Genomic DNA, 144,179 nt, shown 5'->3' with positions numbered 1-144,179 from the left:
CGCGACTGACAAGAGTTATTGGAATCCTCAATAATTTTTGAGAGTAGAAATGGGTTCTTAGCTCACAAAGTTTGAGAACCACTGCTATAGAAAGCAGCACTGTTCATCCTTCTATCCAGAGTACCTGAGACTCGTGAGGTGCTTCATATGGGTTTATTTAACAGATGGATGAGTGATGAGTAAGTGAATATTGCCTATAATGCCAGAAGAATCTGATACATTAGAAAATATCTTGATATGCAATATGTGATGAACAATTAAATTGCAATTTAATATTTCCCCCTAGCTTTGTTTCTTGCCTCATAATGCCTATCTCCAAAACAGATAAGGAGACAGGCCACAGGTGATTAGTTGTTCAGCCATGATTAATCAACTAATTAAATCAAGTTGAAGTGGTGAGGGGGTTGGGGAACCAGTTATTTCTCTGTAAGTCCCTTCTCTGATAGCCAAACAATTGACTTTACTTCTTTCATTATCAATGTATACATTTTACAAGAATTTGTTTGGAATAGGATAGTTTTTAGCATGTTTTGAAAATTTTTTTAAAGCTTGGTTGACCATTTTTTAACATTGTTTTATAATGATATTTTAAGGCATATTTAACCCCCCTCAAAATTTCAAATGCCTCTTAATGTTATGCAGAAGACAGACTGATGGTCAGAAAAACTGGGAACTGAGGAGACAGTGAGTAGGGAAATCGTGTGTCAGCTAGATCAACCCATAGCCTAAGGACTCACAGAAACAAGAATAAAGTTTAAATTTAAAAAAAAAAAAAAAACTCCAAACACTAAGGTTTTTTGTTTTGTTTTGTTTTTTGTATTTACTTTTTATACTATTCTGCTTCCTTCAAGCCAAAGTCATCTCTCTTAAAAGATAAAATATCTTCTTGATAACTCTGTACATGGGAAACAGCAGAATCAATTTGGAATCCATAGTACATTTTTTTAGTCTCACTGAATAGAGGAGATAGTCTCTTGCAGGAAAGGAGCACCATTGAGTTGGCTGATATAGTTAACATAGTATACCCAAGAGCTAAAGCTCTCTAAATTATTCCATAAAGCCTATTTTATCCATTGTAAAATGGATCTTGTCTCCCATTAGGTTGGTGCAAATGTAATTGCTGCTTTTGCAGTACTTTTAATGGCAAATACCACAATTACTTTTGTATTACCCTAATGACTTTTCTGAAGTGAGGATAACTTGTTCAATCAATAGTATATCATAGTTTCATTGGCAGAGTTTTAGTTTTTCTTTTTAGAATATAAAATAAGGGTACATCTTACCATTGATAGCATCTTAGATTCAATGAAATATAGTAACCCAGAAAGAAAATGTTTGATTCTATAGTTATGGTGAGACCATATTCAGAAGAGTGGTCTCTAATACCTTGTCTGTTTTCCTTTCCTGTCCCCTTGGAAAATAATGAACCCATCTAATGAGCAAGTAAGTTAATGTGTTTTAAGGCAAGGTAAGCAAGTTCGAATGGCACTATTTGATCCCTAAGAACTTTAGAGTTTGGTAGAAAGCTTATATAAGCCCAAAGCAAAAAATAAAGAAAGAAAACTGAGAAAACTGTTTAGCTGAAGTATATAAATAAAATGTGATCACATAACAGAGATTTCTATAGAAGGAGTCCATCCTAATGTTTATGCTTCAAAATATTAAACATTTCCTCAGCTTACAATTTAGAATATATATGTATAGATATACGTAAATTTTAATGCAAAAAATAGTATATGTAATTACCCTTTGCATTACCCTTCTCTTCTGAAGTGCCAAGGAAAATAAATGTGTGCAAAAACATTTATGCCTACATCATTATCTGTGCATTGGCTAAACAATCAAAAGTACTTCTGCAGATGCATGTATGAAAATTAAGAGCATTCCCACTTCCTCATTCAGTCAAGACAGTCATGCTGTTCTGGCAACAGATACGCATAATGGAAACAATATTGCTTTAAATAATCAAAATACACAAAGGCACATTTTTCTGAGTGATTGGAAATAACCCTGACAAATGCTTGCATTTGGTAAATTATGAGCTAGCCAAGTTATGTTTGCATAAATATAATGAAAAGCATTTTTTAAAAATTTAGTAAGCATATAAAGCAAGGCATTCTCTTGGTAATGATTTCTTTGATGGATAAACCAGCAACCATGCAGGGCAAGTTTATGAAGGTGCCTCCTTGAGTGCTTCAGAGTGTGTGTGTATATGTGTGTGTGTTTGTGTTTATGTACACAAACATATACACAAAAATTAAAAGTTTGCAAAAATTACGTAAGCGGCAGAGATATTCTTACAACTAAAAAGAAATAGAGAACAAGCGTAGGCATTTAAAATAGCTACTTATATTTGAAAAGAAGAACACAAGCTAAGTGCAACTGAATGCTTTGTTCATGTGGCACATGGATAATTCATATTCCCCATACATAACTCTCGGATAACACAGAGATTACCTATTAGGTAAGAACATAATTATATTCTCTTCCAGTAAGCTAGATACCACACCTCAGCTGCACACTTAAACAGGTATCTGTATGTAGTTGAAGAAGGTTTGTGGGTGGCTAATAAAAAAGTATTTGAATAGGGCAAAAATAGTATTCTACTCACAGGTAATGTGGTGCTATTTGTTATCAGATTGCTTGGGGTAGTCCTGAGCACTGAGCATCCAACATGGGGATGCAACAACAACAACGACATACATTCAAGCAAAAGCCAAGGAAAGATGCACATTCATTTAGGATTGTCCAGATTATCATAGTTTTTAAACTAAGCATAATAAGGTAGGGAGACTGACCACTGAATTAGGTACATAGATAGCAAAGCTATTGTGAGAATTCTATGGCCTTTAAAAATCACCAGGAGCCAAAGAACATACTTTCACGTGAAAGGATTATCATCAAGGTCTTTTCCTATGGGCAGGCCATACTAAACAAGAAATTTATACATTCTCCTATGAGGATAGACTGTATTCAAAAAGATAAAATAGACCATGAACAGTGGGTGGAGTGGAGATGACATTCTTAGGGGAAAATTCCTTTAATTCCTAAGCATGAATTGTAGGAAGAGCCTAATTGTGATTTATGGCCTTAGTCATCCTTTTTTTTCCTCCAGATAATTGTACACTGTATTTTTTTTTCTAATAATTAACCTTAGTCATCAAGTCTTTCCCCATTAACCACCACCCACCTTCACTTGAGGATGGGAAGTAACAACTTGAGAGAAACCAGGATTACAACAGGCCTCTGGCTGGGTAAAATGGTACAGCAGACCAAGTTAAATTGGTACTACTTCCCTTACCCTTTGAGGTAGTCCCTACTTCTTATCTTCTGTTCCTCCAATTTAGGGCTAAACCCCTGGAAAGCTTAATGCTTTGCTTTTGTTTCAATATTAAAATACATTAGAGCCATTTGGTACGTCCTTATCACCCAGCTTATGACTTCTCTTCCTATGAAGAGAAATCTCTTCATGAAATTTCTCTCCTGAAAGTCATCCATGACTAAGTCATTATGACATCTAATATTCTCATATTCCATCTTCCTTGTCTGTGTCTCCTCCTTGTTAACCTGATCAGGCCTTGCTTCCAGAAACTCTCCACCCTTTCTTCCTTTCTTGGGACATTCTCAGTTTTCTTTTTAACTGTGTGACTGCAACTTCTGTCTCTTTCCTCTTTGCATTCTATGTGTATGTGATCTAAAAGTTTGTTCCTTAGCCCTTTTCTCGCCTGTTCTCTCTTTTCGTTGACAATCTCACCTATCCTTTGGGTCTTGTCTGCAGAGGATGCCCACAGCTCTGCTGTTAGCCCTGCGTCTCCTCAGTGCTAAATACAGGTTTCCACCTGTACTCTGCTCTTCTCTGGAAAGACAAGCTCTGGCACCTCAAACACTCATTATGTCCAAATTGGATTCGTTATCTTCCCTCTCACACTTGCATCTCCTCCTGTGTTTCCTATTTTTCAAAAATGTCATCACCAAGTTTTGAAACCTTAAAGTCAAATATGACAGCTTTCCTGTTTCTCTCTGCAATAATATGCAAAACCCTGTCAATTTCTCCTCTAAGGTATCTCCACCATTTATATCCTCTTTTCCATCCCTTTTAAAAAACATTTTTAAAAATTTTTAATTTTTATTTATTTTTATTTTTATTTTTATTTTGAGACGGAGTCCTGTACTGTCACTAGGCTGGAGTGCAGTGACGTTATCTCCGCTCACTGCATCTCCACCTCCCTGGTTCAAGTGATTCTCCTGCCTCAGCCTCCCAAGTAGCTGGGACTACAGGCGTGCACCACTACACCCAGCTAATTTTTGTATTTTTAGTAGCGACTATGTTGGCCAGGATGATCTCGATCTCTTGACCTTGTGATCTGCCCACCTCAGCCTCCCAAAGTGCTGGGATAACAGGCGTGAGCCACCATGCCCAGCCCTAAAATTTTTATTTTTAAAGACAGGGTCTTGCTCTGTCTCTTAGGCTGGAGTGCATATAGCTCACATGATCACAGCTCACTGAAATTGCAAACTCCTGGGCTCAAGTGATCCTCCTGCTTCAGCCTCCTGAATATCTGAGACTACGACCATGCTTATATAACCTTTTAAATTTTTTATAGAGATGGAATCTTGCTGTTGCCTAGTCCAATCTCAAACTCCTGGCCTCAAATGATCCTCCCACCTCAGCCTCCCAAAGTGCTGGGGTTATAGGTGTGAGCCACGAAGCTCAGCCCATCACCTCTTTTCTATAGGCTGGCTTCCTGCTGTTCCTTCACAGGCTGACCTGGCTACAGGAATTTAGCCATTTAAGAGCTGCTCCTAGCCTGACAAGGTGGCTCATGCCTGTAATCCCAGCACTTTGGGAAGCAGAGGCGGGCAGATCACCTGAGGTCAGGGGTTTGAGACCAGCCTGGCCAATGTGGTGAAGCCCTGTCTCCACTAAGAACACAAAAATTAGCCTGGCATGGTGATGCACACCTGTAGGCTTTTCTGCATCCAAATAGCATTATACATTGCAGTGAGAAAAATAATACACAGGGCTGGGCATGGTGGCTCATGCCTGTAATCCCAGCACCTTGGGAGGCTGAGGAGGGTGGATCACAAGGTCAGGAGTTCAAGACCAGCCTGGCCAATACTAAAAATACAAAAATTAGCTGGGTGTGGTGGCGGGTGCCTGTAATCCCAGCTACTCAGGAGGCTGAGGCAGAGAATTGCTTGAACCTGAGAGGCGGAGGTTGCAGTGAGCTGAGATCGTGCCACTGCACTCCAGCCTAGGCGACAGAGCGGGACTCCATCTCAAAAAATAAATAAATAAATAAAACTAAAAAAAAAAAAAAACACGGTTTTGTTCATATTTATGTGCATTCCCATATATACATACATTTGCTTCAGACATTTGTTTTGACAGTATTTTTCTTTTTCTGCAGAAGTGTCTTTTTCTGTCATCATCCTCTTTTCCTCTCTTCAGTGCCTCTATGTCATCCAGCATTTGAGTTTAACAGTTTTGTCTTTCCATTAAATGATGAATTCCTTAAGTAAAAGGCCTGACACGTTTATCTGCAAATCCCCCACATACACTCCAGTGCCTGACATAAAGTAGCTCCTCAAGAAATCCTTGGTTTTGAATTAAGGTGAGTTTCATTCCTTTGTTTAAAAATCTTCAACATTCTCTATTTCCTATATGTTACAAACTCTTTTACCTGGTCAACAGGACCCTTAGACTTGGGATCTGGGAAAGGTGGGGAAGAGGAAAGCAGAGAAAGAGGACCAAAGAAGTAGGAAATTGGAAGCAGTAGCAAATGGCAGGCTGGACGTATTCTGAAACCATTTTTGTCTTATTCCTTTTCCTACTGATTACTATCTGGTCCTTGAGGGCCCAGACATCCACATACCACTACCACCAATCTCTCCAGGAATCTCAATGCTCAGCGCCCCTGTTAGACCATACCCAGGCCCGCCACTCCCAGGGGATGCCCTGTGTCCACTGGCAGCCACTTAGTGACTGATATGCTATGCTCTGTCTTGAGGCAGGAAAACCGGACTAGCCAGCTAAGCCTAAGAATGCACCTATCCTAAATGTTAATGGTAATTCCAGACGCATTAAGCAGACAATCAGACCTTTAGGGCCTTCTCTTTTTGCCAAGCAATGCATAGGTATTAGATTTAACTGCTTTTTAGGAGATAGCTGCCCTGAATTTGGTGTTTCACCTAGATGGTATGAGCCAACAGGAATCTGGGTTGTGTAAGAGGGGAAGTATGATGATGAAGGGAGGCCTAAGCATCCCCATACAGGCTTGTTTCATGTAGTTAAATAAATACATTTACTGTTACCAGCAAGGCCAAAGATAAGCAGGGGGAAGGGGTAGCTCCAGAGAGATGATGGGTTTTTCCTTAAAGACTAAGCTCTTTTGTGGCTCACTGGCCTCCTTTACTTCATATGCAGATATCTGCCCCACACTTCCTTCCTTAGTGTAGAATACAAGAGCACTAAACTAAAAATAAAACAAACAAACAAAAAACCCATGACTTTTGGTGTGCTGATATTGGAAAATGTAAACTTAGAGACTGTTAGGTAATCCCAAATCCAGACTCATTACTCATTTAACCTTGGCACAAGTTAATGTTTAAGTGAAACTTTACAATAACCAGTTTCCATTTCTTCATTCTCCTTACATTTTCTTTTACCCATCTTCATTGTAAACTGTTTTAAATTATTCTGCTCTCCCTTTTCTTCAGTACGAGAATGAAGTTTTTTTTTTATCTCTGTCATTTCCACCCTTTCCTATACTTAATTTCCCAGGAGGTGATCTCACCAATGTCCACACCAGACCAAAGGCATCTAGCACATACTCTCATAACTTTCCTTGCCTCCACCTCAGATTTCCTGACACCATCCTCTTTTCCTGTCCTCCTCTCTTGGAATAAGATAACAACAACAACAACAGAAAACAAAACTCTCTAGCTAGCATAACTACCTGGATTCTCCCCAACTCCTGTTCCATTAATTACACATTTCCCCTAACAACTCCAATTGCCCCTGCTCTACTAATTTCTTCCCTTCTACAAACATGGCCAAATCTCCACTTGCCTAAAACTTTCCTTGCTTACTTCTTCCGCTTCACTTTCTGGGTACAGATTCCTCACATTTGCTATCTTCAATTATTCTCCCCTTCATTCTTCTCATGTCCTTGAAATATGTCTTCTGTGGAATACATATTGCAGCCCACAAATCTCAGGAAACAGTTCTTGTTGACCTAATCATTGCTGACTCACTGGCTGCTTTCATTCTTTCTATGGTTCTCACGCTGTATTAATCAGGGCGATTGACCATCCTGAACTACCCCAGTGTGTTGTGCTTCTACACTGGATTACATGCTTTCTTCATCTCTGTAGCTAGAGTTTTCTCAGGTTTCCTGAAAATTTTCTAGCTCCAGAATAAATTCTCTTCTTTCTTCTTTACAAATATATTATCTTTCTTTCCTATCCCTTAATAGCTTTATTAAATTACTTGCATCATCTGTGAATATGGTTCCTTTCATATATTACCATAACCCCATTAGAATTCATTTATTATAGGCAAAAACCCCTATGATGTTTTTTAACTATCCTTGGTAAAGATACCAATAATCCACATAGCAAATATTTTTTAGTATTTTGGTTCCAGCAAGATGTTGTTTTCTTAATTCATACATATTTTGGAAATTTCTTTTTCTTTTTCTTTTGTTTCCTAATCATGTGTGTCTGACCATGACAGAGCTATATGGAAAAGTTGTTTGAGCTCAGGGTACTTGCAATTCATAATTATTCTCTGAAAACCACTGTTCCGAAATTACTGTGTTGTACATCCGGAAGATACCCTTGAGTTCTTTCACCATCCTGGATTTTCTTCTTCCTTCTTGCATATTTGTGATATGTAGCATGAGAAGGTTATGACTACTCTGAAAGTGAAGTGGAAGCTTAGGTGGTATGTATGAGTGTTTTTGTTGTCACCTTCCATCTTTGTACATGTACATTGGCAGATTTTTTAGAAAGAAGGGACGATGCTGTCTAGCTGGTGTTCCTCAGCTGGTCATAGTGAAAATGCGTAGGTAGATGCCTGCCTACTTTTGGTCAGACCCAATGGTGTAAAGTGCCCCATATCCACCTACATGTGTGTTCACCTTTTCTTCCTTGAGAAATGACTATTCTTACAGATATAGGCTTTCAGGGAAAGCTATGACAGCCTTCCTCTTCAATCTATTCTTATAAAACTTTTGGGCTTGCCTGACAGACTCTTTCACATATCCTTTAAATTTCCATTCAACCCTCAAGGCAGAGGTAGCTTCCTTCATCTTACACAAGAATAGGGTTGAAAGAATATCAGAGAGCAAGTCAGGTTCCCAGAAGGACCATGAAAACTGTATTTATGGAAGGCCATAGATTTCAAGTTTCTGTAATGTGACTTTTCCCCAAGGTAATGACTGCTAAAAGCATTTATTTCCCAGGGAACTGAGTTAGGATCCTTCCTGAGACAATTCCTGGGAGAAAAGAGATAGCCAATGCAGAGACTGTATCTCTCTGGCTTACTATGGTGTATCCTCTGCTTTCCAGTGTCTAACAGAAATGGGTGCTGTATAAATATTTGTAGAACTGCAACGCATTGAAATGTTGGCAAGAAAACAGACAGCATTGATAGTAGTACCAGATTTGGAGAACTTGGGCAAATCCCTTTATTTTTTATACAGTTTCCCTAATAAATTATCAGATGTTCCTGGCATAGTGATTTAGGCAGACTTTTTCCCCTAGGATGTTGTCAAGGTAGTTGGGCATTGGTTGAAGCTGATCTCTGAAAAGATTCAGTGGTCAGAATGGAAAATCTCACCACAGGACATTTTAGGATTAGGTACTTTCACAAAGAAATCAGTCCTACTGAAGCTTCTGGACCTAGCCAATGCTGGCTACAAGATACTGGATTTGACAGACAAGTAGGCAATACAGCTGTGTCTCTCCCTTTGTTCATCCATGGGATTTAATCATAAACTTTTATTGTTTGAATATAGTTTCACTAATTATGAAATATGATCAGTTTGGACAATTACATGAAATGTCAAATAGAAATATCCCAGACCTGGCATCAGTATGACTGATATCAAATGGTTATAAATCAGTGTTCTAGTAATGTTTAATGTACCCTCAACACTTTTGCAAAAACCCAAAACATTTTATTTTAATCAAAAAGAAAACAAGGTATGTCACCGATGAAAATGACATACATATTTTTGTGCTTATTATTTAAAGAAATGAGAAACATCTGAAATCTGTTTGCTAACTACAGTATAATACAAATTAGCCTGCAGGCACCGTGTGTGCCGTACCCTGTCTGCTTGCCAGCCCTGCTTAGTCCCAACGTATTAATGAGCAAGTGCAAGTATTTGAACAATCAGCATTTCTGCATTTGCATGCAAACTCTCATGCTGTGTAATTATACACAGAGCTGGCACTCAAATTAATTAAAGCTGATTTTTCTGTGACTGCAAACTGGTCATATCCTCAGCTTTGCCTTCCTATGAAGTCATCATTCTACATTCAACGTGACACTCTGTCCCCGGCATTCTTAGTAATGCTAATGTTCGACAATTGTGAATCCAGCAATATTTTAGAGAGCAGCTGACAACGGCTGGGTGTTCTTATGCTTTTCCTCTCCTGTCTTTCCCCCTTCTGGTATAAAGGACAGCTTTTGAACACTTGCTTTATAATTATCTCAAATACTAATGCAAACAAATTACATATATTGTTTCAGTGGGTTCCCTCCCCTCTTTTATGACTCCACCCACTTGATTAGAGCTTACAAACAATTTATCAAACTTTAAAAATTTGTTTATTTGATGCCAAGAAACAATTAGTTGTGATGGTTTTAGTCTTAATTTTGAAAAGGCTTTAACAAATGTTTTATTTTAAGAAATAAAGATCTCATAATTCAAAATCAGGGAGATTAGGAAAGAAAGAAGCAGCAATGACTGCTAGATTCGATTAAGACTTTTTGAATCCTCATCAAACACAATAGACTTGAAACGGAGACTATTATTTGCCAGAGAGATCCATAAATGTTAACTTCTAGGACAGAAGGCTTTCCTCAACTCTTTCACAAAAAGCCATCTCCTTTGGTTTCTCTGTTCTTCTGAAGGAACTGTTCCTGTGACAATTCTTTTGAAAAGACATCTTCAGAGCAATTAAGATGTCATTATGATTCTCTTTTCATAAATTTAAATCTCTGAATAAAAGTGGCTACTAAAACATCATCATGTAGGGCCTTGGGAGATGAGCTGCTTTGACATTTTCCTCTGAAATCACCTGTTACCACACAAGCACAGCTCACTGTCTTCCTCATTTCTCTGCATTTCATTAGCCAGAAACTGTACCGACAGTTATTGCAGGGGCTGGCTATCTCTTTTTAGAGCAGGCACTAGACAATTCTATCCCTCAAGTTCAAGATCCTGAAATACACTGGCAACATTGCCCTAGTAATCTACATTTGAAAGGGAAGATGGAGTAGTAGGAGATTTCTTTATACTCTGACTTTAATGATCAAACAAAGAGATATAATTGCCCTTACCTTATCAGTTGTAATGCTGGATCCACATAGAACACAGTTATCAAGCTCCCTTCAAATTCCAACTGGCAAACAAGTGAGAAAAGAGTATTGAGCCTTTTCCAGAGAGGCTCCTAAGGAAATCACAGTCACCACACTATTAAGATCCCAAGCCTGCCCTTCTGTGTTTCATCAGGAATTTCCTAAGCAGACAGGTGTCATATTGGCATGAATTTTGTTGCCAGGTACATTTTAAAAGTTGGGCGTGGCTGTGATCAGGTAGCCAGTTCCACCTGTCTCTAAACCCTCATAACCTCCATTGCTTTCAATAAATTTGCTCAAGTACCCAGTGACTTCATGATTTACCCACGCACTGGGCCCGACTGACTGAGGTGTGGGAACAGTATCGAGTTAAGCAGCACCGTCATTGTAGTACACAATGCTCATTGCTACTGGCAAATACCTATTTGCTGAATCAGGATTGGGCTGCAGTGAGCAGGACTGGGCTGTTCTACAGCTTTCTGTTTGTTTCCTTTTTAGAATCACCCTCTTCTAATTAAATCTAACCATTTAACAAAAATAGGCTCTTCTTTGTTCCTGTCTTAAAAATATACCTTTATTTAAACATAGAGAATTACTGTATTTTCACCTTTTCTAAAGCAACTGTTTGCAAAACAAAAGGCAGAGGGAGAAAATAAAATCAGAGTTCTCAAACAATCAAAATGAACATCGCTGTGTATGTTGTATGTTGCACATTTTGCTTTTAAATTTTCTGATAGCAAATCAGATACATCTGTTAGTTATGATCCTTTTACTTCTTCTGAAGAGAAAAGGATAACAGGAGAAGCATTAAGTAAACTTCTTAAGGAAAGGGAATCATTTTTGCTCCCTAAGGAGCGGTAGACAATTAATTTATTTTATTGTTGTTTGTGGTATTAAAAAAAAGTCGGTTGGCTACATATCTCTTTATAGTTATGTATGTAAATGGAATTCTGGTATTGAAGAAGCAAGACAAGATTTTAGAAGCATGCTAAAATTATATGTATTATTTGTCATGCAAGTATAACATGATCAAAACAAAGTATAAAAAAATAGGGCTAAATAGATGGAAAGCACATGCATTTGACTTGTAATTTCAACCCATTTTGTCAATGTACTGTACTCTAGAGGTGGGATTTTAATTATCTCAGACCCTTGATTCCTTAATGACATTTAAATCAAGTAAACTATGCTATTTTTAGATTGATTTGTTCTCAAATATCAAAGTTTCGTCTAATATCTCACCCAAGCAACAATTTCTTACAAAATATTGCCTTTGCTTCAGCTTGCCCATCATCTAGCACAAGATTGACATGTAATGAGTTCAATAAATATTTGCTCAGTAAATGTTTACAGGTTCATTTATAACTACATATATGGAAATTATAAATTATATAAATCAACTAACCTGCAAACTCTTGAAGGCTTCTTTCATCTATAGGATGTATACATGGGATGCACATATATGTGAGCAGTAATCACTGGCCAAGTAAATTAAAATTAAATAACTTTGAAGATAGTACATTACTACCTCTAAGACAATCTAGTTTCATTTTAAATAGAGATCTTCCTTATTTTTGACCAATACCTTCCTGAATTTTCTATTCTTTGATATGAACTTTTCCTAAAGCTTCTGAGGATAAATTTGATCCCTATTCCACATGAAAGTTATTCAACTATTTGAAAAATGGCTATCATTTTTCTCTACATCTCCTATTTCTTCAGACTGAACATTCCTTTAATCATTATAACATGATATGGCTTTTAAGGCCTATCACTATGTTGGAGAGATTCCAGTTTGTCCATGCCTTTCCTAAATGTGGCAGTCAGAACTGAATGCATTATTTGAAATGTGGTCTAATTATGCAAAATATATGGGTACTGATGCCTGCCTTATTCTGGACTCTCTTTCTAATAATTTAGAATTTTGTGGAGGCAAGAAATGCACTCTGAGGAGGGGTTGGCATCATATTATTCTTAGTGCTCGAATTTTTACAAAACTAAAACATCTAAAAACATCTAAATCTTTTTCATACCAAATTCTGTTTAACCAAGCCTCTTACAACGTGTTCCATCCATTGTAGAGTTTATCTCTGGTACTGGCTCATTGTTCTAATTATTTGAGGTATTTGGATTCCTGATTTTGCTATCCAATGTCTTGGTTACCACATTTCTTTGTGTGTCATTCTTTAAAAGACATCTGAGTGGCTACTATGGGTCAGGCAATGATCATACCAAGGGCAAGAAGACAGGTCCCTTTCCTGAAAAAGCACATAGCCTGGCAAGGAGCCTGACAATATCATTATTTCAATATTTTTGTTATTTCATTATTTCAATATTTCATTATTTCAGTATTATTTCAATGCTTTCCTTCAAATCATTGGCAAAAAAAGTGCCAGTGCATGTCTCAGAGACCTTTCTTCAGATTGGCAACAATCAATCAACCCTAGATAATGAGAATAAAACACAACCCCTATCATTTTTATTGAGCACTTATGTAATAAGGAGTAAAAAGCACTTTATGTTAATTATGTCACAAGAAACACAGTGTCCTTATGACATAGATAATTTTTAATCCTTACTATAGTTGAGGGAATTATGGTTCAGGAAGCTTATGCAATTTTTACAAATTTACATGGTTGATAAGGTGCAGGGCTTCAATTTGAACCCCTAAGGCTGTCTGACTCCAAAGTTCATTCTTAATCACTTTTAAAGAGATAATTCCGCCATTTTGGAAACTTCCTAACCATATTCTAAAGTATCTCTAACTTATCTTCTAGGAACTTATGAGTATTTTGATTAAAATACTTGCAAAAATCCAGTTACATTCTCTTTTGAAGAGGAAACGTAAACTAGTTTACTTGTGGCTGCTTTGTTCTTAGCGACCCCATGCTGATTCTTAATAGTCAGTGCCATTTTTCTTTTCTTTTTTTTTTTTTTGAGACGGAGTCTTGCTCTGCCACCCAGGCTGGAGTGCAGTGGCCGGATCTCAGCTCACTGCAAGCTCCGCCTCCCGGGTTTACGCCATTCTCCTGCCTCAGCCTCCCGAGTAGCTGGGACTACAGGCGCCCGCCTCGTCGCCCGGCTAGTTTTTTGTATTTTTAAGTAGAGACAGGGTTTCACCGTATTAGCCAGGATGGTCTCGATCTCCTGACCTCGTGATCCGCCCGTCTCGGCCTCCCAAAGTGCTGGGATTACAGGCTTGAGCCACCGCGCCCGGCCAGTGCCATTTTTCAAGAGGCTTACTTTTATTTTAATAATTGTCTAAAGTTTGTTAGAGACTGATGTCAAACTCATTGGTTTGTTCTGAAGTTCTGGAGTTCTCAGAATCTTTAATTTCTGGTAAAATCGAGTTAACATCAACTCCTCTCTATTCTTGCCTCTGCCCCACTCTCCATGATATCTCAAACATAATTGTCAGAGTTTCCACAAGCACATCCGAAGTTCTTTCTTTCCTGAAGACACTAGAACTTATTTATGTAGCTATCTGCTTCACCTTCTTGGGGTTCACTTCCTGAGATGGGAGTTTCTAGAAGTAAATAATGACTTCTTCTATATAAAGCTTTACATGGACAACACACTCTAAACATATTTGTTGAAAAAATATCTACATAGCCAAGAGGGGAAAAAAAATTCTGCTATGCTGTTTTATAAAAATGAAAAAAGATGACTTTTTGCCTTCTTGGGAGGAGCAACACATATATCACTTATTAATAGTTCTTTTGTTGAGGAAAATAACTAGATAAATCTAGAGGAGACACTCAAGTTGAGAAAGTCTAGGTCCTTCTGGGTGTGGTCTGGTAAGCATCACTGGACAGCGAGAGAGCTACCTTTCTCTATAATAAATTACAAACAATTTGTCAGTCTGCAAAAGAAGACTTGGAAATGGGAAGAATGGAAGTGAGGTACTGCCCAAGAACATGGCAGAAAGCCCAGAATACAACAGAGGAATACAGCCAGGGAGGAATTTCAAGCAGCTCACACTCAATTCTTTTTTTTTTTTTTTGAAACAGAGTCTCACTCTGTTGCCCAGGCTGGAGTGTAGTGGCATAATCTCTCCGCTTGCTACAACCTCCACCTCCCAGGTTCAAGCAATTCTCCTGCCTCAGCCTCCCGAATAGCTGGGATTACTGGCACGCACCATCACATCCAGCTAATTTTTGCATTTTTAGTAGAGATGGGGTTTCACCATGTTGGCCAGGCTGGTCTCTAACTCCTGACCTCAAGTGATCCACCTACCTTGGCCTCCCAAAGTGCTGGGATTATAGGCATGAGCCACCATACCCAGCCTCACACTCAATTCTCAAAACATAGCTGCCTCAGCCCTGTGCTAATCCAAGGGGTGACACAGAAATAGTAATATAAGGCAAGATCCTTTCCTTCCAGATGGAAATATAGTCAATGATCCCAATTTAGTAAAATAAAAAAAAATCTTTAGAAAAGAAAATAGTGTCTATTTGGTAATTTTTACTATTCCAGTTTGAGTGGGTATTAGAAAATAATAAAGTATTATTATTTATTAAAATAAATATATTTACTAAAATTTTTTAATATATATTAGTATATTTTATTACATAGAAAAACCTAAGATGACTTTTGGTAGGTAAGCACAGAATGAAAGGACGGTATGTTATCAAGAGACTGTCTAGTCCCCACTCGCGAGAGATTTTCAGAAAGTTTATTTTACCCTATCTAGAAGAGATTGAATAATCAGTTTCATCTGAATTATATAGGAATAACCAAAGAATTAACAGGAAATAAAAGATTTTTGAGACTTTTAAAGAAGAATATTGATATTATTTTCAGTATTCCTAAAATGTTCTTAGTCAAATAAATATATGTATCAATAAAAATAATTCAAATGGAGAGTATAACACATTCAATTCAAATGGAGAGTATAACACATATTATTAAAAGGGATGTATATATGTACATATGTATGTGTGTGCTTATTTAAGATTCACAATGTAAGAAAATGTAGGATTCACGATTTTCATCAAGGTTTGAAAGTTAATTTATTGCTGAGAATGGTTCTCACTGGTAATATGCAGTACTGGAAGCCACAGCACAATAGCATTACACTAATTCATTACAATGGGAAGATGAACCTCACTGAAAAATTCAAGAAACTGAATGCTGAACAGTTAGTTACAGAAGGGCAATTATGGGACCTGGTCTCGTTTTATTATCTAAGATGAGTGAGAATAAAATGCAAAACTGACACATAAATGATGCAAGGCATATTAGGTTTGAGATTTCTTCTTTTGTTTTAATTATCTAAGATTTTATTAATAAGTGCTTTGAATTATGTGATCCTATTTTGATGCTGGCTATTTCAAAGAAAAATAGTGCACAGGCTTATACTACATTATATTATAGTAATGCTGATCACTAACTTTTTTATTACTATGTACCAAATAGTGTGCTAAGCATTTTACATGTATTATCTCATCTATAACTAACCATATCTCTGTGAAGTAGATAGTTTTATCATCTATTTTAACAAAGAAGAAAACTGAGGCACAAGGAAGTTAAGTAACTTTTCCAGGATCACACTGCTAGCAAATAATTGAACCAAGATTGAATTCAGGTAGAATCTGGAGACTCTCTATTTCTATTCATTTATTTTGCATCTTCTGGGTGTTTTTTTTAAATGACATACTATATTCTCAAGTGTTTTTCATATGATCTATACCCTTAGGAAGGAGAGATCCATTTTCCAAATTTATTTTGTAATGCTAAGGTTTTTAATGTCATCTTCAAAGTGAGTACAAAATATACTTGGGTACCTTAGGACTCAGCTAACCGGTTAACTTACTTAGGTATCTTTTGTTGATTTCATTGGGCAGAATTAGTTGTTGTCTCCTCTGTATCCCTCATATAATGTACAGATGCCCATAATATCCATTGCACCTATGTATTTATATATCTGCCTACCTCCAGGGCCTAGCTCACTGTCTGGAACACAGTAAATGTCAAAAAATGTTTGTGGGCTGAGTCAACAACTCGGGCCAGTCCTTATCTTCTTTGCATCATTTTTCTGCGTGTAATTTCCCCTGCCAGCCACTGATTTGTCTCTTGCTGGGGTAAAACAGAGTATTGTCTTCTCTGGACTTTGAATTAATGTTTTCCCTGTTTACCAAACTAAAGTGGTAAAGAAACTCATGTTCCAAGCAAGGAACATTTTTGATAAATAAATGAGTTTAAAATGCTGAATCTAGTGTCATGTTGAACTACCTCAAAAAATAAGTTGCCCAAACTTTGTCCACATTCCCTGGGATAAATGTGGCTCAATGCCATTCTCTCCAAAATCTTTATTATGAAGTAATTTGACTGATAGTTTAAACAGACAGGGAAATCATAATGTGTCACCCAACATAGACCTCGGGGAAAAAGTAAATCCAGTGCAGATGAATGCATTACCCTAAAACTATTGTATCCTTCTTCATTCTCTTATTTGACATTTATTGAACAAATGATGAGTCTGAATAAATGATGGTTGAGGGAGAGGAGAGAGGTTACAGACAGGTTCTGAGACAGCTGTAGAGAGCAGGAGACTTTAAGTGAAGCACTAGGACTAAGATTTAGTCAGGAGATGGGAGCGTGGCAGGTAGACAGGATGAAAAGTATGAGGAACAACATCAAGCGTATGGGGACATGGGAACGCAGGAGCTCTTGGGCAATTGTGAGAAGTTCAGGGGAGCAGAAGGCTTTTGGAGGAGAGGAAAGAAGGATATGTTAGTCATATATCAGTCCAATGTAAACATTTTATGGTAAAAGAATACAAGTCACAGACCTGCACTCTAGGCCTACCTCTGTCATGAATTCAGGGCATTGGCAGTATGACAATCCTTTTACACCAGGGGTTCAAAATCAAATGCCTAAAATGACCAAGCTAGTAAAGATTAATGAGCGAGGAGTGTGGGTGTAAGACAATAGGAAGTGCTACTGTGTTGCCAGGGAAATGTTGGCCCAGTGTCATCCAGTGGTACCAGAACTTTCAACTTTCTAGATAAGTCAGATATCTGAGCTTTTATGTGAAATCTCCAAATTCTAAACTATTGACATCTAATTCAATGTTTTATTAAGTATTATACTGGTAAAAATACCTATTACAAAAAATTTTATTACAAAAAATTATAACACCTGATTTAACTTTCTATTCTATAAAATGACTTGATAATAAGTGTTCAATCTTCCTCAAAAGATTATTAAAAAGATCAAATCATCTTTAGATAAACACTTCGAAAATTATGATGTGCTATATAGCAATTTGTGTATCGTTTTTATTTTTATTAATATCACCAACTCTCATTTTTCCCACAAGCCTACTTGTGTCTTGCTTGCTCTTCCTGGTCTTTATTTTTACTTTATTCTAACAGTAATTCAAAAAAAGAGCTTAGCATACAATGGCCAAATATCAAAGGAATTGGCCTAACACTGTGGGGTCAAGATGGGTTGGCATCTCTGTTATCCCACATAATTCAATCAATTTGAGTAACTGGATCTTCTCTTGGCAGTAAGATGGGTATAAACACTTTGAAAACACATTATTTAATTTGATTTTTTTTTTTTTTTTTTGAGACAGAGTCTCTCACTCTGTCACCCAGGCTGGAGTGCAGCTAATTTTTGTATTTTTAGTAGAGATGGGGTTTCGCCACGTTGGCCAGGCTGGTCTCGAACCCCTGACCTCAGGTGATCCGCCCACCTGGGCCTCCCAAAGTGCTAGGATTACAGGTGTGAGCCACCACACCCAGCCTAATTTGATTTTATACACATATATATTGAGGAAAAATGGCTTTCTGTATACTATATGAAAATGGCTTATTTGTGCATGTGTGTGAATATATATGTCATATATAATGTATATGAAAGTGTATGTGTATAGATATCATATATACTATATATGAAAATGGCTTTGTGTGTCTGTATATACATATGTGTGTGTATATATATATGTGCCATTTTACCTCAACCTACACAAGTCTTGATAATCAAAAGTCCTAAAAAGAGGGCCGGACATGGTGGCTCATGCCTGTAATTCCAGCACTTTGTGAGGCCAAGGAGGGTGGATCACCTGAGGTTGGGAGCTCAAGACCAGCCTGACCAACATGGAGAAACCCTGTTTCTATTAAAAATACAAAATTAGCCGAGTGTAGTGGCACATGCCTGTAATTCCAAATACTCAAGAGGCTGAGGCAGGAGAATCGCCTGAACTCGGAAAGGAGAGGTTGCAGTGAGCCAAGATTGTGCCATTGCTTTCCAGCCTCGGCAACAAGAGCAAAACTCTGTCTCAAAAAAAAAAAAAAAGTCCTAAAAAGAAAACTAACAGTAGACATTACCCAAGCATATTGGTATATGCAATCAAAATACTCTGTATTCTTAAATTATTATTATTTCTTTTCTACAAAGTAGAGATTCTCATGTACTTACAGAGGTTTTGGTTAATGCTTTATCTTTAACCAATTTATAGGCTCAAAAAAACAAGCAGAACTGATACCAATGACTACTAAAGATGGGTCCCAGAACTAAAGAGAACAATTAGATATTATCACGGCTCCCCAGATGAAGTTGCAGAATCTCTTTCTTTCACTTTGAAATCATCTCAGATGATTTTAGTGTGGTCCTGCCAAACAGTGACCTCTCAAGTTTTCTGCACATGTGCTTGTGCTGGTTGATAGGACTATATGATTTTCGTGGAATGTATTCAGATTCTCTGTGGCATGTGTACTCTTTTAAGAAATCAAAATCTCATATAAATCTTGTAAATTTTCTCCTGCTGCTGATTGGAACTTCTTCAGAAGCAGTACCAGAACAACCAGGTCTTCTTTAAGTGTTTCTGTAAAGACTTTATTTCCACAACTGTAGCTGAGGCTTCCACTGCAGGCAGCCCAATAAGGTTTAGATTACAAATGGGAAATAAACCTCTTGAAGTCATATTCTGAATGCACCTACCAGCAAGAGTGAAATGAATCACATGCTTCCTGTTGGTGACATTTTACTCTATAACTTAAGGAATCTCAGCAGGAAAAGTGTAGGTTTGCCTAGAAAAGAGAGTAGGAAAAATTTACAAAGAAATGAATAACCTAGAAAAAAAGTAAAGCAGGTGGCCAATCCTGTGATTTTTTTACTGGAATATTAAAACACTGAGCCCTTTGTTTAGATAGCCAAAACAACTCTTTTATATTTTAGAAATAGGGCTTCAACTTCATTTCATCCTCTCCAAGATAGACCTGGATGACATGATGAATAGAAGTTGGTACTAAATTTTACATTCTTCTTATTTTGAGACAGAGTCTTACTCTGTCAGCCAGGCTAGAGCACAGCAATGTGATCTCGGCTCACTGCAACCTCCACCTCCCGGGTTCAAGTGATCCTCCAGCAGCCTCAGCCTCCCTAATAGCTGAGACTACAGGCATGCACCACCACGCCCGGCTAATTTTTGTATTTTTAGTAGAGACAGGGTTTCGCCATGTTGGCCAGGCTGGTCTCAAACTCCTGACCTCAAGTGATCTGCCCACCTCAGCCTCCTGAAGTGCTGAGCTTACAGGTATGAGCCACTATGCCTGGCCCTAAATTTTACATTCTGAATGAGGCTAAAAACAAATATTACTGGGAAGATCAAATCGATGGCATCTGCTGTTGATAGTATGGGTTACAGTGAAAAAGAATTGGAAGTAGTCAATCTCTGCTTCCCATCAAATTATTTCCCTCTTTGTCCTCCTACTCCTGTGAGTAAGTAAGTTGGGGTCAAAGGAAAATTTGGGATTGAGTGAGAAGCACCTCGGATGTTGGGAAATGGAAGAAATAGTAACAGAGTCTGAGTTCCAGATTGGGAGAGAGAGATCTCATCCAAAGACTGGGTCTTGTCAGTGAAAATGAGAGGGCCTTGTGAAAACTAGGACTGTCATCAAGAGAGTTGTAAAATCACAATCTGATGAGGCTTTGGGGAATCTGTAAGAGCAAATCAGTCAAAAATGCTTACTTAGCCTCAGTCTCAAACACACTGGCTCCTTCCTGCCTTTTGATGAACCTTTCCCTGATTCCACTCATGGGAGCCAATTCTAAAGTTCCATCGCTGCATTCTGTCACCCACACAGCCCCCTGCAGCCACATCTGCCGGTGGGTGGACGAAGACAGCAGAACAAACAGGTTTGGGTGTGGTGTGGTTCTTGTCATCTTGCCAAAGGGTCACAGTCATTTTAAACAATCTTTTCATTTACATCTTAGAATGAAAGCGTGAAATATGATGTGAAAAATCTGAGGCCTCACAAAATGTTTTTTCGTTTTTACAAATAGACCATTTGGTTGAGTTTCTTTTCGTAGCTCAATGTCTCTGCCACAGGCTTGGGTACTTCTTAAGGAGAGAGGCTGAGTCATATATTTCTGAAATCCAAAAGTACCTCAAATATAACAGGTGCTTAACAGATCTCTGTCGAATAAAGGAACAAATCTTTAGAAAATATAATATTCTTTTAGGTGTTCTTTTAGCATGGCTGTAGGTCAGAGATAGAGAAAGACTTATGATATCCTAGGGAAAGAATCTCAGTCAACTTGTGTAAACTTTCCTAAGTCAGGCAGACTCACTATAAGAGGAAAGCTGACAAATGCTACATTTTACTTATAATCATTAGCCAAATAAACTACGGTGTCTTTGTTCCATTAAAATAGTATTTGAGATATCACCCTCCACCACATTCACCAGAACAGCCGCTGGTGGACACCTGTTCTGCACAGCTGAGAGACCCATGGATGGTTCACATCACAGGACTCTGTGCAGACAACCCCCAGTACCAGCCCAGAGTCAGGTAGACTTGCTGGATGGCTAGACCCAGAAGAGAGACAACAGTCACTGCAGTTTGGCTCACAGCAAGCCACATCCGTAGGAAAAGAGGGAGAGTACTACATTGAGGGAACACTCTGTGGGGAAAAGAATCTGAACAACAGCCTTCAGCCTTAGACCTTCCCTCTGACAGAGCCTACCCAAATGAGAAAGAACCAGAAAACTAATCCTGGTAATATGACAAAACAAGGCTCTTCAACACCCCCCCAAAATTACACTAGTTCACCAGCAATGGATCCAAACCAAGAAGAAATCCCTGATTTACTTGAAAAATAATTCAGGAGGTTAGTAATTAAGCTAATCAGGGAGGGGCCAGAGAAAGGCAAAGCCCAATGCAAGGAAATCCAAACAATGACCCAATAAGTGAAGGGAGAAATGTTCAAGGAAATAGATAACTTAAAAAACAATAAAAAATTCAGGAAACTTTGGACACTTTTAGAAATATGAAATGCTCTGGAAAGTACAAGTAATAGAATTAAACAAGTAGAAGAAAGAAATTCAGAGCTCAAAGACAAGGTCTTTGAATTAACCCAACCCAACAAAGACAAAGAAAAAAGAATAAGAAAATATGAACAAAGCCTCCAAGAAGTCTGGGATTATGTTAAACGACCAAACTTAAGAATAATTGGTTTTCCTGAGGAAGAAGAGAATTCAAAAAGCTTGGAAAACATATTTGGGGGAATAATCGAGGAAAACTTCCCCAGCCTAGCTAGAGACCTAGACATCCAAATACAAGAAGCATAAAGAACACCTGGGAAATTCATCACAAAAAGATCTTCACCTAGGCACATTGTCATCAGGTTATCCAAAGTTAAGACAAAGGAAAGAATCTTAAGAGCTGTGAGGCAGCAGCATCAGGTAACCTATAAAGGAAAATCTGTCAGATTAACAGCAGATTTCTCAGCAGAAACCCTACAAGCTAGAAGGGATTGGGGCCCTATCTTCAGCCTCCTCAAACAAAACAAATGTCAGCCCAAAATTTTGTATCCAGCAAAACTAAGCATAATATATGAAGGAAATATAGTTGTTTTCAGATAAACAAATACTGAGAGAATTCGCCATTACCAAGCCACCACTACAAGAACTGCTAAAAGCAGCTCTAAACCTTGAAAGGAATCCTGGAAACACATGAAAACAGAACCTCTTTAAAGCATAAGTCACACAGGAACTGTAAAACAAGAATATAAGCTAAAAAGCAAAAGCAAAAAACAAACAACAAAAAACAAAGTACACAGGCAACGAAGAGCACGATGAATGTAACAATACCTCACATTTCAATACTAACGTTGAATGTAAATGGCCTAAATGCTCCACTTGAAAGATCCAGAATCGCAAAATGGATAAGAACTCACCAACCAACTATCTGCTGCCTTCGGGAGACTCACCTAACACAGAAAGACTCACATAAACTTAAAGTAAAGGAGTAGAAAAAGGCATTTCACACAAATGGACACCAAAAGTGAGCAGGGGTAGCTATTCTTATATCAGACAAAACAAACTTTAAAGCAACAGCAGTTAAAAGAGACAAAGAGGGACATTATATAATGATAAAAGGCCTTGTCCGACAGGAAAATATCACAATCTTAAAAATACATGCACCTAATACTAGTGCTCCCAAATTTATAAAACAATTACTAATAGATGTAAGAAATGAGATAAACAGCAACACAATAATAGTGGGGGACTTCAGTACTCCACTAACAGCACTAGACAGGTCATCAAGACGGCAGTTCCTCAAGACAGAAAGTCAACAAAGAAACAATGGATTTAAACTACACCTTGGAACAAATGGACTTGACAGATATATACAGAACATTTCATCCAACAACCACAGAATACACATTCTGTTCAACAGCCCATGGAACCTTCTCCAAGATAGACCATATGATAGGCCATAAAATTAGCCTCAATAAATTTAAGAAAACTGAAATTATATCAAGCACTCTTTTAGACAACAGAGGAATGAAACTGGAAATCAACTCCATAAGGGACCTTCAAAACCATGCAAATACATGTAAATTAAATAACCTGCTCCTGAATGACATTGGGTCAAAAATGATCAAAATGGAAATTAAAAAATTATTCAAGCTGAATGACAATAATAATACAACTTATTAAAACCTCTGGGATACAGCTAAGGCAATGGTAAGAGGAAAGTTCACAGCTCTAAAAGCCTATATCAAGAAGTCTGAAAGAGCACAAACAGACAATCTAAGGTCACACCTCAAGGGACTAGAGAAACAAGAACAAACCAAACCCAAAGCCAGCAGAGGAAAGGAAATAACCAAGATCAGAGCAGAACCAAATGAAACTGAAACAAACAAACAAAAAACACAAAAGTTAAATGAAACAAAAAGCTGATTCTTTGAAAAGATAAATAAAATTGATAGACCATTAGCAAGATTAACTAAGGAAATAGAAAATCCAAATAACTTCACTGAGAAATGAAACAGGAGATATTACAACTGACACCACCAAAATACAAAAGATCATTCAAGGCTACTATGAACACCTTTATACACATAAAGTAGAAAACCTAGAAGAGATGGATAAATTCCCAGAAAAATACAACCCTCCTAGCTTAAATCAGGAAGAATTAGATACCCCAAACAGACCAATAACAAGCAACGAGATTGAAATGGTAATGAAAAAATTACTAACACAAAAACTCCAGGATCAGAAAGATTCACAGCAGAATTATACCAGACATTCAAAGAATAATTGGTATTAATCCTTTTGACACTATTCCACAAGGCAGAGAAAGAAGGAACCCTCCCTAACTCATTCTGTGAAGCCAGCATAACCCTAATACCAAAACAGGAAAGGACACAACCAAAAAAGAAAACTACAGACCAATATCCTTGATGAACATAGTTGCTCAAATCCTTAACAAAATACTAGCTAACCAAATCCGACAACATATCAAAAAGATAATCCACCATGATAGAGTGGGTTTCATACCAGGGATGCAGGCATGGTTTAACCTATACAAGTCAATAAATGTGATATACCACATAAACATAATTAAAAACAAAAAATCACATGATCATCACAATAGATGCAGAAAAAGCATTCGACAAAATCCAGTATCCCTTTATGATTAAAACTCTCAGCAAAATCATCATACAAGGAACATACCTTAATGTAATTAAAGCAATTTAAGACAAACCCACAGCCAACATAATACAAAATGGGGACAGTTGAAAGCATTCCCTCTGAGAATGGGAACAACACTCCTCTTCAACACAGGACTGGAAGTCCTAGCCAGAGCAATCAGACAAGAGAAAGAAATAAAGGGCATCCAAATCCGTAAAGAGGAAGTCAAACTGTCACTGTTTGCTGACAATATGATCGTTTACCTTGAAAACCCCAGAGACTCCTCCAGAAAGCTCCTAGAACTGATTAAAGAATTCAGCAAAGTCTCCAGGTACAAGATTAATGCACACAAGTCAGTAACTCTTCTATACACCAACAGCAACCAAGTGGAGAATCAAATCAAGAACTCAACCTCATTTCAAATAGTTGTAAAAAATAAACAAATAAAATACTTGAGAAATATACCTAACCAAAGAGTCGAAAGACCTCTACAAGCAAAACTATAAAACACTGCTGAAAGAAATCACAGATGACACAAACAAATGGAAACACATCCCATGCTTATAGGTGGGTAGAATCAATATTGTGAAAATGACCATACTGCCAAAAGCAATCTACAAATTCAGTACAATCCCCATCAGAATACCACCATCATTCTTCACAGAATTAGAAAAAAAATTCTAAATTCATATGGAACCAAAAAAAAGCTGCATAGCCAAAGCAAGACTAAGCAAAAAGAACAAATCTGGAGGCATCACACAACCTGATTTCAAACTATCCTATAAGGCCATAGTTACCTAAACAGCTTGGTATTGATATAAAAATAGGCATATAGACCAATGGAACAGACTAGAAACCCAGAAATAAACCCCAATACAGCCAACTGATCTTCAACAAAGCAAACAAAAACATAAAATGAGAGAAAGGAGACCCTTTTCAACAAATGGTGCTGGGATAATTAGCTAGCCACATGTAGGAGAATGAAACTGGATCCTCATCTCTCACCTTAAGCAAATATCAACTCAAGATGGATTGAAGACTTAAACCTAAGACCTGAAACTATAAAAATTCTAGAAGATAAGATTGGAAAAACCCTTCTAGACATTAGCTTAGGCAAGGATTTAATGACCAAGAAGTCAAAAGCAAATGCAATAAAAACAAAGCTAAATAGCTGGGACCTAATTCAAAGAGCTTTTGCATGACAAAAGGAACAGTCAGCAGAGTAAACGGACAACTCACAGAGTGGGAGAAAATCTTCACGATCTATATGTCTGATAAATGACTGATATCCAGAATCTACAGTGAACTCAAACATATCAGTAAGAAAAAAACAAACCATCCCATCAAAAAGTGGGCTAAGGACATGAATAGACAATTCTCAGAAGAAGATATACAAACAGTGAACAAACAAAAAAAATGCTCAACATCGCTAATGATCAGGGAAATGCAAATCAAAACCACAATGTGATACCACCTTACTCCTGCAAGAATGGCCATAATAAAAAAATTTAAAAACAGTAGATGTTAGTGTGGATGCAGTGATCAGGGAACACTTCTACACTGCTGGTGGGAATGCAAACTAGAACAGCCACTATGGAAAACAGTGTGGAGGTTCCTTAAATAACTAAAAGTAGAACTACCATTTGATCCAGCAATCCCACTACTTGGTATCTACCCGGAGGAAAAGAAGTCATTACTCAGCTGGGGCGCGGTGGCTCATGCCTGCAATCCCAGCACTTCGCGAGGCGGAGGCAGGCAAATCACGAGGTCAGGAGTTCGAGACCAGCCTGACCAACATGGTGAAACCTCGTCTCTACTAAAAATTTAAAAAATTAGCCGGGCATGGTGGCACACACCTGTAATCCCAGCTACTCAGGAGGCTAAGGCAGGAGAATCGCTTCAACCTGGGAGGCGGAGGTTGCAGTGAGCCGAGATCACACCACTACACTCCAGCCTGGGCGACAGCGAGACTCCATCGCAAAAGAAAAGAAAAAAGAAGTCATTATTTGAAAAAGATACTTGCGCAAGCATGTTTATAGCAGCACAATTCACAATTGCAAAATCGTGGAACCAACCCAAATGCCCATCAATCAATGAATGGATAAAGAAACTATGATATATGTCACTATACACACACACCACACACACACACACACACACACACACACACACACACACACACGTGCGATGGAATACTATGCAGCCATAAAAGAAATGAACTAACAGTATTTACAGTGACCTGGATGAGACTGAAGACTATTATTCTAAGTAACTCAGGAATGGAAAATCAAACATCGTTATGTTCTCACTGATGTGTGGGAGCTAAACTATGAGGACACAAAGGCATAACGATGATGGACTTTGGAGATTTCGGGGGAAGAGTGGGAGGGAGGCAAGGGATAAAAGACTACAAATATGGTGCAGTGTATACTGCTCGGTTGATGGATGCACCAAAATCTCGCAAATCACCACTAAAGAACTTATTCATGTAACCAAATACCACCTGTAATCCAATAACTTATGGGAAAAAAAATAGTACTTGAAAACATTCTGTATGAGACAATAGTGCTTAATATTTGGGGGTTTAAAAATACTTCTAGAAATCCAAAGAAAGCTATGGACTCTTTCCTGAGAAATATGCACATTCACGTCTATTCAGAAAACAAAACACAACAACCGTTTTTCTTTTCTTTATTTATTTTTTATTTTGAGACGGAGTCTCAGTCTGTCACCCAGGCTGGAATGCAGTGGCACTATCTCGGCTCACTGCAACCTCTGCCTTCCCAGTTCAAGCGATTCTCCTACCTCAGCCTCCTGAGTAGCTGGGATGACAGGTGCCTGCCACTACGCCCGGCTAATCTATGTATTTTTAGTAGAGACGGGGTTTCACCATTTTGGCCAGGCTGGTCTTGAACTTCTGACTTCAGGTGATCCACCCACCTCGGCCTCCCAATGTGCTGGGATTACAGGCGTGAGCCACTGCGCCCGGCCCAAAACAACCCTTTTTCACAAACACTATAAAGCACTTTCATGGACAAACCTGTATACCAGGTTAAGAACTTTCATAAAGACAAAGCCCTTGAATGGTGACCTTCAAGGTCCAGAAGAGGACTTTTAAGAAAAGGTTTATTTTAAGGTTCAGAACAATAGACTCCTATATAGCATAATCACACATTCCATCCATTCCAAGAGACTGAATTGAAAGAAACAAATATGCACGTGGAGCTGTCCCCTCTCTGTGGAGGTAATGGAATTTTCATGCACACCCCACAGGGCAGAAGAATTCAAAGGCACTTGTTTAAGCCAGATGACATGCAGCCGCGTTATGGCCAGACCACACTAGCCTCACATCCAAAGAGACACACACAGTAGGTTCACTGCAGTGAAGCACATAAAACATAGTAGAGGTATGGAGTTTGTGCCCTTGAAGCTTAACGTCAATCTTAAGATAGGTCCTAAACAAATGAAAAAAGATATTCCGTCATTAATCACTCTCTGATTCTTAACAATATTTTTTTCCTTAGTCCTAAAATTTAAGCCGATTACCAGCCATTCCCTGAGATTCAAAGGCCAGGGAAGAACTTGCATGAGAAAACAATGTGCATGCATCTCAGTTGTCTTTTCTGACCCCTCATCTCCTCTCTTTACAGCAACAGCTTCCTTCCTGTAATACTTTCCTTCTTGCAATGGCAAAGAAAAAAATGTGTATGTGTGTGTGTGTGTATATATATATATATGTTTCATATATATATGGAACTTTCTAACTGAGCCAACTTCAAATTTCCAAACCAAAATCTTGAAGGTTGCTTTTTAAAATGCTTTTGTAGCCAAACAGATGTATTTCTAAATTTTACTTCCCTTCATTCACTGGCTTCTCCTCCACTATATTTAGGATTCATTGCTCATTTTCTTATCATTTTCCATTGCATTGCTTTTGTTTCACATTCGAGTAACTGTAGGTCAAATGTACTCCAGACTATTCTGTTAAAGACATGTTAAAATCAAATAGAAACTGTATGATTAATGATATGAATCATCGTTTTTTTAAAAAAAACAAGAAAGTAAACAAGTGCTTGGCAAAGCCCCACCTGCTTTGCTGCTGTTGTGGTGCTGCACATATGGTGAGAAAAACAATTCCCCCTTCTCAAGGCTGAACTAAAATTAGGCTCCACCTGCAAGATGTTAATGAAAACTTACACAGCTGCATTCCAGAAACAAGTTACCCAGATTGCTTTTGGAAAGCTCTGTGTAAAAGCAAACTTGTTAGCTCTTTGCCTAATTCCCAAACTGTAGTATTAATTTTAATGGCAATTATTAGCACAATAACCAACTGATAAGTAACCTCAAAATAGATCTGATATATCAGATAGGAAATATACTGGGACTTTATCCACACGTATTGCTGAGTTTAACCCTTTATTCACACATGCATTCTTTCTGTCTCTTTTTTGGCACTGGCTTTCAAACAGAAGACAGGAGAACACGTGAAGTCACTAGAATGGGTCCCAAACAGTTCCAGTTCACATGGGGGCTCCCGCTATCCATATGCTGCTCATGGGTTAGAAGAATAAGAAGCACTTGCTTCCTTTGCCCTCCATCCCTTCTGCAGATTCTCAAGCTTTCTTTGATAAAGACTCAAGTCGGAACCAAATTACATCAGACTCACATCCACCTTTCTCGTACAGATTTAAGATATAGAGGCAGCTCGTGAATTCTCACCACAGCAAGCAGTCTCTCCGCTTCATTTCCAGGTCAAGTCTTCACAGCTCTGTTCTACAGGCCAAAGGGCTCGTTCCTGATCCTCATTACTTTCCTAGGCCTTACTAGAGTGCTTATCCTTGGAGGGAAGATGTATTATAGTTTAATTATTTAGTAAACGATGTGTGTCAAAAAATTCAAGAAGCTGCCATTGGGGGATGGAGAATCTCTGCCTTTTAAAAATCCGAGCCTTGAAAAATATTCCTCTTCATCATTTCCTTTACTTGTAATTTCTTTAGTTTTATCAAGGAGCAGGAAATGCATACGGTTGTTCTGATTTGATCTATGTTCCCAATGTTGCAGATGTCATTGTATAGATTCTTAATATTTTCACACTTGTCCCTTCTTTAAGGCTCGGATACAATTAAAAACAATTTTTTTCTAAAAGTCAAAGAGGCTGAATTCAATCTCAAGCATCAAATTCAATTTCTGTTACAGATTAAATAATGGAGAAAATAGCAATGCTAACAAGAAGGCTGCCTTTCATTACCCCATCTGATTTCATTAGCCTAATTCACTCTTATTAATTATTGGTCTGATGAGATCATCAATGTAAGTATGCCAGCCTCATGATGGTTGCATTTGGGGAATATTCAGTCTTTTTCAAGATTTCTACATAGCCTTGAGATGATATTCCAGTTTCATTTCCATTTTAGGCTGCTGCCCTACTCAATAAATGTATCTGAACCGCCTATGAAACGAACATTGCTGGAATAAACATTTTGTTTACTACCCAGACCTACTTTGCAACTGTCAACAAAGAAATATAAAAAGAGATTTAAGTTTGAATTCCTAGATAGTGAACTCCTGTGTGTTTCTACAATGCAGGTCATTACAGACTCGGCTGCCTCCTGAGAGTGAGCAATTCTCGTGCACATTGTAACAAAGGGCTGGGGATCTGGCAGTGTGGGAGTGGACTGGGACACTTAGATAAGTTTCATTCACTGTAGGAGCCCAAGGGAACAGTGCATCAAGGCAGCTGTGCTGCCTGGGTTCATGGTGTAACTTTACACTATTTTCCCTTTAAGTCGCTACTAATCCCTTGGGTTTACATTTTTTGGGGGCTGCATCAGAGAAAAGCAGTGTGAAATTGCCTGAAAGCCTCCTTATAAATAAGACTTACAATATAGACCAGCTCAGTTGATGAAAAGACTGAAAGAAATGCTCTTGAGGGTCCCAAGAACCATTTTACAAGGTTTCCACTGTGATTTTCTTGGTCTCTGTCTAGTGACTGCTACAAAATATATATATATATATTACTAACTAAATTAAAATCTTGCAGGCCCCAAATTCAATAGTAAACAGATCTTTAGCATGAGGTACTTCCAGTCTACATATTTATTAACAAATATTTCTTGTTTAAACCCTATCTTCTCTTTCTAGAAAATATTACTACTTTGATAAACAGAAAAAGGAGAAAGCAAGAAAAGCAAGAAACCCAGTATAGCAAAGGTTGGGACACTAGGCTAAGGTTCCAGGGCCTCCTGGATTTACTTCCTAAAACTATGTGCAAGGCACTGGTGTGGACCATGTATAGGCTTCATGGCTTTTAATTCTCAGGTCAACACTTTGAGGTATTATTGCTCCATTTTAAAGACGGGGAAACCGAGGCTAGTAAATGGAAGAACTGTTCATTTAGTATGGAATTGTCTTAGTTTGAAAGAATCTTGTTTTTTTTTTTCTTACTACCACCCAGAGAAGCTGGAGAACCTGTCCTCATTAGCTAAGAAGACATAGAGAGGCAAAAGATAAACACTCTTCCCTCTTTATTCCCTTGGGTTCTTCATTACCACCAGTGGATCTCTCATGTTGACTCTTAAGATTCTGGAAATTGTCCTGACCTCCTACCCTATTCCCCTTATGAAAACACTGACTCTTCTTACACCTCCCATTTTCTTACACTCCATCCTGTCCACCCAGCCTGCCTCCCTGTTAGTTTTCCTACTCTCTGAATCCTCCTACAAACAGCCATTTGGAAACAATTTCGAGGTCCACCTACTTTCCTGTGCGTCTGTCTGTTGTAATTTAGAGGAGGGACTGTGTGTTTTCTCCTTGTCATGTTTATGCCTCATATTCTGTGGCTACCTAATAAATGCTGAATAATAGCAGCTTTATGACAGTGCAGAACCAGAAACACCGGTTCTGATATTTAGTATTTCATCACCAACAAGGAACATTTATTCACTGTCAGCACTATGCTAGGCACTAACTGCAGTTAATTACCAAGACCTGGCTCTAACCTTCGCACACCAGGATGTTTGCCTTTTTTCTCTTATTTTCCTGACAAAAAGAAAAAAATGGGACCACCTCGGAACCTTCTCATTAAATTGACAACATCCTGAAGAGAGAGGCCTATACTATTTAATAGAAGGGGAGACAAGATACAGAGTGTGCTCAATGCGAACTCTGAGAGGTAGTGGCAAAGTCATACATAAAGGTCACTTTGCTGTTATACACATTCCTGGCTTTCCTTTGTGCTAGCATGGAAAGGGAAGAATGGACAATCTGAAATGTGTATTTTCCAGGAATAACAAAAATACCTCTGTGTTCATGCTGTGTCTAAACAAGCAGAGTAAATTAAGACTATTAAACTTCAAAATTTAGGCCAAAGATACAGTTGCTTGTAATATCAACATAATTGATTCAGAAAGGTTGTTTTGTTTTGTAGACATCCCCAAATAATTATCCAATTTCTGTTTCTTTTGCTTGCCTGTGTAGACAGAGGCTACAACTACACTATAAAAATAAAAGGCCACTTTCAAATTTGGGACTTATTAATTTATGAGCTAACCCATTATAACACCATCGATTTTTTTGTTCTCAATTGTTAATTCAGTAAGTATTTATCAAATACTGCCACATGTTTGACTCTGTGCTATACACTGAAACTCAGAGTTCAGAGTAGAGACAGACAGGTAAACAAGTTATTAAAGAAATATGGTGTGGTATAATGGATATAATTATAAGTCCTACAGGAATGATAAATTCTTCCTATGTGCTCTGAGAAGGCTACATATGGGAGGTGACATTTCAGCTGTGTCTTAAAGATGAATGGTTGTTCACAGTCAGAGGGTGGGAAATACATCATAGGCAAAGAGAACAGCAAGCGCAAAGATAGAAGTTCAGAGAAAATAATAGTATATAGTGTATTTGTTACATAGGGTATATGATGAGAAATGGTAGAAGATGATGTTAAACTCCTTAGTGATGAAGTCCCTTGTGTATCACTTTAGAGAGATTACATTCTGTTTTATGGTCAACAGGAAGTCACTGAAAGTTTTAAACAGAAGGATAATGTGATTGCATTTATTCTCTAGAAAGAGAATTCAACATAAAGAAAGGGTTGGCAGTAGTTGAGTCTTCAGGTAACAGTGAATTACATGGTCATTATTTTAGTCAAGGCCTGAGGTAACAAGGGGCTTAATTTAGACAGTACAAAGGAAGATGAAAAGAAGAAAATATAATTGAGAGATATTTAGGAGATAGAAATGACAGGCCTTGATAACTAATACGACACGTGAGAGAGAGAGGTCAACTTGAACAGTTTTCTAGATGGTGATGCTTCTAAGGGAAAATGTTACTATCATTTTGTTGCACCCCATCCCAAATATTTCGGGAGCTATACTGAGTTATTCCTTTATGCTAGTTTATTCAAATCTCACCATAGCAATGTGACATAAACAATAGGTAGTTTTATTCTGGCTATATGAAGCTCAGGAAAGTTAAGACAGTTGCCCAATCTCACAACTAGATCACAAGGAGCCAGGATTTGAACATGAGTTTTCTGTTTAAAAATCCAGTGAGTTGGGCCAGGCGTGGTGGCTCATGCCTATAATCCCAGCACTTTGGGAGGCTGAGGCGGGCAGATCACCTGAGGTCAAGGGTTTGAAACCAGCCTGGACAATGTGGCGAAACCTCCTCTCTACTAAAAATACCCAAAATTAGCCAGGCATGGTGGCGGGTGCTGGTAATCCCAGCTACTCAGGAGGCTGAGACAGGAGAATCTTTTGAACCCGGGAAGCAGAGGTTGCAGTGAGCCGAGATTGCGCCATTGCACTCTAGCCTGGGCAAGAAGAAGGAAACTCTGTCTCAAAACAAAAACAAAAAACAAAACAAAAAACCTTGTTATGGGTTTTTGAATCAAAGTAAACCATAAATTTGATCAGTAAGTGTTAGGACCAATTTAAAACCTTCATTTTGAGTGAAATCATTTTCTTAAAACTGTTTATTTGCCGGGCACAGTGGCTCACGCCTGTAATCCCAGCACTTTGGGAGGCCGAGTCAGGTGGATCACGAGGTCAGGAAATCAAGCCCATCCTGGCCAACATGGTGAAACCCCATCTCTACTAAAAATACAAAAATTATCCAGGCACAGTGGTGCACGCCTGTAATCCCAGCCACTCAGGAGGCTGAGGCAGGAGAATCACTTGAACCCAGGAGGTGGAGGTTGCAATGAGCCAAGATCACACCACTGCACTCCAGCCTGGGAGACAAGAGTGAGACTCCATCTCAAAAAAAAAAAAAAAAAAAAAAAAAACCTTATTTTTCTAATGGCTGGACAAATTTCTTTGCTGCTAAAAACAATAACAAAAACCCAGAAAATAAGCTTAAATCTGTTAACTTATTTATAATTTAAAAAACAGTGACACCTCTTTGTTAAGAAAAAAATCTGCCGGGCGCGGTGGCTCAAGCCTGTAATCTCAGCACTTTGGGAGGCCGAGACGGGCGGATCACGAGGTCAGGAGATCGAGACCATCCTGGCTAACACGGTGAAACCCCGTCTCTACTAAAAAAAACTACAAAAACTAGCCGGGCGAGGTGGCGGCGCCTGTAGTCCCAGCTACCCGGGAGGCTGAGGCAGGAGAATGGCGTGAACCCGGGAGGCGGAGCTTGCAGTGAGCTGAGATCCGGCCACAGCACTCCAGCCTGGGTGACAGAGCGAGACTCCGTCTCAAAAAAAAAAAAAGAAAAAAGAAAAAAATCTTTGCCATAAAGGAGTTCGTTAGAATTAAAGCCTCATACATGAGTAGAATAACATAAGTTTTCAAATAGTAAATCACCTAGGTTTCAGCTCATTGGAGATTTGACTTTCAATTTTTCAGTATTACTGATTCAAAATAGGAAGATATATTGTCAAATTAAAATATTTCTAAAGTTAACTGAGCAGAAGTCTCTTCTTTCCTAACAGCATGGTAGGCTTTTATTACGTTACAGGTTATTAGATGGAAACAAAAAATGTTATGCTCTTTTGTGTTGAGACCACCTAATTTTCCTCAATTATCTTTACTTCTCAGTTATGTTATTTTGTTTCCGTGTGGTGGATGCTTTATTTCCCAGGATCTTCTTTTTGCCTTTGTACTGATTTGGGAAGATATTCGTTTGCATGAGATATTTTCACCTGGCCTGAAATCTGTGAAAGGGAAAAGGATGAAAAAGAGAAAATGACCTGGCCTCCAGCACTTTCTTCTTTCTTTCTTTTTTTATTTCTTTTTTTTCTTTTATTTTTCATATGAAACAGTTTCCTGCAAGGATCTTCTATATACAGTGGAAGATGCTTTTGATATGTAGATCAAGCAAAATGGTAAATACATAGCCCTCTCTTCTCAAATATTCTCTTATTCTACAATGTGCCTGTAGTGCCAATCTCTTTGATTTCCATGAGGCCTACCCTTGGGTTTGTATTGTAACTTGGTATCTTTCCATTGTCTCTTACCACAAAAATTCCTTTTAAGAAACTACATTCAGAATTCAATCCATCAGACTTTAGCTGCTCGTTCTCCTCCTCCTTATGGAAGATTTAGTGACTAAGTCTTTGCTTTGATTTTCTCTCAAACTTTGAGGGTTCTTGCTTTCTCTCCTAATTGCAACAATTTGGTGTCCCCTTTTGCCTGGGTGTAAATAAAAACAGAAACAATTGGTTAAAAGACATGGGGGCGCACCAGTGCACGTGCCTGACTAGCTGATGGATTGCAAGTTTGGGCTGTCAGGAAAGAGATCTTCCCACAGCATCACGCACTGGCAATTTCAAGATGGGCTGTATGCCCGGCACAGTGGTAAGTGCTCTACATGCATTAGAGTCCTCCTAGGAGGACCTATGAGGTAGGCCATGGTATTTTTTCCAGAGTTTCAGATTACAGAATTGGATCTAAAAGATTTTAAGAATCTTTCTCAAGGTCATTCAACTACTAAATCCTAGATCTGGTCTGTGCACCCAAGTTTTATTTATGTTTCAAGGCAAAAAAGGTAAACTTTACAAGAAACTTTACAAGTAGGAAAAACACTATTAAAATTCTTAAAATTTTTATATTAAAGAGAGATTCATTACACATAACACATATTTTAAAATGTGATTTTATTTTATCCAAATTGCATTCAAGTGTTAAATTTTGAAATGTTGCCAGGACTCAAATAATTTATAAAGATTATTTACATGGGTCATTTCTTAAAAGGTCCATATGATGATTTGGTGATCTTAATAAAAAAGTGGATCATCCCACAGAGCATTCATTCATAGTTACTGACATTATAACAATTTGGTTCAATCATTATAACCTCCATTATTAGAACGTACTGTTTAGGCTGTTATGGGAAAATTAAAAAAAAAAAAAATAGGAGAAATTTCTATTTTTTTTTCTGTTCCTCAGGGCTCACCTTCTAGTAGCATATATATGATAACACTACAAATATTATATGCAAAGCGTATTAGCAGATATGCACAAATTCTATTGTTAGACCATAGAAAAGTGAGACAATAATTCTGACTAGAGGAATACAGAATCCCTGAAAAGAAGGAATTTTGTTGGGCCTTGAAAAAAGGGTAGGATTTTAAAAGGTAGGTTTGAATGAAGATATATTGGTTACTTTCAGATCAAATAGAATTACTCTACTTAAGTATGTCTTTTGTCTCATTAAAAAACAAAACAGATACATTTCATGAAAAAGGTAGGTATGTGTGGCTTGAAATTAATTTTTAAATGATGGATATTCTTTCTTTAAATGCCAGAAATAAGATATTTTTCTTTCTCATTGTGTGAAATAAATAAGACTAAAAGCTGAAAAATTATAAAAGTCACTTGATTAAACGAGGCCAGCAATGCTTCCTAAAGGTTTCAACCCAGTGTGCACTTTCCCTGAGGCTAGCTGGAACTAGTACACAGTCACAATTGCTCCATCGTATGGGTGGCCAGTCAATGCGGTGCCAGCAATAAAATGTGTAATCAACTTTCACATGTTTTCAAACATTTCCAAATCACTTTGATCATGACTAATAAGAAAACCGCCATTTCAGTTATAATCCATAAATTATCAAGGGAAAGTTCAGTTCAATACTCTGTGTACTATTTCACATTTTTTGTTTTTAACATAGCATAAGGCAATCTAGAAATATATGGATCCTTAAAACACTAGTCAGTTTACCATTATGATATCATGGTTCAATGTCAATATTTTTTAATTGTCATTTCCCTTGCTTTTGAAAACACACTTACTTTGGACGACATTTCATCTAGGTTAAATGAAAAGCGATAACCTTTATGACAGCTTTCAAAACTGCTTTTAGCAGTTCAGCCTGTGGTAACATTGCCCTTCCTCAAGTAGCTGAATTTTTCTCAATATGAGAAAAAATAGTTATTATGGCAAAGAAGATACCAGGGTAAAATTTCTCTATGCCAAGTGCTTTTTTAGTTTGTAAAGCTGTTCCTAAATATGTATCAGTTCCATACCACAGGACACTGTTAACATGAGTAGTTAGAAAGTTACCAGGAAGCAGCATCCATCCAAGAAATCAGCATATAAGAGCTTGTTGAAAGCTGAAAATGATTTCGGGAGGGAAATTTCAGAAATGACAGCTTTTTAAATCTGATCAAAAACTCTTTTCTACACCAGGAGACGTTTAGTCTTCCATTGGCTCTAATAGGTATCTTAGAAATCTGCAGAGCTTTAGAAGGCTACAGAAGGCTGCTAAAGCAACATTTGAAAGCCCAATTCTAAGACAAGACATTGTGACACCACTGATAATGGATTAATATGAAGGAGGAATCAGTATGAAAGGCTATTGTCTGGGACATCATCTGAGACAAAAATCTTACATAACGATAGGTCGAAAAGCTATATCTTTTTAACTCATGCTGACATGATTTTTCCTTTTACACGCACTATTAAAATTCCCATTCCAAAGTAACAGTCTGTACACACACAAACATACCCATACACAATTGAAACCAGTAATATTGACATAGGCTTTGCTATTCAAAGTGTGATCTACAGACCGGCATCACCTGAGAGCTCATTAGAATTTCAGAATCTCAGGGCTGGGCATGGTGGCTCATGCCTGTAATCCCAGCACTTTGTGAGGCCAAGGTGGATGGATCACTTGAGGTCGGGAGTTTGAGACTAGCCTGGCCAACATAGTGAAACCCAGTTTCTACTAAAAATACAAAAATTAGTCGGGCGTGGTAGCGGACACCTGTAATCCCAGCTACTCAGGAGGCTGAGGCAGGAGAATCACTCAAAACCAGCAGGCGGAGGTTGCTGTGAGCTGAGATTGCACCACTGCACTCCAGTCTGGGCAACAGAGTGAAACTCCGTCTCAAAAAAAAAAAAAAAAAAGGAATTTCAGAATCTCAGAATCTCAAGGCCCATTCCAGACCTGCAGACTGAGTCTGCATTTTAACAAGATCCCTGGATGATTTCTGTGCACATTAAGTTTGAGAAGCACTGATTTAAAAACAAGCTTTAGAAGATGCATAGCTCTCTCATCCTTAAAACCTATGGATCTTAATTTAAAATCTGTATGAATCTCCTCATTATCTAAGGCAGTACAGTTTAGTGAGTGGTTAAGAGCAAGTACTTGCAAACATTTCCTGTCCAAATGGCCTGGAGCGCACTTCAAGGGCCAGTGTGGGCCTCTTCTCTGGTTCAGTTCTCCTAACCAGTGTGACTGTCTGGGGTGAGGAACAGGGGAGAGATGAAGGTTAGGCACATACTTGGGAGGCCCCTTCCCCTACGCAATGTTGCAGAGAGAGGAGAGATTAGGGCTGGTCCTAAGCTGGGGCCTCCATTTGCACTCTTGCCCAGGCCTTGCAAATGTTAACAGGTATGGCTTATTAAAAATCAATCTGTGAGGCCAGGTGTGATGGCTCAAGCCTGTAATCCCAGCACTTTGGAAAGCTGAGGCGGGTGGATCACTTTAGCTTATTAGTTTGAGACTAGCCTGGGCAATGTGGCAAAACCGGTCTCTACAAAAAGTACAAAAATTAGCCAGACATGGTGGCGTGCATCTGTAGTCCTAACTACAGTTTGAGGTGAGACAATCTCTTGAACCTGGGAGGTTAAGGCTGCAGTGACCTAAGATCATGCCATTGCACCCAGCCTGGGCAACAGAGCGAGACCCTGTCTCAAAATAAAGAAATATGTGGCTATACTGATGATTTTATGAAAGAGTCTTTTCAAATTTTTTGAAAAAAAATTTTTTTGTAATTCCTTCTCCCTCTCCTTACTGCCTCTGATTGGTGGGTTAGAGGGTGCTGGTCCAGATGCCATGTCCTTCCTTTTCACCTGTTTTCTCTTCCTCCATTCACACTACTGCCAGCATGGCACTGCTGGGAGCTCCGTTTCCTTAGAGACTCACATCTATACTCAAGCTTCTAGGCTTCGTGCCAGAGGAGTCTGACAATGACACAGAGGGCAGTGTACTTTCCTAGATATACAAGCACAGCTCCTACTGCCATCAGTGGGAGTTCTACAATCAGATTGAGAGCAGAGTACAGTCTAGAATTGGAAATTTGTCCTCCAGGTAAGTCAGCATAAGTGGCCTGGTTACAGAAGAGTCACACTCCACAATGAAACAGCAAATGCATTGAGAATTTAGAGAAGAGTCTCTCCAAGCTCTGGAAGGAGAAGCAGGTGAAAATAAGTTGAACTACAATCAGTCATCAAAGAATTTTGGAAATTATTTGAAAGAAAGTATATAGTAAGTGACCCATTTATTAAGAGATTTTCAAAATTAGCCATCTCACCTACTTGAAAGATTCTGGAAATAAACAAAAAGTCTCTGAACACCACACACTTTTCTTATACACTGTTTCTTTTTTCTGACCTGCTTAATTCTGTCCTTCCCCCAGGTCTCAGTTTAAATGAGAAGCCTTCCTAGATTAGTTTAGGTGTCTTCTTTTTTTTTGAGACAGAGTCTCGCTCTGTCGCCCAGGCTGGAGTGCAGTGGTTGGATCTCAGCTCACTGCAAGCTCCGCCTCCCAGGTTCACGCCATTCTCCTGCCTCAGCCTCCTGAGGAGCTGGGACTACAGGCGCCCGCCACCATGTCCGGCTATTTTTTTTGTATTTTTAGTAGAGACGGGGTTTCACCGTGTTAGCCAGAATGGTCTTGATCTCCTGACCTCGTGATTGGCCCACCTCAGCCTCCCAAAGTGCTGGGATTACAGGCGTGAGCCACCGCGCCCAGCCAGGTGTCCTCTTTTAAATGCTCTTAGAGCATCCTGCATTTTTTCTTCATAGCACCCATCTAATCTCATTAAATAGTTGAGTAATCATGTCTTTTATAATATGTTTGTCTCTTCAGGTAGATTATAAGCTTCATGAGGACAAGTACCATGTCTGTCTAATTATGTGACTGAAACACAGTAAGTACTTAATAAATACTTGTTCAATGAATGCACATTTAGTAGTCTAAATATATACTCCCATAGTCTTTGTTTTTAGAGATGAAGTCTTGCTACATTGCCCAGGCTGGAGTGCAGTGTGCTGTGCAGTCATAGCACACTACAGCATGGAGCTCCTAGGCTCTAAATGATCTTCCCGCCTCAGTCTCTCCAGTAGCTGGGACTACAGGTGTGTGCCTCTGTGCTGGCTAAAAGTCTTATACTAAAAGCACATCCACCTCAATTTACAGGAACTTAGTAGATCCTCACCCAGACCTATTTACATTACAGATGTAATTTAGGTGTATTTGTTTATCTATTTTCCCAAATTTCAACTTGTGTCTGTTGGAATTTGGGAAAATAGATAAACAAATCCACCTGAAACTAGAAAGAGAAGGCAGGGAGGAGAATAAGGTAGAGATAAAAAAGGCCAGCTTGACAGGCAGTTTCACAGAGCAAGAAGACAGAACACCACAGATAAAAACTAGAAGGACATAACAATGTGGTGCTAGTATTAGGAGCAAGATATTGAGGAGGGTATCTTTGTAACAAACTTGGGATTCTTACAGTTAGTGTTGATCGTTATCAATCTTAGTTGAAATAAGCAGGTGGGCCAGGCGCAGTAGCTCACGCCTGTAATCCCAGCACTTTGGGAGGCTGAGGTGGGCGGGTCACTGGAGGTCAGGAGTTCGAGACCACCCTGGCCAACATGGGGAAACCCAGTCTTTACTAAAAATACAAAAAAAAAAAAAAATTAGCCAGGCCTGGTGGCACACGCCTGTAATCCCAGCTACTCAGGAGGCTGAGGCAGGAAAATCTCTTGAACTCAGAGGCAGAGGTTGCAGTGAGCCGAGATCACACCACTGCACTCCAGCCTGAGTGACAGAGTGAGACTCTGTCTCAAAAAAATAAAAACAATACAAAAAAAAATCCCACCAAAAACAAAAAATCAAGCAAGTGAAATTATAATTATATTCCTATTCCATCTAAAACACTTTTGTATACTTTATCACATTTGATTTTCATAACATACACAAGGGGGCAAGCTGTAATAACCAGGAAAACTTGCTTTTTTTTTTTTTTTTGGAGACAGTTTTGCTCTGTCGCCAGTCTGGAGTGCAATGGAGCGAGCTCGGCTCACTGCTGCAACTTCCACCTCCCAGGTTCAAGCAATTCTCCTGCGTCAGCCTCCTGAGTAGCTGGGATTACAGGCGTGCGCCACCAGGCCCGACTAATTTTTGTATTTTTAGTACAGACAAGGTTTCACCATGTTGATCAGGTTGGTCTCGAACTCCTGACCTCGTGTGTGATCCACCCCCTCTTGACCTCCCAAAGTACTGGGATTACAGGCATGAACCACTGTTCCTGGTCAGAAAACTTGCTTATGTGAAATACCTCATTCCACAGTGAAGCTAATAAATTAGGTGCTACTACAGTTTCTCACTAAATATTATTAGGAGCATTTAGCTTTGATTTTTAAAGATAATTTTTAGAAAAGAGATTTGATAATGATTTCAAAAAGTTTAAAAATTCAACACTTTTTTTCAATATGATTCACTGAGAGAGTTAGACATTATATTTAAATCAAGTTATCTGAATCTTACAACAGAGGTGCATAAATCATATAGATCTTATAAATATTCAGTAGATGGAAATTTTATTATTTATAATGTTTTAAAAGTAGATGTGTCTTGGACATTAACTTATAATTTTACATTAATTATACCTCTGTATTTTGACAATGCTCTTTAGAGAATGCTGAATTAAAAAAAAATACATACACTCTCAAAATCATGCTTACTTTATTTCTTTTAATTTTTATGCTTACTTTATACTAGAAATGCAAAAAATATATTTTAATTTTTCAAATGGTGTTAGTATCCAGAATTATATCTTTTTTTCACGGAAATAAGGAATAATGACAACAAGGTAAAAAGTACAAAGTATGTCAGAGGTGATAAAGAGAAATTGTTGACAGACGAAAGACATTCCCAGTTAAGTTCTTTAGCCAATAGCTGTTATGTAGCACTATAAAACTGTCTTTATATAAGATGTTCATTTTATGGCTCCTTCTATAGAAGATCAAAAATTAAATATATTCAGGAACATAATTAGAGGATTAATGGACAAAGCCAATGTACAAAGGGAGAGATTTTCAGGAAGAAAAGTGTTAAAAGCAGTTTTTTAATGACTGTGGTTTTGAAAACAAACGTGAATTATAACAATTGTTCTCTTGTTGTGTGGGAAGGGTCACATTAAATAACTCCTGTCTGATTTTATCCCCAACAACATCCACCTAACCAGGGACAGATTTTGCTTCTTTGATTTGCCAATGTAGGGATTATTTAGCACACCCTTTCTTTTGTTAGAGTTATAAATTCGTGTTGGTCTCAACAGGTAATCAGAGGCAAAAATATCCAATTGCTTTTTTGTAATATTATAAAGAACCAAGTAGGTAATTTTGCATTTTGAATTCAGTGTGTGCACTATTAAATATAATAGATGTGGTCACTTTCTAACTCTTCCACTTTCCAGATCTCACCTACTGAACATTTTCTTTTGTTTTCAAGGACACAATGTATACCTTCTAAAAGCAGAGATGTACTTTCTGCCATAATTAGAGGAGAATTGTTCAAATCCTATCCCTAGCATTAGCTTCTGTTTAATAAGTTATTATAACGTGGTTGACCATAAGGCCAACGGTTAGTCACAGCTCTTGTGGGTTAGTCTGAGCCAGGAATGAGATTCCAGACTTCTGAGATTAACCATGCTGAGGCTTTCCAGGAGCTTCCAAACATTCTATGGTAACAAACAGTGAACTGATTCAACTCTAACCTGGTTGTCATATGTTTTATTCATGGGCCATCATAGGAGCCGCCAAACAGATTATCATGTTTACATCAGGCCTCCTTAGAGAGAGAAATTCTTTAATAGTTGAACTAGCAGGGTCAGTCAGTACAGAGATGCCTGTGGGCAACCCAATAATAAATAAATTAATTAATAAGAGAAGAAGAAATGAAATCAAACATTGAGAGTTTAATGATGTCCTTCAGCAGTTACCAATCAATATGTTTTTATCTCTGACTGAAAAGGTTGTATTAAGGTTTCATCATTTTAGCAGCATCCTCCTTGTATTTATTTATTTTCAGCAGGAGTGAGGAAATACAGAGGGGCATGGAAAAGTGCAGAGTCCACAGAAACCACTTCACTGAAGTTGACAAACCTTTACAAATGTCTGTTTATGGTACTGCATCTTTTGAACAATTTGGTCTCTTTCAGTAATCTGTGGACCACATGGAGTTGCTCTATTGTTTCTGTTGGAAATAAATGCACTTAAACAGATGTTGTGACATGAAGTAGCATTTCCTTTCCTTGAGAGTCTATTTAAAAATTGATGTAAAGGGACACATGACATTTTGGCAGGGTAGGAGCTTTACTAGATTGTGCTTGCTTATTTATTTATTTGATTGTTTAGGAAGGATTTTCCACAATTTTGCCTTAGTCTAGCTATTCAACTTTAGAGAAGGAACTTTATTTTCTGATTGGAAGAAGACACATGATCTAACAGTTGAGATCATTCACGAGAACACTTTTCTTTCAGATCAGTAGTTATGATGCAGCATGTGGAGAATTACATGGAACCACCCATAGTATCAGAGAGAATCCTAGAGGTTATTGACATAAACATCATTCTCTGAAGGTTCATAAAGGAATTTGTTACAGTCATAGTATCCTAGAAATGGAAGGTACGTTGAACATCTCCATGTAGAGGGTGACCTACATTGCTGTTAATATTGGAGGCTTCTAGATATAGTCTCTCTCTCAGAGATTTATGAATTATAACATCTAGAGGTTCTCATATAGAGATAATATAACATTTGCCTAACGTGCTTCTCAAAAGGAATATTAACTTCCATTTCCCAGATGTAGAGCCACAGAGGTATGAGACCCAATGTCAACTCTGACTATTCATTCCAGTGACAACATGTAATTGTATGATAAGTGACATTTAAAATTGGAGTTGGGATTAGTAATACCTTCATGAGAATTTATTGCCTATATTGCTTAATAAAGAAATGAAATGTGCCTGTAATCCCAGCACTTTGGGAGGCCGAGAAGGGCGGATCACGAGGTCAGGAGATCGAGACCATCCTGGCTAACACGGTGAAACCCCGTCTCTACTGAAAAATACAAAAAACTAGCCGGGCGAGGTGGCGGGCGCCTGTATTCCCAGCTACTCCGGAGGCTGAGGCAGGAGAATGGCGTAAACCCGGGAGGCAGAGCTTGCAGTGAGCTGAGATCCGGCCACTGCACTCCAGCCCGGCGAGAGCGAGACTCCGTCTCAAAAAAAAAAAAAAAAAAAAAAAAAAAAGAAATGAAATGTATCTCAGTTTAGATATTAGTTTATTTAAAGAGAATGGCCAAAAAGGAACAGATGTTTATATACATAGAAACCACATAAGATATCAATTTTTAAAGGAAAATGCAACTGATATCAGGACACTTCCTCTGTGATTTCCAAGTACTTATGCTCTTTGTATCATGTATATTTGCATGTTCTCTACCTGGAATGGTCTTCATAAACATGTTTACTTGGCAAACTCTACTAATTCTAAAGAATCAGTTTATCCATCTGTCTTTGAAGATTTTTTTGAAAATGCCATGCAGAGTTCATTATGAGTCACTTTCTTCTCTCTGCCATCACTGTGCCTTGATCAGCACTTGCTTATTGTCTGACCAACCTAGTATTTATTTTAATTATTTCTTTACATGTCTCCCTCTTCTGACTATGAGATCCACTTGGGGAGGGACAATGTCAGATTCATTGTTTATTGTATTCTTAGCCTCAAGTTCAGTACCTGGGCACAGCATAGTAGCTCAATAAATACATATAAAATAAATGAATATAACCAAAACACACACATATTAAGTCAGTTTCAGTCTAAAATTCTACCCAGATATATATAATATCCAAATAAGATTATTTTAAGCAAAGACACAGTATTTTCGGATATTCTAGGACTATAGAGGGACAGAAAGAAGAAAATAATATTGCAATGCTATATCATTTGTAGACTAAAATAAAAATAGTTTCTTAAATTGTCTCAATTATCTTTGCCCTCAGATAGCTTTTCAGATTTTGGAAACTTCAGTGTGTGTTCTTTGTGAATCACTCTCTGGTAAGCAAGGCAATCAAAGAAATTTCTTGAATCTGTGCCTGGGTAGGGAAACTCTTGAGAATTGAAAGAATTTGATTCACAAAAAGGTTTAGTACCATTCGTGGAATGCATATTCCAATCACTGCATGCTGTTTTTTTTTTTTTAAGGAAATGCCACTGATTGTTTCAGAAGGAAGCACATCAACACTATTATAGTGAAACTAAAGTAAAATTATGGGTTTCTCTACTTGAGCTTTTTAAAATTGCTTTTCTGAGGGGGTGTACACATGCACACAGATCTTAATATGCCCTTGAATTATGAGAATGTAGAAAAATATTCTTATTATAAATCTAGGATGTTGTTTACCTTACTATATTCTAGATATCTGAGATGTATGTAAAGATACAGAAAATACTCGTCTTTTCATCTTTTTGTTTGATCAATATTTCTTTTTTTTTTTTTTTTTTTTTTTTTTTTTTTTTTTTTTTTTTTGAGACGGAGTCTCGCTCTGTCGCCCAGGCTGGAGTACAGTGGCCGGATCTCAGCTCACTGCAAGCTCCGTCTCCCGGGTTCACGCCATTCTCCCGCCTCAGCCTCCGAGTAGCTGGGACTACAGGCCCCCGCCACCTCGCCCAGCTAGTTTTTTGTATTTTTTAGTAGAGACGGGGTTTCACAGTGTTAGCCAGGATGAGTCTCGATCTCCTGACCTCGTGATCCGCCCGCCTCGGCCTCCCAAAGTGCTGGGATTACAGGCTTGAGCCACCGCGCCCGGCCTTGATCAATATTTCTTTGAGAATTAGTTATAAGGCTTTGTGTTGGGCATGGAGGATACAAAGATTTTCCGGATCTGGATAATTTAGAAATAAAAGTTTATAAAGAAATAATATGTAGAAAGTATAAAAACAAAAAAGCAACTGACAGCTGAGATATTTTATAACCTGTAGCATACCAGAGGGCAGCAGGATATACAGTTTACCAACGATCTTTCTAGCTTTGTAAACACATGATAAACCTAAAGCAAAAATGGACATCCTTCCCCCTCAAAAGTATAAACCATACTAAACAGCCTTTATCCACCATATCTATTTACCATACTTGAAAAAAGTCTACAAATCATATGCAAGAAGTACTGTGAGAACAAGGAGCCAATTCTTAAAGGGCATATTCTCTTCCATTATCATGCTACTAAACATGACTTTAACGATTAGCATGGCCAGCAAATGCCTGCACCCTGCAAATGGGAGATTTAATAGCAAGACCAAATGGCCACAGTGGTCACCACCTGCTCATTCCCTCTTGTAATCAATCAGGCCTAACCTAACAAAATGACCAAATTACAATGATTGGTTAAGAAGAACTGGACCAGCACACTCTTACCAAATGACATGGAAGTAATTTTGCCACTGCAGGGGGCAAAGAAAACTTCCTCTTTGCACTCTGAAGGTTCGCTGAAAATCAGCTAACCTCAGGAAGATTAACAGGAGAAAAGGCATCCAAAATTTATTAAAACTAGCACAAACATTCCCAAGAGTCATACAAAATATGAACTCAAAGAAGGGCCAGCTGATAGAAACTTAACTACTCTATTCCTAGGGGAGAGATGTATGGATCTGGGAGGTGGAGGTGAGGGATGGAGCTGCGTAAGAACAAAGGTTGTCTTATGCAGACAAAGTCTGGTGCTACCCTCAGAAAAAGAGAAGAAAAGTCTATTTGGGTGTGGTGAAGACTCCTAGTCTCCTCTCTGCTTGTTAGTTGATCTTTACTGGTTATTTGATAAGAGGGTTTAAGACAATTGCATTTCTCTTGGAAAGAAGCTTTCTTGGTCAGATAAGGAAATTCCAGAGTCCCTCCCTGTGCTCCTTACAGTGGTAGGGAGAGTGGCAGGGGGAATGGTGGGGGTGGGAGGGAGGGGTCGGGGAACAAGATAAGGTTTAGATACCTTGATTCTAAGGCAGTTTGTAAGGCCTCTCAGCATGTCAAAGTGGCAGTCTCTGGGGCATGGCTTTCTGAACCTCAACACCACCATTACTTGAAAAACGTTTAAGCTGTGCGGAAGATAGGCACACACAAAAAAAATAGTTAAAGAGAATGAATGAGGCTGGGCGTGGTAGCTCACGCCTGTAATCCCTGCACTTTGGGAGGCCGAGGTGGGTGGATAAGGAGGTCAGGAGTTCAAGACCAGCCTGGCCAAATGGTGAAACCCCGTCTCTACTAAAAATACAAAAAAATTAGCCGAGTGCTGTGGTAGGTGCCTGTAATCCCAGCTACTCGGGAGGCTGAGGCAGGAGAATCACTTGAACCTGGGAGGCAGAGATTGCAGTGAGCCAAAATGGGACCACTGCACTCTAGCCTGGGTGACAGAGTGAGACTCTGTCTAAAAAAAAAAAAAAAAAGAACGTGGCTGGATATCATGGCTCACGCCTGTAATCCCAGCACTTTGGGAGGCCAAGGCAGGTGGATCACTGGAGGTCAGGAGTTTGAGACCAGCCTGCCCAACATGGTGCCCATTAACCATCCCCACCTTTATTTTCCTATAAGCATTGATAATCTAAAATTGTTACACTAATACAATGTCCTGAGCAACCAGAAACGTGTAATGATTAAAAAGTAAGATGCATAAGGTTTGAATCAAGGAATCTGGAATATTGCTTTGGCTGTAATGTTACTAACAAATTGGACTTAACTTCTTTCTGCCTTCATTTTCTCATTGCTACAAAGGTGATAGTATCACTTGTTAATTTCCTTAGGGGCATAATAAAGATTAATAAAAATGCTTATGGAAATACTTTAAAACACCTAAGATGTTTAAATTTGAACATTTTCTTTCCTAAATCTTTATAGCAATAAAGAAGGTAAAAGAGGAGATGTAAAAAGTCTTAGCATAGAATTAAACATAGTATTAATAGTTAAAATAATGAAAAGAAAAATTTGTTAATAAAAGGAAAGGAAAGTCCTTCTGACTGGGCAACTTTCAACCCTTGATGATTTGCTAAGAATTTCAGAAACCCTTCCCAAAGTCCACTTCACCCTGAACTCTCCTCTAACAGTTAAATATTTTCTATGTTTCTTAGTAGATTGTATGCCTTGCAAGACCAAACTATGCTTTATCTGTCATATAATTGCACACTGTTTGACCTAAAGTAGGTACTTAAAACATATTTTTGATCAAATTCATTAATGTTTATCACAATTTAGAGAAATAGAATATGATATCTCTATCTGAATATTAACAATCTCTAATTTGGTCTTCGCCAGGTTCTGTTTTCTTTTAAATTTTTTTGTTTGATCTTTTTCAAAGGTCCCCTTTGAAAAAGGAAAACCACTAAAACCTAGAAAAGGAAGCTTTTAAGAACTACTAAAAGTTCTATAAATTTTCACCATAGGATGCCTTTCTACTGTGTCACAGGAAGACTGGTTTGGAGATTGAATGTGGATGTGGCTCTGTGCAAATCATCTATTTACTTTTGGAGGTGTTAGGTCAGTTGGTGAGAGGACAGCACTAATAAGGGTAAGGTTGCCGGTTTTATTAGCTTTATACAGAGAAAATCTGCCTCAGAGTCACAGATTGTGCCTCCAGACTCCGTGAGTTGTCTTGGGTCACAAAGAGAGTGCAGATTACTCAGTACAACCTATTAACAGTTTGGAAAACAAGCAACTGATGGCAGATCTAATATACAAAAGACAGCACATTATTACTTTTTAGAGTGCTAAAACAAATTGAACCCATCAAACCACTGTAAACTTAAGGAGTGTACTTTCGTCATCTGTCCCCTTAGACCTTTGGGTCTATTTTCCACAGCTTTAAATGGGCATATTTAGAAAAGGAAAGTTTAAAGCCTAATTTTTAGAATACACCCAGTTTATTACTGGAACCTCTGCTTGAAGGGAAGAAAACATGGCCATGTGGTATTGGTGATAGATTGTCAAAAGGGCAAAAATCAATATGAAAATCATTAGTAGTGATCATATTTGGCATTTCGGGGGGGGGAGTGGTGATAGATTCCGAAAATATTTGTATATTGAAATAATGGTTTTCTTTGCAAAATGTGCTTTTGCACACACAAACATTTCATTATCTATGAAACTCTGTTTTTTCAATAAACATTGAATCACAGCTCGCTACTTAATGCCAAAAAATAGAATAATTTAGAAATATTTTTGATAATACATTAGACTATGTTAAATTCAGTTACAGGGCATTTGATGAGAATGTGGTATACCAGTTGGATGCAATGAAAGAAAATGTGATAAAGAAGATAATGGTGACATGTTAACAGCCATCTATGAGCCATTAAGCAATCACGAAATGATACTTATTAAGTGTCTTTGCACAATATGACAATGTTCTAGTGTCATCAATGTTACGCATCCTATAGTCAATCCATTTTTTAAATGAGTATGTTCTCTAGGAAGGCTGTTAGAAGCAACTGATTATTTTGACTAGGTTTTCAGATAAGAACTGGAGGGAAAACTCAGACAGGAAAGAAGTCTTATACTAAACTTTCTTTCAGAATAATTCCCCTCTGGGTTTATCCTTTCATTCCCATTGGCATGCCCTTTGGGGGACAGGCGCAACAAATATCCATTACTGCTTCCTCAAAAATATAACTAGGGCCAGGCATGGTGGCTCACACCTGTAATCCCCAGTGCTCTGGAAAGCCAAGGCAGGTGGATCACTTGAGGTGAGGATTTTGAGACCAGTTTGGCCAACATGGTGAAACCCTGTCTCTACTAAAAATACAAAAAATCAGCCACCATGATGGTGCATGCCTGTAATCCCACTTACTTGAGAAGCTGAGACAGAAGAATCACTTGAACCCAGGAGGCGGAGGTTGCAGTGAGCCGAGATTGTGCCATTGCACTCCAGCCTGGATGACAGGGCATGACTGTGTCTCAAAAAAACAAAAACAAAAAAAAAGGCCTGGCACGGTGGCTCACCCCTGTAAACCCAGCACTTTGGGAGGCCGAGGCGGGCGGATCACCTGAGGTCAGGATTTCGAGACCAGCTTTGTCAACATAATGAAACCACATCTCTACTAAAAATACAAAATTTAGCCGGGCATGTTGTCGGGCACCTGTAATCCCAGCTACTTGGGAGACTGAGGCAGGAGAATCACTTGAACCCAGGAGGCAGAGGTTGCTGAACTGAGATTGTGCCATCACACTCCAGCCTAGGGGACAAGAGTGAGACTTCATCTCAAAAAAGAAATAGTAACTAGCAGGCATTCAATAGAGCTACTTTCATATTAACAGTGGGAATTAAAAATAGACAATATAACTCAGAAATAGAAAGTCAAATACTGCATATTCTCACTTGTAAGAGGGAGTTAAATAATATGTACACATGGACACAGAGAATGGAATAATGGACAGTGGAGACTCAGAAGTGGGGAAGGTGGGAGGGGAATGAGGGATAAGAAATTACCTATTGGGTACAATGTATACTATTTGGGTGATGGGCATACCTAAAGCCCAGATTTCATCACTGTGTAATATATCTGTGTAACAAAAGTACACTTATTCCCCTAAGTCTACAAAAATAAAACCATTTTTTAAATAGAAGACAATGTGGCCCTGTGTGGTGGCTCACACCTGTAATCCCAACACTTTGGGAGGCCGAGGCAGGTGGATCACCTGAGGTCAGGAGTTCAAGACCAGCCCGGGCAACATGGTGAAACCCAGTCTCTACTAAAAATACAAAATTAGCTGAGCACAGTGGTGCGTGCCTGTAATCCCAGCTACATGGGAGGCTGAGGCAGGAGAATCACTTGAGCCCGGGAGGCAGAGGTTGCAGTGAGCCAAGATTGTGCCACTGCACTCCAGCTTGAGCAACAGAGCAAGACTACATCCCCCACCCAACCAAAAAAAAAAGAAAGCTAATGTTTATGTATACAAATAAACAATAAGACATGACTAGATACCAATGAATGGACTACATAATATATAGTAAAACTATATGGCAGTGAACCAACCAACAATATTCCTCCAGGGGCCCATAAGCCTTTTGACTTGCCATCCTTTTTATCTTTATGCTTTATAAGTAATTTACATGTCCTTATAACAGTAAAATAAGAACAAAAAAGTTCTATGATTGAAAATAATATGTGGTAATAGGATTATAAACGATGTAATAGTTATAGGCTTTATGTCATTTTTAAAAATAAATTTCATTTTTTGATGTATCCTGTAGTTTCTGGTTATACTCACAAAACAGCTTTGCCCACTTACCAAAGAAAGGTACGCAAATAGGCCGGGCGCGGTGGCCCAAGCCTGTAATCCCAGCACTTTGGGAGGCCGAGACGGGCGGATCACGAGGTCAGGAGATGGAGACCATCCTGGCTAACACGGTGAAACCCCGTCTCTACTAAAAAAATACAAAAAAAAAACTAGCTGGGCGAGGTGGCGGGCGCCTGTAGTCCCAGCTACTCGGGAGGCTGAGGCGGGAGAATGGCGTGAACCCGGGAGGCGGAGCTTGCAGTGAGCTGAGATCTGGCCACTGCACTCCAGCCTGGGCGACAGCGTGAGACTCCGTCTCAAAAAAAAAAAAAAAGAAAAGAAAAGAAAGGTACACAAATAGAAAAATGACATCAGGGTTTCTTAAGACTGCATGCAGAATGTTAACGGGGTATTTTCCATAGTAATACTTCTAAAAACTACATATACACGCACACACACATCCCTCTTGTAATTGACTCTGTTTCTCCTGGCAGGAGAAGTGAGAGCTGTGGGCCAAGGGGCTCAGTGGGAAGGGAGCAGAAGTGCTACTTCTCTTAGGATATTTTAACCATGAGAGAATGCCTTCATGAATACATGCAATGTGTCTTAGTTTGTTTGGGCTGCTATAACAAAATATCTTAGACTGGATAATTTATAAACAACAGAAATTCCTTTCTCACAGTTCTGGAGGCTGCAAAGTCCAAGATCAAATTGCTATCAGATTTGGTGTGGGTGAGGGCTCACTTTCTGCTTCATGATGGCACTATTTATTTGTCCACACAAGGCCAAAGGGATGAGCAAACAAACGCCCTCAGACCTCTTTTATAAGGGCACTAATCCCATTCATGAGGTCTCCCCTTTTATAACTTAATTGACTCCTCAAAGCCCCACCTCTTAATTGATCACATTAAGGATGAGGTTTTAGTGTATGAGTTTTGGAAGTACACAAACATTTAGACCATCGCACCAAGCTATGAAATCAAACTTGTTCTATTACTGGCTCATATTGGAGCCCTGAATTGTCATCTTTCCCTGATATAAATTGCATGGCTTTCTGATTTTTTTTTTTTTTTTTTTTGAGACAGGGTCTCACTCCATCACCCAGGCTGACATGGAGTGGCACAATCATGGCTCACAATAGCCTCGACCTCCCAGGCTCAGGTGATCCTCCCACCTCAGCCTTCTGAGTAGCTGGAACCACAGGCATGTGCCACCACACTCAACTAATTTTTGTATTTTTTGTAGAGACAGGGTTTTGCCATGTTGCCCAGGCTGTTCTCAAACTCCTGGGCTCAAGCAATCCACCCGTCTCAGTCTCCCAAAGTGCTTGTATTATTGGCATAAGCCATCATGCCTGACCCTGAATATTTTAAAAATCATATAGGCTAAGTGACAGAATATCTCAGGATGCTGCTTTTTAGTACCTGTTGCTGAAGAAAATTCACAGGTTAAGATACCTAGAGTTTTCTTGGGAAAATGTGGTAGATAGGAGAGTGAAAATGACATTAGCCAACTTTGACTGAAAGTCACACATCTGGCACATAGTGTCTAATCCTAACGACAATGTTTAGAAGTGTGATTGTGACCCTTATAAAGGCAAGATTCAGGAAGATTAAATAACTTCCCAGACCACAGAGCTAGTTAGTGGTGGGCAAAAATTTGAATCTTGGTCTATCCATAATTCAGAATCTGAGCCAATCACATCTAGGTTTGAATTCTACTTCTATCACTCACGACCTATATGAACTTGGGCAGACTTCTTAACTTCAGTGAGGTAGGTCTTCATTCGGCATCTTTGACATGGAGAGGTTGCCTACTACCCAGGACTGTTGAGAGGTGAGAGGTTAGATATTTAAGACAGGGTATGTTAAAGTGCTGAGCACAAGAACCTGCCTGGGATAAACAGCTACTCAGTGAAGTCCATAAGGTAGTTATTGCAGGAGACATCCTCTCCATAAGACTCTCTCCTCGCACAAAGTATTAGAGATCTAGTGGGAGACAGAAGACAATAACGTATCATGGGAATGTGTTTAGACATTTACTCCAATATACAAAAGAGGTAAAAAGGGTATACTCTGTCTGAAGGAGTGTGGGTACATATGAGAAGGACACAGATTCACCCATTCAGCCTTTCCCAAATGCCTCTTGCAGTCCTGAACCTTTGAACCCTGGGGCTCTGAAAACAGTCATTAGGCAAGATGATCTCTGGGGGACTTTCAAATATAATGTCCTCCTGGTTTCTACTGTAGATGGCACAAATATCTGCAGTAAAAGCACACACACACATAATAGCCATACAGTATATGTCCATTTGGGCAGCGAGAGATCACAGCTGATGGTTTCATGGAAGAGGGAAAAAGATGATCAAGGATGGTTTCACAAAGAAGATAGCTTCTCATAGGAATGGGTAGAATTTCAAGAGGCTGAGATCACCCTTGAGGAGATAGGAGAGAAATGAAATTCATGTTAAGTGGAAATGTTTCAGGAAGAAAGGTAAAACATGTAAAAGCAAAAAAGAAAGAAAAGAAATGAGTCTGAAGTACCTTGGAGAACTGTCAGTAACTTGACTTAACTGGAACTTTGAGGATGTGTGTAGAAAGTAGGAGAGATGGAACAGGAAACTGGAGCCTGTAAAAGACTGTTTTTAGAATGTATGTTTTGGAGTCTGACATATGTGGGTTTGAATTCCTATTCCCACACTCACTAGTTGTGTGAACAGGGGCAATTGACTTAACCTTTATGAGCTTTAGTGTGTTTTCTGGAAAATGGAGGTGTTAGTAGTAATATAAAAAATACAGAATGAGGCCGGGCACAGTGGCTCACACCTGTAATCCCAGCACTCTGAGAGGCCAACGCGAGCGGATCACGAGGTCAGGAGATCAAGATCATCCTGGCTAACTCGGTGAAAATCTGTCTCTACTAAAAATACAAAAAAAAAAAAAAAAAAATTAGCTGAGCATGGTGGTGGGAGCCTGTAGTCCTGGCCACTTGGGAGGTTGAGGCAGGAGAATGGCTTGAACCCGGGAGGTGGAGGTTGCAGTGAGCTGAGATCACGCCACTGCACTCCAGCCTGGGTGACAGAGTGAGACTCCCATCTCAAACAAAACAAAGCAAAACCAGAATGAGCAGAGTAACATTTATTGAGCAATTTTGCAGGTGAGGAGACTGAGGCAAGAGACATTAACAGACAGACCTGTCCAACAAATCACTTGTCATAGCATTGGCAAGACAGGGACTGAAATCTAGGCATTCTGGTTTCAGAAATCCATTATAATGAAATTCAGCCATCTACTTCATAGACTTAGACTACAGTGAGAGTTAAAAACTGAGCTAACACCTGCAATATGCCTAACCTAGTGTTAGGTACAGAGGAAGGACTCAATTGAATAAATATTAACATAAAAAAGGCAGAGGATGATAAGGCAAAGGAAGAGTTTGAAGCCAAAGCAGGAAGGCTCTTGAATACTTAGGAGTAGTTTTGACATTTTTCAGTTGACAGCTCACAATTATATGCAGGATTGCAACAAATTTGTAGTGTGATAAGAGGCTTAATTTAGAAAGATTCATCTTTTAGGAGGCATGGGCTTAAAAAGAGAGAGAATGAGTGGAGACCAATTAGACCTTCAGTGTAACAGTCATTAAATGGGCTTGAATAAGGGAGGTGGCAATGGAAAGGCTGAAGCATAGATGTAAAAGCTGTTGTAAAGACTGACATGGAAGGTGGAACAAACAAAAGATGACTCAAGGTTTCGAGGCTGGGTGACTGAGAGAACACTGCTGATGTCATTAATGGAAACAAAGGCATCAAGAAAGAAGCTGAGGCTGGGCGCAGTGGCTCACGCCTGTCATCCCAACATATTGGGAGGCTGAGGTGGGTGGATTACCTGAGGTCAGAAGTTCGAGACCAGCCTGGCCAATATGATGAAATCCCATCTCTACTAAAAATACAAAAATTAGCTGGGCGTGGTGGCATGCACCTGTAGTCCCAGCTACTTGGGAGGCTGAGGCAGGAGAATTGCTTGAACCTGGGAGGTGGAGGTTGCAGTGAGCCCAGATCACACCACTTTCCACTGTACCCCAGCCTGGGTGACAGAATGAGACTCTGTCTGAATAAAAAAGAAAGAAAGAAAGAAGCTGAACCTTGTGGGGGGGTGGGGGTGGGAATTGCAGATTGCATTGTTTTACAGGTAGAGTTTGAGATGATGACAAGTCATTTAGGTGGAGATATTCAGCAGGGAATCATCTTTTCAGGATCTGAGCTCTACATAACAAATATGTATATAGCAACAGTATCTAAATTTTTTTTCTCAGAACATCCCTATTGATTAAATATTTCAAGCATACACACATGTATTTACAAATTCTTTTCACGTGCTTCTGTACATTAAAAAAGATGCACATAGAAAATAATGAATAGAAATAGAAATTCTATGTTTTTTTCCATATGCACCAATGGATGTTTTTGATTACCCTCTGGTAGATATGTACCCCATTGTGGATATTGCTGCTATGTCTTAGGTCCCTTTCCAGTGTTGGGGAACAGCCTAAACACATTTCACTGAAGAAAATGATCTATTGTTTCTTCCATGAATGAAATTCTCACCTTTTCAGGATCTCTTGATGGTATACACAGGAGAAAAAGGACTGAAGATGTAATTGTCCTGCAAAACTCTCGCTTGTATGCACTAAGGTCTCTGTGTAAGAATGTTCAATGTAACATTGTTGATAAAGGTGAAAAAAAACCCTAAAGGTTTATCAGAAAGGGAAAGATACAGAAATTATGGTACATCATTCTGTGGAATACAGAATTAAGATAAACCTATGTGTACTGAGTAATCGAGGAGGAATCTCCGAAATACATTAGGTAAAAAAAATAAGTTGCAAGAGACAACATCTTGATGAAAAATACCCTACTGCTTATAAAGTATTTTGAATATATATGTATATACATATACTTGACATTGTATCTGAATAAGCCTCTAGATTAACTACCAATTTACAGGAGTTACAGAGACCAGAGGAATATGCTAGATAACACCAAGGGAATGCAATTAATAAAATCTAGACTGTGGGATCTATTCAGGACAAATGATCAAATGATTCACTTTAATTAACAAATTACAATGATAAAAAAATGAGAAACAGCTGGAAGCGGAATATGATTTAAAGAGACTTAAAACATTCAAAACTGGCAAAACTAAACCATATTATTCAAGGATGTCCATTAATTAATAAATCACCCCCTCACTCTGGGGAGAGGGAGAGGGCTTTGATTGGAAGAGGGCATCTGGAAGCTTGTAGGGTGCCCTGTGATGTCAATAGTATACATGGTAAATTCATTAAGTTGCATATTTGTGTCATATAGTTTCTGAATTTGTGCTGCATTAACAATAAAAAGTTGACATTTTTAAAAAGAAAAGAAAGTTGTTACTATGACCTTATTTGAGAAACCAAATAACACTAACATTACATGGTTTGTATATTTTTAAACTAAAAAATAAAAGGTCTGGAAGCATCAACAAATATCTAATGACATTAGTTATATATGAAATGTAGGCACAAATGGGTTTTTATTTCTATTTGGGATTCTTCTGTATTGTTTATTCTCTTTACATTAATTGTTCATGTGTTATTTATATAATTAAATATATCATTAAAAGTGAAAAAATAGAAACAATACATAGGGTGATTTGGTGGAATGAAAGTTCTAGGTCTATGTTAAAGTAAAAATCCCACTTACTGACAAAGCTGAAAATTAACTTACATTTATAAGGATGTTGTATTCAGAGATATAGAATTAAACATTTTCATTTGGGAAACCATAGAAATGTAGTTTATTTGGAGAACAATTGAAACAAATTAGCTTTTAAGTTAATTTTCTCTGAAATTGCTAAATAGTCTTGCTGGTTTTTTATTGGATTCTCAAATAGCAAAGATCATTTGTAATATTTGATATGGATTATTGGGTCTAGATTCTAAGGTAGTATAACAAAATGGGCATTAGCTATGTAGAGAAAAGTTATTAACTACTGAGATGAAAATCTCAGCTGGGCCGGGGTGTAGTGCCTCACACTTGTAATCCCAACACTTTGGGAAGGCCGAGGTGTGAGGCTCACTTGAGGCCAGGATAACATGGTGAGACCCCTGTCTCTACAAAATAATAATAATAATAATAATAATAATAATAATAATAATAAATAGCTGCGTGCAGTGGCATGTGTCTCTATTCCTAGCTATGCAGAAGGATTGCTTGAACCCAGGAGTTGGAGGTTACAATGAACTATGATTGTACCACTTGCACATAGGCCTAAGTGATAGAGCAAGACCCTATCTCTAAAAACAAACAAACGAACAAAATCTCCTGGTTGACAGGAGGATTGTTATTCTAACTTATACCAAAATATAATGAACTGATGCCATATACGTATAATGAACCTCCTCTAGGTCTAAAGGATGATTGAGTTCAAGAATGGTGAAATCTTACAATTACTGAGAAAAATAGTATTGTTTTGGCATTCTTTATTCTCCACATTTGTTACAGGTCCTTTTTTCAAGAATAACATTTTAATTTGGTTGCTTTGTGTACGTTCACAGAAAATTTTGCTTACTGAAAGACCATTATAAGCAAGTGCCATTGTTTTATTACACTTCTCAACCAGTGAAGTATTTGATCTGTGAGTAAGAATTTCTTGGTTTGTTAGCAAGACTCTGTCCCAATCTACTTTTAGAAACTCTTTTCAACATATTCTTGGTTTGATACTTAAATGCTATTAGAGATGATAGGAATCATACATTTTGATTTTTTTTCTAATTCTTGTAACTAGTAGAAAATGTAAACTGAAATGAAGAAAGAAAAAACCCAGTGTGCATCTTTCCTTTTCTACGACCAACAATTTCCAAGCTATTTTGCAAATATAGGACAGCTGCTTTATTGAGCTAAAAAAACACTACAAAATGTAATGATAGCACTTTGGACTCTATTCTGATCTCCCTTAAACTCCACACAGCTTGGATTTTTCTGTAATTTTAATGAAAATGTGGCATGGCACATCTCTCTCATTTAAATGATGCACTGTCAGTGTTTTCCTTCTTTGCAACTGAAGCACTTCTTGGGAACCATGCCAGGTACAGGAGCGGAGGGCGAAAACTGCAAATGGAGGTGGGGGCAGGGAAAGAAACGGGACTAAACAAATATACTCTCCACAAGGCCAATTTTAAAAAGACCTGCAAATATCTGGGAGATGGGGTACAAAAGTTCAAGTAGGATTAAGGTAGCACTAGCAAGCCTAAATGTTACTGAATAGGTCTTTAAGTAAAAAATCTTAAAAATTTGGTTGACCTATTTAAATCTAATACAAGATTTCATTCATTTTAGCATGATGTCTGAATACATCTTGCTACTATTTAGCTCCATAGGGCTTGATCATCACATGTAAAACTCATACCAGTGACAATTTTTCTCTTCTTTTCTTTTCTTTTTCGTGGTGGTGTCTCGCTCTGTTGCCAGGCTAGAGTGCAGTGGCATGATCTCGGCTCACTGCAACCTCCACTTCCTGGGTTCATGCAATTTTCCTGCCTCAGCCTCCCGAGTAGCTAGGATTACGGGTGCATGCCACCACGCCCAGCTAATTGTTGTATTTTTTTTAATTAGAGATGGGGTTTTTTACCATGTTGGCCAGGATGGTCTCAATCTCTTGACCTCGTGATCTGCCTGTCTCGGCCTCCCAAAGTGCTGGGATTACAGGTGTGAGCCACTGGGCCCAGCCGACAATTTTTCAATTAACAAAGCCTTCTTCCTTCACCTGCCATGTTCCTTCTCTGTTTTCCAAGCAGAAGTCAATCATTCATTTATTTAACAGAATTTGTTGACAGCATGAGTGAAGAACAAAACAGAAAGGGTCCCAGTTGACTATCATCTATTACAAGTCCATCTTTTGTAGAATTCACATATACATTGAAATAAAATTCCCTTCAGGGGAGGTGATTTTTTTCTTTTTTTAATAGGCACCATACTTTTATCACCCAGAAATAACCCCACAAACTTGGTATAATTGTATAAATTGATTTTGCCTTTAATTCTCACCTTAGCCCAGCATGATACTACTGTTATCTCCCTATTTCACAGTTAAGGACGGAGTTTTAGAAAGATTAAGACTGTTAGTGATCATCTTTCCTTAGTGGCGAAGCTACAATTCAGATGTGAGCCTTCTGAGTCTTCCATCAGATGCAGTAGCTGAAAATGCATTTGACTCACAACTGTGCTCCTCATCATGACCTTGGGCAAATTACTTAACCCCTTCAAGCCTATTTTCTCTAAAATGGGAATCATGATAAAGCTCCCTCAGGGGGTTGTGGGAAAGAAAGAGTAAAGAATACTTGTGTTTAGCACAAGTCCAGACCCAGAAAGGGTTCACTGTCAGCTTTCTTGTAGACCTCTTTTAAGAATGAGAAGACAATCCAGTTGAGGTGGAGTAAAAGAAACAAGATATTCCAGGAGAATAGAAATGGAGATGGAAATCAACCATTCAGTGTACCCTAGTCAGGACTAGTGTTGGGAGTAGGTAGTGCTCAAGAAGCCTAGGGCCTCAGCTCAAAAATAACTTTTTCACATATTAAAAGATTTCCCTTAGGATAAGGTAACAGGCCTTTTAAAGTCCTTGGGGATAGGAAAAACAAGTTGATAGAGGTTCTCAATGATTTCACCCTGTTTTAAATTCTTTGAATCGGATCATCTCACTTGAGATCTCCTGCAGTGACAGCAGCAAGAAAATGTTTTTGGTACACTTTGGGATACGGTAAGTCTAGAAGAGGTAGGATTAGGTGAAAGGCGGAATACCTTTGAATGGCATGGTAGAGGCCTTAGGGGTCTAGATACTTGGGTGAGGAGAGGTAGGGTATTCCAGAAGAGGGAAGAAGTCTGGAAAATGTGGGAGAGTTCCAAAACGAACTTTCTTTCTTTGGTGATTTAGTTTGAGATTGTTAACTGCATGGTGTCAATAAAAATGATCTCCTGGTTTGCCTTCGCCACCCCTGGCATGGTTTTAATGCCTGAGCTGGAATACTTGGTCGGGGCAAACCCTGTGATACTACACAGCACTTTCCGGTTCCAAGTGTCCAGAAAATTCTGCAGGTAGACACTTGTCCTGTACAGTAAGCCGAGTTTAAAGTCCCTGGGAGTGCAGAGCTGATATGCTCCCTGAAACCTGCTTTCATTCATATTTAAATTACACCTTTTAAATGTCTTTTCTCAATTATTTCAGGCTAGGCAGTCTCTTCCCCACTATTACCAAATGGATTGGTTAGAATGAAATCTGAGGCTTTGTAGAAATGTCACTATGTAACATATATGCTAAGAGCTGTGCGAAGCTAACCCATCCTTAAAGCAGGATCAGAAATTTTATTCTCTTTGGAACCCATGAACTCTTCAATCCCCTCTCCCGTCTAGTGCAATCCGTTCTCGTGGCATTACATTTTAACTGTAATTAACCATGGCATCTGGGCATGATCTTGTGCCCGATGTTCTGGGAGAAGAAAGATATGTCTTTTCCTTGTTTTGCTGCAGTAAACAGAGAGGATTAGAAAGCATTAGGCTCCAACATGTCAATGCACTCAGTGGTGAAGAGCTGCAGCTGAAAAGGAGATGGGTAGCAGAAGGCAGCACACTGGAGCAGAGACCTCTGAGCCTAGAGTTATGAGTTTGAATCCCAGCTGTGTCCCCTGTTGGGACTTCAATTTCCAATCTATAAAATGAGGGAGTCAGATTCATTGCTCTGTGGTTCAAATCCTGTGAGTTGACATGATACAGTCATTGCTGATAGAAAGGTGGTTCTTAGTTCAGCTCTAAGTTAACAGCCATAGCCTCTTGGTTCTGATCTCATTGCTGGCTCTCGGATATAAACCAGCATTTATTATAAAATCCCTCTCTTTCAGACTCTATTTAAAAGGAGAAATCCCAAAATAATTGTTTATCAGCTGCTCCTATCATCTCCCACATTTGGTTTTCTTTGCATTTTGCCACCTAGTGACCCACATCTAAATAGGTGGAGGTTGCCTGAAAAGAAAAAAGGCAGAAAGTTAAGTCAGAGCTGACTTATAGATCAGTGGCTGCAATTTTACCCCAAAGCAGGGCCATGCTTCTGGAAGGGCTAAGATTTATTGGTTTCAACACATAAAGATGTAAAATGTGCTGTTATCGCATCTCCTCAGAATGTATACTGGCGCCAGCCTGGGGAAACTGCATGGAATAGCAACTTCCTGTTTAGTCAGTTCTACCATCCATTTTTTTTAAGTCAAAATTCTGGTACATTACCCACCAATAGATGTTGTCTTGTTGACAGTGCACCTTAAATTTTTATGCATTATGACTAATAGAGTGAATATCCTTTATCTGAAATGCTTGGGAACAGAAATGTTTTAGATTTTTGGGATACCTTGAGGATGGGACCAAAGTCTAAACATGAAATTCATTTATATTTCTTATACACTTTATACACATAGCCTGTAGGCATGTAAAATTACCTGAAGGTAATTTTATTTTTCCCTTGGGGACACTGAATAAACTGTTGTGCCCCTATGTTTTGACCGTGACCTGGCACATGAGGTCAGGTGTGGAATTATCCACTTGTGGGATACATTGGGGCTCAAAAAGTTGCAGATTTTGGAGCATTTCAGATTTCAAATTTTCAGATTAGAGATGCTCAAGTTGTGTTGATAATTATGGCTTAGATAACCTGCATATTTAAATAAGGTGAATCTCATCACATTCAAAATTCTGCATTCAAACACAATGTAAACATTCATTTTTGCATTCATTTGAGACACAGTGATTAAGTACCTACTATGTGTGATATGCTGTCAAAAAATGAAGGCAGATTATTGCTGAAAAGAACCTAGATTTTAGACTCAGAAAGATTTTGTCTGACTTTTTTTTGCTAGTGCCAAATTTACATTGAGCATGAAACTCAATTTCTTTGAGCTGATACTTTCTCTTGGGAACAATAATATTTATTCTCACAAGATCTTTGTGACTATAAATATGAGTATCAGGCACATAGGTGCTCAAAATGTTGTTTTATTTGTTGACTTACTTAGTAATTACAGCCTCTACTTAAGAGTTGATAAAAGTACATTCACATAAGACATAACATTTTAATTTCATATCATCCTGTAAGGCTGGTGAAGGCATTTTAACTTCATTTAAGTTATAAGAAAATCAAGACCAAGAGAGGCTGGCATGGCAGGGCCTATGTCAGACATTTCTTCAAAATGAATCCTGGTCTCAAAGACCTTCCTCAGAGGCAACGTATTTGCTGATGAAAAAATAGGAAGACATCTATTATTCTAAGAAAGGACCTACTGACTGGTTGAGATGTCTAATTCTACACATAAACTTGGAGGAAGATATTTCTGACCCATAAATATACAACCCCCATGCCTCAATGTGGTTCCTGTTAATTAATATGAATGAATTTTGTTGCAGAACTCCAGTATCTCATCTTCCCTCCCCAGCCATACCACATCACCTTTCAGAACAGAGCTTAGCACATTCGCTACTTGAAGAATCCTCTGATACTGAGATTATTTGAGAAGCAATCAGCATAAACAAATGTTTTCTCACCCATGAAGTCATTGCTAGTGGATCGTGACCAGGGCCTTTATTCAATAGTGTGATATCTGGAGCTGAGAAAACCTCCTAGTCCAAGAAATAATTTTTCTCTTATATGATTCTTTAAGTTGCTGATACACTCTCTTATTCTGCAATTGGAGATGACATTTGAAATGTAAATTTCTGTAGGAATGGTAACCACTTGACTTAAATTAGCATTAAGAGAAGTGATACCAGATTCTTTTCTGAGCAAACACTTAGCTGTAGGGAAGAGCACTGAAAACAACCCCACAAAGGTCACCAGGCTATATGGGAATTGGGAAGGACATCGTGATGAGTGAGAAGATCTAGCACATACAAGAATCAGTACAAATATGAATGAGAATAACATTTTTACCCCTTAGAATGACTTAAGTTTTTTGATAACATCAAGTATTGCCTAGAGTGTGGAAATCTCCCACGCTTTGCTGATGGTAAGCATGAATTGGTACCAAAACTTTGGAGGATGAATTGCCAGTATATTAAAATTAAATTTCATCTCATTATCTCATGAAAGGAACATCATACATACGACCAAAGAGACACATGCTAAGATGTGCAATGCATCAGTATTTATTAGAGGGGGGGATATATGGAAAAGAAACCACCTAAGTGTTCAGCAAGTGAAGAACGACTCACAAGATAAGGTACATTCATATCATGACACACTAGGTAACAATTGTAGAGAATAAGGACAATCAATATACATTGTCATGGAAAGATAGCTAATAACTATTGTGAAGTTAAAAAAAGACGCTTCTCTCCTTTAACCTCAAGGATGTACTTATATATGTTCATATATGGATGGACATGCATGGAAAAATTCTGGAAGGCACACTCAAACTGGATAATGATGATGGCCTCTACCTCTGGGATTGAAGGTAGTAACTGAGGAATAATTTAGAAAACAATGTTGCAATTTTTTATTGTAATGTACTCGTGCATTTAATTTTATTTATTTATTTATTTATTTATTTATTTTTTGACACAGGGTCTCACTCTGACACTTAGGCTGGAATAACTCACTGTAACCTTAACTCCTGGCCTCTACTGATCCTCCTGCCTCCATTTCCCAAGTAGCTAGGACTACAGGCACGCACCACCACAGCTGGATAACTTTTATTTTATTTTTTGTATAGACATATCTTGCTATGTTGCCCAGGCTGGTCTTGAACTTCTGGCCTCAAGCAATGCTCCTTCCTTGGCCTCTCAAAGTGCTGGGATTGTAGGCGTGAACCACCATGCCCAGCCTGTACTCATGTATTTAAAAAGAGAGAAAGGCCGGGCGGGGTGGCTCAGGCCTATAATCCTAGCACTTTGAGAGGCTGAGGCAGGCAGATCACGAGGTCAGGAGATCGAGACCATCCTGGCTAACATGGTGAAACCCCGTCTCTACTAAAAATACAAAAAAATTAGCCGGTGTGGTGGTGGGTACCTATAGTAGTCCCAGTTACTCGGGAGGTTGAAGCAGGAGAATGGCGCGAACCCGAGAGGCAGAACTTGCAGTGAGCGGAGATGCACCACTGCACTCCAGCCTGGGCGACAGAGTGAGACTCCGTCTCAAAAAAAAAAAAAAAAAAGACACAGAGAGAGAGAAAATGCACAGTACAACTATTAATACTTAATTGCTAAGACTTCTGAAAATTAAATGTCTTCTGAAAAAAATAAATAAGACACAACTAAATACCAATGAATGGACTACATCATATATGCTAAAACTATATGGCAGTGAACCTATCAATAATATATGAATGTGAGAGCTACAAGAGGTCTAAGTGGTTTTTGTTTTTAGATAAATTTTATTTTTTTAGAGCAGGTTTAGGTTCACAGCAGAATTGAATACAAGGCACAGAGATTTTCCATACACCCTCCTATACTCCCACATGCTTAACTTTCCCCCTTCTTAGCATCTTGCACCAGTGTGGTACATTTGTTATAATTGATGAACCTGCCTTGATACATCGTCACCCAGAGTCCATAGTTTACATTAGGGGTCACTCTTGGTCTTGTACCTTCTATGTGCTTGGATGAGTGTATAATAATGACATATGACATGGAACATCTTTCATATGATTATTTGCCATCTGTATATCTTCTTTGGGGAGGTGCCTGTTAAGGTCTTTGGCCCATTTTTAAATCAGGTTTGTGTTCTTATTGTTGAATTTTAGGGGTTCTTTGTATATTTTAGGTAACAGTTCTTTATCTGATACATCTTTTACAAATATTCTCTCCCAGTCTGTGACTTATCTTTTCATTCTCTAGTCAGTGTCTTTTGCAAAACAGAAATTTTAAATCTTAATGAAGTCCACTTTATCAATTTTTTCTTTCATAGATTATGCCTTTTTTTTTCCTTCTAAAAAGTTATTTCCAAACCCAGTACCATCAAATTGCCTCCTATTTTATCTTCTAGAAGTTTTATAGTTTTGTGGTTTACATTTAGATTGATGATCCATTTTGAGTTAATTTTTGTAAAGGGTGTGTGCTCTGGGTCTACATTCATTTTTTACATGTAGATGTCAGTTGTTTCAGCACCATTTGTTGAGAAGACTTTCTTCTAATATATTGCCTTTGTTCCTCTGGGAAACATCAGTTGACTATATTTCTGTGGGTCTATTTTGGGCTGTATTCTGTTTCTTTGATCTATTTTTCTATTCTTTCACAAATACCACAGTGTCTTGATTAATGTAAATTTGTGGTGTGTCTTGAGGTTGGGTAGGGTCAGTCCTTCAACTTTGTTCTTTTCCTTCAATATTATGTTGGCTACTTTAGAATCAGTTTGTTGATATCCACAAAATAATTTGCCAGAATTATTCTGACAAATTGAGACTGCATTAAATCTATGCATTTAGTTGGGAAGAACTGACATGTTGGCAATATTGAGTCTTCTCATCCATGAATGTGGATTCTCTCTCCATTTATTTAGTCTTTGATTTCATTCATCAGGGTTTTGTAGTTTTCCTCATATAGATATTGTACATATTCTGTTAGATTTACATCTATGTATTTAATTTTGGGGGGTGTTAACACACATGCTGTTGAGTTCTTCATTTCAAATTCCACTTGTAGCTGGGGATGGTGGCTCATGCTTATAATCTCGCAGCTTTGGGAAGCCAAGGGAGGAACATTGCTTGAGTCTGGGGGCTTAAGATCAGCCTGGGCAACATAGTGAGACCCCATCTCTAAAAATTAAAAATTAACTAGGCATGGTGGCACATATTTGTGGTACTCAGGAGACAGAGGCAGAAGAATTGCTTGAGCCCAGTTCAAGGCTATAGTGAGTCATGATTGCACTCCAGCCTGAGCAATAGAGCAAGACCCTGTCTCAAAAAACAAACAAAGAAAAACAAATTCCACTTGTTCATTGCTGGTATATTGAGAAGTGATTGACTTTTTTGTGTTAACCTTGTATCCTACAACCCTGCTATAATCATTTATTAGTCCCGGGAAGTCTTTTCATGTGCGTCAGTTCTTTTGGATTTTCTACATAGACTACCAGGTCATCAATGAACAAGACAGCTTTACTTCTTCCTTCCTGATCTGTATACTTTTTATTTCCTTTTCTTGTCCTAGTGCATTTGCTATGACTTTCAGTATGATATTGAAAAGCAGTGATGACAGGGGATACCCTTGCCTTATTCCTGATCTTGGTGAGAAAGGTTTGAGTTTCTCACCACTAAGTATGATGTTAGCTGTAGGATTTCTTTTTTGTAGATATTCTTGATCAAAGAATATCCTATCCAAAGAACTTCCTATCTATACCTGGTTTTCTGAGAATTTTTATAATGAATTGGTGGTGAATTTTATCAGAATTTTTAATGCCATCTATTGACATGATCATGGGATTTTTCTTCTTAACCTGTTCATGTGAATATTATATTAATTGATTTTTTAATGTTGACTCAGTTTTGCATACCTGAAATAAATCCCACTTGGTTTGGTATGAATTCTCTTTGTACATTTTGGATTTGCTGTGCCAATATTTTGTTGAACATTTTTGCATCTTGGTTCATGCGAGAGATTTGTCTGTAGTTTCTTTTTCTTCTAATATCTTTCCTTAAATGTTTGGTAAAACTCACCAGTGAATTCATCTGAGCCTGGTGCTTTCTGTTTTGGAAGGTTATTAATTATTGATTCAATTTCTTTAATAGATATAGGACTACTCAAATTTCTATTCTTTTTGTATGAGTTTTGGCGGATTGTATCTTTGAAGGAATTGGTCTGTTATTATTACCTTTTTTTCTTTTCTTTTTTGAGACAGAGTCTTGCTGTGTTACTCAGACTGGAGTGCAGTGGCATGATCTCAGCTCACTGCAACCTCTGCCTCCTGGGTTCAAGCAATTTTCGTGCCTCATTCTCCCAAGCAGCTAGGACTACAGGCATGCGCCACCATGCCTGGCTAATTTTGTGTATGTGTGTGTGTATATATATATATATATATATATTTTTTTTTTTTTTTTTTTTTTTTACTTTTTATTTTATTTTATTTTTTTTTCTTTTTTGAGACGGAGTCTCGCTCTGTCACCCAGGCTGGAGTGCAGTGGTGTGATCTCAGCTCACTTCAAGCTACGCCTCCCGGGTTATCTCCATTCTCCTGCCTCAGCCTCTCAAGTAGCTGGGACTACAGGTGCCCACCACCACGCCTGGCTAATTTGTGTGTGTGTGTGTGTGTGTGTGTGTGTGTGTGTTTATTAGAGACGGGGTTTTGCCATGTTGGCCAAGCTGCATAGTATTCTTTTATCATCCTTTTAATGTCCATGGGATTTGTAGTGATGTGCTTTCTTTTATTTCTGATATTTGTGTCTTCTCTCTTTATTTCTCTAGTTTGTCCAATTAGAGGCTTATCAATTTCACTGGTATTTTTAGAAAACCAGATTTTGATTTATTGATTTTCATACTGATTTCCTATTTTTAATTTATTATTTTATTTCTGCTCGAATGTTTATTATTTCATTTCTTCTGCTTGCTTTGGATTTCATTTGCTCTTCATTTTCTGGTTTCCTAAAGTAGAAGCTTAGGTGATTGATTTTAGATATTTCCTTTTTCCTAATCTATGCACTCAATGCCATAAATTTCCCTCTGAGCACTACTTTCTCTGCATCCCATGAATTTTGAAAACTTTGTCTTCATTTTCATTTAGTTCCAAGTATTTTAAAATTTCTCTTGACATGTTTTCTTTGACTCATGTACTATGTAGAAACTTGCTTGTTCAGTCTCTAAGTTTTTGGGGGAATTTTCCAGCTATTTTTCTATTATCAATTTTCAGTTTAATTCCCTTTTGGTCTAAGATCAGACATATACTATATGATTTTTATTCTCATAAATTTGTTAAGGTCTGTTTTATGACCCAGAATGTGGTCTCAGTTGGTGAATATTCCAATGTGAGTTTGGGAAGAATGTGTATAGTGGTATTGATGGATAAAGTAGCTTATGGATGTCAATTATATGTAGTTGATTGATGGCACTGTACAGTATCATCCTGAAAACCCCTACTGATTTTCTGCCTACTGGATGTGTCCATTTCAGATACAGGGGTGTTGAAGTCTTCAACTATAATAGTGGATTGTCTATTTCTCTTTGCAGTTCTGTCGATTTTTGCTTCATGTATATTTTTTTAAAAATCTCAATTGACTTTGTGATTCTAGAATCAGGCAACACTTCATTCCATAAATAGAATTAATGTTCCAATGGGCTGAGAAGAAAAGCTTGGCTTTATAGATAGAGAAGGGCTAAAGAAGCAGAAGCAAAGAACAGACTATATTAATCCTTTCCAAGTTGTTTCTTGTAGGGCAGGAACAGGAAGAGAGAACAACAGAAAAATAACTAATTAGTTTACATCAGGTTACTTCCCTTTAGGCTACTGTTTTTTTTTTTTTTTTTTTTTAAGGACTAAAGCAGAGGAAACTTTATTTTCATGTCAATTGGATATTTAAACTGGCCTATCTGGGAAATTGGCTGTTCTCTCTCTCTCCTGATTTTTGGAAGGTTGGATAGCAGTTTAGGTCCGGTAATGTGGAACTTTAGCATGAGTGACTTCATTTTGATTTTTAGCCTGGTCTGTTGGGGCCTAGTGTAGGAGCTTAGTCCAAAACAATGGACTTCTATAATTTTTTAATTAGTTAATTAATTAATTAATTATTTTTGAGACGGAATCTTGCTTTGTCACCAGGCTGGAGTGCAGTGGCGCCAGCTCTGCTCACTGCAGCCTCCCACCTCCCGGGTTCAAGCGATTCCCCTGCCTCAGCCTTCCAGGTAGCTAGGACTACAGGTGCATACCACCATGCCTGGCTAAATCTTTGTATTTTAGTAGGTGGTGGGGGGTTTCAGCATGTTGGCCAGGATGGTCTTGACCTTCTGACCTCATGATCCACCTGCTTCGGCTTCTCAAAGTGCTGTAATTACAGGTGTGAGCCAGCGCACCTGGCCCCATAACTTTTTATTTGACAATTTCCCCCTTTTGGTCATCCTCATCTAGATTTCTCTCCTCCCCATTGAGAGCATGACCAAAATTTAGGGCATCAGGACTACTCTCAGTTACCATCATTTTGGGTTTCTGGTCTCAGCATGCCATTTATAGGTAATGGTGGCCTCCTCATTATCACGTGTTTTCTTTGAGTTTCTGTTTTTCCAGCTGGAGAGAGACCATTTGACATTAGGCAGATGGCTGTACGGAAACATTTAAAACTTTGAGAGGATACAGCGCACCAGAGAGACTACTACTATGACTATCAGGGGTATAATACCAAGAATTTGAAATATGTTCCTTAGCCAGAGTCCCCATGAACTGAATCAACTAAAATCAAATGACCAGACAAGGAGTCTATTCATTTTAACCATGTGGTCTGCTCTATAATACTCAATGTATTTTATTTATGTGCAAGAAGAAGTGCCATCAATTGCACAGATTCCTCCCTGTTTAATTAGTAGGTAATCTAGCATCCTGGATTAAATTAAGACAGTGAGTATAAATAATCTGCAGAAACTACTGATTGTGAAATAGTTACCACAGCATTATGCTGTGAAGTGAAAGAGGTTGTCTCATGTTGTTCTGTTGTTAGGTGCATATATGTTAAGGTGCATTCTGTTGTTAGGTGCATATATGTTAAGGATTGTTATGTCTTCTTGGAAAAGATAGACCCCTTTATCATTATTTAATGTCTTCTATTTCTAATAACTTTCTTTGGTCTGAAGTCTGCTCTGTCTGAGATTAATATAGTTACTACTGCTTTCTTTTGATTAATGTTAGTCTTGTATACCTTCATCTATTATTATTATTATTATTTTGTAGAGATGGAGTCTCACTACATTGGCCATGCTGATCTCGAAACCCTGGCCTCAGCACTTCTCCCACCTTAACCTCCCAAAGGTTAGGAGGTTAAGGTGGGATTAGGATTATGGGCATGAGCCACTGTATCTGGCCTACCTCCATTTACTTTTAATCTATATGTGTCTTTATATTTAAGGGAACTTTCTGGTGGGGCCCGGTGGTTCATGCCTGTAACCCCAGCACTTTGGGAGGCTGAAGTGAGCGGAACACCTGGGTCAGGAATTTGAGACCAGCCTGGTCAACATGGTAAAATGCTGTCTCTACTAAAAGTACAAAAGTTAGCCAGGCATGGTGGTGGGTGCCCGTAATCCCAGTTACTTGAGAGGCTGAGACAGGAGAATCGCTTGAACCTGGGAGGTGGAGGTTGCACTGAGCTGAGATGGCACCACTGTACTCCAGCCTGGGCAATACATGAGACTCCGTCTCAACAACAACAACAACAGCAACAACAACAATAACAATAAAAGAAGTAACTTTCTTGCAGAGAACATAGAATTGGGTCTTGGATCTTGCTTCTTTTCTTTTCTTTTCACTGTTACCCAAGCTGAAGTGCAGTGGGCGATCACGGTTCACTGCTCCCTTGAACTCCTGGGCTCAAGCGATCCTCTCACTTCAGCTCCTCAAGTAGCTGGGACTATAGGCACATACCATCATGCCAGGCTAATTTTTGTATTTTTTGTAGAGGTGGAGTTTCACCATGTGCCCAGGTTAGTTTTCTACTTGCTGCTCTTGTTCTGTGTCCCTGTTTTTGTCTTCCATTCTTTTTCTGCCTTTTGTGGTTTTAATTGAACAATTTTTATGATTCCATTTTCTCTCCTTTATGAGCATATCAGTCATACTTCTTTTTAAAGTTTTTTTTTTTTAGTGACTGCCCTAGAGTTTGCAGTGTACATATTTACAACTAATCCAAGTCCACTTTCAAATAACATTATGTCATTTCTAGGGTAGTATGAGTTCCTTATAATACTAAAATAATTCTAATTTCTCCTTCTCATTGATTTTATTATAGCTGTTATTTATTGCACTTTATACAAGTATAAATAGCCATATATATGCATATGCACAATCAAATATGTTGTTGCTATTATTGTTTTGAACAAACTGTTATCTGTTAGATCAATTAAGAATAAGAAAAATAAAAGTTTTTATTTTACTTGCACTTATTGCTTCCCTAATGCTTTTCCTTTCTTTATGTAGATCTGAGTTTCTGACCTTTCTCATTTTCCTTTTCTCTAAAGAATATTCCTTACAAGGCAGGTCTAATGGTAACAATTTCCTTCTATTATTGTTTGCTAAAGAAAGTCTTTATTTCTGTTTCACTTTTGAAGGATAATTTTGCAGGGTACAGAATTCAAAGTTGGTGAGGTTTTTTTTCTCTCACCACTTTACAGATTTTATTCCACTCTCCTCTTGCTTGCGTGGTTTCTGAGAGGAAGTTGGATGTAATTCCAGCCCCATTATCATCTAATGGGACCAACATGGTATATGCAGTCTGTCATTGATCAAAACACAGTTATATGGTGAATGACTCTATATTTAAGTCCCAATTCACATTGAACAAAGAGTTTACCTAGTCAATGTCTACTTGTTAGACAGACAAATGTAATACCTTTTATAGTATGCTTCCTTCGGCCCACAAACTGGACATCCACTAGGTTTATGGTATGCTGAATTTTAAGTTAATATGTTCATAATTGCTTCAGAAATGTGTATGATTACTTTCTTAAATCTTGCCATAGAAAAAAATTTCAATTTTCCGTGTACTGAATCATCTGTGGACTGATTATATAGAGTGCATTCAAACAGAAATATTGTTTTCTTCAAAATTCCCCACAATTGTCTAAAAATAATTACTTCTAAGAATATAAAACAATATTTTACAAACAATAAGCCCAGAAGATCAGTTGAAATGAACAATCATTTAAAATATTAAATATTTATTCCCCACCCCCTTTGCTACATTCGTTATTTTTTTTTTTTTTTTTTTTGAGGCGGAGTCTCGTTCTGTCGCCCGGACTGGAGTGCAGTGGCCAGATCTCAGCTCACTGCAAGCTCCGCCTCCCGGGTTTACGCCATTCTCCTGCCTCAGCCTCCCGAGTAGCTGGGACTACAGGCGCCCGCCACCTCGCCCGGCTAGTTTTTGTATTTTTAGTAGAGACGGGGTTTCACCGTGTTAGCCAGGATGGTCTCGATCTCCTGACCTCGTGATCCGCCCGTCTCGGCCTCCCAAAGTGCTGGGATTACAGGCTTGAGCCACCGCGCCCGGCCTACATTCGTTATTTTTGAGAAGAACATCTAGAAATCTAGAAATCTTTTTCTTTAGTAGCTTTAACAGAAGCTACTTCTGAACATTTCAGTTGTTTTCCAGCTGTGCTAAGTGGAAGAAAGGGCCCTTGGAACCAGATCAACATGGTTTTGAATCCTCTTTCTACTACCTACTAGCTGTGGAAGCTGGGTCAAATTATTTCACCTCTCAATATTCTCTTCAGAAATTGAAGATTAATTCCTACCTGGAAGGCTTTTTTGAAGATTAAAAGAATGGTTATTCCTTTACCTCACAGGTATACAAGCTCCTGTGAAAAGCACTTTGCAGGATATCTGACCTGGAAATGTGCTCAGGGTTGGAATACCATCCTATTCCTTTTGGGTCAGTGCAGTGTTTCCCAACTTAAAAAACAACAAGCCTGGTGCAGTGGTTCACGCCTGTAATCCCAGCACTTTGGGAGACTGAGATGGGTGGATCACTTGAGGTCAGGAGTTCGAGACCAACCGACCAAACTGGTCAACGTGGTGAAACCCCAAATCTACTAAAAATACAAAAATTAGCCAGATGTGGTGGCACGTGCCTGTAATCCTAGCTACTCGGGAGGCTGAGGCAGGAGAATTGCTTGAACCAGGGAAGCACAGCTTGCAGTGAGCCAACATCATACCACTGCACTCCCATCTGGGTGATGGAGCGAGACTCTGTTTGAACAACACCAACAACAAACTCTGAAAAGGGTCAAATAAATGTTGAGGAAGAGTATATTACACACTCTTTCTTCGGTATATGAAAATGCACATTAGCATTTATTAAGGGCTCTAAGGAGGTTTAATCTGCTGTTTCCAGTCTTATTTGAGTACAGATTTTCATTAATCTCTAGAGAACATAAAGTAATGGTTCTGGGGAGCTCAGTTTGGGGAAAACTAGGCCAGAAAATGGGGATGTATGGGTAATGGTTTTAAAGCTCCTGAGAACAGGATAAAAACTTAGAAAAAAAAAATAGGGACAGTTTGTGTAGCCATCCATTCCCATTAGAGTTTCCTCCATTTTCCAATTAGAGTATGGGTCCCTCTGAGGAAGGCTTTTAGAATTTCCCATCAAAGTACCCCTAAAGCAAGGGACAGTGAACACTTATTTTACCATAAAAGCCCATGAGTATCTCCCATGTTACTCCATAAGATATGTTTGTTTAAATATAAAAATAAAAGTTTAATTATTTAAAAGTAAATGATTTAACTATTTCCTACATACATACACACATACACATTCCTACACCCATACACAAATGTACACATATACAAACACTTTGTTTCTGATCAAGTTCATGTTTCTAGAAGATGTGTTATATTTTATGCTTCTTGGATATGTAAATGCAGACTCTCTGATGTAACACCAAGCAGCCAGGGCAGGAGTACATATACCCCATTATGAGAAGCAAGGCCTTAGGTCAGCCAGTCTACAGATGTTGACTGGGTCTTCTAGTCTGGATACTTTTAGGGGCTGAGCAAGGAAGCTGAGAGACAGTCTGTGCCTTTAAGGAATTCTTACAATGTTGTGTCTCATAACTGTGTCTGGGAAGTGTGCTGAGTGTGAGGACAGAAGAAGTGAGGCAGCTGATAAACTCATGGAATTTAAATCAGATAACATTTAGCACTGACTGATGCTATAAAGAAGTTGCAACAGGGATAGAGTGACTGATGGAAGTTACTTGAACCAAAGGGACAGGGAGCTCTTTAAAGATGAAACATTCAGGTTGAAGCCCACTGCTGTGGTGTGAATGTGCCCCCCACAAATTCACACATTGAAATCTTATGCCCCAATGTGATATATTAGGAGGTGGGGCCTTTTGGGAGGTAATTAGGTCACAAGAGCCCTCATTAATGGGATTAGAGCCCTTATAAAAGGAACTCAAGAGAGATCTCTCACCCCTTCTGTTATATGAGCACATAGCTAGAAGATGCCATCTGGGAACCAGGAAATAGCTCTTCACCAGACACCAAGTCTGTCAGCATGTTGATCCTGGACTTCCCAGCCTCAGAACTGTGAGAAACAAATTTCTCTTGTTTATAAGCTTACTAGTTTCTGGCATTTTTGTTCTAGAAGCCCAAAGGGACTAAGATATCCACTGATGAGAAGAAGACATGCAAAGGTTTGAGAGAAGTGCTTTCTAAGTCGAAGGTAGAGCACCTGCAAAAGCTAGAGGCTGAGAAGAGTCTGGGCGTGCGTCTTCCTTTGAATTTCTTATAACAGATCCTGAGATAAGGACTGAGTGCAGGTAGTTTATTCAAGTCACCCCAGGAAGCACCAGAGAGGAAATGGAGAAGGTGAACAGGGAGAGAGAAAAACCAATAAAGGGTATGTTATAAGTAAGTTACTGCTGTGAATGATGGAGGCTCATTTCCCCTGGGGCCCTGGGGCTCCTTTGATAAACCACTTGGAGCTTAACTCAGGATCATCCTACCGAAGACCCAAGAGTCTGGGCTGTGTATCTGCCTTCTCCCCTATCTCATTGGTTGAGTACAATTCTTGTGTATTAAGCCCCAGCACTTCTAGGTTGTGCCTGTGGAGGTCAAGCAAACCCCTGAAGAGAACCCTCAGGCAAACGCAAAAAGAGACACTGTGCTAAAGATGAGAAACTGTCAGAATGCTGAAAACTCTTCAACTCCAGGCAGGATAAGGATAGGTCATCAATAGTGTGTGTCTTCTACAGAATCTAACTGAAAGCTAACATAGGCCAGGCGCAGTGGCTCATGCTTGTAATCCCAGCACTTTGGGAAGCCGAGGTGGGTGGATCACCTGAGGTCAGAAGTTGGAGGCCAGCCTGCCAACATGGTGAAACCTCGTCTCCACTAAAAATACAAAATTAGCCGAACGTGATGGCTTGTGCCTGTAATCCCAGCTACTTCAGAGGCTGGGGCTGGAATCCAGGAGGCGGAGGTGACAGTGAGTCAAGATGGCACCACTGCAGTCCAGCCTGGGTGACAGAGCGAGGCTCCATCTCAAAAAAAAAAGAAAGAAAGAAAGCTAACTTAAAGCTAACATGATTGGAGCATAGCAGGGGGAACATGGAGGGAGATAAATTCAGAGAGGCAGGCAGAAGCCAGATGATGTGTAACTTTGCCTTTTTAAAGTCCACGTGGAATGAGCAGCCATTGGAGGGTTTGAGTGGAGAAGTGGTCTGATATGATTAAGCTTCGGAAAGATCACTGTGGATTTTTTGTGGAAGACAGCCCATAAAGAGGCCTAATGAGAGTCAGCAAGATAGATTAGGAAGCTTTTGTAGTAGTCTGGGCAAGAGATCAATTGGGTTCGGTGGTTAATATTAGTTCTCATCTTAATCTATAAGAAGTATTTGGCACAATTGATCACTTCTTCCTTTTGAAACACTCTCTTGCCTTGGCTTCCAGAATGCCACTTTCTTTTGATTCTTCTACTATCTCTCTGGGACTCTTACCCAGTCTTCTTTCTTGGAGTACTCCAGGGCTTCAGTCTGGAACATTTTCTCTATTTTTATATACTCCCTAGGTTATCTCATGCGTCTTATGGCTTTAAATACTACTGGCACCCACAAGTCTTTCAAATGATATCTCCAGCCCAGAATGCTCCTTTGAAGTCAAGAGTCATTTATGTTACTACCACCTTCATCATGATTTGGGTGTCTGGTTGACCTTATCCTTAGCCTTTCAAATGGCAGTAGAGATGAAGGTTCTAGCAGTAGAGGGAGTGAAAGTGGTAGATTGATGAAACATTTTGGAGGTGGAACCAATACTTAATGATGGATTAGATGAGGATGAGAGAGGAATCTAAGATGGCAACTCAGTTTTGACCTGAACAACTGGTTAGATGGTGGTGCTATTTACTGAAATCAAAAGAAGTAGATTTAATAGAGAAAAATCGGTGGTTCTCTTTTTTTTTTTTTTTTGAGACGGAGTCTCCCTCTGTTACCCAGGCTGGAGTGCAGTGGCGTGGTCTTGGCTCACTTCAACCTCCCCTTCCCCAGTTCAAGTGATTCTCCTGCCTCAGCCTCCTGCTGATTAGCTGGGATTACAGGCATGTGCCACCATGCCTGGCTGATGCTTTTATTTTTAGCGGAGACAGGGTTTCACCATGCTGGCCCAGCTGATGTTGAACTCCTGACCTCAAGTGATCTGCCAGCCTCAGCCTCCCAAAGTGCTGGGATTACAGGCATGAGCCACCACGCCCAGCATGTTCTCTTTTGACTATATTATGTTTGAGATACCTGTTAGGCATCCAGATGGGATGTGTGAGATATTTGAGTGCTCCTTTTAAAGGAGAGATTACCTCATGCATTCAATCATATCTCTATTTAAAAAGCCAAGCTAGAATTTTACAAAGATACAATCCATATAAAAGCTCACAGTTTCTCTCTGTGTATTGGGACTAAAGAGTTGAAAGAACAGTTATCTAACCATCAAACATTTGAAAGGAGTGGAGAACCATCTGGTCTGATAAACCTCCTCTGTAGTATATCCTAAAACATTCACAATCAGGTTAACAATTGAAAAGTCTAGACAAACATTGTCAAATAGACTTTGGTATATAAAAAAATATATTATAGCTAAGTCAATCCTTTTTAAATCCCTTGCTCAAATCCCTCCAACGACTTCCATCCCACTTAGAATAAAAGACCTTACTATGTCTGATCTGGCTGTCCCTAATCTGGCCCCTGCCCTCCTTTTCACCTCCTAACAGCCCCTTTGCTTCCTCAACTCTGCCCACAATGACCTTCTTACGCTACCCTAAACACTCCAAGCTGCACACTCAGAGTCTTTGCCCTTCTTCCCTCTGTTTTACATTTTCTTCCTTCCAGATGTGTGTGTTTTTTCCCTACCCTCATTTTGGTCTTGCTCCAATGGTTCCTGCCCAAGAGGTCCTACTAAGGCCATCCTGTGTGAAATATCTGACTCTGTCGCTCTTTATCCTTTCATTTTGTTTTTGTTCATAATTTTTATCACTACTTAAGCTCAGTCTAAATATTTGTTTGCTCTGTAGTCGTCTCTTTTTTTTTTTTTCAGACAGAGTCTTGCTCTGTCACCCAGGCTGGAGTGCAATGGCGCGATCTCGGCCCACTGCAAGCTCTACCTCCTGGGTTCATGCCATTCTCTCGCCTCAGCCTCCCGAGTAGCTGGGACTACAGGTGCCCACCACCACACCCAGCTAATTTTTTGTATTTTTAGTAGAAACGGGGTTTCACCATGTTAGCCAGGATGGTCTCGATCTCCTGACCTTGTGATCCACCTGCCTCGGCCTCCCAAAGTGCTGGGATTACAGGCATGAGCCACCGGGCCTGGCCAGTAGTTGTCTCTTTCATTAGCATATAGGTATCAATAGGCTAGGGGCTTTACTTTGTCTGTTTTGTTTAATGCCATATCCCCAGATTCTATTACATTGCCTGACACACAATAGGTACTTGGTAAAGGATTTACTTGAATAAATAAACGAATGATTCTTTTTAAATGTATGCCATCAATTATTTCTTATGTGGCTATAGAATGCTATGTAATAAATATTTGATGGGCAGGAGAAAAATGCCGTGATAGGAAATCTCAGAGCCAACAATGTCAGAGCCCAGATTTAAAGATCCAGGCAAGCAGGCACTATAATCAGCATCAAGGAAAATTTTCCAAATTTAGCAGATCTTTACCAGTCATTCAAGGAAATGCTCCAGTGTGTGATGTGGTGGAGGTCCAGGCAGGGGGAAATGAGAATGGCAATAATTATGTCATGTAGACTTTTGAGACTAGATCTCATACAAAGTAGAACAATCAAGGACCTAATTGTTAGACCTGGGGTATATATTAAACCAATGTTTCTTAAACTTTGTTGTACATTAGAACCAACTGCAGAGTTTTAAAACTCTCCATGATCCATTGTACCTCGTACCAGAAAAGTCAGAGTATCTGGGGATGGGATCCAGATATCAGTGCGTAATTCCAAATGCAGTCAAGTTTGAGAATCAAGGTACTAGACTTTGCTGTTCAAAGTGTGGTCTCCTGGCTGGGCGTGGTGGTTCATGCCTGTAATCCCAGCACTTTGGGAAGCGGATCACTTGAGGTCAGAAGTTCCAGACCAGCCTGGCCAACATGGTGAAACCCTGACTACTAAAACTACCCAACTTAATCGGGCGCGGTTGTGCATACCTGTAATCCCAGCTACAGGGTATGGTAGTGCACGACTGTAATCACGCTAATTGGGAAGCTGAGGCAGGAGAATCGCCTGAACACAGGAGGCAGAGGTTGCAGTGAGCCCTGATAGGTCCACTGCACTCCAGCCTGAGCGTCACAGCAAGACTCTGTCTAAAAAAAAAAAAAATGCGGGCTGGTTCCAAACTGTAAATAAGCTGGAGGTAGTGAGGGTGTTGGGGCCAGTGAGTGACATGATTCCATCTGCATTTGTGACTCATATTGGAAAGGTAGAAATTTTTGATGCATTCTTAAAAAAAAAACAATATGAAGATAGGATAGTGCAAGAATGAGAATAAGTGAGACTTTTCACTGTTCTTTAATATTAATGTATTTCCACAAGTCTTATAAAATCAGGTTGTGTAGCTTCGTAGTGTAATCACCCAAATATTTAAAACATCGTTTAAAATGAGGAGACTATGTAGAATCCAGCAGTAGATTAGAAATTGTTTTGCTTGGTTGGCTTTGTTAAGATTCTGCTAAATTCTCTTCTTCAGAAATATAACTTTTTATTTCCATATCAATAGCATAGTTGACAGGGTTTTTGCCACTTCATATAATTATTTTTATGATTGCAAACTTTAAACTTGTAGCATATTTTACATATTTTTGAAAAATATTGGTATATTTAAAAATTCCTTTAGGCTGCTAATCAAGCCCCATATGTAACTACACAAGCATATCACCTCATTTTAAATGCATGTGCTGGTTTCATTGTAGAAAGTTTAAAATTCTAGGAAAACTGAGGCATAAAAGAAACTCAAAGGTCATATGAGGAATTTGATTTATGATGGAAATAACCACTTTTCCTGTTACAAAGTGTTCTATCATATGTGTTTCACCTTTTTTAAAAAATTGCAGTTGGACTTTGATCTAGTAAACTATAATCCCTATGAGACTGGTTCAGACTCTAGGGCTTCCCTCAGTTCTGGGCATGGAGTAGGTGCTCAAAAAGTATTTGATGATTAAATGAATAAAAAGTTATTAGCTGAGAGGAGTCAGGCTTGTCACTGCCCACTCCTCTGGATGGGGACTGCTCTTGGCTGATGGGAGCTGCCTTTCCTGGAGAAGGCTGGGAGGTTAGACTTTTGAAACCACAGCTTTGCCTTGCTTTCTCTCCACTGTCTTATTCAGCTAATGTCCCTGCCTTACAGGTGTCTCCCGCCAGCACTCTCTCAATATGTCACTTGCGCTAAAATCCCTATCTCAGCTCTGCTTTTAGAAAATTTGTCCTAAGGCCGGGCGCGGTGGCTCAAGCCTGTAATCCCAGCACTTTGGGAGGCCGAGACGGGCGGATCACGAGGTCAGGAGATCGAGACCATCCTGGCTAACACGGTGAAACCCCGTCTCTACTAAAAAATACAAAAAACTAGCCGGGCGACGAGGCGGGCGCCTGTAGTCCCAGCTACTCGGGAGGCTGAGGCAGGAGAATGGCGTAAACCCGGGAGGCGGAGCTTGCAGTGAGCTGAGATCCGGCCACTGCACTCCAGCCCGGGCGACAGAGCGAGACTCCGTCTCGAAAAAAAAAAAAAAAATAGAAAATTTGTCCTAAAACATTAGATATATGTATGTGCAATTACTATGTATTATATATGTATGTGTATATGTGTATACATGTATGTGTATGTATATATGTACCTATATATATAGTCATATATACATATGGATATGTACACACACACAGAGTTTTCCAAAGTTTATAGCCTGTCCTACAGTAAGAAATACATTTTACATTACGATTTAGTATAAAGGATTAATAAAAAATTAGGCTGGACATGGTGGCTCACACCTTCAATCCCAGCACTTTGGCAGGCTGAGGTAGGAGGATCACTTGAGACCAGGAGTTCAAGACCAGCCTGAGCAACATAGCAAAACCCAATCTCTACAAAATATATATGTATACACACAAACACATACACACATACACATGCATATGTATACCTATAACTACATATATACACACACACACACATATATATGCATTCATTCATTCAACAACAAATATTCCTCTGTTGCCTGTTATGATCCAAGCACTATTCTATTTGATAAGGAAACAGTAATGCATATGGAATTAACATTCATAATATAAAACTTTACAATGTGTTATGCAGGCTAATACATTCTATTTTATTCTAATCTTTTATTTTCAAAAATAATCTATTCATTTTTTGTAAAAAAATGCTGCTCATGACCCACTAAATAGATTTAACAATGTGCTTCAGAGTTGTAGCCATTAGTTTGAAAATACTGCCTTAGATAGTGCCACATCTGATTTTATAAGGTATAGGGATGTTTTTGTTAATACCTTCAGGCGTTCAATGTGATACAATATTTAATACTAAGAAAAAATATATTTAACTGCCATATGCATGGTATTATCATCTTCCTCCTTGAAGGCTTTTAGGATTCAACTTTTATTTTTATTACTATTTCCTTTCAAAATACCCTTTTCATCTTCTTCAAGTAGAAGTCAATAAATGAAGCTTTTGCCCTATGTCTAAACTGTCAAGGTCTCTAAGAGAAATGTGCTTTAAAGATGTAGGAGTTAATGGTCACTCTTGCACTATAAATTCTATTGGCAGATATTCTACTAGCTGGTAGATATAAGGATGACTTTCTCCTTGAAAACTCTAATGAGACTTGGGAATAATATACAATCTGTGATTCAGGTACTATCCTCAAAATGTAAGAGCTTTTAAATAATCTTAAAACCTTATCTAAAATAAATCATATTATTTCTTGTTATTTCTTAGAGAAGTAAAGAAATCTGCAGTTCATGTAAGTATTTGTAAAGTAAAACAACTTTAGATTTTTTTGCCTAAAAAATTCATTCTCTTATTTGAGAAGAGGTTATAACATATGTATGCCATTTGATTGATTTACAAGTGAGAAAGTTCTGTTTTCCCTAAATATTCTGCCTGGAGAGAGCTTGGAAAAGCCAAGACTGAAGCAACTGTGAATGGTGGAAAGAAAGCATTCTCTTCAGCATCACTTTCGTCTAAATACTAATTTGCTGAGGAAATTGGTAGCTTAGAACCCTAAGGTTATAGTTTCAGTTTCTGGATCTGGTAAATGGGATTATAATATCAAGTTCCTCACAGGGTTATTGTGAGAAAAAAATATGTTAACATATTGAGTGACTGGCTCATTGTCACTCAACAGACATTTAGTAAATGTTGATTTACACCAATCAAGATTTATCAAGACTGGACATTTAGTTAGCTGGTGAGAGAAGCCACAGGATCGTGAGAAAATATTACAAAGTATCCGCTGTGATTGCTTAACACACTTACTGGGACTTACACACCCACATGATAGCTCTGAGAGGGCACATGTAGAGCCCAGTAATGATGTCCTCACTCTGGATGTCTTCGATTCTTCACTTTTCAAGTTGCCCTCAGAATACATTTTCTTACTTACATTCTGTGACTGGTGTTATTTAGTATCAATATTATGTACCTAGCTGACTCTCCACCTTTCTCATCAGGCTTAGATCTCAATGACTTTGAGTGGGTCCAAGAGTCTAATTCAACCTTGAAAGAATAATATGTATATTTTTTTCAATGTGATGCAGGGCCTGAAGGTGACATTGAAAGAGCAGCTCCAAAAATGCTGTGATTGGCTGCAATGAATATGATTGTTAGACTATCAGCCTGGCTCTTCAGGAAGCCAAGAAGATACAAACCACTGACGGTGATTCTTGAATCAACTAGCCAAGGATGGCTCCTGGCTGCTCAGGATCTAAGCACAGCAGTGGGCCATGGCCAGGCTGTGGCATCTTGTGCTGAGCTGAGGCCAGGAATGTGGCATTCTAGAGCTTCAGAGGATCTCTCAAAGTCCCCTGCTCTGACTATTTTAGCTGAGATATGCCTGGATTTATAGTTCTGATCCAGTTCAAGCTCTCTGTCTTACTGTTTTCAGTTTGCTCACACTTCTCAGGCTGCTTCCACTCAGAAAATGATACGGTTCCATGATGATCATAGAAAAGTTATTATGTTTAATCTTTCTGAGCCTCAGCTTCTTCACAGGGAAAATAGAGGTAGTAAAAGTACATTTTAGTAGGATTGTTGTAAGATTACATAAAGTAGTGAAAATAAAGGGCTTAATGGAGTAATTGGCACATAATAAACTCTCAGGAAATGATGGAGCTATTATTATTATTATTCCTAGCAGCAAATATGGCTCATCCTACCTCAGTGTCCAGCTCAATGACTTGGAACGTCAGCTCAATTAAAGGCCTGTCCCTCTTAGATTTACCCAAGAGTTGATGCTGAACAACTATTCTGGGGCAGGGAACCTTTTACAAAATGTCTGCAGTTCAGATGATGGGAAAAGACACAGGCATGAAGGCACCAAGTTAGTTGGATAAATCGAATATATACATTTAAGTATGTGGCTTTTTAAAAAAATGTTCATGGGCCTTTACACATGCATTTGCTATGGAAATATGGTTTTGGTTTTCATGACTCTGAACCCATTATCCATTTCAAGAATAACAATAATAATGGTAGTAGTAATAATAATAATAATAGCTAACATTTGCTGAAAATTACTAGGGGCACTACAAAAACCCTTTGAAGTGGGATGTGTACCTGGCTTGGCGTGACTATAGTGAATAAAGTATCGAAGCAAAAAGAACAGATCTAGCCCCTCTCCTTATTTTTAACTCAGCTCTCCCCACCTACCCTCCACCCACGCCCCTTACCATTCTGGTGTTCACTAATATATAAGACATCATTAAACTCTAACTGCCGATATTCTCCTCCCACTGGTAAAGTATAGGTACAAAAGCTTTTATTCACACATCAACAAATATTTATGAAATTCCTGCTCTGAGGCATTGGTCAAAGGACTGAAGTAGAACATTCCTTCACAGATCACCTAGTCCAGAGGCCTCAGAGTGTCTCCCACGTCCACTGCCCTGGCCAGTTGACTCTGTTGCAGTGAATAATCTTTTCAGCTAAACTGCCCATATGTCAGTTTTTACATGTTTTAATAAGGACAACACTTGTCCTGTTTTATAGCTTATGTGAAAGTACAGCATTCAGGCCAGACGTGGTGCTCACGCCTGTAATCCCAGCACTTTGGGAAGCAGAGGGGGGCAGATTACTGAAGTGGTGAAACTTTGTCTCCAAAAAAAAATACAAAAATTAGCTGGGTGTGGTGGCTTGCTCCTGTAATCCCAGCTACTTGGGGGAATGAGGTGGGAGGACTGCTTGAGCCCGGGAGGTTGAGGCAACAGTGCGCTGAGATCGCACCTCTGCACTCTAGCCTGGGTGACAGGAGTGAGGCACTGTCTCAAACAAACAAACAAACGAAAGTATAGAGTTCATTAAAGCAAAAGTTCATGTTCACTGATTGGTAGCTACACTACGATCTTTGTCTTTGGTGTTATTTGTTGGTCTTTGATATTTCCCAGGCAAGTTGTGGAAAGGGTGGAGTAGCTCTAGGGAAGTACTGCTAGAAAAGCCAGCTGGAAAGCAAGCAGTTCCTCATGGGGCTTTGTGACACAGTGTTTAAGCCCCTGTGTTTTTGGTCTCAGGTTCCTGCAGCCTAACACAATTTGTAATCATTCAGGAGGTGTGTCACTTGGGATTGTTATTGTGTCACCGAGGAAAAATATAACTGAGATTGCTGCAGGCTAGTCACTCTTCAAAGGCAAATGAAAGAATGAAAATTCCTCTCTGACAGCTTTTTAAAATAAGGAACTTTTAACTCTGTATAGTCCACAATTCAACTTGTGGCAAGTATGCCATTATTTTTAAGTGTGGTTTGTTCTAAAGATGCTTACTGCCAATAAGAAGTTTAGGTTGCTGGTGGAGCTTCTGTTTTAATGTAGACTATTTGATGTTGGTGGTTTTGTTTTTCAACTTTCTAGGTAAAAGCACCACAAAGAATGCAACTGTAATGTAAAGAAAAGGCAAAATTTTAATACTTTGTTGAAGCATATTGGAAATGTCTCTTCTAAAGGGGTAAGACAGCTTAAGAATTGGTTTTTCCTAGAGAACAAAATGAGGTTCCACTCACAGGACATGAATTTGGCAGCCTTGCAGTTTCTTAACCTAAGTAAAACACCACTGATAACTGCTCCAGTCCTCAAAGACTGGAGAAAACTGACAGCTTTATAGAAATGATAGAGTATCTAACACAACTTTTCTTTATCCATTAACTCGAGGAAGAAAAAACATGTAAGGAAGAAAAATACCTATTTTCCTGGTCACCCAACATCCCCGTTATTTCCCTTTGTCAAGTGTTAAATATTTTGTAATGAAAATCTATTTTTACAAATAAGGGGAAGGAAATGTAGAGGAGAGAGAGGGAGGGAGGAAGATATGGAACGGGAAAAAGGGAAGGAGGGAGGGGGAGAGAAGGTGATGTGTCTCTTGCCAGTATTTCTATGTTCTTAGCATTTTCATTAGGTTTTCTCCTGATAAGCATTCTGTCTCATTCAGGAAATATATTACACTGAAGGAGCTTTTTCATTTCACTCTCCCGAGTCTTGGTTTCTTTATCCTTTAATGATGATAATGCTTGTTCTGTTTCAGAGTGAAGGTGTTGGGATTAATTGTATATTATAGATAAAAATGTTTTGAACTCTCCCAGAGAGACGCAGCACAAGGTATTCCTATTGTCATGATCACCAAAGAGACTCTATACTTTGCTCTTACTGCTTCTTAGCTTCCCAGTGTCTAGACAAAGTATAAGCTTAATGACGGATGTAAAATAATAGAACTGCACAGCAACTCAATGCTTGTCTCATTGAGCCTCTTCTTTTGTATGGAATTGGAGAGTGGGGCTTAGAGTCATTAAAAAACTTTGGGGGGTTGCCACACTTCACAGTCAGTTTCCTTAACTGGGAGGGGATTTCAAGGTTATACAGTTAATTCTTCTCTATATATGCCTATTTTCTTTATGGCTTGAACTATTTAAACTTGAACTACAGTTTTTATTCTGAAGTTTCTAAAATTGGCATCTCTATTTCTGACCAGTATATTCTCCAGTCTCATACTTCTATTTGTTTTCACAATGTCAGCAATTGGGTAAGTGTATTACCTTTTTATTTTTTGAGGGGGTGGGGCAGTGGCACAATCTTGGTTCACTGCAACCTCTGCCTCCTGGGTTCAAGCGATTCTCATGCCTTAGCCTCCAAGAGTAGCTGGGATTACAGGCGTGGGCCACCACGCCTGGCTAATTTTTGTATTTCTAGTAGGGACGGGGTTTCACCTTGTTGGCCAGGCTGCTCTTGAACTTCTGGCCTCAAGTGATCTGCCTGCCTCGGCCTCCCAAAGTGCTGGGATTACAGGTGTCAGCCACCGCACCCGGCCAGATAACTGTATTGCTTTTAATGGCAAGAACCGCAATTACTTTTGCACCAACCGAACAGTTTAGTAGAGCTTCCATAATAAATACCACAAACTGGGTGGCTTAAAACAACATAAATGTATTCTCTCACAGTTCTGGATAACAGAAGTCTGAAATCCAGGTATCAGTGTCCCTTTGAGGTCTCTGGGAGACTGTCCTTCCCTGCCTCTTCTGGTTGTTGTGGATGGTCTTCGCTGCTCCTGGGCTTACTGCGGCGTTGCTCCAGTCTGTGCCTCCATCCTCACATAGCCTCTTTCCCAGTGTGTGTCTTTGTGTCTCCAAATCTTAGGAAGATATCAGTCCCCTCCTTAGAAAGATATCAGCTGGGCACAGTGGCTCACGCCTGTAATCCCAGCATTTTGGGAGGCTGAGGAGGGGGATCATGAAGTCAAGAGTTTGAGACCAGCCTGACCAACATGGTGCAACCCCATGTCTACTGAAAATACAAAAATTAGCCAGGCGTGGTGGCACACACCTGTAATCCCAGCTACTTAAGAGGCTGAGGCAGGAGAATTGCTTGAACCCGGGAGGCGAAGGTTGCAGTGAGCCGAGATCACGCCACTGCACTCCAGCCTGGGTGACAGAACAAGACTCTGTCTTAAAAAAAAAAAAAAAAAAGGAAAATATCAGTCATTGGATCTAGGGCTCATCCTGACATAGTACAATCTCCTTTTAATTTCATTACATCTGCAAAGACCCTATTTCCAAATGTAACCATATTCACAGGTACCTGGGGTTAGGACTTCAACTATCTTTCTGAGGGACAGAACTTAAACCACAACAATGACCTATTCTTATATTAAAATCAACATGGCTAAAATCAACCTCATTACAGTCTTTTAAAATTGACTACATTTCTGTCTATAGCACCACTAGTCCTGAAGTCTTCTAATTTAGGAAACAGAGATAATTTTCAAATCCTCTGTCACACTTATGCTCCATATTTAATTTGTATTGAAGTTCACTTGTTTGTTCTTTGAAATATCTGTTAATGTCTTGTACCTTTCATTGTTACTCCATCTCTTGTGGTCCAAATTTTCAGTTCCAAGTTATGACTGTTGATTCTAGTGTCTCCCTTGCATAGTCCCTTCCTACTCAAAGTATGTGCAAGTGCCAAGAGCATTAGTATCAGCTATAAGCTTAGAGCAATAAAGAATTGTTGTTCCACCACAGACCCGAGTCTCATTTGGAATCAGAATCTGTATTAAGATCACTAGGTAATATTCATTAAAGTTGAAAACTCTAATGTGTATCAGAGTAACATTGATGACCACTTAATATTTGCCAAATGCCCAATATGTTGGACATTTTTACAGTTGCTTCAAATTCTGTCCCTATCCAGATTCATTACATGAATTAAATCATACATGTAAAATGAAATACCATGTCAGAATAGTAACAAAATTAACAATGGTGTTTAAGATCATTAAATAACTGGAAAAACGTGCAGGATATGTTGCTAATTTAAAAATGTAGGTTTTGTTGTTGTTTTTAAGAGACAGAGTCTCGCCCTGTTGCCCAGGCTGGAGTACGGTGGCACAAATATAGCTCAAATATAACCTCAAACTCCTGGCCTCAAGTGATTTTCTTCCCTTGACCTCCCAAAGTTCTGGGATTACAGGCTTAAGCCACTATGCCTGGCCCCCAAAAACATAGTTTTTTGTTTTTGGTTTTTTTTTTGAGACTCTGTTGCCCAGGCTGGAGTGCAGTGGCGTGATCTTGGCTCACTGCAACCTCTGCCTCCCAGGTTCAAGTGATTCTTCTGCCTCACTCTCCTGAGTAGCTGGGACTACAGACATGCACCACCACGCCCAGCTAATTTTTGCATTTTTAGTAGAGACGGGGTTTCATCACATTGGCCAGGATGGTCTCTATCTCTTGACCTTGTGATCCACCTGCCTCAGCCTCCCAAAGTGCTGGGATTACAGGCGTGAGCCACAGCGCCACACCAAAAAAACATAGGTTTTAAAGGACCCACGGTGCCATATTTTGGATACATATATATACATAAGACCAGTGGAATAATGGACAGTATTAGTGCACATTTCTTGTGCTGTTGATGTGGATGAGTCATCTCCATTATGATTTACTTCCTACAGTGAACACATATTAGTTTTGTAATGATGAGAAGTTTATCATTAAAAAAATCCTAGCTCCTATCCTGTCTATCCACATTTTTATCCCTCTACTTTTTAAGATGCATTTGCTGTGTTTGGAATTTGATAGGACTTCAAATGATAACTGAAGAGGGAGAGGCTTTCAACCTACAGTGGAACCACTCATTATTGCAAGTCACCAAGGGAAAAATTGTAAATATATGATAAACTACAACTAGGAGCAGAAGAGGAAGTGAGGAGTTAAGCTGTGTCTTTGATCCAGATAGCAGCATGACTTTGCCCCTGCATTTGTTCAAGCTAAAGTCAGATTATTAATTTTCTATTGCTGCATAACAAATTACCTCAGACTTAGAGGATTAAAATATAGAGGCATCTGTCATCTCACAGTTCTGTCAATGAGGAATCCAGGCATAGTTTAGACAGGCCCTCTTCTTAGGGTCTAACAAGGCTGCACCTGGGTGTCAGCTGGGCTGCAGTCTCATCTGGAGACTCAACTAAAGAAGAAAGAATCCACTTCCAAGCTCATTTATGTTGTTGGAAAATTCATTTCATTCCAGCTGTGTAACTGAGAGCTCTGGTTTCTTACTAGTTGTGAATTAAAGGATGCCCTGAGGCCTTAGGCACCACTTGTGTTCCTTGGCACTCCTCTCTTTGTAGGGAGTTCACAACATGGCTTCCAGGACAGCAGGAAAATCTCTCTTTCCAGTGTTCTAAGACAGAATCTTAGGTGGGAATGACAACCTACAACTTTTTCTGTGTTTTGCTGGTTAGAAGCAAGTCAGAGTCCTGCATAACCTCAAGAGCAGAGAGAGGTCATGACTCTGGGGCATGGAGCCCATGGGAGCCATCTTGGAATCTGCCTACCTCACAAATCAAAATACACTGAGTAGCCTCCAAGAAACTGAAAAAGCAAGGAAAACAGACTTTATCCCAAAACCTAGTCCACTCCCTCCCCAGGCCTTTTCAGACAGGGGCTACTCATCTAGATGGCCAAAGAGAGGAAAGCGCTTCAGCTTCCAGAAGGCAGAAGTACTTACAAAAGGACACAGCCACATATATAGCAAGAGCACCTTGGTATGAGGGAAAAAGACACAACACTTCTGCTGAATTCCTGTCCAGGTTCTGAGGGAAAGTCTGGAGTACAACCTTGGCATTTCCGTTGTTTCAAAGTTGATTCTGATGAGCTGCTCGGTACTTCCAAACACTTGGAAGGCTTTACCTTTTCTATTCACATTTGGCCCGGCTCTGCTTCCATGTTCATCTGAGGCCTTGTCTGACTATTCTAGTGAGCACGAATTTCTTCCTAACCTGAACTTATACATTTGAAAATCTGCTTATCTATATTACCACACAGGTTAGTATGTTTTTGAGCTCTCTTTTATATGTTTTGGATTTTTCTCCTCAACTAAACTGTTCTTTTTTCAAGGGCAGAATTCTTCTCTCCTATTATTCTAAAGCACATTGTACACCACAGGTATATAATTTAGTGTCCTTAATTGGTTAAACTAAAAAAATAGAGTCAGAGAACAGGTAATTTTCTTGTGGTACCTGGATTCAGAAAACTGTTTTAGATGAGACTATACTTGGAGATAGTATGTTATGGTGGAATGTTCCTGAACTTTAGATATTCATGTAAACACTAATTTTTTGCCATATTTGTGTATTACATGTGCTTTCATTTACACAATATTTTTCTTTAAATTTACTTTTTTACTTGACCTAACCATAAATAATAGAATCCATAAAACCATGTATTTCATATGCTAGTTGTACATTTTACATTTTTTAATTTCACATGCAAAAATAAATTATGTATTATGTACATTCTACTTTTTTTGTATTTGCATGTGAAATTGAAAAATGTGAGATGTACCTACTGTACCTGTGTACCAGTACTGCCTATGTATTGCCTACAATTATATCCTGTCCCACCAATAGTGTTTATACAACTTGTTGGGAGTTACCTCTATGGTGCAAAACATTTCTAGTCTCTGAACCTGGCCCTCCCTCTTTCAGATCTCAGCCTTCTGAGCCTTAAACCATAGTATAAGGATAGTAATGGTAACAGCTAGTGTTTGTTATCAAGTACTAGGTAAAGTCCTAAGTTCTTTATAAGTATTCATTTACTAAATCCCCAAAACAGCCCTGTTACCATCCTCTATTTTTTTTTAAAGAAATGGAAACTGAGGCACAGAGAAGCTAGGGAACTTGCTCAAGGTCACACACCTGGTAAACAAGGATCAGGGATTTGAACCCAGACAGTCTGACTCCAGAGTGTTTCCTTAATTACTTCATACACTGCTATATGCTATAGACCATAATACCTGGTCTAACCTGGTATTATGAGGTTTAAATGCAAAACAAAACATCACACACACACACACACACACACACCCCTCTTCTAGCACCAGACCAAATTTATAGAAATAATTCAATACAAATTAATAATCTTTTTAGAAGACATATCAGTGTATGTTATTTCATCCTTTCATTAAGATCACGAAATGGTATTATATTAATCTTTAAACCCCAGACTGGGTAAGTCTGAGGCCTTCTCATTGAGGCAACTAAGAAAACTCCAATTTTCCAGTGGAGTTAGGGAGCAGAAGTGCATCTGATTTGTGGAATTTTACATTGATCCCTGACACAGGAAAGGTGGCTTAAATTGACCTTCCTGAAAGTTTGCAGGTCGTGAAGACCAATTAGTTGCTATGGTGTCAATAAGTGCAAATTGCTGTAGGTTGTTGGTGAATAGGGAAATCTCCACTGGGTCAGTGCCCAGGGCAATGAGGTACTAAAGGCACGGCAGGTGGTTTGAAGGCAGACACCTTAAAAAAAAAAATGCCACAACCGTGCTGGGCTTTGGTGTTCCACCCATAAACAATGATACGTTTCAGCTCCTTTCTCAGCCTCTGCATGTATATCAAGGTGCTGATCTCAGCTGATACATCATTATGCGGTCTGAATTAATTTTATTTTAAGGATTATATTTCCTTTAGACATGGTACAGCAATTGACATTAGACCAAATTCTGTGGAACTTTGGATTATCAGTAAAACATCAAAATTTGACTAATTAATGATCCTTTCCAACAGCCTTCCTTTTAAAGGATTCCATTTTAGAGTTAACAGAAAATAAAAGAGATAATCTCTGAGTGGAAATGTGGAAACCAAATGTTCAACCTTTTTTAAAACCCAATTCAGAACTCAATCTAGACATGCCACTATGGTACAGTAACAGTGGAAAAATAAAAAATAAAAAATGAACTTCTCCAAATTAATGATGCATATACTGTCATAATAAACAGAGTTAACTGAGATAATTAAAAGTATTTTTATTCAGTTAATAAGATAAAGTGTCACAGTTTAGAATGATTACAGTGAACTTCTGCAGATACTGTAGAACAGAACACCTTGTCTTTGTAAAAACATAACTATATCCAACAATTGCAACATGTTTTATTCATATGGTGTTTATGTCTGGATATGTCCAAGCTATTTGCTATGTGAACAGTCACACTTGATAGATCCAGGAGGGAATTTCTTGGTACAATGAACAAAAAGAGCTATTTTGTTCTTGTGCTCCAACCTCAGACCAAGGAGAAAAAAAAACTGTCATAAAAATATGGTCACCTTTATGCCTTTAAAACTGTGCTGGTGCCTGGGGAAGGATTCTCAGAATGTAAAAAATTTGGTGACATTACATGGGAAACTTTCTGTTTTTTTCCCTGTAATAGTCAATCTTGTTTAGACAGAAGCCTCTGAGTGGACAGGGAACAGTGTATCATGAGCTATGGCAAGGGATTCAGGTGCAAAAGACCCACAAAACCATTACATGGTGACCAATAACTGATTTCTCTACTAAAATTTTACCTTTTAGCTTTGTTTCTGGAGGATTGGATATAGCTAAATGTCTCTGTCAAATGCCATAATACAAATTACCTATGACTAAAATTAAATCACTTAATATACCAATTTAATGATGTTTTACTTTCCCTGGCTTCCCTAGGCTGCAAAGACAAAGACATACTCCTTATAATTGGAAGGAAAGAAAAAAAAACACAAAACCCAACATAACCTTTAACAATAAAGCTTTTTGGCCGGGCGCGGTGGCTCAAGCCTGTAATCCCAGCACTTTGGGAGGCCGAGAAGGGCGGATCAAAAGGTCAGGAGATCGAGACCATCCTGGCTAATACAGTGAAACCCCGTCTCTACTAAAGAATACAAAAAACTAGCCGGGCGACAAGGCGGGCGCCTGTAGTCCCAGCTACTTGGGAGGCGGAGGCAGGAGAATGGCGTAAACCTGGGAGGCGGAGCTTGCAGTGAGCTGAGATCTGGCCACCGCACTCCAGCCTGGGCGACAGAGCCAGACTCCGTCTCAAAAAAAAAAAAAAAAAAAAAAAAAAAACAATAAAGCTTTTTGTTATGTAGCTGTAAAAATTCAGCAATTGAAAATAAAAGAGGGCTATAACCAAGAAGAAGGTCTATAGCCATCTAAGGTTATGCCCTGGGGTGTTGCTCCTTCCACATTTCAAGGGTAGCATTAGGTCACCATCAGAAATACGAGTGGATGGAATTTTTGTTGTTGTTCATTTTAGTTCCAATGACCCTAGCAAAGGGCTACTTGCTGAAGCGTGTCTGTTTGCGGAGGTAATTCCACTGGGAATATTTTAGATTATGCTACAGGAATGGCGCTTGTAATGGAAAAACGCCATATAAAGAAACATTAACATAGCATCCAAGCTCGGCTGTCTTCCTGGTACAATTAAGAAGCCAACTCTGTTCCTGAAAAGGAAAAGATTCTGTGTGCAAGTAGTGTGTCTCGTATCAATGACATAATTGTAAATCCATGGCTGTTCACATCCCAGGAGGAAAGCAAGTACTCAAAAGCAAAACAGGACATGAAAAACTAAGACTATTACCAAAAGCTGTAGAAAGCTGCTCTGCTGGCAACTGGGGAGATTGCAACAGATAACCTAAGTGGAGGATGCATGTGAATGGTGTTGCCTGCTATTTTTCCAAGAGTCATATGGACCAGCAGTCCCCAATCTTTTTGGCACCAGGGACTGGCTTCATGGAAGACATTTTTTCCATGGATGGATGGAGGTGGGAAGGGTAGGGAGGATGGTTTTGCGATGAAATTGTTCCACCTCAGATCATCAGGCATTAGATTCTCATAGCAAGTGCAACCTAGATCTGTTGCATGCACAGTTCACAATAGAGTTCGTGCTCCTATGAGAATCTAATGCCCCACTGATCTGACAGGAGGTGGAAGCTCAGGCAGCAATGCTGGCTCATAGAAGTTCACCTCCTGCTGTGCAGCCTGGTTCCTAACAGGCCTCAGGCCAGACTGGCACCGGTATGTGGCTTGGGGGTTGGGGACCTCTGACATAGACTATGTATCATCATGTAGATTGATGTTCAATGATTTTGCCCATGGAAGTGAATGCCTTACCTCTATAAAAACTAGAACTGGGCTGGGCGCAGTGGCTCACATCTGTAATCTGAGCACTTTGGGAGGCCAAGGCAGGCAGATCACTTGAGCCCTGGCTTTTGAGACCAACCTGGGCAACATGATGAAACCCTTGCCTCTACAAAAAAATACAAAAATCAGCCAGACGCAGTGGCAGGTGCCTGTGGTCCCAGCTACTCACTAGGCTGAGGTTGGAGGATCACTTGAGTCCAGGAGGCAAAGTTTACAGTGAGCTGAGATTGTGCCACTGCACTCCAGCCAGGGCAACACAGTGAGACCCTGTGTCAAAAAAAAGAAAACTAGAACTGGATACTAATGAGTAGGTAGCCTCAGATAGAAAGTGAAAGAACTCATAGTGCTGAACACTTGGAATTAGTCAAATAGAGCACTTGAGGCAAATTGGCCTTAACAAATGAACAATCAGAAAAGTACAGTCTTTCTGAAAACTATTCTACACTCACTGAGTTGAATGTGAAGGCTCAGTACCTGAGAGAAGAAATCGAGCCCCAGTAGGCAACCAGTGACCAGTAACAGACAGATTTTGCACAATTCCAAATAAGGTGGATGAACTCAGATGGTTAGACCTGCCTCTTGTTTAGGGCAACCTAGGCAGCTCCTCTGGGTCCTGTGTGTGGTACCTGTTGATGGGGAGAGAGGTAGGGATTGTGCCTTATTCCTCCTTTCTGAACACCATTAAAATTCTGTTTCAAAAGTTTCTGTCAGGAAGCCTGTAAGAATTGTCACGGTATGGCTTTTTTGTATATTGTGGGTGATTTTGTAGTTTCCTCACTGGTTGAGATGCTGCGGCTCCAAACACTAGTAAGGATGACTCTGTAGGTGACTGTGGTGCAGGGGAATGAGGCTGACTCTGTTTCAGGCCTTGACGTTGGGTGGAAGTGGGGAAGGGTGAGGCTTGAGTGCACAGTGGCATAAAGCATGGATATGATGAAATGATTGATACCAGCAGTCTGAAGCTGTCTGCTTCAAAACTCCCAATTTAATCAGGTGAAAGTGTGTCTATAATAGAATCACCCTCTGAGATGCCATTTTGTATATGTGGAAAATATTAAAGTACAAAAAACTGTAAGCACTGGATCACTTCCCCCTAACCATTCATCCCAACTAGGTTTTAGCTTCCTGAAGATAGAGACCAACTATTCTTCATTTTTCATGATGGTTTTTTGATTTTCTGTGGTCTCCAGAGCAGTGTCTATCACTTAGATGGGACCTCAAGTAATGCTCCTTGAAGGGATGAATGGAAAAGCAAAATCTAGAAACCAAGATAGGAATGGTCTACAAAATTTTGTTTAAATTTCAAAATTCACTGCTGTTTGGTTTACTGATATCTGTTTTTATTTTGTTTTGTTTTATTTTATTTTTTATACACAGTCTCACTCTTTCACTCAGGCTGGAGTGCAATGGTGTGATCTCTGCTCACTGCAAACTCTGCCTCCTGGGGTCACGTGATCCTCCCCCTTCAGCCTGCTGAGTAGCTGAGACTACAGGTACATGCCCCATGCCTGGCTAATTTTTTTTTTTTTTTTTTAATTTGTAGAGATGGGTTCTCACCGTGTTGCCCCGGCTGTTCTTGAACTCCTGGGCTCAGGCAATCCATCTGCCTCAGCTTCCCAAAGTGCTGGGATTACAAGCATGAGCTACGGTGCCTGTCCTGATACCTGTTTTTAGAGTTGCTCCTGCAGTGGTGACAGCCTCTTCCTGTTTGTTACACATGTCATTCCAATACGCCCATGAGCCCTGGCTTTGACTTCCTGCAGAACTGGAATCTAGGGGTAGAACTGCAGATGGAGCTGAGAGATGGAGAAGTGCGGGTGATTGGCATGCTTGAGGAAATGTCTGTGACTTAATGCATTTCCAGATTTACATGAAAAAAAATCTTTGGACCACTGGAGAGAGACCTACTTTCATGCAATAAAGAAGAGATTTTAATGCCATGCAGACTGATTTCAGAAGCCTCTCTCCTCAATATACACACTCCCCAGTTACTATACCATGGAATGAGGAGATTGATTAGGTTTATCCATTAGGACATTTGTATTGAAGAACACAGTGAGCAAGAACAAAGAGCAAAAACCCATTGATTTACATGTGTCTCATCGAGTAACATCTTTTTTGGACTTCATATATGTACCCTCATAAGGGATAAATGGAGATGGTTAAGGCTCACAGGCCCAAACTAGAAGGTCCAGGTCTTGCCCAAAGAGGAAGCATTTCTTTGTCTATTTATCTTGTTCACATATATGAACTAGAAGTAGGAAGGAAATTTCAAGGAGTTTAGAGGTATTATGCCAATAACAATTGGCATATTGAACTACGTGGAAGTGTTCAGGGAGGGAAGTGCCAGAGGCAGTGATGGTTCTGGTTTTATTTAGCGCATTTAATAATGATCTGGAAGAGGGGAAAAACACATTAAAATCACAGATTATACTAAATTGACAGGTGGTGTAAACACAAATGAGGGCAAACAAAAGGATATAAAGAATTTAGAACAGAAATGAGATTCCATCAGGAAAAAAATGCGCTCTCACATCTGTGCAAAGTGTCTTAAATCAGCAATGGAAATTGTTTTAAAAGTCATTTAGCTCAGAAAATGTTCATAGGCATTGCTCACATTTATAAGTGCTAACCCCTCCCCACTCCTAGCTATTTTTATACCATTGGATCACCCTGTTTATCCCCATCATTTAAAAACACAATCTAATCATTCTATTTCTCTGAGTCTTTTAAAGATCTCCAGTTTCCTATAGGATCTGACCCAAGCTTCTTAGTCCTGTAGTAGGAGACCTTTTCTTCACTATTCTTGTCCATCTTCCCAGTTTTTCAGAAGTCTGTCTGCCCTGTACTCTTCATTGCTTGCAGGATGAATTATTTGCAGCTCCCTGATTGCATCCCACCTTATTACTAACAGCACCATCTGCTCAGAGCACCATTCCTTTCTCTTTTCTGGGTTATCTCCATATGACCTTCAAGATTCAGTTCTGGCCTCACCTCTTTCCCAGGCTTTCATGCACAGAAACATCCCACCCCTGAGTTTGGTGCCTTGCTTGGCACTGCCATCACACTCACTGGCCACTTCTAACATAACAAGTTGACAATGATGATGGCTATATTTACTGAGCGCTTAATTATGTTCCAGACTCTGTGCTATGTATTTTACATGCATTGTCTTTGAAATCATCACAACAACCTTAGGAGACAAGTAAAATGATCTCAGTTCTATAGATAAGGTAATTTCACGTTAGGTTAAGTAACTAGCCCAGGATTGAACAGCTGCTTAGTGGCAGAACTGGGATTCAAACTGCTTCCAGAGTCCATACTTTTAAAATTATACTATTATACTAATTCGCTTCCTTGCCTCTCCCTTATTTATGTAGTCTTCTTGAGGACAGGGACCATGTCATGATCATCTAGCATCTATAGTACCCTTCATGGTACACAAATCTTAATAATAACAACAAAGATAATTAACATTTAATGAGTGCCAATTATGCGTTTTTATTAATAGTCATCCTGACAGGTGTGAAGTGATATCTCATTGTGGTTTGATTTGCATGTATCTGATGAGTAGTATTGTTGAGCATTTTTTCATATACCTGTTGGCATTTGTATGTCTTCTTTGGATGAATGTCTTTAGCCCATTTCTTAATTGAGCTATTAGGGGTTTGTTTGTTTGTTTGTCGTCATTGTTGTTTTGTCCTTCTCTTTGTGATACATCATTTTGCATTCTCATCTGACAGAAAATAGGCATACTATAGCCATAGGGTTCCACAACAAACAATTGCCAACAAATTCCACCTCAAACACATGGGAGAGACCAAGTACTATGTGCATAATGTATGCTCTGCCAAATTTGCATTAATCCTGCTGACCCACTTTGACTGAGCCATTCTCTTTAAAGTTTAGTCTCACAGAGTATTTTTTATTTTTGTGGTACATGTTATTTTTGGTACTTCATACTTTTGTTGGCACCTCTTATCTTAGCTTTTGCTATTGTTACCTATCAAGGTTTTCTTATTTAGGAGGATTAGCAAGATCCAGGCCCTGATGGTGCCCAGGAGATTCAATGGAAGGCGTGTTGACCCAGATTGAAAAGAAAGCTTTCAATCTAGTTGTGCTACTGGGTCAGTCACTTCTTTGCATTTCCATTTTCTCACCTACAAACTAGCTACTCAGGTGTTAGACTGTGGGCCAGCTGCATCACCATCACCAGGGGAGTATTTGATAAATATTGATTCCTAGGTCCTATTCACAAAGACTCTGGTTCCACAGGTGTATTGATCCATTTTCACACTGCTGTAAAGATACTACCTGAGACTGGGTAATTTATAAAGAAAGGAGGTTTAATTGACTCTAGTTCAGTATGGCTGGGGAGGTCTCAGGAAACTTACAATCATGGCAGGAGGTGAGGGGGAAGAAAGGCACATCTTTACATGGCAGCAGGCAAGAGAGAGAGAGCATGGGGGAAACTGCCAGACACTTATCAAACCACCAGATCTCATGAGAACTCTCTCACCAGCACGACAGCAGCATGGGGGAAACTCCCCCATGATCCACACACCTCCTGTCAGGTCCCTTCCTCATCACATGGGGATTACAATTTGAGATGAGATTTGGGTGGGGACATAGAGCCAAACCATATCAGCAGGTCTAGGGTAAGTCCTAGGAAATGTGTTTTATTTAAGCTCCCCAGGTGGTTTTGGTGCAGTGAAATTTTGTAAAGATTGAGTGATTTCAGATTGAATAATTTTTAGCTAAGAGATAATGTGATTTATTATCCAGGCTCACTTCTTGAAGACTCAGAAGAATATATTTTTGTTAAAATTGGTAATTATACATAGAAAAGCCTGTAAAATAAGGGCCTTACACATAGTGGTCTCGGTGAGTGGGTTTCATATTTACTACATTCAGAAATAAGGCTTGTGTTGTTGGGAATTTTTTAATAGTAATAAAATTAGTAACAAAGATTATAGCAGTTTTACCCAGTTTAAAAAGTTTCACATTACATTATTCAATATTCACTTTGTAGATTATTTCCTTTTTACAAATGAGAGAACTGAGACTTCCAGACTTGTCCAAAGTCATAGAGTGAATCAGGAGCAGAGACGGAATTTGATCCCATATCTTTTGTGGCTGAAGGCTGTGATATATCCCTTCTCTCAATAATTGCCATGTGGCCTGTGACTGTTCTAGTAGGGCTTCCGGTCTTTATATGAAGAAACACATTTCATATTCACAAAGCCTTCAGAGTCTTAAGAAGGGTAGGATTATCAATTGCCGAACTGCTGAAAGGCATGGATAGCATGATGCTACTGAAGGCTTTACTGTGCCTCTAGAAATTTCTACAAACTCTGAAAAAATTTACTAGCCTTAGTGGAAGAAACTGGCTTGAAAACCACTGGCTTAGAATTTGTGACCTTACACGTAGTTCCTAATATACATGTTGATGATCTCTTTCTATGATATTAATCCCCTATTCACACCCTTTTGCCAAAAGCATGCATTTCCTTCAATCTCCGCATCTAAGTAGATGGTACCACAAGCAACCTATTATCGGAAGCTCAAAACTAATATTTTGTTTTCTTTACCTTCATTCTGCCTCCTAATTTCTTTCATCTCTAAGTTCTGTTGGCTCTATGTCCAAAGATATCCCCAATTTTGTTCATTTATTTCCACCTTCACTAATACCACTTTAAATTAGACCACCATAATCTCTTTTATGGACCACAAAAGCTTCCTAAGTGGTCTCACAGATTCTTCTCTTACCCACCTGCAATCTGTTCTCTTCACTCAGCAGAGACCTCTTTTAAAATATAAATTTGGCCAGGCACGGTGGCTCAAGCCTGTAATCCCAGCACTTTGGGAGGCTGAGACGGGCGGATCACGAAGTCAGGAGATCGAGACCATCCTGGCTAATACGGTGAAACCCTGTCTCTACTAAAAAAATACAAAAAACTAGCCGGGTGAGGTGGCAGGTGCCTGTAGTCCCAGCTACTCCGGAGGCTGAGGCAGGAGAATGGCGTGAACCCGGGAGGCGGAGCTTGCAGTGAGCTGAGATCTGGCCACTGCATTCCAGCCTGGGCGGCAGAGCGAGACTCCGTCTCAAAAAAAAAAAAAATATATATATATATATATAAATTTGATGTTGCTCCCTTACTAAAAACTCTGCAATAAATTCCCATTACATTTGGAATAAAATCCAAGCTTCTTAACATGGCCTTCAGTGATCAAGTTTCTCCTCATATTCCTGATCCCATCTGCTCTCCTTTTGATGGTGTCTCACTGCACTAGTGACACCGGACTTGTGCCGAGTCCTTGAACACATCAAGCTCACTTTTGCGTTTGAACCTCTGCACTTCCTTTTACCTCTGTCTGGAATGCAAGTCACCAAAATATTCTCAAGTCTAGCTGCTCTCTAAACTCAGATATTAGCTTGAATATCTTTAGGTATTGCTGTCTCACTGTCCTTCTCCTAGAGACCTCCAAAAAATAAAAATTAAAAAAACCTCCAAGCCACTAATCTATTTTGTTTCCTTTATAGGACTTAGAAAGGCCACACTGTAATTTACATAAAATGTATCAGAATAGATCTTATGATCTAAGGATGGGTTAGCTGAAGTTGCACCCCTGGTGCAGCTAGCATTCTAATCAGGAATTCACTCCCCAAGAGGCAGGTGGGAGGTTGTTAGCTGACGGTGAAAGGCCACACTCCGGAGGAGGCTACTACAAGCAAGCACTTCAGCTATCTTTATCTCAGATAAAGATATTGCACTAATTAGCATAGTGAATGTCAGAAGTGGACTTTTATTGGTGAAATTAGTGCTTTGTTAATTAGCATACGACTGTTAGAAAAATTCAAGGTGGATGTGTCAAAAATATTTTGGTTATATCCCCCAACCTACATGAACATGATATTGAGAGAAAACGCTTTATTCTTAGGACTGGAACACAAAGTTTGATCTACGAATCTTCCACGTGCAGACATTAGTCTAAAATACTCTGGATTGCTTGATGTTGACAGTGAGGGTGGCAGAATACTGCTTCCGGAATATTGTCACATCAGTCTTGACTGAATCATTCATGCAAGATTGTGGAGGGAACACCTGAAAGGACAGAGGGGTGGCGCTCCATCAAGAGACAGAACGGGTTTCATCAACTCTCTCATGCCTGTGAGCTAGTACACTTTATTTAATAAAGTTCTTATGGGTGGCAGAATTTGTTGTGAGTCTTGCTTTCATCAAAAACAAAGTTGTGGGGGAGGAGCTCACTTTCTTCCATCTCAAAGCTTGGGATGATTATAAATATCATCTCACAAAAAGAACCCAAGAGTTACTTGTATCAAGTGGGCTTAGGTTTAATTTACAAGAATTAGTAGATAAAATACACTTGTACATGAACCAGGAGTGGTGGATCACACCTGTAATCCCGACACATTGGGAGGCCAAGGGGGGTGGATCACTTGAGGCCAGGAGTTCAAGACCAGCCTGGGCAACATGGTGAAACCCAGTCTCTACTTAAAATACAAAAATTAGCCAGGTGTGGTGGCACGTGGCTGTAACTCTAGCTACTCGGGTGGCTGAGGCACGAGAATCACTTAAACCCGGGAGGTTTAAATCACTTAAAACCAAGATTGCGCCACTGCACCCTAGCCTGGGTGAGACAGCGAGAACTCTGCCTCAAAAAAAAAAATTGCTTGTACATGTATTTGCTTACTTATTTAGTTCTCCTCGCCATTCTGCCTCCTCTTTCTCAATGTAAACCTCTCAAGAGAGCAGAGGGCTTTGGTGATCTCTTCACAGAGTCTTGACCAGAGCCTGAGATCTCAAAGGCACCTTTTCAGGCACTCAATAGTAATTTTAAATTTCTTTCTTTCTTTTTTTTTTTTTTGAGACGGAGTCTCGCTCTGTCGCCAGGGCTGGAGTGCAGTGGCCAGATCTCAGCTCACTGCAAGCTCCCCCTCCCGGGTTCCCGCCATTCTCCTGCCTCAGCCTCCCGAGTAGCTGGGACTACAGGCGCCCGCCACCACGCCCGGCTAGTTTTTTTTGTATTTTTAGTAGAGACGGGGTTTCACCATGTTAGCCAGGATGGTCTCGATCTCCTGACCTCGTGATCCGCCCGTCTCGGCCTCCCAAAGTGCTGGGATTACAGGCTTGAGCCACCGCGCCCGGCGTAATTTTAAATTTCTAAAAAGAGAATAAAAGGAAGAAGAGAAGGAAGGGTGAAGGAATAGAATAGAGAAATGGGCAAGTAATACTGGGGAGAAGAATGAGGAACAGGTGCATAGAAGGGAAAGTCAGCTAATGAAATAATTCTTAGTCTCAAACAGGCAATGGAGAAGAGTAGCAGAGTTGTGCTTTTGCAAATATGTTTTCTGGAACACTGACCCTGAGAGATGCTATGAAGAAAAACATAGTTAGGGGCTAAGTGAGATGAGTAAGGGATACTTAAATCTCTTTCTCTTAAATATCCACAATGCACATGAGCATGTTAAAGACTACGAGAGGCATTTCTAAAGAACACACACACAGGCCTAGTTAATTTTGTTTCATCCAGTATTTCCCAAACTTATTTGAGTATAGGGCTCTTTTTCCCTGTGATGTTTATTAATGAGATCTAAAGACTTTAGGAAAGTATAACAGATGTGGACATGAAACTGGCAAAGAAAATACCCATGCTTTCATTATGCTGCGAAGCTGGTTCTGGAGCTAGAGTCTCACCGTCCCTTCCCGGGTGCCTCATGCATGGAGAACATCTGCAGCTGGCTTCTGAGGCGGTCAGATTCTACCTTCTGACCCACCCTTCACCCAGAGAAAGGAAGATGGACTGAACAGTGAACCTTCCTGAAGCAGAAAACACTGAGAAATAACTAGGAGCAAATGCACTGAAAATCAGATATGAACGTGCCACTCAGTGTAGCAGAAAAAATGAACCCACGAGAGTTGCCAGTACAGTGAAACCCACTTACTACATCCTTTTAAAGATCAGCCTAATGCTCACACATGCACAATGCTTCCCTTCCTTGGCCCTCAGAGAAATATTATGAAGGTGTTTCACTTTAGTAAGGTTCATGAGTTTATGGCCTTGAGAATGCCCTTGAGAATAAACTCTAGGGACTCAGAGGGAGGAAAGAAAGCTACTTTTAATGGATTTTGTCTCTATCACCTTTCCAGAATACTGCAACTAAAACATCAGAATTAGTTAAATTTTCTAAACTCAGTAAGTAAGTCATGTTAGGAAGTTAGGCAATTATATTTTAGGAGAGATTCCTAAAATATAAATATTCTAAAATGCATATACATAGCTAAATGTTTCAACAGTGTAAGGGATATGTGAATACATGATGCAAAAGGTAAAAAAAAAAAAAAAAAAAAACAAGGAAAGGTGTTCTTTCTTACCTCCTGAATTTCATGTTTTGTCCTTTCAACTTGGAACTTTTTGGTCTCACCTTGGCCTCACTAATTGCCATTCATCCTTCCATGTACAGTTTAGATAACACTTAATTTGACAAGCCTTTCCTGAGTCACTGGCTTTGTCTAGGTTAGAAAAGCCTGGTTGGGTATTTCCAGTGTAACTTTATCACACTGGGTTGTGTATTTAATTGCTGTTTTGTCGCTAGATTATAAATTCCATGATGACAGAGACTACATGTATCTCATTCACCGGTAAGTCCCCAGAGCCTAATGCATTTGCTGGCAGGAAATAGGTGCTTAATAAATTGGTTGGTTAATATAGTTCTGGTTTAACTTCGAGTGTGTTTGATACTCAATGTTGCGTTTAGGCAAACTTACATCAGCACAATCATTAATTCTATGTCATACATATACTAACAGTCATAGTAACTCATAGAAAGATATACTCTTGGGATTGAGTCCAGGGTACTATAACCAGGATTCAAAGAAAAGCTTAGCTTAAGAATTACAAAAATTACAAAATGAAGAGTTAAGAAATAAAGTTGGTGAAGAGATCTTGAGTTCTGAAAGTTCATAGAAATGATTCACTTCATGAAAGGGTTGCTTTTGGTTTTAAAGTCAACATTAAATAATCGAGAGGCATTTCATTGTCTAAAATGCTTGATTCATCAACATGTAGAACAGTTAGTTGACTTTGTGCTTTTATGGTCACATGATTGCAGAGGTCAAGTACTTATATGAAAACCACAAGTGAATAAACAAATAAAAGACCCAGGCCATAAACACACACACACACACACACACGTTGATCCTCTTGAGAAATTTATCTGCATGTGCTTTTGCTGTATTTGGGTGTATGTGAGTGAGAGACAGGGATGAAAAAGAGAAAAAAGGGAAAGAAAAATAAAGACACAGGCAGAAAGGGAAGGAATGGAGTTCACAGCCAAATTCTTGGGTATCTGATATAAATAGTTTAACCAAGCAAAAATAAGCAAATACTTGGTTGATATAAACTAAAGTGTAGTGTGTGTGTGTGTGCACGTGTGCATGCACCTGTGTATCTGTGTAGGGTCATTTGTTGGTAGTGTACTATGTTCATTGGCCTATTTAAAAGTTGTTTCAAGTGTCTGTAATCTTTGATAAAATTCACCACTATACAAAGAAATACTAAAACAATTTGCTGATGACCAAAATTTGGCTATGCATTACAGAAAGAGCAAATGAAATGAAACAGTTTAGAACTTTGGGTGTAGTTTGTTGCTGCGTAGCAAGTAAGTCTTTTGAATAGAATCAAGGGAATAGGGAAGAATACAAATTTTTGAAAGTCAAGTCTCAGAATGCTAGTTTGAGTTCACTACAAATTATCTTCACTTCATTCTAAAAAAAGCTACTTGAGCATTTGGAGAGGTACAAAGAAGGAACAGAAAGATAGAGGAGCTCACGACAAGCTATAAATCTTGATGCTTAAATTGAATGGGGGGAGTTAAGACAGTACAGTGTAGTACTTGTTTAAAAAAGTGACAAATGGTGTTTCCATTTGTGAAAGTCATTTCCAATTGGCCATTAATAAAGAGGTTGGGATAAGGAAAGCTCCTTGCAGAAGTTTTAAAATTTTAGTCATCAAATTCAGTCTATTTCATTTAATTCCATTTAACAGCTTAGAGTTGATTTAATTCAAATATGTATAAGGTCTCAAATGGAAAACATTTTGGTAATTTGCATGGCTATTTTCAAGACTGCAAAATCTAATCATCACAGACAATGGAACCAGACTGTTGGCAATGGAAATAAGGGACAAAAATGACTGATGTAAATCAGCCTTTGATGTGTTAAGTTTCTCCCAAGATAAACTAAATCATTGCAAGGTCCTAGCTCACAAAGTGGATGCTCATGGAAGTAGCTGATGGCATCATCAGAGAAATTGCAAGTCCTGCCTGGGGCCATGGTCTACTCGTGGCACACACTCATGCTATCTTCTACCATGAGGAAATAAACCTTTTCATTGTGATGAAGAAGGGTCTCGACTTGTATTATTATGTCAGGGCTTAAACTCCTTTTCCTTCAAGTGTCTTTGGTATGACTGTTAGATTTCTTGCTCTCTTGGTATCCTGGAGATCCATTGGGTACTATAACTATTATAATTGTGGGCCATAACTGTCTTGTTTGGGGGCCATCTGCTCTTCTCTCTTGAATAATACAGTTTGTCATTGGCCACACATAAATCACAAGCAGAGTAGTTTTCTCTCTCTTGACTTGACAAACACCAAGCACATTTAGAATTCAGCCTTGTAATTAAGCAGGGCCGAATCTCCACAGGCAGGGCTGATTCAAAGGACTTTGCAGACTGGGGGAAGGGCTCCTTATGTTGACCTTGGATGGCAGGTGTTATAGCATCTGAGGAAATTGCTGCTCCAATGCTGTCCTCATCTGTGACCCTAAATTATGTCCTCAGGTTATGTGGTTAGTAGGACTCTGGACACTGAATTTGAGAGAAAAGACCTGAGCCATTATTTCATCTGTAAAGTTTCCTATCTCGGAAGCTGAGAAGAGATTGTGTGTAAATGCTTTGACATCTAAAGAACCACCATTGGTGATAAAAATAAATAAACATAATATCTTTCTCAAAGTGTGTGGGTGTGCGTTTGTACACCTGCTGTCTGTGTTGTGGTTTAGAACAGGGCTACTTTTTCATTATCTCTCCTCTCTTTCCCCTGTCCGAGAACCTAGAGCTCTCCAATGCCAAACACGCATGGCTTAGCTGAATCCTAATGTGCTGCATTCTCGACGAGAAGATGCTGCTGCTACCCTCTGAGTACTGAAAGACAAGATTTGACATGGTACCTAGACTCTCAAAAAGGATATCCTTGGTAGGGTGACCAGCTCTCTTGATTTGCCCATGACTGTCTCGGTTTTAGCCCTGAAAGTCTTGTATCCCAGGAAATCTCTCACTTCTAAGGTTTGAAAGCCTCTCAGTCCTTAGTACTTATGAAATCTCAACAATGTAAGACACTAGCTTGCAGCTGGCACTTGTGTCTGTTTCTGATAATTTGATTTGGTCTTATATTTACTTGAGTCTTGTGAAGGCAACTGGCACTTCTCTTTGTGCTATGTTCTAACCGGGGAGATTTTCCAGCTGTAGCTCACTGGACTGCAGGAGTCCACACAATGCCCCGCATGGGGAATCGAGGATGAGGAGCTCCAGGCCTCCTCTCACTACTATGTCCAGAATTGGTGGGTTCTTGGTCTCACTGACTTCAAGAATGAAACCGTGGACCCTCACAGTGAGTGTTACAGTTCTTAAAGATGGTGTGTCCGGAGTTTTTTCCTTCAGATGTTCAGTTGTGTCTGGAGGTTCTTCCTTCTGGTGGGTGGTCTCGCTGTCAGGAGTGAAGCTACAGACTTTCATAGTGAGTGTTACAACTCTTAAAGGCAGCACGTCTGGAGTTGTTGGAGTTGTTCGTTCTTCCCGGTGGGTTCGTGGTCTCACTGGCTTTAGGAGTGAGGCTGCAGACCTTCCCGGTGAGTGTTACAGCTCATAAAGGCAGTGTGGACCCAAAGGATGAGCAGTAGCAAGAATTATTGCAAAGAGGAAAAAAAACAAAGCTCCCACCGTGTGGAAGAGGACCACAGCAGGTTGCCACTGGCTGGCTCCAGCAGCCTGCTTTTATTCCCTTATCTGGCCCCACCCACATCCTGCTGATTGGTCCATTTTACAGAGAGCTGATTGGTCCGTTTTACAATCATTGAGCTAGACACAGAGTCACAGAGTGCTAGTTAGCTAGATACAGAGTTAGCTAGATACAGAGTACCAATTGGTGTATTTGCAAACCTTGAGCTAGGCACAGAGTGCTGATTGGTGTATTTACAAACCCTGAGCTAGACACAGAGTGCTGATTGGTGCACATACAATCCTCTGGCTAGATATAAAAGCTCTCCAAGTCCCCATCCAGTTCAGGAGCCCAGCTGGCTTCACCTAGTAGATCCTGCACCAGGACTGCAGGCAGAGCTGCCCTCCAGTCCCGCACCGAGCCTGCACTCCTCAGCCCTTCGGCCCTCAATGGGACCCGACTCCACGGAGCAGGAGGCGGTGCCCATGGGGGAGGCTCAGGCCAGGCCGAGGCGGAGCCCACCACAGCGGGAGGAGCTCAGACATGGCGGGCTGCAGGTCCCTAGCTCTGCCCCAAGGGGAGGCAGCTAGGTAGGGCCTGGGGAGAATTTGAGTGCAGCGCCCAGGGGCCCGCACTGCTGGGGGACCCGGCCCAACCTCCGCAACTGCTGACCCGGGTGCTAAGCCCCTCACTGCCCTGGGCCAGCGGCCCTGGCCAGCTGCTCAGTGTGCGGGGCCGCAGAGCCAGAGACCGCACCTGCGGGAACTCGCACTGGACCACAAGCGCGGTGTGCAGCCCGGTTTCCCACCGGCGCCTCTCCCTCCACACCTCCCGGCAAGCAGAGGGAGGAGGCTCCGGTCTCAGCCAGCGCAGAGAGGGGCTCCCACGGAAGCCGAGGCCGGAGGCCGAGGAGGCGCTGAGAGTGAGGGCCGCTAGCACATTGTCACCTCTCACTACTTCAACCAAAGTGGCTCATCTATATTCTGTTTAAGATATTGGGTTCTTATAGGCCAGGAGCAGCAGCTCACGCCTGTAATCCCAACACTTTGAGAGGCCAAAGTGGGTAGATCGTTTGAGGTCAGGAGTTCGAGACCAGCGTGGCAAACATGGTGAAACATCGTCTCTACCAAAACTATAAAAAATTAACCAGGCGTGGTGGTGCGTGCCTGTAATCCCAGCTACTCAGGAGTCTGAGGCAGGATAATTGCTTGAACCTGGGAGGCAGAGGTTGCAGTGAGTTGAGATTGTGCCACTGCATTCAAGCCTGAAGGACAGAGCAAGACTCTGGCTCGGAAAAAAAAAAAAAAAAAAAATTGGGTTCTTATGACCTAGTGAAAAGATTGACTAGTGAAAAGCGATTCATTTGATTCATTTGTTAAACAAAGTTCAAGAACCATATCCCTAGGCAAGTTACTAACTTTATTTAGACCCTAATAAGCCATACAATTTAAAAGACAAGGAACAGGACTCGCCTTTAATGGCAGAGCCTTTGCTTCTTTTCCTTCCTTTTTTGGGGGGCGTAAAACATGATGTACAAATAGTCACATGTTGGTAATTATAAAATATTTTCCACAATTGTGCTTTCTTCATGAGCTGTCTTCCTAGTCTTGCTGATAGCACAAGTTACCATGTGAGCATTATTCAGAATGCTGGGAGTTGAATGGATGGCACTGTGAAATATGAGAAAAAAATGTGAAAGTTTGCAGTTTTAAAATTTGTCTTAGTATGTCAGAACTTTCTGGGATCCTGTAGGTCAGCCTGGGCATTGACATACATACCTGGTGTTAATATAGATTGATTTAGTCATGAAAGAGATCTACTACACAGCTATGCATCTATATTTTCTGGAAGATAAGTACTTATGTGCTGTAGTGCATGTATCATCACACACACTTTCGTTCAAACACACACACATGCATACACATACGTCTTTAGAAAGACCCAAATCGGCCGGGCGCGGTGGCTCAAGCCTGTAATCCCAGCACTTTGGGAGGCCGAGACGGGCGGATCACGAGGTCGGGAGATCGAGACCATCCTGGCTAATACGGTGAAACCCTGTCTCTACTTAAAAATACAAAAAACTAGCCGGGCGACGAGGCGGGCGCCTGTAGTCCCAGCTACTCGGGAGGCTGAGGCAGGAGGATGGTGTAAACCCGGGAGGCAGAGCTTGCAGTGAGCTGAGATCCGGCCACTGCACTCCAGCCTGGGTGGCAGAGAAAGACTCCGTCTCAAAAAAAAAAAAAGACCCAAATCTTGAACTAGAACCTGTAAGGAAAGTACAATAAAGTGCTGAGATTAAAGAACAAATAGCCAACTGAGATTTCTTGGGTTTGGGTTATGAGAGAAAAGCCGAATTTCAGGTTAAGATTTGAAGAGAGGAACTAAATATAAAGAAAAAAATGCTTAATGAAAATTCCAAGAATTAGGACTAGCCACTAAACACATGAGATGTGTGAGGGAGAGACAGAAAAAAAAAGAGAGAGAGAAAAGAGAGAGGGATCTAGTCTTTGATTCTGTTCCTTTTTCCACTCAGTCATTGACCTTCTACCATCACGTGCTAAGGTGTTAACACCAGCCTTCCTCACCTTACCACCAGTGGTTACTGCAGTCTCTCATGCTGCTAGTTTCTGCATGTATTGGGCATTTTTGTTTGTTTGTTTGGGGACGGAGTCTCGCTCTGTTGCCCAGGCTGGAGTGCAGTGGTGCAATCTTGGCTCACTGCAATCTCTGCCTCCCAGGTTCACACAATTCTCAAGCCTCAGCCCCCGAATAACTGGGATTACAGGCGCATACCATCACATCCGGCTAGTTTTGTATTCTTAGTAGGGACAGGGTTTTGCCATGTTGGCCAGGCTGGTCTCCAACTCCTGGCCTCAGGTGATCCGCCCACCTTGGCCTCCCAAAGTGCTGCGATTGCAGGCGTGAGCCACCGCACCCAGCCTAATTTTTGTATTTTTTTTTTGAGACGGAGTCTTGCTCTGTTGCCTAGGGTGGAGTGCAGTGGCACTATCTTGGCTCACTGCAACCTCCACCTCCTGGGTTCAAGCAATTCTCTGCCTCAGCCTCCCAAGTAGCTGGATTCCAGGCACCCACCACTACGTTGGGCTATTTTTTGTATTTTTAGTAGAAACGGGGTTTCACCATCTTGGTCAGGCTGGTCTTGAACTCCTGACCTCATGATCCACCTGCCTTGGCCTCCCAAAGTGCTGAGATTAGAGGTGTGAGTCACTGCACCCAGCCAATATTTGTATTTTTAATAGAGAGAGGGTTTCATTATGTTGGCCAGGCTGGTCTCGAACTCCTGACCTCAGGTGATCCGCCCACCTCGGCCTCCCAAAGTGCTAGGATTACAGGTGTGAACCACTGTGCCTGGTCACTGGTCACTTCATTTTAATATCTCCAATTAACTACTTCATGTGTTTTTTTTTTTTTTTTTTTAAGTGGTAGAATCTATATATGGAGAGGGGCTTGCTCGAGACTCAGGAAGGGGCAGGTCTTCATTTCTGTTTGCAGCTTTTAGATTGGAATTAAAATTCGGAAAGGTGCCTGGCTGATGCTCTCAGGCTCTTCTGCACTCAGCCCTATCGCAGAAGCTCTCTTTTCCCATAACATCATCTCTTGAACTGTTCTGCCTTCCTTTTTCTTTCATTCTGCCTCTTTCTTCTCCCTATATATGCTTTTCTGGCTCTGATGTTCACTAAACTGTGACAAAACTCTTTCCTTCCTGATTGAAAACAGGCGGTACAGAGAGGAATTATTTCTGAAATATGAGAAGGTCGCTACAGTCACATTTGTGAAATGACAAGAAAACATCTAAGGGAAAATCTGTGGAGGGAAGAAATTGGCCACATTCCCAGATGAATCTAGAATATTCTGGGGGCTTTCCTTGTGCTGTTTTTTGTTAGTTAAATTTTTTCTTTTCTCTCTCTCTCTCTCTCTCTCTCTTTTTCTGAGGCGTAATCCTGGGCAGAAATAAAATGTCTTGAGTCAGGTTATCTTTCCACAAGGACAAGGAGAAGAGGGGTTGTATGTGAATGCGCTAATATGATTCTAAGTGCTTTCAAACTGTTCCTTTTAATTCTCTCTGTGGCATGTAATTCCTGAGGGACATGCACCAAATTGATAAGATCAGTGCTAAAGTGAACTGTCTCTTCTGGTCCCCAGGAGCCTCTGGCTGAAGTGTCAGAATACAATTGTGCATTAGTGGTGTTGCTGTCCTGTAAAGAAACACTTCAGCACACTATTGACATCACAAGCAAATTAAAAGACTCACCAAAGTTAATATTCTCACATTATAACGACATCTCCTATAAATTATTAAAGCCCACACAATTTATTACCCATGTTAGGAGGAAAAAAAAGCAAGTTGAATCATGAGGCATGCTACTTAATGATTTATTTTTTTTTGGTCTTCAATGTGTTGAGGTTTATAAATCATCCTGCTCAACTCTGCACTGCGCCAAGGAAAACGCAGTTGCTAGTCATGCCCTCCTCTCACCAGTGATCACCTATGCACCGGAAGGAAGCACACTCATTACTTGAGTATCTATCAGCAGCTCTCTCTTTCAGACTGACTGTTCCTTTTCATTACTGTACTGCTTAAGCATGGCATTGAATGAATATGATTAGATCCAAGCCTTTTCAGAAATAAATATTAACTTCATTATTTAGGCAAGGTAGCCAAACTGACTTATATTCTATCTCAAGGCTTTTAAGTAAATCAAAGTTTACTTAGAAATCTTGTGATCTAAAGTCTAGTCCTCCAGCTATACCACTAGTCTGTCTTGATTAATGTCATGTTTTTAAACAAATATATTTTACTCCACTCTGAGTGGTGTGTTTTCTCTCTCATTCTTGCACTGGACTCGGGCAAGTCATTCCAATTCTGAGAAACACATTTCATAATCTATTCAATGAGCATGCTGTATTAGTCTCTAAATTATTATCTTCCAGACATAAAATTCTGATAGAGTGCAGAACTGCAAATCAGGCAGCAATTTGCCCTGCTGCTGGTCTTCCTGAGAGCCCTCTGCATATTTGCCTGGGGCATCGCTCTGCTTGCCCTAAGTTAGGTCTAAGAGGCCTGGGGTCTACTTTAGTCCTGTCTGCCCCTTCTTTTCTATGCTGGCCGTAGAACAGAAGAAATATTTCAAGAGGAAATGAGCTATATTGAGAAGAATAAAAAGTTTGAGATGGATTAGAGCCACTGAGATTCTCTAGAAATAATGGGCAAATGTTCTAACAACTCTAAAAGTTCCTCTGGGATTAGTTTACAATTCAAGGCTTTGGCGTCCATTTGGTCTGGCAGTCTTTGCTTATTTGCACATGTGCCCTTAATGGTACAGTCCTATTCCAGGCTGGACATCTTAAGTACAAACACTGATCTATGCTCCGGAACAGTCACCAGCATGTCTGATTTTGAAAACAGCGTCACGTATTACTGTCCTAAAGTTAGAAGAAAAATAAACGCTCAAGTGCAAACTAAAAAGGCATGTAAATACAAGTTGTTTTAATACAGTTTCTCTTGTAAAGGCAATTTGATACACATACTTCTTAGGAACTAAAATAATAGACATCAATAATGCATGGGCTACACATTTAATTTGCTTTGCAGAAATAAACAAACATGCCTGTATTTTTCATTTGGAGTCTCAAAACTTGGGAAACATAGTTGGAACTTTTTAAATGTGTTATTTTAGATTACATCTGATAAGCCTGTGTTTGTATCCCTGTCTCTGATATCACCTGAATGGACATCACTTAAGCTTAATGAGCCTTGGTTTTCTCATCTGAAAAATGGAGACAGCAATCCTTAGCTGTTTCTTAGGGCCAATGTGCGGTAGATGATGAATTTAAAAAATAAAACTGTATGGAAAGATGAATTATTATGTTGATTTTAACTAATAATGATTAAACCCAATGAAATTCTAATTCCATTATCACTGGAATTATTTTTAATCCAAGAAGAAAGTTGGAATTTCATTCATCTCCCGTGAAAACCTATCTCAGACAACATTTACACACTCCTTTTGCTTGAGGAGACCGTTGTATAGGTGGGGTAAAGGAGGGACTCATGTTTACCTTCTATCTCCAGGAACTGTACCATGTTGCAGATATCTTAGAGTACACAGGGGCCAGGACTGGTAGTGCTGTTTCTTTCTTGTTGGATTAAATTCAGTAAGCATTTATTGGGCTCCAACCATGTTCCAGGTCCTTATTCACCACAGTCAAATGAATGAGTGTAGTAAAGTCTCACTACACATAGAAAAATAATTTTCCTGTGTAGGTATCCTTTTCCCAAAAATGTGAGTGTTGGAGTGTAGTGAGGACAGAAAGGCATACTTGGGAAAGTGAAGTTCAGGCATTGGTTGCCTAAGATCTTTGGACAAACAGACATTCAATTTATTGTAGAAGTTGTAGGATAATGCCCTGTTGCAGAACAAAGGCTTCAGTGGCCTTTGCTAAAATGTAAGGTCCACTCTGCTGATTAGATAGAATCATTGAACCTTATGCTACCCTATATATACAATGGAATCCATAAGCACCCTCCCAAGAGGGGAGGCATTTAGATGAGCTCTTTAAGACTTAGGTATTGTGTACCATGAATGAACCTGAAAGGCTGGTGGCATAAATAGCCATTCATTCTGTCAACAACATTAATTGAAAACTCAGGGGTGCATAAAGCCCCATTCTGGTTTATTGAGTAAACCACAAGAATACCTTCACATCTGTATGCAAATATTTCACAACTGTGAAACTGAGGCGTGAGTGGCACTGATGTGAAGAGGCTGTTTAGCAATAACATACACATCAGCTGGGACTTTTCCACATAATGTTTGCCTGACCACTTATGTGTCATAATTTTCTGCAATATACATGTCCTTTAAAGGTGTTATGGTACTTGTAAATACAAAAATTTGTTCCAGCGTCCTCAGCAAAATACCACCAATTGGACTGAAAACCTTGGCAATGTATATTGGAAAGTAGTAGCATGTGTGCTATGTAAAGGTCCATGTATTGATATTTATTTGCATTCTATAAAAGCTTCAGGTTTTGAATAGTTGTATTATATGTACGGGGTGAACAAATCTCAATTATTGTAAGACCTTTAGAAGCAATATTTTTTCATGCTTAATATATTCTCTCTTCTCTACTCTTTTTCCTAACCTACACTTTGAGAACAAGAAATGACATCTGTTTCACTCTATCAAGGAATCTACCCAACCAGCCAAAAGCCTAAGTCCCTTCAAGGCCTTGCCAATATTAGCTGTGTGACTCTGGTTGGATAAATTGCTTAACCTTGTTGAGTTTGGCTAACCGAGACCATTCTGCCCCACCCGTCATTCAGCTCTGCACCTTGAAAGCTGCTTACTCTGAACACCTGTAACTCTGGGAGTGAGGACTTTTTTGTGGCTCTGGGAATACGTTCAGTTTACCAAAAAATGCAAACCAGAGTACCCTACAGTTGTTACCTCTGGAGGTGGACTTCAACCAAAGATAGGTGGAGAGTTGGCAGATAAATATTCCAGCCTCTTTACCCCTTAATTGAGCTAACACTGGGCTGCATTCAGTACCAGCTTTCATAGCTCCCTAGCACGACTGAAATGTCAAATTGGAAACCACCTTGAAAACATACCTTCTATTGGCTTTCTTCTTGTCTGTCTCATTCCATACTCCCTATCAAAGTTTCTGGGGATCAGCTCAATTGAAGTACAAACAGTCACTGACTTACAGTGGTTTGACTTAAGATTTTACAACATTTTGATGGGTTTATTGGGGGTATGAAATGCATTTCTGACTCATAATATTTTCAGCTTAAGATGAGTTTATCCAGATGTAACCCCATTGTAAGTCGAGGAACAATGAGATTTGCATTTGAATCTTTGTCTTACATTTCTGGGGGAACCCATTAAAGTATTTAATTTTCTCATGTGTAAAATGAAAACAGTGCCTGCATGGTTATTATGAAGATCAAATTAAATAATATATGTACACATGCTTTGAAAATTGTGAAACACTAAATAAATTCACATGTTTTAAACATTACTGCTGTTGCTATTGTGTTTTTTAAACTTTCATTCAAACATGTAAAATATTAGCAAATATAATTCTTTTTTCTTTAGTTTTTCATATGTACTTTCTGCTTTTGTAGAAAGAATTATATTTTTTAGCAAATATAATTCACTGATGGTAAGCTAAAGATAAAAAAAATTTGAAAGTAATATGTAAGATAGGAAGTTATTGACAAAGGGTAGAGAATCAGTACCACAGGATGAAGAGAACTTTTCAACTACTACTGTAACACCACCCAACACCCACATAACCCTCTCCCCCAAATGACAGATGTCAAAGGCAAAGGATTAGAAAAGAGACGACTGGCTTTTCCCTATTGTTACATACTTTTCTCAGGAAGAATATCTTTCCATCTTTTCTTTGTTTGGAAGGTGCCTTTTCATTATCTTATAAATTCACAGGGTAGGGACTGTGCTTAAATCCTTAGTGTGTAGAGTTCTTTAAAAATTTAATCTGGTTATTCAAATATTCAAAAAGATAAGACAAAACCGTCTTACTAACCAAAGACAGACAGATGGGGGACAGACAGAGGGAAGAGTTCAAGAAGCAGCAATTGTACATAGCCCTGTCCACTCATCACCCAAAAGCCGAGACAAATATTAAGGCAGAAAGCTAGAGACTGCTTAATCCTGTGTGTTACCTCTCAAAAGCAAATGTGTGGGGAATTTTTCAGGAAAAAAGATTTGTTGTGCCGAGAGTTTCTGCAGCTTGATACATTTTAATCACCTCACTCAGAAACCTGTACCCCCCGACCCCCTCAAAAAAAAAAAAAAAAAGGTAAAATCCAGGGATTCTGGAAGTAAAAGTTCATAAATTAAGATCCTAGTTTCACTCTGAGGAAAACACGGTCGTAGGTGGTGGGTGGTGCGGAACTCTGATCCGCCCGCTCCTTCTCCTGACTCACCGCTGTTCGCTCTTGCCAAGGAACAAGTCGGTCAGGGAGCCGCGCAGCAGCCATAGCTTTTAAGGATACAGGAAAAACACTCTTGGAGCTGGAGGTGGCAATTCACTGAATTCGAATCACTCTAACAAGCTGCAATGTACAATCTCTGGAGAAGGTGTGAGCTGACTTGATCAGAGGAGGAAAGGAAAAGAATCTCAAAGTGAAAGGACCAGTTTGAATGCCTACCAAGAGTTTGAGAATCCTTACAAGAAAAAATCCTTGTGGTGAAGGTTGGTTCTAAGACATGCGATCGTTTCGGGATGAGAATCCACAAGCGATTCATTGACTGGCACAGTCCTTTTGAGATTGCTAAGCAGATCACTTCCATCAATATTGAGCCAGGAGTTGAAGTGGAAGTCACCATTGAGGAGATGCTTAAGTCAACTATTTTAATAAATTGATTACCAGTTGTTAAAAAAAAAAAAAACAGAGAGAGAGAGAGAGATCCTAGTTCCCACTGTGATGGTATCAGGACGTGGGACTTTGGCTAGGTGACTATGTCATGAAGGTAGAGGCCTCATGAATGGGAATAGTGCTCTTATAAAAGAGGTCCCAGAGAGCTCCCTCACCCTTTCTGACCTGTAAGGACAAGGAGAAGACAGCTGTCTATGAACCAGGAAGCAGCCCTCACCAGACGCTGAATCTGCTGGCGCCTTGCTCTTGGGCTTCTCAGCTTCCAGAACTGTGAGATATAAATTTCTGTTGCTTATAAGCCACCTAGTCGATAGCATTCTGTTATAGCAGCCCAAATGGACTAAGACATTCAGATATAGAACTACTGTTTAATAGCCCAAAGAGCTATGAAAGCAAATGCTAAAGCAATACATTCATATTGCAGGCTCATATGATTATTTATATCTTGCCAAACTAAGTAAGTTTTATTAACGGAATGAAGAGCTTGGCACTTCAGTTTTTGTGACATTGTAATTTTCTTAAATGTTAATCAATTTTGACCACATTTGCCCCAGTACTGAACATTCTTCGGTGCAAATTTAGTTTTAGCGTGTGGTTGACTGCCATGTTGAAATAACAATCTTTGGTAATTGTTAATGATTTTAATGAAGTTGAGTACATTCACAGCAGTTACAGGACTGCCACTGGACAGAATGAAGTCTGTCATTACAGTTACAACTTACGTCCTGCAAAAATACTCTTGAGATGTAAAAATAGGCACATTGTTCACAATCTTTCAATTCGCTTAGTGTTATTACTCCCATGTTTACTGGGAAGGTACAGTTAAGAATTGTCCTCTAAATTTGTTCCCTCAAAGGCTTTTGTTTATCTTCATTTATATATTGACTGACTTTCTTTGTGATCCTTGGTTCATAAAAAGTATTGCATTTCTCAATTTCAAACTGGATTCAGGAGGTTACTTCCCACCCCCTGCCCCCCTGCTCCTGTAATACTTAGCTGGTGCTGCTGGCATAGCACATGTCACACTCTATTATAGATAGCTGTAGAAGTGTCTGTCACCTCCATTAGACTAGGAGTTCCCTGAAGGCAGTAACCACCATTTCATTTTTGCCTTCTTAGCACCTGTCAGTTCCTGACATCTAGTCAGTGCTCAATAAGTGTTTGGTGATTGAATCAAATAGACACAATGCAGTGTGTTTATATTAAATGTGTTTTCTGCTTCACTTTACACCAGTTGCTACTTATCCTATTATACTTATGTTCTTATAAAATAATACATTTTAAGACCAGAAAGGCACAATCACATTTGGGTTGAAAATGATTTACTTTTTCAATGTAATTGTTTTTCAAAAGCTGTTTGCTGTCGATTGGCTTATCAAGTTTTAAATATTTTCTTTCTGAAAGGTAGGATTTCAAAAGATTTCTAATTTTTTAAAATGGATTTTTACATTGTCAAGAAGACACATAATAGGTGAGGCCAATCTTTCACCTGATAAGTATGAGAATTCCTATTACATTATGATTTGTTCAATTCAAGCCACTGAGTTTAAATAGGAAAAGGAATGGAATAAATGTTTTTAAAAATCCCAACTGTTGAAAAGTTCTGTAATATAATCTAAAACAAATATACCAACTTAACTTTTCCTTATAATAAGGAAACTGGTAGTTTCAAAAACCATCTGCAGGATAAATATTTATGGAGCAGAATGACAACTTGACTTATCCAAAGCATTGGCATACATTTTCTTAGTTAATGTTTGATGAGGCTTTTCCACTTTGAATTCTTCAGTGAACTAACAGAAGAGTTTCATTAACGATTTTTGAAAGATAATGAGGCCGTGATCCCTTTCCAGATGTTTCATTCGTCAAATAATTGTGATCTTTCTTCCAAATAGCCATGGTTGCTTGATTCCTATTTTCTTGTTTATTGAGCAGTGATTTATAAAGATGAAGAGAAGTGCCAGGCAGATGATGGGGATCCGATATATTTCATCTGTCTCCAACGTACAAAATCTTGTACTCTGCATTATTATAGATTCAAAAGTATATTTATAAATCTAAAAATTGGAAGCTTGTACTCTCCTGAGCCTGTGTATATAAACATATAATGAACAATATTCTTTACGTGTTTCTGCATACATACATAGTTGTCTATCTATGTACAGAAATATACAGAAACCTCTATTTTTGAACTCTCCGAAGCTTCTTGCTTATGGTCAGCCATGCCAACAAACTTCGCATAATTTAGGCATCATTTTACCTTACAAAAAATTGGAGCCTCTTTAGATTCCTTACTAAAGGATAATCATCTTAGTTGTGAATAGAGATACTCTTTTTTAATGGTTTTTGCTTAAAAGCATAGGCACACTTTTAACTGCTTGTCTACAGAAGGAACTCAAGAATATGGCTTCTTTGCAGAATTTTCCTTGGGGTCTAGGAAAGAGACTTGAATTTTTCCTGAGAGTCGACTATTCTAATTATATTTTCAAATATTTCAAAGTATAGGAATAAGAGGTAATAGAGCCCAAAACCCAAATTAAGGTGCATTGAAAAAGCTACATTTAAATAAGATAGTAGATAAGTGAGTGATCACAAATAATGCAACATCAACAATAATCAAGCTAAGGCTCAGTGTACACTATGCACTAAACACTATTGTAAACACTTCATGTATTAGTTCATTTTTGTTCACAGTGATCTCATGAGGTAGATACTAGTATTAACCCCGATTTACAGATTAGGAAACTGAGGAGGCACAGACATTTAAATATCTTACCCAAGTTTACAGCTCCAGTAAGGGATAGCGTGGGATGGAAACTGGAGCAACTGGTCTCTAGGGTGATTGTTATTACACTATTTAATAGTGAGCACCAGGTGATATGAGAACTTTGAGCTATTTGTGTTTTATCCTGCTACTGCACATGTTTTTTGTAATTGCTCCCCAAACTGTCATTCCATTCTATTCACTTTGACTATGTTGGTTCTAGTTTTGACAAATGGGCAAAGAAAAGTGGTAACACCTATCAAATACAAAACCAAAATGAACAGGAATTATTTTGCATCCTTTTTGGCGTTATTAATATTCTTGTATTTTGACCATCCTATTTCCATTCCTTAGAAATTAATGAAAATGTGTTCAGGTCATAAACAGAAATATAATTGGGGTAAATGGGTTATCCCAAAGAAGGAATGGGAAAGTACCTATACCCAGCTACTTCCCTTCCCTGAGAAGGGAAATTGCTTTACTTGAGCCATTCCCTCACCCAGGCAGCCAACAGTCAATACTTTATTGATATAAGGAATATGAAAGCTCCTCCTTCCCTGCCTGCACCCCCTTCCCCACCCCTACACACATACTCTAAGGGCGAATTGACCTCTGGTGCTCCAGAGCTTCCTGTAGGACCAAGCTCTCACAGTTTTCAGCTGAACATACTTCTTACTTAGCTTTCTTCCTTAACCCTGTCCTTCCTTCCCCTTCCCCCAAAGTACTCCCTCAATAAATCTGTTTTATAAGAATCATTTTCTTAGTTTCCGCTTTTAGGGATCCCAAGTCAAGTTGAATGATACTGGAAGTGGTCCTAAGAAGCAGAGACTAAGCTGACATTCAGGAGGTGGATGGTAATAAGGCTCTTATCCCTGGTGGTAGGTGCATTATTAATCCCTGGCATCATATACCAGGGTGATTGTTAAGATCAGGGGTCAGCAAACTATGGCTGTGGGCCAGACCCAACTCACTTCTTTTTGTAAATAATGTTTTCTTGGAACACATTCATTTAACAAATTTTAGACAGAACTGAGTATTTGAGACAGAGACCATATGATCTCAAAGCCTAAAACTTACGATCTGGTTCTTTCCAGAAAATATTTGCCTCCTCTGGCTAAAATTTTCACCCATGATGGCAAACTGGGTTGAAATACAGGTAGAAGGGGATACAGTAGCTGATGCAATGTCTCTGGCTTTGAGAGGTATGGGGAAATTGGAACTCTAAAGATATGGCTAATTGTTGCTAAATATCACTGATGCATTGAAGAGATAAAATAATAGGATGTATTAGGTATCTATTGCTTTGTCACAGATTATCACAAATTAGGCAGCTTAACACAATACACACTTATTATCTCCATGTTCTTATGGGTCAGGAGTCCAGGGATGTCTTAGTTAAGTCCTCTACTTTAGAGTCTTTTACAAGGCTACTATCCAAGTACCATTTAAGGCTAGGGTGTCAACAGAAGGTTCAACTGGGGAGGTATCCACTTTCAAGCTTATGTGATTGTTGACAGGGTTCAGCTCCTTGTGAACTATTCGCTGAAGGCCATCCTCAGGTTCTTGCCACATGGGTCACCCCAGTATGGCAGATTAATTGATCAAAGCCAGCAAGAGAGGGATTCTGGTAGCAAGAAGGAAGTGACAATCTTATGTAGCCTAATAATGGAAGTGATGTCCCATCATTTTTGTCATATTCTGTTGGTTAAAAATAAGTCACAAAGCCAGCCCATACTTAACGGAGTGGATTACACAATGTCATGAACACTACAAGGCAAGGCTTACTGGGAGCCATCTTACAGTCTGCTTAATACACAGACTCAGTTCTATTATTTGGCATTTAAAGCAAAATGTGAGAGTCGGAAAACCTCATTAGCATCATTTAAAGAGACATCCTTCTCTTGTAGCTAGAAAGCAGACAGATTTGGAGATCAGGCTCATGGCTCATTTGTAAGTGGAATAACTTTAATGGAGGCTAAATTCTCAGCCTAGGCAAGTTTCCTGTGCAAAATTTAGGGCTCTGAAATAAAGGAGTAGTACTCTGAAGTTTGGGATAGGGATATCTGAGTAGATGAGCACCTTACAACTACATCGTCCCCTGAACATGTGTGGCTCACAGAAATGGCTAGTAAGCCCCCTTTTCTCTTGTTGGAAGTGAAAGCTTCCTTCATGAATACTATGCCACGGTCTCAAATGAGGCAGATGCCTTATAAGACAATCCTCATATCTGCCTGTGCTTTCCCTCATGGAGGTCACACTGATAATTTGGGCCACATTTCAGCATGACGTAGCTAGGGAATTGATGGCCTGCTAAGGAAGGAAATGAGTTACATACTCCACGTGATATCTAGGACTTGATTGCATGTATGCTCAAAGAGTATGCCTAGGGGGGGATCCTGAGGGTCCTGGCAGAATATAAAGCTACGTAATGGACAGTTTTCTCATATGGGGTTGTTCTGTTGAAACAGGATTTAATACCTAGCAAAGTCTTATATGATAGGTCTAATGTAAGACTGGGATAGCTCTTAGTAGCTTGGAAAAAGTGATGGGTCACATGAAATGAAGTAGAGATCCTGGCACTATGGTAATAGATTGTGGAGAAAGAAATAAACCAATTTAAAAAATGAGCATGCAAAAATGGGTTCATTATGGAAGACTGAAATATCCGTATCTGACTATGTTCCCTAGGAGAGCTTGGAGGACATGTTGTTTATTAACATGATGAGGAATTTGCTGATCAGGCAGATTCCAACATTGTGGGGAAGCATAGTCCTTCTTAAACCAGGGATAGAAGGACATGTGATTAAAAGACTGGGGTCCATTGTAGCAAGGGGATGGTAGGATTCCAGATTAACAGGGGCCACAGGGAAGCACTTAATTGTCAGAAGCGAAGGGAGTGCAGTCACCACAATGGGAAACTGGGTTGAAATGGCTGCTGTCTGGGTGGAGATGGGAACTGTCCCAAAGTATCCATGGAAATGGTTACTATGTGAAATGGCAAGATAGATGAGTCACCAACAAGGGTATTGGTTCACACACACAATCAAAAGAGGTAGAAAATAATGAGCAAAAGGTTGACTTGGATATCTCAATGAAAAGTCATAATTTCTTGCCTTGTCTTCATACCTGAGTGAGTTATCATAACCAGAAACTATTGACTGAAGGAGATGCTGGGTCTCCATGAGACAGGAACTACAACATTATAGTAAGTGTGTGACTCCTCAGTTCTTCCCCAAAAGCACCAAGAGGTATTTACTCAGAAAACTGTACACTGGGCCGGGCGCGGTGGCTCAAGCCTGTAATCCCAGCACTTTGGGAGGCCGAGACGGGCGGATCACGAGGTCAGGAGATCGAGACCATCCTGGCTAACATGGTGAAACCCCGTCTCTACTAAAAAATACAAAAAACTAGCCGGGCGAGGTGGCGGGCGCCTGTAGTCCCAGCTACTCGGGAGGCTGAGGCAGGAGAATGGCATAAACCCGGGAGGCGGAGCTTGCAGTGAGCTGAGATCTGGCCACTGCACTCCAGCCTGGGTGACAGAACGAGACTCCGTCTCAAAAAAAAAAAAGAAAAAAAGAAAACTGTACACTGGAACAAAGGGAATGCTCAGATCTTTTTAGGATTGCTAGATATAAGATATGAGTTGATGCTGACAGCACCACCATGGGCCGCTTGTTAGAGTATGGACATGTAAGTGTCAGGAAATAAAAGGAGTTCTGATCTAGACTTATTTCACAGTGGGTTTACTGGGTTTACACACTCATTTAATGATCATTTTTCTAGTCCTTGAATGTATAATTGGCATGAGCCAGTTAGAGGTTGATAGAATTCTCCCATTGTTTTCTTGACCAACTATTGTACTGTCAAAGTGGAAAGTCTTTGAAACTATCCTCTGTGGTCAAGTTAGTAAATCAAAACCAGTTATCACATCCTGAGGAAAATTGTACAGATTAGTGCAATAAATAAATACTACTCTCAAAATAGATAGTCTCAAAGATTTAAAGGATACATAGGTGAGGATTCTCTATCTGCATGTAGCTGAGCAATCGAGACCATATACAAATTAGATCATGGAGTTCTGAGCTGAGTACTGCCAACTGAACCAAGTTGTAGTTTCTATCACAGCTGTTATGCTGCATGTAATATATTTATTAGGGCAAGTTAACCAGATACAAGATATGTGGTTATTGTTCTGGCAAATGTGTTATTTTTAATACCCATTAGGGAGGGGGGGATCAGAAGCAGCTTGCATTCATATGGATTAATAACAAGAGTCATGATCTGTCCCAGTGTTATGTGAGTTCTCCAGCTTAGTCCAAATATAGTCTGTAAGGACTGGGACTGTACAGACATTCTACAGGACATCATCTTTGTGGACCATATGGATAAAATCATGTTAATTGGACCAGGGAACTCACTTTATAGAAAAGGAGGTATGGCAATGGGCACATGCTCGTGGAGTTCACTGGTTCTACCACACTCTGGCCCAGTTACAGCACCAGTTTAGAGATGGTATCCTATGAGGATAAGTATTATCTTTTGGAGTATAGTGTGCACTTTAAAGCAACAGATACTATATGGTTCTCTGTCCTCAATGATTAGAATACATGAGTACAGGAATCAAAGAGTAAAAATAAGAACTCCACTCAACCATCACTCTCAGGGACCCATTCTTGCAACTACAGGTTTTGTGAGTCTAGAGGTCTTAAGTCCCAGAGGAGGGAAACTTACACTTAGGGGATCTAGGAAAAGTCTCAGTAAACTTAAAGCTATGGCTATTGCCAGATTACTTTGAGCTCCTTGTGCCAATAGACTGGCTGGCACAAAAAGTTACTGTATTGGCAGGATAAATGACCCAATTATCATGAGGAGGCAGAAATGCTGCTACATATTAGAGACAGGGAGCCATGTGTTTATCACTCAAATGATGTGTTGGGCCGCATCTTGGTATTCTCATGCCTTGTGTAACTGTAATAGGCAAGTACAGCAACTATAACCAGATTAGGGCCTGGTAATCAGGTGCTTAGACTCCTACCTAACTTTTGAGAATTTGGCTTATGCCTTCAGGAAATCCATCTAGACCTGCAGAAGTACTCACCCATAAGGAGGAACATCTAGAAGAGTGATGAAGGGGTAGATGATGATTATGTTATGGGCTTGGGACACACTGCAGCAGTGGAAGCTAGTTTGTTTTACTCATCTTTATCTTATACAGGAGCCCAGGACATGTGAGTAACCAGAATCCTGAAGCTGTTGTGCCCGAATGGAGTAAACTAAATGTCAGAAGCAAGAGGTTCTGAGCATTGCAAAGGGTGGCCTACAGTGGCTGCTGTTAGTATCCTTCTTGCTCCCCAGCGGCTGTAAGGGTTTTTGGCTGCTAACAGCTCATAGCTCTCTCCTTCCCAAAGATTAGCCCTCAGCTGAACCAAGCTAACTTACCTGAGAATTATCCTCCCTGGGGATAAGAGGAGCTAACTCTGTAGTACAATATATGCTTCAGAGCTCCTCAAAGGAGCAGGCTCAGCTAAGGCCAGTTTTCATCCTTCTTAGCTACCTTCGTCCCTGCTTCTGCCTATTCTGCTCTTCTTGCTTCCCTCCTCCCAAGAACACTCCCTTTGTAAATCATTTTCAGAACAACTTTAATCTCTGGCCCTGCTTCTAGGGATTCTGACTTAAGCACCAATCTTCTACTATTAACTATACTGGAAACGTATTTTTTCTACCCATATCACTCTGACCCAAACCCGATAGTATGCACGTGAAAGGTTGTGTACATTGAAGTTGCCAGTTTTGTTTTGTTTTTAATTTTACCTCCTGAGCCTAAAATCTCTCCTTAATTTATGATCATAGCAAAGGCTCTCATTTTTAATTCCTAACCTCTCTATAACTCATAAAAACTATTCTATTTTTGTCATTCTCCAAGCCTTCCTCTATACTGATGCTAGCTATTTTTTAAAACACAATTCTTATCATGTTACTCCCCTGATTAAACATTTTGGTGACTTTCCACTGCTTCCTGGATGAGGTCCCCACTCTTTAGCATAACATACAAGGCTTTGTTTATTGGGCTGCAATTTGGAGCCGAATTATGATAGACTGTTCCTCCTACCACACAGCCTGTATACCATATGCTATAGTCATAGTCAACAACTTCTTCTTCCTTGAATAAGACATGCTTTGGTTTGAATCTATGTTATTTCTTCTGCTTGGAATGGCCACTTCTTCCTTTTCTGCTTGATGAATACCTACTTATACTTTAAGATGCACCTTAATTTATTGACTTTTTTGTGAAATTATTATTCACCAATCCAGTGCCTCTTTCCAAACCCAGAGAAGTATTAATAACTCCCTTCTTTGTCTTCTTATAACACTAAGCACACACCTGTATTACGACGCTTGTCATATTCTTTGTTATTGTTTATTAACATGTTTTTCATCTCCACACAACTTTGAATGTTCCAAGAATCATGTCTTTGTACATCTAATATCTCTCACATGGCTTAGCATTGTTCTCAAATAATGTGTATTAATTGAAGGAAGAACTTGTCTTTTTCTTAGATAGCTTCACAGCCTGACAAGTTGATGGTTCTGTCCTTGCTCCTGTCTTCAGTCATTTCCCTCTTGCTGGCGATTTTGAAACTGAAGAGTCTCTGGACAGCTGTCTGTTCACCTAAGTCTAATGACTCTCCATGGCGTCAGTCCATCATTGCTTGAATTATATAACTTTCCCTCTATGCACTCAAATACATTCATGCTCCCTGTGATTTGTAACAAAGGAGGGTTAAGAAATAAACTTTTAGCTTGGTGACATAAATGCAAGCTAACATTTTCTCTCTCCTTGAAGGTGGTAGGAAGTAAGGAGAAAGTGAGAGAAAATTGCTTGACAAGTAAATAAATCCCCATCTCCTTCATAACTTCCTCTCTGTGCTGTACTCACTCTGAATGCGAATTTAATTGGTCAGTTTTTCTGCTTCATCTAGACTTACATATAACCATAAAATGATGCTTTTTACATTTTTAGCTTTTTCTAAATAAAATTATTTCTTTACATTTTTGAGGGGCTGGATTGTGAATCTCACCTAAGGGAGTTCAAATAAACACATTTTTTTTTAACTCCAGTGTATTATTAGAAGTTGTATTAGTGATCCTTGATTAAACTAGAAGGTAAAAATGATAATAAAAAGGCCCTGCATTATAGCAAACCCAATGGTTAATGTGGCATAAAACATGGTTATGAGACTCTGGCTTGATAATATTCATTTTTTTTTCCTCCAGCCACATTCTCAGCCTCAGCTCCTTCATCTCCCTCTGACTTCAAAGGAATCTCTGCATGAAGAGGGAGGGTACACAATAGAAGAATTGGCCCAATTATCCCCTTCTGTTTGGAAATGGGTGAAGATTACGGATATGTTTTACTTCTTCCTGTGCTTTGGACTATATAATGTCAATTACCTCAAGCAAAACCTCCTACCCTGGCTAATACGTAGATTTGGATTATACCAAAAATTGCATAAGATTGGAAACAAGACATTAACAATAATCCATAATGGTGTAACGTAATAGAACACATGTTTATATTCACTGACTTTAGCTAGTACCAAAAAAAAAAAGGTAAATGAGTTTAGAGATTTAAATTTTATATTTATTATATCCTGACCTTTTTGCTCCTCCTCCACCACCTTGTATTATGAATGAGGTAATTAAAAAGAGTCTATTTATTTTTTGTTCTGCTATAGCAGAACAAAAACATTTTTGCCCCCTTAAATGTGTTTGTGTGTATGTGAATGTGTGTGTGTGTGTTGTGTGCATTGATCATTTTAACCAAAGTGTGAAAATGAAGTTGTAATGCTAAAGGCCAAAGGAATGAATTAACCTGACCTGTTAATTAAAAGACCGTGCTTGAAGTATTAACCAGGAACCACTGTTGGACTTTTCATTCTCAACCCAAAATGAGAAGGCAAGCACAGTAATCCCACATCACCTCTGGAAATGATGTCAGGAAATGTTTTCGCAGAGTCAGCTACTGGTCAAGACTTACATCAAGTTAAACAAAATAATGAAGGATCAGGGATTCTAAAAGGGCCAAAAGTTCTAACGGGAGACCTTTAGCCCCTTTGCCTGCAATGCATAATAATACTTCCTGTTTGTTTGATATGTCCTTACCATACTCTGAAAGAACAAACACTTATAACTTCCATATTAGGAACGAAGTCTTCTGTCCCCACCCTTCCTGTTTACGATTATTTTCCACAGAAGTGAATCAGTGCAGTTTGAACTACAGAATGAATATGACAACAAGAATAAAAACCCCAAATAGACCAATCTACCTGAAGCCATGTCTTATTAAACTTCCAGAATATTTGGGAGTGTCCATACTACAGAATAATTACATATAACTAGATATAAATTTAACTAAGGTTGGCTTGAAGTTTAAAATGTCTTTGATAAAAACTCCACTTTCCTTATGTGAGTCTAGATAGATCACACAGTTTAAGATTCACCAACAAAAGCTTGCAGCAATAACAATAGTGGGAGGCTTGACTTCTAAAAACAGCTCTTTCCTGTTAGCTATTTCTGCCCACAAATACAGTTGATTGCAGGTAAGTAACAAGTAAGTATTTTTTATCATTGCTAAAAGAGTTTGGACATATATAATATAAAGGAATTTTAAAATTAATTGATTGTTGTTGAAGCCTCCAGCTTTAGTGGCTTGTTATTATTTTTCAGTCAGCACTTAGGCTTTACTTCCTAATGCCCCAAGAAAACAGAGCAAGACACTTGAACACAAACTTTCCACCAGGTAACTCTAGAGTTTATAAGCAGCAATGAATGACATTTCCTCAGGAAAATCTTAGAAATTATCACTGTTGCTTTTTTTTTTTTTTTTTTTTTTTTTTTTTTTTTTTTTTTTTTTGAGGCGGAGTCTCGCTCTGTCTCCCGGACTGGAGTGCAGTGGCCAGATCTCAGCTCACTGCAAGCTCCGCCTCCCGGGTTTACGCCATTCTCCTGCCTCAGCCTCCCGAGTAGCTGGGACTACAGGCGCCCGCCACCTCGCCCAGCTAGTTTTTGTATTTTTAGTAGAGACGGGGTTTCACCGTGTTCGCCAGGATGGTCTCGATCTCCTGACCTCGTGATCCACCCGTCTCGGCCTCCCAAAGTGCTGGGATTACAGGCTTGAGCCACCGCGCCCGGCCACTGTTGCTCTTTTTATTAGTCCATGTTTAACCTGAAGCTAGAAACTACGTCCCATTTATTTCTGTCTCCAGAATTTGTATTACCAACTGTACTGTGTTGAAGTTTATATGACAGGCCATTTCAACACTTTTGTTTAGTTAAACAGGAGTGCATCACTTTTAAAGAAAAGCACGATCGCCAAAAAATATAAACAGCCCTAACTTTGATTAATATAAATATTTTAAAACCAGAACGTTCTGTTCCATCTTACAAAAACAATTCGAATACAGCTGATGGGAAAGAAAAAGTGCTTTCATATATTAGACAGATCCAACAAAATACAGCTGCAGACCAAATTTTAAGTAAATATGAATTGTTTGTCTTTTCAAAGGGCTATGGTATTTACTTAAATGGAGTTATTTTAGAGTACTTTATGTTTCATTAGTAAAAACGAAAGTTTTCAAGATAGTTTTATTTTTGAAGTATCCCATTTAAGTTCCAAGTCCTCTAATTTAAAAATGCCATTAAAATTACTCCCCCTGCCCAGTGAGGGTTATTTGCTAATAAGCCACTGGACAAGAGATGTGTGAAGTGAATAGATGAAGAAAAACGTTGACAGCAAAAGGGAGGTCTAGGGGGTGAAGTTAGTTTATTAGGCCCTGTTTGTCACGAATGGCCCTGCTGCACATATAAAAGCAAATCCCTCTACCTTAGAAGATTAATTCTGAAGGAGGCACTCTTAGGTCAAAGTATACATAAGCGTGTGCCTAATCTCAGAGAAATCAGGCTATTTTCTCACAGCAATTAAGCAGAGGTCTGGGGTTTCACCCACAGTGTATTTAAACACAGGATACAATTAAACCCCAACGTATTAATATCTTTGCTCTGCAAAATTACCCAGGAAATAGATTTTGCCCTCTTTCAAATGAAAAGCAAGTCAAGTTAAGAGAATAACTTGATTCTTAGCTAAGTTGCTTGAAATAAGAGTATCGTAATTTCTTCTAATTGCAGATGTCTTATAGACAGAGGTAGCTCTTACTTTACAATAGGGTAAGAGTTATAAGCTTTCTAGTTCCTTTAATCTAAATAGCAAATCTTAGAAGTGTGCTTGAAAACGTATTGTTTTTAAACTGTGATGAAAATTCTGACACAACATATGTGAAAAATCAATTCATTATAAAAATCTGAGAACTCACTATTTACCGTCAGCAAAATACCTTCAATGAGGAGAAGCTTTGCAACCAATGCGAAGAGTAAAAAAAGTAAACATAAATCTTAAGCAGTCGAGCGCTCAGAAAGGATTGCTATCTACAGAGGTTTTTCTGGAAGTTATTTTGTTCATATACTCATCTCAAAGAGCGAATCTTCTAGGGAAAATTGTAGCCAGTTTAAAATACCGCTTCACAAAGAAAAATAAAAACAACAAACAACTTTTATTTGTTGTACATCAGTTCCCTAAAGGCAAAATTTTTTTAATAGTATAAAAGTTATATTAAATAAACATCTTTATTCAGATCTTGAAAAAAATAACCTTTCAGGTACTAAAAGATTTTTAGTACAAATATTGTTACTTCTACATATCAAGTTAGTATTCCAATTTATTGCCAAACCAAATTCTCTTTGGCTTTTTAGAGAATAGTAGGGGAAGGAAGTTGGTCTTGGAATAGGAAGGGATACAAATTTATAGTTTATCCTTTACATGGCTGAATCAATAGTTTTTTCTTTTATATAGGAGTTTCTAGCAAGATAGTTGTTGGTGTACGGTACAGCAGAATACCCAGTGAGAAACCCTTTAACCCATGACACATGAGAATGTTCTTATACATTAATAAAGCTGAAAGAATGAAGCAATTTAGGATGAATCAGATGTGGGAGAGAGTGCGTTGTGTGTTGTGTGTTGGGGAGGCTGTGTGGTTGCCAAGGTATTTTCCCATCTAACACTCCATTGTTGCTTTTAAGAGGAGCTGAGTACTTAAGGTAAAGTGCACAAGGCAATGTGTCTTTGAAAGCACACTATAAATAGTTTAGGCACTTTTTGGATGTGTGGTGGGATATGTGAGGAGGCATGCAATCTGAATTTTACGAAGCATTGTTTTAATAGGACCAATGACTTTAACAGTACTTCTTGCCGACATCACTGGCAAATTGGTCTATTCTGTAACCTTTACAATTGCAGCATATCCCAAAATGAGTTACTTATTAAACAAGTGTTCTCTTTTTTTTTTTTTTTTTTAGGGCAACTGACCTTTAAATGATTATTTCTCAGCACTTGCAACAAAGAATCTCACCTCTCACCTTTATACTTCTGATGCTACAGTGAGTGAATCCATAACCTTTTCACAACATGTAAGGAATGTGCCACACAATATGGAATTGCAATCACTAATGAACACTTTTTCTTTTAAGGGGGAGTCTTATTACTTATTATTAAATTATTGCAATACACAGAAGCCATGCAAAAGTATAAAAATAGTTATTTTGATCAATCTGCAACCATTTTAGAAAATATTAACTCCAAAAACACCAAAGAATAATTTACTGCTAATGACAAGTTTCTACTGACATTTTGTACCCTTAACTTATTTTTAATTAAAAAAAAATATATATTTTTTGAGACAGAGTCTGACTCTGTCTCCCAGCCTGGAGTGTAGTGGCATGGTCCGGCTCACCGCAACCTCTGCCTCCCAGGTTCAAAGGATTCTCCTGTCTCAGCCTCCCCACTAGCTGGGATTACAGGTATGAGCCACCACACCTGGCTAATTTTGTATTTTTAGTAGAGACAGGGTTTCTCCATGTTGGCCAGACTGGTCTCAAACCCCTGACCTCAGGTGATCTGCCTGCCTTGGCCTCCCAAAGTGCTAGGATTATAGGTGTGAGCCACCACGCCTATTCTGTTTCCCCTTAACTTCTGAGGCAGAGGTGTGTGTGTGGGGGGGGGGGTGTGGGTGTGGGTGTGGTGTGGGTGTGTGTGTGGTAGGGGGGGTTAAATACTGTATTTGATTGGAAAAGCTTTGTCTTGAAAGTTCAGGCATTTATGCAATATTTGTAGGCAATTTGATTTAAACCTACATGCAACTATAGCACAGTACCCCTTTCCACTAACTAGAAAGAAACGCTTTGAAACTCCAGAAGTATTCACGAAATATATATCATGTAATGTTAGAGATTATAAGATTGTGCTTTCCTCAGAAACACACACATTTGTAAAGATGAAATGAGTATAATCAAGTCGTGGTTATCCTTAATTAAGTGGAGATGGTAATTATAAACTGTATTCTTTAGGAATCAAGTCAAATCTAACACATATTTAGAAAAGCTAATGCTTTCTGGGATCTTTTAACATTGGTAAAGATATCCACACTACTTTAAGTCCCAATGGCCTTTTCTTGAGTAGATAGCACTAAAGTTTACACTTTAGTGGAGCTGCTGAATCTGATAAAGTTTTCATTAGCTTAAATATTTTCCCGCTTAAAGAAACTGATATTCCAATCTTGAAAAATTCCAAGGAAAAGTTTTTGATTTGAAGGATTAAAACACTATAACAAGCTAGCAGTTTTTACTTTACATACATTTTACTGTAACATTAATCTACAAATACCTGCTTATGTTCAAGAATAAACTTTTTTTCTTGCAAAGCTGACCTTATTTGTAAAATGCTGTTTTAGAAAGGTGTTGGAGTGACTCATAAAATATTTAAATATCAACCCTCTACAGAATAAAAAGACATTTTTCACTTGTGTGTTCTCTCTTTTTCCCACATCTTTTACAAAAGGAGCATATTGGAATGAATTACAGAGAAATCTGAGAAAATTTTTCTTAAATGATGAAAAATAATTGTTTGGAAGGAATGTTCACTCACAGTTTTCTTTTCGGCTCTGATTTGGTAATGTTTTGTAAAGCATAAGAAGCCACAAGCCTTCATCAGAGAAATCAAAATTAATATCCTTTGGAAACATTGGGCTCTGAAAGAAAAGGAAAATAATAACAGAGATATGACATACTTGGCTCCCTTAGTTTAATTTCGAAAAAGGCAAATCAATTATTATATTGGCATGTAATCACAAAGAAAAATGCACAGACTTAAGAGCAAAACGACTCATTGCCGAGACTTCCAGGGTCTTATTCATTCATTGTGGTGGCTGCTGACAAACAACAGAGGGAAATCAACAATGCTGGATAACATAATCATCAAGGGCTTCTATGTCTGTAAGCCATTTAAATTCCTGACATTGAATATTTATAGTGAGTGATACTCCTTTAACATAGACCATATTTCAGTCAGCTCTCAGCACTCCTGACCTTCTTTCATACCCACATTCGCCTTGGCTTCATCAAGGCCCCCTCTAGCCTCACGCCTGTTCAAAAGCTGGGCACCCAGTGTCACTGGCAGTTTCTCAACTGCCCACCCATTTTTCAATACCCCTGTTTTCTCTTCACACCAGTTAATTGTTAGCATACTATCTGGCCTTTCACAGGCAGCCCCCAAGACACAGTTGTATTCATTTTGTACTTATCAATACAATGTAAATCAGCATGGGCTTACCTCCTTGGGGTTAGTGAACCTACCTTGTCTGTGAGCACAGACAGCACTTTGGTCACAGATGTGACTGGTTAACTGTACAAGCAAGGAGGATAAATCCACATCACAATACTTCATTCACCAAGGAAATCTGCAGTGGATTACGGCTTCTCTATGGTTAAGTCTGGTCTTAATTTACTGCTTTTATTCAGTTTTCAACCACAAACGAGCCCCTTATGAGGCATTCACTATGTAGAATTGACAACTCTTTTTATCTACTTGAAAAATATTTTTGGATAATAATTTATGGTTACAAAATATTTTAAGCAGTTTGAATAGTTATATTATATTCTTTCTGTGCTTAACGATGCAGTATCCCCTGTAAAAATGGAATGCCAGGCAATCTGGTAATTTTACGTACAGTATTTATAACAACAGAGCAATTTGGCCATCTAGAAACACAAATTAAAAAAAAAAAAAAAGCTGTGCATATTTCATAGGAAGTCTTTTAAAGACTTTTTTTAAAGCTCTTAAATTGCATCTCAGGAGAAAATCAAAGTTCAGAACAGTATCTAAGGGCCCTATATATGGGAAAAAAATAATTTTGGCAAGCACTGTATTTTATTTATGGGTTATTATGCTTAAAATACCATATTTTGAACACACTTCAGAAGGAAAAAAAGCTGCAGATCTCTCTGAAGACACAAGGGAGAATTCATATGCTGTTTATATTTTATACATGAAACCAAAATGTATGGGTAGGTTTGCACTTTTTCACCATCAAATATATTCTCTTAATTTATATTCTGGATTAATGCTGTCTTTAAAAAATCCATTTGAAGATGCTCATTATTATTGGGCATGGAGTAGTTTTCAAGGTCTGATTGCCAGTAACTGGAACTACTCTAGAAATCCCTGATAGGCTGAAAACACATAATAAACCTGTAATAAGTAGCAAGTGCCAGGATCAGTTTGTCATTTTAGATGCACGTCGCCTAGTATTGCCAAGCAGTGATCTTGTAACTGGAAATGGAACCCATGTAAATAAGATGGAATGTATTATATAAATGGAGACAATGTAAGCAGCGTGGTTGATGTTCTTTGAGATGACAGTGTTCCTTTTGCATTGCTTTAGATTGAACTATGGGTACACAAAACTTTAGAACTTTCCCCTTGGCAGAATTTGAGCACTTTCAGACTCATTGATAGTAAGAGATTCTTCCCATTGCAGAATGAACTCCCCATAGGTAAACAAAGGAAACATTCAACTGAGGTACTAGCTGTGTTTTCCTCATTAGCGGCTACACTGTTCTGGGCAGGGAATGAGTGTTTGGGGAAAGTATCCTTGGCATTAACAAGAAGGAAAGGACATTGCTTTTTACAAGGAGGAACACTTTATATGATTTTCTAAAACATCTCTCTTCAAGTGCCATATGTAAATCATATCTTTTTTTAAAAAACACAAATTATGCTTGTGCTTCGGGGGGAACTACATAAACGTGCAATAGAAAAATAATGAACTGTATCACTTTGGTTAGTTAACCAATTATTGCCTCTTTATAGACTCAGACGCTGTTTGAGTTGCATCATAAAAACAGGTGGGGTTTGTTGTTTGTTGTTTTCACCGGTTTGAAATTTTGCTCAAAAACATTTTTTAAAATGCTGTCATTCTTACTGTTTTAGAACTTGGAGCATTCTGCTTTTTAATCTGGTAGCTAGGTTTCATTACCTTAATAGATGTTCTAATGAAGGTGTAAAAGAAAAGGTTAGAAAGGAGACAGATTAGGCAGTGGAAGCATCAGATTCAAATGCCACTTAATATAATTCCTAAATCATTTATATTAAAATTGTTTCATTAACAATATTACAACCACCCTCTGTTCAAACACATTAAAATATAGATAAGAACAACTTTACTAGTGGCTTATAGAAGCTAGGAATTAGGACGACAGTGATGAGCTAGACTTCTCTGTCCTGGCAAAAATAGTTTCCAATTACTAGCCATGGATCAGTGAACAACAGATTCCCTAGGAATATTTGGTACGTTCTCTCTGATCTTCCTATACCTGTGTACCTGGATACCAGTCTCATTTTTCCTTCCTCTTCCTGACAAGCATTACATGTGAGGTAAGAGTGGGAGGGTCATTTAACAATGAATTTCCCCATTGTATAACCATTACAAAGCTATCAGAGCTAACTAACTTATTGTTTTCTAAGTCGCTGTGCAATTTCAAGGTTTTAATGGTGCTTAAAATATAATACCCTGTGTCATTTATTTCTTGAAGTGAAAGCTAGTGCCAGCCTTTGGAATTCATGTAAAACAAGTGGTTCAATATGGTTTGAAGAGAGAATGAAAACTTGATAAGCAATTAATCTACTTTAAATGCTTTCCTAATGGTTTGCACCTTTTCTTATTGATTTTTTAAAAATTCAGATTTATTCAGAAGAAAATCAAATTAAACATACATCCAAATTTTTGTATAGCACATTTGTTAGAGTGAAACCCACATACACAGTGAGGCAGGGAAGATGGAATAATTAAATAATTTGAAAATAAAGGTGTGTCTGGTTAAACAGTATCAACTTGAATTTTTTGCCTAGTGCTCTGAAACTATGGGAAATATTTGAAATGGGAAACTGGGTACATGAGCATAGAGAAGGGGCTAATTTCCCAACAATAATCCTGTGAGTGACACTTGGTTTGGGAAAGGAAATTGTCCTGTCTGACTGCTGATTTGCAGAGGCGGAGGTTTAAGAGTTAGGACAAGCCAGAGGCATCACTGTGACTCCAAGGCACAGCTATAAAACAGAGCTGAGTCTGGTTGGTATGTCTGCCTGTCAGTGTATCACCAAGGAGCCTAGTGAGACATTAGAGGAAACTCACCAGCAATGTCATATTGTCTGAGAGACAATGCACACACAGAGAAGACTTTTGTGGGGAAACCATGTGAAACATACAGAATTAAGATGTAAGGTAGAAGGACTCAAGGAGTCCAAGAGTAGAGGGGGCAGGGACTGCTCTCAGTGGTGAGTGCGGCCAAGAGAACTAGAGCCCAGCCCAAATTCATGCAGGATATCAAGAGTCAAGTGCTACCAATGAAAAGATCATGACTTTTCCAACTCAGCAGAGATAGTGCCTCTCCCCCAGTCAGCAGTGTGGTACAGGGCACAAATGACAAGTCCAAAGAGAGGAAAATCAATGAAAGGTTGAAGAGTTACCAGAGTAGAATTAACAGGGACAGTAATAGAGTCAGAAAGCTTGCTCTTGAGTAAACGTGGAAGGATTCTCAGGAGCATCTGCAAGCAAGGCTACTTCAAGAGATATTTCTTGTAGAAAAATGATAACCATGCCTGAAAGGACAAACATGGGATCCAATAACATGATGTCTACATCCAAGACTACGACTGAGACTGAGATCATGTCTTTCTATTTCTTAGTGAGAAAGTACTGGAAGTTAAAGAAAAGCTTATAAACTTTATTTAAAAAAAGCGTAAAACTTATTCAATAAGTATGATAATTGCATATATACATACATATATATGCGCAAATGCCTAAATTAATTGCTTGGTAAGCATATTGCTTTACCGACATTTTTTAGTTAAGAACACTGGTTGCCAGTGTTGCAAGCTGCAGAACACTTACTCTGGTGCCATGCAGAGACACCTGAAATGTGGGTGCGCCGAACTAAACATTCCACCACATTTTTGGCACCTAGCAAAGACTGGCCTTGATTGAATCTGCTGCACACCCGGTAACCCAGATAAATACTACATGCCTGTCTTCTGAATGGGGGTAGCCTCTGATTTGAGGATTGCCAAGTAACCCAATTTTAGAATAGCACAAGTTTTAATTATATGTTTCATTTAACTGGCACCTGTCCTTGGAGGCTGTCATTAAAATCTAAAAAGCTATGATGTGGGAACTATTATTATTTATGATTTAGAGGGAAGCAAAAATAAATAAAGAGAGAAAGAAAAAAGAAAGCAGAAAAGCTGAGAGGTTTAGAGGAGTGGTAGAAGTGGAAGACTAAAAATTCCACTGGTGAAAAAGAGCAACATTTTAATTACCTACAAAAGCAATAGAAAACAAAAATTCAGATCATTGAATGTTTGGTGTTTGAGGTATAAGTTTACTAAATACCTACCTCATCCACCACTTCATGTTGTGTGTAGGGTACACCCGTCTTTTCCTGGGTAAAATGAAAGCACAAACCTCTTAAATAAAATGCTTAATGCTGAGAAAGAGATTTTATAAAATAAGTTCCATCAATTTTTAAATCCCATACTATTTCATCTGTTGAAGAAGAAAATTCTGAAGAGGGAAGAGGTTGAGATATAGATGAAACAAAATGGATAATGTGTTGTTAATCAATGATATTAAGTAGTGGGTACATGGGGTTTTATTTTACTATTCTGTTTACTTTAGTATAAATTTGGAATTTTCCATACTAAAAAGTTAAAAGAAATTCAATTTAGAGAAGCATTCAGATACTAGTGCATATTTATTTGGGCTAATTAATTCATTTTATACTGCCAAATTTGGCCATAAACACAAGAACAGAACATCTTATATTAATTATATTATATTACTATATTTACATTAATGATCTCACTGTAACTATACCAACTTCTCCCAAAACCGGGAAACAAAAAAATCTGTATGTATTTTTCTAGTCTCTGAATTTACAAGCAGGCATTTTATAATAGTCCTGGGTTTCCAGACTAAATGCCAAAATATGCTTCCCATTTAGATCAAGTTCAACTTTAACTAAAAATAATTAGCCCTTGCTCCCAATTCTAATGGAAATGTAAGACTCTTAACTATTCAGTGATAGTAGCACTATTAGATACTGCTGCTAACAGTGATTTATATGAAATGATTAGCAGACTGTTTCTCTTGTGGGTATGTGCAAAATTTGTGCTAAACCAAAAGCAAAACAATAATAAAAACTACTGCTTTTTAACCTTTCCATGAATTTAAATTTAAAAAAGTGTACTGGAACTACTCATTAATAAGACCTATTACGCTTAGAAGAATATTTTACATTCATCTGTACTTCATCAGACAAGTTCATGACCTCAGTAGAATTACTATAGCTCCTGCAGTTTTTAAACCTGCATGGGGGAAGACACAAAATATTATTTTATAACCAGAAAATTTTACTAGAATTGACAGAAACAAGAAAACACACTTCGCCATTGAGTATGTGCTTTGAAATTAGTCCATATAAAACTAAAGGTATTGTACGGATTGACTTTTAATCCTCTAGCTACTTTAAACAGAAGCAACTAAAGAGAAGTAAGTATAATGCCATAGTTTTATGTTTAATAGGAAATTTTGGTGCTAACCTCTACTTTGCAGCTAGAAGTACACACAGAGGGGAGCTACGAGCTTTATTTCACAGTATTCTAAATTATCTGGTAATGACAAAAGTATAAAATATTTCTCATTAAGATTTTTGTTTTCCTTGCTAAATGGCGTTTATTTTGAAAGTTTCCTAATGTTCAATTTTGTCCTGCTTTCCCTCAGGTTTCCTGTTGAATGACATTGTGTGAAAGCTGTTACTATTCAGGCTATTGCCGCTAGTGAAGGTCCCACTAAAGCAGTGAAATGAGTCCAGTTGCATCTCCTCCACGCAGCCTGAGAAAATTTTATTCACAGAGCTGATTCATGCTACTTCTTTGGATCGGCTACTGGCAGCACAATAAGGGATGAATGAAATAAGCACTCAGCAGCTGAATGCCCTTAAAGACCACTTGGGAACTTTATCTGGTGCCAAATAAAGTGACCTGCCAGTGTCAGCTGCGGGAAGCATATTGTACTGGGCTCTGCAGTCTGTCCCAGCTGTCCGTTCATTTCTGAGGAAATTTTCAGGTATTGAATTTTAATCCATGATGCCCAATTATAATTTGGGACCCTTTTACACTAGAGTCTGGGCTTCACCCCATTTGGCAATTAAGTCAGAGCTGCCTAATACATGATTTTAATTTCCGGAAAGCAGGTGCTTCCTTTGGTCAGTCACCAATCTCTGATTTTTCCTCCTTCTGCAGCTTAAACTATTTTCATTTTCATCCTCCCCCTCCCCCACCAGCCACTTCTATAAGTATTCACTGCATGTTAGATAGTTTTGCTGCTTAAGCCTATAGGAATTCCCTTAGGCTTCTTTTGAAGTACTTATAACTTAAATTCATTCTGTAGGTGTCTGTTTGATATCCACTTTGTAATAACTGACTGTAATGCTTTTCCAAGTAATCTGAATAAAGGCATGTTTACAACATATTCTAACACTTGCAATTATGAAGCAGACGCCCCAGGAATAGCTACTGTCTGTATTAGCTTTCTTTGTCTCCTATTTTTACCAGTTCAATTAGAGACTTCTCTAACAATTGAAAAACCATTGTTGTCTGAGTCTTTGAGACTATGTGTCTTCTCCAACCAGTATTTAATCATATAAAATAAGACTTGATAGATCACTTTATAATAAGAGAAAGTCAAATATAAGGATTCAAATATGAGGTGCCTGATTTGGAGGCAAATATTGCACAATTCAGTCCTATCTCAAAAGTTCTCCTCCACACACATGCACTAATATGGTGTGTTCTTATCTTTCAAAACTACTTTGTACAAGATGGAGCCAGTACCAGTAGAGCCAGTAGAGAGGAAACTGGGAAACCAGATGTCAGTTTGTGCTAACAGGGGACAGCTTCTTTATCCCTCCCATTGCTATGAATGAAAATAGTGAAGCTGCCTACTTCACTATTTTCATTCCCACACATGAATTGTAAAACACGACTGCAATATTATTGCTGGGATGGCCATTAGTAAGGTTAAATTTAAATCTTGGGTGATCATAGACAGACCTATGTCATTGAGACGGAGGTGAGTAAAAGGGAGAGGAAGCCAAGAAACAGAGTGGGAAAGGGAAAAATAAGCTATAAAGAAACAAGGAGAGGAAAAAAGTTAGAGGAAAGGGAGAAAAAAAGACAGTGCCTAAATTGGGGACATCAGTTGGCTTCATCTACTCATCTTTTGGCTGTTCTCTGCAGGCTGAGATCACAGATTCCTCTGCTTCCTATCTGGACTCTCCTGAACGCTGTCACATAATTAGCCAAGGATTAGCAAAACCTGATAGCCTTTAATGGTATCCCAGGGAAATGCTTCTTTTAAAAAGAACAAATCAACTAAATTCTGAATGTGAAAGATATGAAATTAGAGAGCTTTGCAAAAATACTCTGTTGCATAACAAAAGAATTTATTTAATATTTCACTTAAAGAGTTAGCCCTCCTAGATTATAATGAATATGATTTGATTAAAACGTGTGAAATTGTTGTTGGTAATATTTCTCAAACTATATTTGGTAGTATTTGTCAAACTATGTTCCAATAAACATTCATGCCCTGCTAGATATTAAGTGACAGTTTCTTTAAAAAGCATGCCCTTATCAAATACATTTCAAAACACTGCAAATCATATTTGCCCTCTGAGTGAGTCACAATGCTTATTACCATATTATAAGTGCTGAAAAGTTCTACAGTGAAAAAAGAAATCTGTTTAATTTTGTTGAACCCAGCATTTTGCAAAATAATTTGGCCAGGAAACTTTTTTCTCCTTAAACCACTTTAGTAATTTGCATTTTCTGTAATACAGTTATAAAGCAGTATATTCCGGTAATGGTGTTTATTTATTTATTTATTTTATTTATTTATTTTTTTTTGAGACGGAGTCTCGCGCTGTCACCCAGGCTGGAGTGCTGTGGCCGGATCTCAGCTCACTGCAAGCTCCGCCTCCCGGGTTCACGCCATTCTCCTGCCTCAGCCTCCCGAGTAGCTGGGACTACAGGTGCCGCCACCTCGCCCGGCTAGTTTTTTGTAGTTTTTAGTAGAGACGGGGTTTCACCGTGTTAGTCAGGATGGTCTCGATCTCCTGACCTCGTGATCCGCCCGTCTCAGCCTCCCAAAGTGCTAGGATTACAGGCTTGAGCCACCGCGCCCGATTTTGTTGTTTTTACTCTTGTTTTGAAAAGTAGAAATAGCTGAAATGCACAGTAGGTGTTTCTTTGGGACCTGTAATATTAAAGTTTAATATGTCTCTTTAATGTGAAGTTAATAAACTTGGATATGAGCTTTGTACCTTATGATACTGCATTTTTACCATACCTGTTTACTTTTCTGTATCCCCCATCAGCCTCCAAGCACCTTAAGGGCAGGATCCATGTTTTGTTTTTCATTGTATCTTTGAGAACTTACCTAGTGCTTGGCACATTGTAGGTGCTCAAGAAATAAATGAATAAATATTTGTTGGGATGAGTGAATGAACACTGTAGTAGACATAATAAGTTTTAAGCTATAGATATAACCACATTAAAATGTGGGTTTAAAAAAAATAATGCGGCCGGGCGCAGTGGCTCAAGCCTGTAATCCCAGCACTTTGGGAGGCCGAGATGGGCGGATCACGAGGTCAGGAGATCGAGACTATCCTGGCTAACACGGTGAAACCCCGTCTCTACTAAAAATACAAAAAAAAAAAACTAGCCGGGCGAGGTGGCGGGCACCTGTAGTCCCAGCTACTCCGGAGGCTGAGGCAGGAGAATGGCGTAAACCCGGGAGGCGGAGCTTGCAGTGAGCTGAGATCCGGCCACTGCACTCCAGACTGGGCGACAGAGCAAGACTCCGTCTCAAAAAAATAAATAAATAAATAAATAAAATAAAAAAAATAAAAAAAATAATGCGTGGCCTCAAAGTAAAAATAACTGCAGTAAAAGTGAGAATGATTAAATGGAACTTATCTTTAATAGCTTTATCAGAGGCCAATAAAGTCCTCACCAATTACTCTATTGTCTGATGCTTCATTGCTCCTGTTAGCCAGTCTATTTGAAGTCAATATTCATTCTATTCTATAATTTTTCAATATATTTTTGTCTTTATATCTTCAATTATCTTCCAATAACTACCTCTTACCTGCTATTTACTTTTTATTGGATGACTTCGTAAAAGCAAAACTTACAGTGAACTTCAAGATGCCCTGCAAAGCTTATTGATGGGACAAGAAAAGGCAGCAAAGGCTGGGGGGTGTGGAGCAGGTGGAAATTCATTCAACAGATATTTATCGAGTGTCTATTCTGTGTTAGACACAATATATAAAGTCTAGAGAATTCAAGGTCAGTTGAAAATATGAAATGTTTGTAATACAGACAGAATTAAGAATTATCAAAATTTTATCCACCCTTAATTCTGTTTATTTTCTAGAATGACTTAATACTTTTAGAGTGATGACTTGATGTGTAAAATTTTTGTCTTATCTATTATGCTCTGTTTTCACAGAGGCTCATCTTTTCTATCTTGATGGTGCTGTCAGCTTTCCTAAAATTGTACAATATTTTATGGGACAGGACAAACAACTTAACATCATTCCGTCACATAAAATTTAAAGTCATTTTAGTTACCTGAAATCAAGATAGTTGTTGAAAAGTCTACCCAACTACTGAATCTGGCTATCTATCTATCTATCTATACACTTTTTTTTGCCTGAGTCTTGCTCTGTCACCCAGGCTACATGCAGTGGCATGATCTTGGCTCACTGCAACCTCTGCCCATAGGATTCAAGCAATTCTCGTGCCTCAGCCTCCTGATTAGCTGGGATTACAGGTGCCTGCCATCATGCCAAGCTAATTTTTGTATTTTTAGTAGAGACAGGATTTCACCATGTTGGCCAGGCTGGTCTCCAACTCCTGACCTCAGGTGATCTGCCCGCCTCAGCCTCCCAAAGTGCTGGGATTATAGGCGTGGGCCACCGCACCCAGCCTGTCCTACCATATATTTTTTTAAATAAAGTTTTATTTGAATACAGCCATGCCTATTCACTTAATATTGTTTATGACTACTTTGATGCTCCAACAGCAGAGTTACGCAGTTGCAACACGGATTGTCTGGTGCGCAGCTGAAATATTTACTATCTGGACCTTTACAGAAGTAATGTGTGAATGTCTTACCTAGACAGTGCTTGGTAATTTGCACTAGAGCAAAATTGTAATTTGAGTGAGAGAAAAATGATTGATAACTGAAAATAATTAAAGATCTCTCTTTGGATATGATTTTGTTTCTATATTTGAATATGAGGTAAATATTATTCTAGGAATTATTATCCAATAAAAGTAATATCCAGGCTGGGCACAGTGGCTCACATCTGTAATCTCAGTACTTTGGAAGCTGAAGTGGGAAGATCACCTGTGGTCAGGAGTTCGAGACCTGCCTGGTTAACATGGTGAAATCCCGTCTCTACAAACAATACAAAAATTAGCCTGGTGTGGTGGCACCCGCCTGTAGCTCCAGCTACTTGGTAGACTGAGGCATGAGAATTGCTTGAACCTGGGAGGCAGAGGTTGCAGTGAGCCGACATCATGCCACTGCACCACTCCAGCCTGGGCGACAGAGTGAGACTCCATGTCAAAAAACAAACAAACAAACAAACAAACATAATATCCTCCATGTTAAAGATATGAATAAGTAGCAATTACAGTTGGATATAGCTTTTCAGTGCTGTTTCTTCATTCAGTAAGCACAGACAAAGAAACCAGGGCTGTCTAACTTTTGTAACAATATATTTTGTGCTGGGAACATAGCCAGGTTCCAAGATGGTCCAAGCGATCCCTGTTCCTTGATACTCACTTCCTTGTGTAGTGTCACCCTACAGAGAATAAGGCTGATTCGTGTAACCAACAGGATATTGTAGAAATTTTGGAGTGACTTCTGAGGGAGTATGATATTGTGCCTTCTGTTTTGCTTTGAAAGAATCAGTTATGATGTGTTGAGAGGACACTCAAGCAGGTCTTTGGAAGGGTCCATGGAGCAAGGGGCAGAGCTTTCTGCCAACAGCCAGGGAGAAACTTAGGCACCCTGCCAATACCCACATGAGTGAGGCATCTTAGAAGCATACCTTCGAGCCCCAGTCAAACCTTTAGATGGCTGATGTTTCTGCTGACATCTTTTTTGGTTTAATTTTTAATTTTAAATTAAATTTGTTTTTAGAGACAAGGTCTGGCTCTGTCATCTAGGCTGGAGTGCAGTGGCACAATCATAGCTCACTGCAGCCTTGAACTCACAGACTTAAGCAATCCTCTCACCTCTGCTTCCCCAGTAGTTGGGTCTGCAGATGTGCACCAACATGCTTGGCTACGTTTTTTTTTTTTTTTTTTGTAGAGACTGAGTCTCATTCGGTTGACTAGGCTGGTCTCGAACTCCTGGCCTCAAGTGGTCCTTTTGCCTCAGCCTCCCAAAGTGCTAGGATTATTAGAGTAAGCCACTGCACCTGGCCTACCTGCTGACATCTTGATGACAATCTCCTAAGAGACTTGAGCCAGAACCATCCAACTAAGCCACTCCTTAATTCCTGACTCAGAATCTATGGTAACAAAAGTTTACTGTTTTAAGCCATTACTTTTTAGAATAATTTGTTATGCAGTAATAAATAACTAGTATGTGTGTGGGTATGTTTGAACCCTGGATCTACCACTTGCTAGATGTGTGGCCTTGGGTATATTAATTTATCATATAACTTAA

The 144,179-nt window shown here is 39.1% G+C and overlaps 1 pseudogene; it reads left to right on the top strand.

Moving 5' to 3' along the window:
* The first annotated feature begins 38,960 nt into the window (after positions 1 to 38,960).
* Positions 38,961 to 126,838, top strand: LOC117093513 (annotated as a pseudogene).
* The last annotated feature ends 17,341 nt before the right edge of the window (positions 126,839 to 144,179 follow it).

The sequence above is a fragment of the Trachypithecus francoisi genome, unplaced genomic scaffold, assembly GCF_009764315.1.
Source record: "Trachypithecus francoisi isolate TF-2019V2 unplaced genomic scaffold, Tfra_2.0 Lachesis_group12, whole genome shotgun sequence".
Taxonomy (NCBI): Eukaryota; Metazoa; Chordata; class Mammalia; order Primates; family Cercopithecidae; genus Trachypithecus; species Trachypithecus francoisi.
The sequence above is the reverse complement of the archived record's forward strand: the minus strand, read 5'-3'. Positions and strand labels throughout refer to the sequence as shown.